Source organism: Leptosomus discolor, chromosome 1 (assembly GCF_034619465.1).
Source record: "Leptosomus discolor isolate bLepDis1 chromosome 1, bLepDis1.hap2, whole genome shotgun sequence".
Taxonomy (NCBI): domain Eukaryota; kingdom Metazoa; phylum Chordata; class Aves; order Leptosomiformes; family Leptosomidae; genus Leptosomus; species Leptosomus discolor.
Window position 1 is genome coordinate 140961927 of NC_141391.1, and position 120560 is coordinate 141082486.

The 120560-nt window shown below is 40.3% G+C and overlaps 1 protein-coding gene across 1 annotated transcript; it reads right to left on the minus strand.

The window, feature by feature from the left end:
- Window positions 1-6718: 6718 nt before the first annotated feature.
- Window positions 6719-63988, minus strand: ARHGAP8 (Rho GTPase activating protein 8). Its single transcript, XM_009949983.2, has 12 exons — window positions 63952-63988; window positions 60560-60697; window positions 50363-50450; window positions 47485-47616; window positions 44432-44518; window positions 40525-40623; window positions 39303-39413; window positions 29131-29204; window positions 17159-17236; window positions 16370-16498; window positions 13700-13803; window positions 6719-6916 (listed from the first exon to the last, which is right to left on the minus strand). The coding sequence occupies exons 1-12, from the start codon at window positions 63986-63988 to the stop codon at window positions 6719-6721; spliced, it is 1275 nt and encodes a 424-aa protein (XP_009948285.2).
- Between the last annotated feature and the right edge of the window lie 56572 nt (window positions 63989-120560).

Here is a 120560-nt window from a genome sequence, read left to right on the forward strand (position 1 = left end):
TAGAATGTTGGGCTGCTAATCCTTCTGCAAAGGTGGAAGTGGTTTGTGCTAGTTTGACATCTTGCTTGTGCAGCTGTTTTGCACCAGCATGAAGTACTCCATGCAGATGGGACTAACATGAAAGCATTCGGGGGCTAGTGGCTGCTGCTGTTTGGTAGCCCGGTGAGCACGAGGGAGCTCCTGCACTGAGAGGGAACAGAAGGAGGGAAGTTAAGTCCTCTCTACAACCGCTAACATGGAACAAGGCAGACACCGACACCAGCCTGTGCCTTGCTCAGCTCTATGCATGTGTTCAGAGTGGAGAGCTATGCAGCCTGACGAGATGCTGTTTCTATTCTGGGCATGGTTATTAAATACAATATTAGTGTTACTGGACACTGTGGCTGCATTTCATGTATGCACCAGTACAGCAGGCTTTTCAAAAGACAGAGGCTGATGAGGAAGGCTGGGAGTGGTGGGAAATACGGAAAGGAAAAGATCTTCCTAACTTCTTTTCCCCTTCATCACAAGTGTTGGGTTATTAGATATATAAGCTCAATCTAGTTATCAAAACCATAACCATCTTTCTGCTTCAGAGATAGGGGAAACACAATTTGGACAATTTCACTCACTCAGACCCTGTAATCTGAAACTTCCCCGCACAACCAAACCTCTGGTGCTTTCAGTTCAGTTTATCCAGATGTAGAACGGCACAAGAACCTCGGACCATTCCTATCCCCACAAAAACGTAGTGGGGTGTGAGTGTTATGAGCGTGAACACCATCCCCCAAGTTACGCAAACTGCTGGCAGACTGCAGATCAGGAAGGATGTAAATGGCAATAGGCAGAGGATGCAGCTTTGAAGGAGGGGGAAATACATAGGGGGAAAAAAAAGACAACACAGGCAGGCGAAGCATGGCGGGGACATGTTTCTTTGGAAGCTTTTAAAATAGAAAAATTAAGTACCTTATTACAGCCCTTACTATTTTTACACCTTTGGGTCAAGAAATTCTTGGGTGAAGCATCAAAACTCTACCCATCCGAAGACTCTTCCATGAGTGCTGCAGAAATCCAGTTCAGACACTAAAGATGATGCAGTTTGGTGCGTTTTACAGTTGCTTTTTATTGTCCCATTAATTAAAGGAATAATTTTCATCGCAGAAGAGTAAGAGGCTGTAAACTGCTTTTGTGGGCAATTAAAGGTTAGAGTACAGAAATAATTTGAGAGTACAATTCAGTGCTGGGGAACACAATCCACGTAACAGAGAAAAAAAAAAAACAAATAGAAATCTTGATTTCATGTTAGGCTTGAGGAGGTTGGCATCAGTGTTCGGGCCAGCAGTAGCTTAAATGAGTCAGTTTTTGAGGATCGAAGCAAAACAAAATGAAGCGGGCTGTGTTTCAGAGCAGCGTGTTTCCATGTTGCAGCCTGCAGTTTTGCTCTCCAAGCATTTGGGTCAGGCACCAGATCGAGCTGTTCCCCACTACAGGCAGAAGCCCTAACCCTGTGAGTGACAAGCTGGTGCTCTGGGGACCACAGACACTGCCAGTCAGGAACGCAGTTTCTGCATGATGAATGCACCATGGAGAAATCAGGGCCGCAGAAAAAATGCTTTAATGATCAGTCAGCTATGTGTGTCATCTCCCCCGGCTCTAGCAGAATTCCCTCCTTACCTCTGGCAATAATTGCAACTCTGTGTGTGGAAAGGTGACGCCATCTCAAAAGAGACGATGAATGGGAAGCAGCGATGCTCATTCCCCTGCTCCAGAGCACCGCAGCAGCTGGCAGAGCCAGAGCCAGGCCACGGGCAAGGCAGGAGGTCCATCGCTTAGAAGCATGCAGGCAGCTTTCTAGAAGAATTTCAGGATTTCTGAAAGAACGGCACCAAACCCAAGCCTTTCAAGAAAACTTTTATTTTTTGTTGACTTGGCACGTTCCAGCAGAAATATTTTTACAATCAGTTAACTATTTTTAAGGCTGAACTTCTGCCAGCTATTCTAGAGAGGAATAGCCAAGATAGTAAGGCTACGGTCCTTCTGTGTACAATTACCATGGCTTTCCTAGCACTACAGGCAACAGACCCCAGTTAGGAGGAAACAGGAGAACTCGTCTACCATTGTGTGTTTGTGTATTTCCAGCTCAAAGAGGCAAACCAAGACTCCTTTCCCTCGGAGTGACAATTCTGGGTAACAGTTTTTAGCTGTTGATAAGCCCGCTGTGGAAAAGGGCTTTTTTCCTGGTCGTATTCAAAGGTTTCCTTCTTAGTCTCCAGGCCAGTTCACTGTCCAAATCACCAACATAACCCTCACCGGCTAAGACAGTCCTTTCTCAAGCTTTTCAGCTTGCAAGAAAGAAGAGAGCGTTGATAGCGCCCCACTGCAGTCCTCCACTGCTCTCAGATGATGCCAGAGGACACAAGAATCCTTTGCTACATTCATGCAATACACTGAAATGGCCTTCCAGGATGTACATGAATAAAGACGAAAACCAAACTCTTCAGATGGTGAAAATGAGTATTACTCCACCAGGAAAGGCAGAACACCTTTCACACACCAGCCGCTTGTATCATCTAACACACGGTTTACATACTTTCACAGTCATAGCTTTGGCTTCAATGGAGATGTGTCTACTTAAAGCAGAGCATGTTTGCTTCTGACTTCTCTTTGTAGGTAAAAACATGTTAGAAATGAACAGAGTATGAGCAGGAACGTGACTGGCCAGTAGAACTTCAACTGAACATGAGCTTTTCACTTCACAAATTACAGGTATAGCAATAACTCTCTCTGACTTTCTTCCCCCATGCTCCAACACTCCCGTGGCCACTTGAAAAGTGGCAGTGTTGGCAAACCTACATTTTCCAGGGTAGTAAAAACAGACTGTTCAGGAAATGAAGGGAGGGAGTGACTGTACTGTCAATCCCATTAAAAGTTCAACTTGCTACCTAAGTACACATTGAACATGTGAGTAAAATATCTGGGGCTTTTCTATTATTAGTCTTCTCACGAGTGGATGAATATATTAAAGTTTATAATGCTCTGAGAGATTCGTGATGGATGCTGCTTGAGGAGTGCAGCGCACACAGATCATCTGCACACATATAAGTGATATTCATTTATGGAAGTTTTCTGTAAGAACTGAAAAGACCTCCCTCAGTTAATGACATTGTTCAATCTTCTTACATTTCTTCATAGATTCAGGGTAGAAAAGTATTCCCTTCCCCCTTCGGTGCTTGTTGCTAGAGGCATCCTGATAATCAGACTAACCTTGGGACCAATTTTCAACTCCTAACAGCTCAGTAAACTAAAATGCTTAGGCAATTTATTCTCTGTATATTGTCAGCTAGGTAACACTTGATTTCTCATTCCATGACTGCATTTTATTGTTTTAAACTGAAATCCAGCATGTGTGTTTCCAACAGATTATCTCCATAATCACTTTCTTTTTGCTATGGAAATGATCTGAAAATTGTTCTTTGATACGAGAGAAGAGTTCACAAGGCCACACTGTACAAAAGCTCGAATCGTGCAATTATCATTTGTAAAGAGAAACTGTTATCAAAGTAACTGCAGGGGACACCTCCAGGACTCCTCTTAGAGTCAGGAAATTTGAAACATATATTTCTCTAACATGAATTTCACTCCAAACCCTTCTGAATAATTCATGAGAGCTGATTTAATGTGATAGTTAAGTCTGGCACTCAGGACAGAGATTGGGGGCTTCTGCTGCAGATGGAGGATTTTGCCAGTTCCTTTGGGGTAGGGGGGACAGAGCTGGGGTCTCATCACTAGGAGGGTTTTGCTACCCAAGTGCCTTTGATTTGGGAAAGTCCCTTCCCCATGACAGGCAGGCTTACAAGGAAAGGCTGGGGTGAAGACGGGTATCTTCCTTACTTCTGTCTCAGGCTGCCTGCTGGGGAGGCAGGAAAGTAAAGGGGAGCAGGACCCCCCCATTCCCCCACCTCACTCTTCCCCCACCAGCGCTAATGGCCATCAGAACCAGAGCCCCTATTTTTCTTAAGAAGCATCAGATTACCCGCACTGGCAGATAACAGATGTTATCTGCTCTTTAAAGGAAGAAGGCACCTTGAGATGAGGAAACGCCATTTTGTTCTTCATTCACTAAATGAGAGGAGCTATAAATTGCTGGAAAATGGTAGTTTACAAAGCACTAAAAGGAAGACCTACAGTTTGGCATGTGACCAATACTGGTTTTAACTATCATCTTGTGTGTCTACAGGCAGGCAAATTAGCTGAAGGCATGCACGTTCCTTGTAGTTTTTACTTGTAAAAGTAAAGGGTCAGAGGCAGCTGTGCCCTGAGGGCTCACTTCACCAGCATGACTGCTGCTGCCAAATTCCCACTCTCTCCCAACCTAGGATGAACTGGAGAACTAAATCTGTGAGGTACTGCCCTCCCCAGGCTCTTGGGACTTTTTGAGCAAAGCTGACTTCCATGAAAACTCAGGATTTCACCCTGCAGGGCTCTGGTGTGCTACTGTGCTAAAACTATCTGGGACTCAAATTCCCATTACACAGCGGAGCCTGAAGACTAAATGCCATTTGATGTTGCCAGACTTTTGGAAAAGACATGGGGAAATGGAAAACAAGCATTTTTTAGGACTCATCAGAATTTAATCCCAAAGTACTTTTCTGTTGCCAGGTGCTCCTTCTTTTTACAAAGAGCAAAACTAATACACATGTATTTTGACCAAGGCCAGACACTAGCAAAACACTCAGGATTTGTTAATTTCCAGAGGCCAAATTCCTGCCCTATAAGAACAGGGCGCTGATGCACAGAACCATGCTGCCAAATCGCTGAGCAGTGCTGCGTATAATTGTGTTTGTTCTCCATAATACGACAAGGCTGGGATGCTGTCACTGGTAACTCAGATGTAAAACTGATGAGTTGCAATACAGAACTACGACAGTTTTATCTTTGGCAATCTCATTTTGCTGAAATGCAACCATCATGAATACTTGTTAATTGTTCTCTTTGTATCATGCAAGATTTTATACTTAAATAGGAGTCACAGGTGGTTATTACTTACAGATACTCAAAAGCAAAAATGTTGTCTTTAAAACACTTGAGGAACTGGGGAAAACACACAACTGTGACGTGCGAAGTTGGTCCCAACACATCTTGTTCTAAAGCCTCTGTATTTTTAAAATTTTAATCATTGCCTAATGCTATAGATGACACCTACTGGGCAAATGAAGGCCTGGCACATCCAGCATTCCACAGTTACTACCTGAAACTGATGACAAGTACGAATCCTCTTTACCCTCTGCAATAAGATTTTGTTGCACCCTTTACATTTTGCCTTACTTAGGCAGGCAACCCGTAACCGCTAAGAGGAAGGCCAGCAGTACAAACCCTCAACTTGCTAGAACCTACAGGATAAAAAGTGGCTCTGTGTTTGCAGAGGAGGGGATGCCTAAATTGTCCTCCTGAGACTATTGCTTTTGCTCAAGGCTAAATAGTGCCTCTGCTTCGTTACCTTCATACAGAAGCAGGAAGACGACAGCATTAGGGAAAACACCACTTACCTTTTTTTACCACTGGTTAATTTTCTTTTGCTTTGCCTGCAACTGTAACGATAACTTTGTTACACCACCCCATTACCAATCAGTGTTAAACGATGAAATAGCAGTGTGGTAGAGTTCTTCAAATACAAGTGATATTAATGGCATAGTTAGAAAGAACACTTTCTAACTGAAATTCTCCCTTTATGTTGGCTAATTATTCACATTGGGACTAATAATAGAATTTTCAATGTATAAAAATTATATTAGGTTTATTATCCAAGCTGTTCTTCTTACTGCTTTCTAGAGAAACTGATTTGAAGAGTAAATTGCTAACAACTCAAACTGCAAAAGCAGTGCAGCTCAAACATTAGGGGTACTCTTCTCAAAGTTAGTCTATATTCTGTATTACGCACTCACTGATATAACTCCACTGATGAAAATTCCAAGTATTTAGAGAAAAAACTCATAAGATTATTGCTACCCATTTGAACTTATCATAAGGAAAAAACTTCCACACTTTGCATATGCAGCTACAGTGATTAAGTGCATATATTAGATATTTGCAAGCATAATTAGTTATGAGTCTGCACAACTCAAATTACCCAGAAAACACTTTATTCTCCATGCTAATTACAAACCTGATGTGGCACAACTGCCCACACCTTTTTGTGTAAAATAAGACACTTAAACGTATGAAAAAATAGTTTAGAAATCCTAGTATCTTAAAAATCGATTCCATTTTTATTAACTTAATAGGGAAATTTCTAACAAACTTGTATTCAAATAAAAAAAAAAATAAAATAAAGAAGAAAGCTGTACATTCAGGAGTGGTCCAGCACTTAGGTCTGCCCGTGCCGAAAATAATGCCACATATTAAGGTCTCCAGATCCCCCTAGAAATGAGAGACTGGCACGTAGTGTCATGATTTTTCTTTTTAACATACCAGTTTTTGTCAGCTGCTCAAGTTTAATAAGGGGATTCGCTTTGACCTACTGGTCTTTGAATGTTCATGTACATACACTTCCCCATGTGATAAGAATATACGGGGCAGTGTGCTTCTCCCAACACCTTTGGTATGTGGAAAGCTACAGAAACTTTACTCTGTATTGAAAGTTTTCTTCGCAGGAGAGCGCCCTGAATATAAAGCTCCCACCAGTTGAGGCACAGAAACCTTTCCCTCAGGCAGCCATACTCCATTTTCCTTTCTGGGAGCATTAAGGTAAGATCTCACCAGGCACTGTTCGGGAGTTGAATATATTCGTGTAGAAGTCTATCAGTAGTTCAGTGAAGAGATTCAGAGGTACCAGAGCACTCAGGGAGGCTGTTCCTTTCGACGGCCGGATCAAATTCAAACCAAAGACACATGCCAGGCTGGATGCTGTCATTCTGTTATAGATGCTTTCCTGTGAAACCTGGAAAAACATAAACATGAATAGGTACATGCAGACACGTGCCCCAGAGAGTGAGAGACAAGACACCATCCTGTATTGAGGACGCACCAATGACGGGAGTAGACTCTGGCCGCAGGTACATCACTGGCTTCTTAACAGCCTCGGGGCTGGCTGTGCAGCCTAGAGCTGTGGGGCCACTGAAGTCTGTGTCCCTCAAGTACAAGATAAGATGTCAGTAAGTCAAGCAAAAAGGCTGAATTGTTTCCTTATGCTAGCAAAATTAATTGCTTTCAATCCTTCTATATGGAATCTATTGTTATCTCCTGCGGGGGGGCAGGGAAGGCCAGCATAAACAAACAGCTATTCCCATCTGCTTCAGTACTAAGTCCTCTACAGAATAAACCTCGAGGACTTCTGGAGCTGTTTACAAGGGTTTAAAAGGATTTTTTTCTCCTCCCACTGACGCATGACTTCACTTCCAAGTACCGCCACATCCACCCAATTCCTCTGAAGCAATGGAGGTGAAAAAATGTAGGTAAAATACACAGCACTCAAATCTGTCCTGCACCTAGATGATGTGTCCTACTTCCGTCTGCGGATGTGAGCCCAGAACTGGGTAGCCAGAGTGGTTTTTTTCCTCCGTGAGAGCTTGGTGGGGAATTTGTGTGTGTTTTGCTCTCCTGCATTGCATGGCTGGTATCTAACGCCCAATATGGTCTGGGTGTCCTATCCGACAAGTTTCTCTGTTACTGTAAAGAGCCAGCAAGCTGAAGGTGCTCTTGATTCCTCCTGACCTAGGTAAACCAGCCAGATCTTCTCGGGCTGCTGGTTGCAGTTGTTGATCAGTTATCTGTTGTGGGAAGACCATGCATTCACAAACTGCAATGTACAGGTTACTCTGAAGCTGTCATCTCAGAACAGAACAAGGAATTATTGGGCAAAATCTCCCACATATTCTTCCTGATACTATTTCAGAGGAACAAGAAAGCAAAAATTCTGCTTCTCAGTGTCTCTCCATTTCTGCCTTGCTGTATAGCCTCTTGAAAAGGCAGCTCTGTAGTACTACGAAAAGCCTGAGGGCACTAGAGGAAAATCTAAGAAACGTTATGATCATGTGAGCACTTCTTAGCATACGCATAAACTCCAGTCGCCCCCTGCCTGGTAACACAGGTTTCATTCCCCTCTATCTCCTACAGCACAGACCTACCCTCCTCGATGTTTTACCTAGCAAGGAGCCTATTTGCTCAGCCATGAGGGAATATAATGCCCTTTAGACACGTGTGAAGGATGGAAGTTGCTTTTCACTTGGGGTACATGAAGAAGCACTTATGTGCCCAAAAGCATAAAATTTTCTTCCTAACCATATTAATTTTCCCAATAATAGGCATTATTTTTCCCTCCAATCTTTGCCTTACCCTTCTGGGACATCAGAGCTACCGTGATGCTACTTCTGCTACAAACATTAAAGGCTTCAATTGTTTTTAAAGCAGGACTGGATAAAGGAAGGCCATAACCACCTTTTCAAGGGACTGACTTCACAACTGGAGAATAAAAAGTCGTCAGAATAAATGGCAATGCCTGCTTCACGGCCTTATGCAAAACCCACATCATTCTCTTTAGAGCACGAACCACATATGACCTGCTGACCTTCACATACTGCTCTCAATGCACTATTTAACTATACAGAAAAATCAACAAGCCCATCTTGTTCATTTAATCTGGTTCAGACGAGATCAGCTCAAACAAGAGTTCATTATACTACAGCAATGTAGCAAAAGCTAAACTACTACCAAAACAACTGATGAGGGAAAACAATTAGGACAACAATGAGTACCCTGTTAACAAGGAGACATAGACCTAGGTATTACCCTGAAGGTAGCTGGACAGTGAAGCATTTGTATACTAATAAATATAACGAGCTTAGGGCCTGTGTTCTGGCCCTTGGGTCAAGTGGCTCATACTGGCTGCATCCACCCTGTGTCATGTTGTACATGTGAAGCCCCTGTGGATTAAGGACAAATTATTTTTTGATGTTTCTTTCAGTTGAAAGTCTCTCAAATAATAATGTGACAGCTACAGCCTGTCACACTGTTTTCTGTAGCACAAAACCAAAGGTGGTGCTGTATGTCCTAAGGCAGGTACCTTAAGTGTATACAGGGCAGGTAGCCTATGATGGCACAGAAGCGTGTGGTATGGTCCTGTACGACAGTGGAGGGTGAGAGGAGTCAAACCTGCTGCAGTTGTCTTCCCCTGTTTTTTGGGAGTGCTGCCTCACACGCTCCATCCCACAAGTCATGTACAGGTGCTGTCTTCAAGTGCTAGTGGAAACGCACCCAGCCTAACCCAGCCGCTGCCTTCAAAGGCCAATGTTTCAGCTCAAAGCAACACCACTGTGACTTGCTGGTAGAGCTAGATTTTTTTGCTCTCTTAGGCCAACTATTTCAAAGAACGTTTCTAACTTCAAGATGAAACCATTTCTTCCCACCCGCCACCACTCTGTGAACATTTCAAGGAGATGGTCAATGTTGAAATGATCAACAAAAATATCCATGACACAGCTTCTCCCCTGAGAGAGAAAATCCTTAAGATAAAATGAAACAGTGACTATATCATCTGAGGTAGAGCTACACTAAGCTGTATTTGTGAGCCATAAATGAGGCTGACACTTAGGAATTCAAGGGAGACACGGCACATTGCTTCACTCCAAAATGCACAGCAATCCCTTCTCAGCAGATGCAGAAAAGCGTGCAACTAACTCTCCACAATAATCTCTGCCGGCTCACCATAAGCTGCAAGCAAGGAAGCCGTGTCACACCAGGGGTAATCGCTTTATCTCTCCCCGAGGGGATCAGGCTTCACACTATCTCAACTCCCTCACTACTCCAGTGCCAGATTTCTTTCTCGAATGACACGAACACATATGCTTCATCTACAACACCATCGTGTGCAGCTGATGTTTTCTTCCAACGCTAGACCATGTAAGGGCAGCATGCAGTCAGCCAACTTCTTTATGGGCTACCCCTCTATATAACTGCACCCCAAAGCTACGTTCTACCCAAGAAATACAAATGACATCTTTAGCATTTGGAGTAACCCCCTTGACTCCTCCTTTGAGTCCCTCACAAAGTCAGTAACCGTCATCTCTGTTTCAAGTGAAACTACACTTGCTCTGTCAATTTGACAAGCTAATAAAAGACAATTCTCCAAGGACCTAAATTGTGTCTTTGAAGGAACCATCTGAACATCACAGAAAAGTATTACAAAGAACTACACAGCTCCAGTTTGTTTGGGTTTTTTTCCTCCCTTTCATTGGAACATGCATAGAAAAATCATTAAGTGATGACAGCCTATAGTGAAAGAAAGACCTCTAGAAAGATAAAACTTGTACATTGCAAAACTCATCATTGGGAATAAACACTGAAGATTAGTGCCACATCAACAAACGTAAAATATACACCTTCACTATCCCAGAATAAACGTACAGCTCTCCCCTGCAAATCCGTGACAACTTTTGGATTCCACACACTTGCATCCCGGCACCTTCATGGATACTGCAGGAGTGAAACCAGACAGCCACCACACTCCCTAATGAACTTAAACAATGAAATACAGAGGGCAGAATCAGCCAATTACCATCACATTTTAAAAATATAAGGACATCACCATCTCTTTGGTTTCACAGTCAAAATGCTGAAAGAAACTCCACAAAACACTTTCAGAAGAAAATTACTAGATATTAAAACGCCCCCACAAACTGACTGGAAATAGAAGTTTTTATCCCCCACTCTCAGCTACTTTGCAGACACGCCAACTGCTTGTATCTGCTCCATGAGGCTTAGTCATCTAATCCTTCCCAATGTGCCCAGTCGTCTCCCGCCACCCCCAAACTTTGCTGGTGCTAATTACACTTTTCAATTGGTCAAGCAATGAGACAAAACATTAATCCAGAGTGGGTTTTTTCCAGCTTGTACTTGGCTTTAACTTTGCTGCTTCAGCTACAGAACTGAAGCATAGCTCAAACCTTAAAACCTTATCCATTTTTTCTAGTTGGTCCAAGTTTGACATTTTGAATTTGGCAGATTTTTTGCAATGTTTTTTTCAGCCAAGTCAGCCACCCTTCCCCTGCATCAGGCGTGACGGCAGGGACAGAAACAAGCAGCAGAGAGGGAAAGTGTGTAAGCGTAGAGAGGGGGTTGTATCAGCTGGTATCAAAACCAAAGACATGGTTATAAAAACACAGTCTAGATGATATTATTGCCTCTACAAACTTTCCCCATTGTTGAGTCTCAGACTGTCATGGAAAACTACAATTATAGTTTTCTACTAAATGGTTTCTGGCTTCAGAACTGGGTAACTGTAGCCCTCAGCGTGCTTTGCCAAGTAATTTGCAAGAAGACTTCTTTGAGCCCTTTAAGTTTGCATGTGCATTCACAAAGCCACTTCACTGCAGGTGCAACACAGGGCTTGTGGAACACAAACACTTGTTTGTGCACACTCATCTCTTGTGAGATCAGCTGGGCAAGCATGGACATTTTTTTACAACATAATTCAGGGACTGACTTGTGAAAACCGATCTTTGTTTTCCCTCTTGCTGCTGGTTGCCCAATTCTGCTTAGGGACCTCAGTCTACTGCAACTCCAAGGCGATCCTGGCCAATCCCTCTCTGGCACTCAGATGCACTGCAAAGTGGAGATGGACAGCTCATACCTTTCCCAGCACAGTGGGCTCATTACTGGCAAAATCACTGCTAATCTAAGGTTAAAGAATTTGGACCTATTTTTGAAATTCAGGTCTTTTACTTCTGTAGGAGTTGCACTGTCTTGCTGTAGCACGTTTGGACTAGAAAGAGCCATATCATTAAGTAAGGGGGTTGAAACTGCAGAGAAAATAGGGATTATTTTTTTTTCCACTTCCACAAGCCTGTATCAAACCTGGAGTGTTCAAAACCTGTATCTAGTGATTACAATTCATCCCACTTCATGAATTACCACAAGTACCTCTTGGACTACTCAAGGCTGAGCTCATGGAAGAATTAAATTGCCTCTTACATGTAAGAAGGTTGACGCTTGTAGGTAAAAACTAGGATTATTGGTAGAGTGCTCTGTTAAAGTTTGAATTGTGGCAGCTTGTGTAGCACACCGGTCTGCAACGAATGGAAATCTCTAGCTCCTAGATTGTTTCACATTTCCTTGACCTTTCCAAATTCAAATATTCCCTGAGACATTAAGGATGAGAATCCATGGATCAGCAAAAATTGCAGATCTGAGCACTAGTATCAGCTTAATGCTGTGCTTTACATAACAAGGCACACTCAAAAATAATGCTGTGTTCTGCTGCCCAATTACAGAAAACACTATGTAGTACTTTTGCACACCTCATTAACACCTCAAGTGCCCAGCTCTTAAGAAGTGCGTTGAGATGGTGCATCTATTATTGGAACAAAGTCACTTACAAGATTCATAACACTGAGGAGAGGTATCAGTTGCTAAAATAATAGCAAATGACATAAGGATTTCCTTAATAGCATCAGAGTTCAGCTAAGCAACAGTAAACGAACACGTGGGTATTATAGGAACCTTGCAAGTCCTGTCTGAGTGAGGGTTGTATCAATGTGCTTCCTTTAATCTTGCTTTTCTCCAGTGTTTTGACAGAAAAAGGGATTAAATGTACTTGTTTCTGAAATACGCAACTAGCTAGAATATGGCAGACATGACTGTAGCTCAAGAACAGTTACTGAGGGCTAACTCCTCCATTGGTGAAAATCAGCATCATTTCACATATATGATTGCTTTGGTGGGCTCTTAGAACTTCTGACGGCTAGATCACTTTATTTAGGTGTCAGCTACACCATGATCCTCAGTTTTAGGCACCTGGGTTTGAAAAATGCCGTCTGGCAAAGGCAATGCATTGGATAAGGCAGCAGGAAGGGAAATTTACTCCTATTACTGCCTTTTCCTGCACATAAACTGGCACCTAAAGGATGTCACTAGCCTAACCGCACAACTATTTGTAATGGATGTTCCCCAAACACTCACATTAGTGGGGTTTCCAAAAATGGGTTAAAAAAAATAAATAAATCAGTAAATCAAAAAGTGGGACAAAAGACACATGATTTCATTTATCCTGAAGTATACCGAAAATACTTGCAAAATCGCACGTTTGAAGTTTTTCGTTTAACACTGTAGTAAATCACAGAATGAAAGGCTATTTTAAACAAGAAAATGTTATTGTTAAGATTTGATATAAAATACTTTGCTGATTGTTGTTCTAAAGCTCATTAATATTTCTATCATTTTCTAAAATGACACTAATGTATTCAGTGTTCTAGTTGCTCTGGATTTACACTCCGGAGAAAAAAGGTGATTTCACCTAGCTTTTCTCTGGCACCAGAAATTACACAACTGGTAATTTCAGGCTTTTTGTCACTCCAAAATAGAAAAAAAATCAGCAACTGAATCAATAAAAACGTACATTTGTGAATGTGGAGTAGAGGGGACAGGACTTTTTAAATATTCTAGTGCATGCATGGTTCCACATAAATTTACGCAGCAGTTTTCATTACATCTAAAGAATTCCATGGTGAAGGAAGGGATGGCCAGACCATTATTTTGCCCTGACTCTTATTACAACTGGAGGGTCCTGCATCCTGAGTTCACTCCATTGGCACGTACTGCACAACCACCTCACCATACTTTTTAAATTATTCAGTTTTATTTTTCTGTGGAGATGTTAAATGTTGAATTAACAAGAACAGATTTAGAAAGAAAAGACCAGCACTATTTTGGAAATTTTGCCCATACTCACCATATGGAGAAAGCATATCAGATATTTCAGAACAACGTAATTGTGTTCAGGAAGTCCTTGAATGATTTGTTTACATCTGGTGACTCGTAAACTGCTCTCCACACCTGCAATGTCAAAGTCAGTCTTAACTCCAAAACATCAAAATATTACCAAGAAATAATAACTTATTTATATCTGCTGGAGTTACTTTAGATATCCATCTGTAAAACTGACTGCAAAATTCAGGTCTACTAAGCTCCACAACCACAGTAAATTACAGTTATCCCTTTGAATGTCCCTATCGTATTTTGTATTATCACACATCTGGCTAAGACTAACTTCCAGAGTATTCTCCCAAGTCAGTGAAATAGCCCAAATAATTTCTTTGCTAGAGAGGACTTTCAAAGGTCTTGATTTGAATAGCATTATCTCTCCATACACTGAATCCAGACGTTTACTTTTTATGCTCTGATTTTATTCTTGCTGAGACATAGTCCTTCCCAAAACGCTCTTTTGGCACTCTGCTAACTTTAAAAACACCTCTGTGATTCTGCAAGAAACTCTTCTGTCTTGGCAAAAAGTTTGAGCTGGACACTTGGGTGGGTAAGAATTTTCTAGAGATGGTTAGTTAATGAACCTAAGCAGGTTCATTAACTCATTTCTACAGAATGGTAAAACCAGAACTAGATCCCAAACTCCTTACATCATCTAGACAGTCTAAGTGAGAATTACACTAACACTGAATTATATTTCAAATGCTGTACCAAGTGACTCTTTTTATTTTCTGGAATATTGTAATTATTTTAGTACTGGAAGTTTAACACTAGTTTGGAGAAAGGTCTGATGATTACAATCATGCCTGACCTAACCAGCCCATTTGTGCTGATGTTTTTTCTGCATTTGTTGCATTTCTCTCTCCCTCTTCCTGACGTAGCTAGAAGTGCACATAAGTATCCGTGCATGCACAAAATTCCACCGTGCTACATGTTCCCTTAAGCTCTGAATTAAATACATGAAGCTACAATGTGGTGAGCTGTGTTGATATTTTTCCTACTGACAAGCAACCAGTTCCCCTAAGACACAATAATCTGAGTCCTAGGAATTTTTTTGTCAGCCTTCTGCAGAGTAAGTAATGCAGGAAGTGTAGCAATGCTGGGTAAAGGAACTCTTATTAAGCAGTTTTCATGACCAAAGAAGTTCTTTGGCAACTATAAGCTTCAAGGCTTTATTAATTTTTTTAGTCAGTCACTCAGCTAACTCATTTCACAGCTCCATCAATAACTCTTTAAAAAAATGTTTCAGATAAGACACTAAGGAGAAAAGTTTCACTATCATTTGAAAGTACCGTAAAGCAGAGATACTGTGTTTCTGGGTTTGCAGGTTAAGAGATGTAATAGATACATCATACACTGCTCCGGTGTATTCCAGAAGACAGAATGAAAATTTTCAAATCATCCCAAGACAGCTGTCTGTGATCACACCTCTTCAAAACTCCCTTCTGCACTGTATTCACAGAGAATATGCCTTTGCTGCAGTCCAGAATGGCTCTCAAGCTTAAGATCTTTTAAAATCGGGCTATCACCACAGCATCGAGACAAGATAGTGGACAACATACTGCATAGCAAGAAAGCCCAAGGGGAAATTCTCTTAAACTCCATTTTTCAAGATACTTTTTCAACATCTAAAATGCCAGTAAATAAAAATAACATGGAATTAATGTTGCACAGGCATTTTGCCAAGCAAAACCTTCCACTGTTCCTAGGACAATGCATTGCTCTTTTCACTTTTTCACATTCTTCACTTAGCTTTAGCATGAAGTAACATCACGTCCACAAAGTCAGCACAAGATTAATTCAGTAAAAATTAGCATTTATATATGCTTTTTCCAAATTTCCCCTATTGCTCCCTCAGTTCTGAGTGACAATCCTTACTCACTTCATTTCTACAACCTCCCTGTGAATAGACCTGTTTTTCTCAATGCCCTGAGATATTTAGCATGTGGACAGATGAATCCTCGAATCCTTGATTTGAAAGGTAGTGATCTACAGACTTGCAAATAGAAAACCAGGACAGACCTTCAGAATATTATGAACATGACCTCATTAAGTTCTTAATGAAAATGCATAAATAAAGTTAATGATATGAAACAGTATGCGCAGAGGCTAGTGATGGGCACCGTATAAGAATTTTACCTAAAATACAGTATATCCAGGTACAGGTAACTTACTGTACTTCTACACGTTACAAACATGTAGCAGATGCAATTTATCCCCAGTCTGAATTGTTTAGTGACCTGCCTCAACAGCAACAGTCACCACAGTGATGATAACCTACACTACGCCACTAAAACTAAAGCTGCTTTGACATAACTTGTATTGCTGAGACTGACTCAGTGCTGTGCCGACATGAAAATGGAGCCCTGATGGTGAGAAGTCTGATCCAATTCTTAATAATACAGTACAATAATACAGATAAACCAGTAAACCTTGTAAAAAGCAGAGAGGGTCTTGGTAACCCTGACCACCTTGCTCTGGTACAGATTATGAGGTTGTCCATTTGTGGCTGCAGTGAAGCGCTGATAACGTTATATACCTGTAACTGTGTCATGGTTAGCAAGCAGCAGTGATTATGAATTAGGCAGGTCCAGTGCAACTTGCTGTATAGTCTTTTCTAACACTTATTTATACTCACTGGTGATTCCAAGGATATGATCATAACACTCAAACGTTAGTAATGGCTGAGGGAGTTCCCTAAGGAAAGTCTTTAGGATAACTGCAGGAATATGGATATCATGATAATCATCGAAATTCACCAACTTGCCTAAAAGGAGAAAAAGAAGAAAAAAGGTGTTCAATCACATGTTTTACCTCTTCCAACTACTGCTTAAAAACTGTTTTACACTACATTTTGAACAGAAAATCTCTCGGCTTTCTGCTGCTGGTAACTCCTGGCATTTTATTTTTGTATTTTTCATAGTGTTTTATTAATCTTGCTGTAAAAGATTCTCCCCATAAAGGTATTTCATAAAATGACTTCACAGAGAAGTCAGTGACTTTCAAAATTACTTCACTGCATTTTATAAATTATTAGGTAAAATCGTATTTCTTTGCCATAACCATGGAAAAACACCAGAGGCAAAACGACACAGAGACATGGTACTTTGTAACTACAGTAAAGCAATGGAGACAGCACAAATGTTTATGCAAAAATAGACCATTTTTTACTCCAACCTTATCATTCATTAGCTGCTACAGATTTTGTAAGCTCTTGTCTGACATCAGCTGACGGCTTGCTACTCAGTAAGCGCTAAGTGCCTGTTGCTATCTTTCAGGTTTCTGTACTAGTGCTCTTATTATGTTATAGTACAAATGGTTTTATGATTAACTAATTATAAGAAAGCTAGCATTTCTGCTTCACCAACAAAACCTAGATCAACAATGTCCTCACACTATTACTGGCAACGGTATGATGACAGCTTACCCTGATTGTAGAGTTTCTGAACATCTTTGATAATCTGGATGCTGGCAGACCTTCTGAAGAGGCCCTCTACTTGTAGTCCTGAAAAAACAATTAATGCAAGTCTCATCTGTAAAAGCTTTCACGCTCTTGTTTTCCTCTGCAGGTATAGCTGAAAACAGAATAGAGGCAGATGGTTTGGGAACAAACACTCTTGGTACACTCAATTTTTGTGGAAATAAAGCCCTTGAGAACAGAACATACAATCAAATAATATTCCAATGCTCACAGCACTTTCTTTAATATGTATCATAGAACTACGACCACCTTTCCTTAAGTGTTTTAGTGTGTCTTGCCAACTATAATTTTTGTTTCAATTTCAATTAGCTTTCAGTTGCACCTAATGACATAGAAGCAGGAGATTTAGATTCACCAGGGTGCTTATGTGCCCACTCTCACTGAGCATATCTGCAAACTGAGCCCCAAACCATGCCTGTAAATATGCTATTCTCCTTTTAAATACCTTAAACCTTTAATGAGCTAAAGAGGGTATTTGCAAAGATTCCCTAAGCTCCCTCTTCTGCCACTGGGGAATGTTTCATAGGATCTTTGGATGGGGGAGCCTCTTTCTTACCATTGGAGGGATACTGGCCTCCCCAGCTTAAAGGTAATTTAGAGGCAGACCATTGCTCCTTCCACCTCTCTCTGGAAGTCAGTGGGACTTAATACTCTGCGAGCCCATGGTACTTTGAAACACCTGATTATAGTCTTGAGGCACTTTTGAAATATTTATCATAAATCTCCTGAAGGGTATCTGTCTAATTTGCTTTTCTGTTGTGGACTAACTGAAATCTGACTTCAGCTACAGAGGAAAAAAGTCAATAAAATGCATCCAACCAAGGATCTAATTTGGACCACAGCTTTCAAGGTAAGTTATTTCTCTGAATTATTATGCAAAACAGGATGGGGACAAGAAACATTACTTTTCTTAAGACTTGTGGTACTTCTTGCTTTTGAGTTTGGTAAAATCTTCATTTCCCTCTCTCCTTCCTTCTCTCCAGTTTGTGCTGTTCCTTCCACCCAGCAGCTAATGCAATTTGGCCCGCACATAGTCTGAATCGGAGATCCCTACTGGAAGCAGAGTGGTCTAAAATATTAGCCTATGCTGGTCTGACAAAACATAAGATTGCTGATGTTTTGAGAAAGGTGGCAGACCACCCACTGACTTAGACTGCTGCTGTATGTTTATTTATGTGAGTGTAGAAGATCAGATTGACTTTAATTTTTCATTCTTATCTTTCAGCAGGTAAGTAGCCAGACTGAAACCTATGTTTGTATATGTCAACTAAAGCATACATGCACCTATTTGCATGATCAAGAATATTTATGGTGTTCTAAAAAAAAAATTTGAGTCATACACTGACGAATGATACTCAGTCATTCTTGTAAATTCATCCAGGTGAATGTGTATTTCATACATGAAAAATAAGTAAATTAATAAAAAATTCCTTAATGAACCCATTCCTTACAGGATAACATTTAGTATTGTTCATATGAATTTAGATTAGTATAACAAAAGAATTGATAACGTACTATTGAAGTAAATTTTCATAGACATGCTTCAGAGACTTTTGCAAAGAGCCCCAAGTTCTACTTGAAAGTGCTCCACTGACTAGATTTAGAGGCTTAGCTGGAGTTTAGCTGAATACAGCTCCTAGTTACTTTCTAAGCATTTATGCCCTTGCTTGCTAAATTCCAGGTTGAATATTAAAACTTTAGCCCATGCACTCAGTACCAGAAGGAATATGATACCCTAAACTACAATATATAAGAAAGACATGTGTGTTTACTAAAGGAACCAAATGGACAATAATTATGATCTATTTGACCGCTTGCTTTATTCTTGACCAGGTCATGTTTCAGTTGAATAAAGTTGTGGCAAATTACATCACTGTAGTAAAACTGTTCCATTAGATTTATAGTGCAACCTGTCTAAAGACATGGTTTTGGAAGTGGCAGCTGTGAACAGCTAGCTCGTCAAGGCATTGCCCTCAGCAAACAAGAAACGCAATAATTTCCTGAGAATTTGTAGAATTTTATGCTGGCTGTCAGCGGACTAAAGGTTTTCTGTAGAAACAAGTCTTTCAGAAAATGGGCATCATAAATGCTTGCAATTCAGTTTGCAGGAACTGGCTTAATAGTTAATGCTTTAGTCTGATGTGAATCTTACTGCATAAACTACAATGTAATAAATATCAATTTTTAACATGTTTATGCCTTTATTGGCTAACCTTTCAAGAGTCTAATTAAAGACATCAATCTGTAGCATAGACAGCAGCTGTACTTGTCTGGCCCTGCATCCCATCAATGTTACTGTAATGGCCCATAACACTAAACTCTTGTTGGATATGTTTTTTGGAGGGGGAAAAGTAACTTTTATCCTCATCTGCAGAAATCTGGGATATGGGCAATATTCGTGCTTCTTCCGGGATTCATTTATCAGTCAGCTGAAACTGAATCAATATACAGCAATTTGTTTGATCACAAGCAGCAACAAGCCAACTACCAAAGCAGGTATCTCTAATCCTGCTCATATTTGTAGGCAACCTATCCAAATGAGATGACACTAATTAAATGTAAGTTAGTACAATTCTTAGGAAAAAAGGAAAAAGCTATATTCTCCTTCTAAAGGAAAAGATCTGCAACAACAAAATAGCCACATATTTTCTACATAAAAGATGCTCAGACCAGAAAATAACATATTATAGTGATTTTTAAATAAAGCATGGGTTATAACTTCAGCCTAGTGGTAAACAGAAATATGAGTTGACAGCAGTTATGTTACTGAAGGGGAAACACAATGAGCCTGGGTACAGAGACAGCCCTTTTGCAATATATTTTTTCTGACATCCGCGATGCATAGGCACTGAGAAAGATACTTCTTTTAAAAGTTTGTAAATCTATTAATTGCACTCAGTGCTTTCTGTATTTAAGCAGGGCAGGGGAAAGCTACCTGAAAACATGAGTTGAATGACAGTGTTTCCCACGTCACATAACTTGAACGGCATTAGCATATGCCCCTAACTCGGGTCTCATAAGGGATGAGAAGGAGGAAAGGGACCTGAAGCCTCTCACTGGTTATTTCACTGTGATGGAAAAATACGCAGCCTTACACATGTCAGGAAGTGCTTTCTCCAAACCTGTCTCTTCCTTTTCAGACAATAGGGGAAAACCTCCCATTTCTGGAACTACCATAATTAAACTAACACAAGGTATCCACACTAAAATACGATTAATCACTTTGTCTTCTGTTTGCAGACAAAATACATGCCAGAGCCACAAGAGCTACAGGATGAGGAAATAAAATTGTCTGAAGACAATCCTGATCATTGCAGCTCAAAGTATTCGTTTTTGTCCTTTTTAAAAAAATAATTTTGAAGTAGCCTATTTAATTTCTGTTAGTAGTATTCCTCAATCAAATCCTGTTTACAGCATGACTCACGTCAGCTGTCTCTTTAAAAAGAAATATTTTTGTTTTAGTGTACGAGTTGAACTATTTTGCCATAAATAGCATGGGTATCACAGTCCATAGAGAATACCAACCCTGGAGTACCCAGTTTGATAAACGCACAGCTGCGTGTCACTCATATTCTATCAACACTGCAGAGCCTCTTTTGAGATAACTCAGCACAAACTTCTCCCCGCCCCTCACCAAAAAAATGCAGATAGATACATGTAGACATCAGTGGACTTTTGCTACCCTGTGCTAAACTCTCCAGGCCAAAAAAAAAGTTAAATTTTATTTTAAATATTAAATGTTATACAGAAAAACCGTAGTGAAGTGACTAATGAAGGAGCTACGTGTACTCAAGGAAAAGTGATTCTGTGATTGAGAACATAACTGAGTAATTATTTAAATGTCAGTAATCATAAATGAAAACAGGCAGGCACTTCATTCCACACTGAAATAAGATGGCTTTACCACAGCAGACAAAATTTCGCAGTGCAATGACACAACTGTGTCACACTCCGAATTAATAAACTGTTGCTAAAAATACTTAACCCCCTTCTGCCCCCCCAATCAGTTGTCCCACAGGAAAGACACAGAAAATCAAAACTGATAAAGATAAATTAAAGCAACACATGCTGTCACATTGCTGCAAACGTGTCAAAGAAAGAGAGATGAGAAAATTACATTCTTTTTCTTTCAATCATCCTTGATTTGAGGGTTGCTGGCATCCAAAACCTTTGTTAATTTGTCTGCTTTCAGAAAAGAAATAGCAAAGAGTAAGCATCTGAATTCCTTCTGTCCCAAACTGAGTTTGGAACTGTCTCTTTTGACTGGGGTCCTGCCAAGTCTCAGGAAGTGTCCATCCTGATTTGGAAGCGGTTTTCATTCTCATTAATACAACTGATTCAGTCATCTCACAGATAATGTAATTCTAGTAAGATTCTCTCTTAAAAAATAGAATTAATTTATTCCTAATACGAGGACTGATGAGTTTATAGCACATTTTAAGTCTTCATCTTCAATGTAACATTGTAAATGCCCAAAGTGGTGACAACTGTGAATTTTTATGATTAAGACAAATTTGAGATTATTTTTTTAAAAGCTAGAATACAGTACAAATTTGAGGAGGAGATTGCCCAGCCTTCCCTTCCCTTGTACTCTGCGCAATGAATACAGAACAAGTGAGTGCTATGTCTGCAGTTTCTAAAGATGATTTGCACTGCAAGAAGATACACAGTAGAGCAAGGGCAAAGGGGAAGTGAAGGAACAGTTCCAGCCCTACTGAAAAGCCGACCAGCAGCAGCAAGGATGTAGAACTGTGCATCCTCCACAGAACCCAAAGTGGAATTGTGTCCTCGCAGTTTTGAACAGCATAGTCTCCAGCCTTTGGATTTATGAATGAATATTCTCACTTTATACTTGGCACTTCTGAACATAATTTATTTACAATGCCTGAGCACCAAAACCACAAAATGTGCTTATTACAATGTTCATTTTTATTTGTTGTCAAACAAACTAATCTTGGGATTTATCCCATCTCCATGAACCTAGGTAAAAACATTCACGTGAAAACAAAAGAGCCAAGAACTCCAAAGTGCTAATGTGGCCAATGTCAAGCTTTCCCAGTGTTGTATTTTCAAAACATATTTGGTTGATCACAAGAACTGGAGGCCAGGAGGCAAACTCACTAAGCTGCAGCAATTCAAACGTATTCAGAACGCGTAACCATCCATCTCTACCCATTCTGACTATCACCGCCAGGATGTATTCATTCACATTAAAAAATGGAACCAAAATTTCTCCATCAGCAAGATTTGTTGTGCTTCATAGAAGGGATGAGGAGGAAAGATTAATCACTGCTTACCACTGCTTCTGTTACTGAACAGATAAAGGACTGCTTCAGTTGTCACTATAATCATACCATAGGACATCTATTACTTTATCATTAAACTTCTATAGCATGGTTATTACCATTTCATTTAGAAGTCTTAGTCACTGCCCAGGACTCTCCTGTAGTACCATGAGACAACATTGAACAAAAACTTTTTGCGGCAAAGCACTTCCAGTCAACAAAAGAGGTGAGGTAAGAGAGAAAGACTGCGCAATGGGGACTACTGCGAGATAATATTCCTATAAGGGAGAGGGGTTTTTTTCTGCTTTATAATTCTGTAGTGCTATTCCTTCACTGTGAGTTTATTGTTCCATCACTTCTGAGCTGCTGCTGCTGCTCTCACATGGTCTTTTTAGTAACAGTTCTTTACACATTTTTTTTGCAGCTGTTTCCTTATTTGGCCATTCCTGAGAACGCAAACGTTATCAAGAGTTGGAAATTTTAGTAATAATACCAGCAGGTTAGCTTTGATTTTAGATTGTTTAAAACACGGACAAACACGTAGCTTTTACCTTTGAGGATACTCTCTAAAACATAAAATACATTAAAAATAACAATCCCACCTATGTATTTCAAATTGGTATTTTGCATAAGACTGGTACAAACGACAGTGTATTTGTATTTGAGATAGGCTGGTGGAACACTCCTGCCCTTTGTAACCTATCTGACATCTTCATGCAGGTCTGAATAGTGCAGTTTATACCCACCTTTAGAATGAATCAAATAAAAGTTCCCTTAAAAGCTGTCTTCAGATCTCCAGGTGCTGGGGGGTTTGCAAACAAAACATGGATTTTGCTATGCAGTTTTATGTTCAATGTGTATCAGTTAGTACACTCAAACTGCAGGTCAGAGTTAAAAAAATTAAGAGATCATGGTGAATGGTACTAATACTGACCTAAACAGACACCAAAACCATCAGCCACACAGCACCTAGCTTTTAGTTTATCTAAATACCTTATATCCAGTCTGTAACCTGCTTTTCTAGGAAAAAAAAAAAAAAAGACGTATCAGTAAAAGACATGAAAGGGAACTCCTGCTGTGACATCTTATTAGAGTTTAAAAACAGAAGTGCATTTCTGAATCCTAAAGCCTACGACAGATAAAATTGCCTTAGAGGCTGGGCAGCTCTGCAGCGAGCAGGCCCCTCCCTGCCCTACCAGGCTGGTGTGGGCAGCACCAGCAGCTTCAGCCTCTCGCACAACCCTGTCCCTGAGCATTATGGAAGCCATGCACACAACGATGCATCCTCCATAGCATGGCATTACTTACATCCCTGGTTACCAAAACAGCTGGTTAGAATTGACAGCCCCCATTTACAGTCTCACTTCAGCACAAAATAGGTTGCTGAGGACATGTGGGCACATATTAACCAGAGAAAGAAAATTACTACCCTGTGGCATAAGTTTGGCTTCTTGGAGGAAAGGGCCTATGAGCAAAGCACCAAGATCATTATTGCCAAATGAATGACACCAGGTTAGAAACACTTATGAATTGTTCTGATAAGAGACTAAACATTTAATTAAGCAAGGTAATTTCTCATGGCATAGTAGAGATAAGGTAGTACACAAATACACACAAAAAAATTTATTTAGTGCAAGTGCAACTAGGCAGATGAACAGGTAATGGTTTTGAGGCTGAGCATAGAAAAACAAGTCCTGTGGTTTGCTGGTTATTACGAAGATCTAATCACAAATGTGCTATGTTAAACCTGTCCTTCCTTTTTGGCCTGACTAAATCATCAGCTGGGTTTGAGATGATACCAACACCTTACTTCTGAAGGTAAGAGCTCTTCTCTGGTTTGGTCCAGAAGATGAACTCTGAGGCTTAGTCTTAATAAGCTGATTTTCTCAGATACTCAGAATTCGTTTTAGGAAACCAATTCTTCCCTGTGAAGGTTAGCAGGAATTGAAATTAAGCATTTTTAAAATTCAGTATTAAAAACTTCAAAATAATTTTTATTCTAAAGTGGAGCTAAAATGAAAGCGGTGAAATGGCTACTTTCCCCTCCTTTCTTGAAAAAATAACCTGAAAATCATTATAGAAATTAAGAAACTTACTTTATTGTGTCTATTGTAATAGTGTTTGAGGCATCAACCATAATAGGTCTCATTTGTATAATACAAACAGATGTAGAGGATCTCTGCTTACAGTAAATTCTTTAGTCTCTATTAAGGTACTGGATGACCTACTAACAGAATCCAGCAAGAGTCTCCTTGCTCAGAAATAGCTATCTAAATATGCAGTCAGATAAATACAAGGAAGAAACCCACATTGACTGTCATAACGTTAATTTGGCTGCTGGGGATGAGGACGTGCTTGCTGCTGTCAGAGCCCACTCAATAACTTGATACAAGAAGGGAAGTTCTGGCTCATTTGTACAGATGAGGATGCCTCCACACTGGGAAGAACACCTCTGCAAACAGTGCTGTCTGCAACTGAGACAGAAAATTTAAACATCAAGGAGGAAAAACGTGACATGAAGCAATCTGTCAAAGGGATCAGAGTCATTAAGATGAAAAAGGCTGAGTGAACTTTAGAGACTGAAAGCTTCCATAGCCTGGCAGCATACTATTGCAGGCTAGTACCTAGTTTGAATACCACCACGACTCCTGCATCAGATCTGTTCAAGAAGTAAGAGCCTGAGCAGTACAGAATGGACTTAAGGGATGTCCGAGAGTCTCTGATGTTTTAAGAAATCTTAACCTTGTTGATGAAGCATGATTTTGCAGAAGCTTTTGTGATCTAAGTCAGTTTCAGAAACTGATTTCTGGTACACAGATGTGAAAATGTAGCAATGGGAAGAAAGAGTAGAAATACTGCACCTAGGGTGAAAAGAAAACCCGCTCCCTGCTAATTCTGCGAGGCTGGAAACCATGCCAAAATCAAATGGAATAGGGTAATGACAGTGAATTTTTGTCACTTCCGGAAGATGAACTGAAGCTCTCACTGTGCTCATGGCCACGTCTGGAGTGCAAAGAACGCTGCCAGTCAGCCTCCTGGGGCTGTCAGCACGGGAACCGACACGCGCTGGAGCTGATGGCAGAATTGAGATATTCCAGACTTACGAGTTAAAATCATAGCAGACAGCAGGTACAACAGATACCTGCACACTTATAATCAAGTGCAAAAAAATGCACGTCTATCACCTACTCCTTAACAGCCTTGGCATGGCAGGTACTTGGCTTTCAATCATCAGCTGGCTGAAAATGTCACAAAACACTCTACCTGACAAGCCAAGTCTCCTTAGAAATCTGGTTTGTGGAGATCTCCTTATGATAGGGAATACGACAGCTCTGAGCAAACCTGGGCTTGGTTGGAAAGTATCAATGCTGACAGAGCCCATGCCCTTCCTTCCTCGGGGCACAGAAGGACAGAGAGCTGGGGAAAAAAATGAGATAGTCCGGCTAGGAAGTGCATAGGCTGGACTATGTACCGGTGGCCAGCACTACCATGCCACTGACTTGCACAGACGCACAAAGTAGAACAAGGGCTTTGTTCAGAAGTATCATCACATTTCCTCAGACACCATCCTTTACAAACTGTGCTGATACTGCACTGAACAGATGAATTTTTAGCCAAAAAAAAGACGAAGTTTGGAGAAAACCCAAGGATGATTACTGCTTTCAGAATAACAAAGGTTTCATCCAGGAGAAATTCTGCAATGACAAAATTGAGCCAACCCTTTCTTTTATCACAACCATGGGAGCTAAAACTTTTTTTTTTGCTTCTTTCCCTGTGCTATTTTTCCCCTGTACTGCGTAGTTGGTATTGCTGCTTCAGAAAACTGTGGGAGTCTGAGCTGAACTCTGTAATTGTTGAGAGGGAAGAGTTTGGGACTGGTGCAATAGTGATGAGACAAAACACCCAGAAAGAACAAAAACAAGATATAGAGGAGGTTTTGTGTCAGATCAGTGCAAGAATTACTAGTTAATGGTCACTAGCACAATATAATGATGGCCATAAACCTCCTATTTCTTTAAACAGATCTTTAAATCTAAATCTTTAAACAGATCCAAGGAAGTGCCAGATACACAAAGGCCTCCTCCCAAGCACATCCAAAAGTTTAAATCAATTAACATTCTAGTGACTAAATTTTCACTCAATTTCTAAATAATAACAGCTGTGAGAAGTAATGATGTTAGCGCACATTCATCCTCATTTTAGCTCTCTTGACTCCTAGGATTAGTGAGGAAGAGGTATTTGCCTTATAAGATAGGCTAAATATATGTAAGGATGATTGTTTCATAACAATTTAAAACATGAAAAAGTCTGGCTTTCATCTGCAGATGGGGCATGCACTGATACACTACAGAAGCTCTAATTATCCACTTACAATTATAATTACAGGGATTGTCTCAAGCTGCCAGTCACTTGCCTTCAACATTCTTAGTAGTGAACTATTTACATTCCCTGTCTCCAACCATAATATTTGATACAAGCTACACCTGCAAAGTTTTCATCATTAGCATCAGGCTGGAAACAGCATGTCCAAAGACCTTTATGGGCTTGAGTGGAAATCTTGAATTTGGACCAAGAGGCCTTCAATAAAGTCTGTTAGGAACTCTTCACCTACTGCAGATCAGTAGATACTTTTAATAGCAGAACTGGCCCCACTCCAGAACTTGGCCTTAGCTGCTGCAGGCACTTGGAAGATAAATCAGCAACTTCAAGAGGCGAGGAGCTAGCTGTTCTGTACACAAGCATCCCTACAGATGCTATGTTCTACTGCTTGCAAATTATAAGCAGCTATCCACTGCAGGGGCTATCTATCTCGTTCTCCCATGCATATCATCAATCAGCTTCACTCAAGCTATGAAACCCAAACAAAAATAAAATGGGTAGTTATTTAATGTTCTTATTTACCATGGGGTAAGCTAAAATACAAAGGAGCACAGCCTAGAAATGAGGGCAAGACACAAAGTGTCTAGTCTGTCCTCATTTATATCGGAATTATCCTGCACCGATTTAAATGAAGCCAGGACTTCTCTTGAGAATCAGCAATAAAGCCCAGAAGCAACGTTTTTTTTTGCCCACCCTCCTTTGTCTTCACAAATATGAAGCCTATTCAGTAAAAGTTTTTAAAAAGCTTGAAATTTCTCACTTTAGGGTTCAAATAAACTCAAACTCAGACCAAACTCTAGTAACAATAGTTAAAATGAACAGAGATTAATGATGCATACTATTTGAATTTTGAAAGCAAAATTTACCTTGTTCAGAATGACAGCTCAAGGATGCAAATTAAGAACTGGAAATCATGTGGGATATAGGCTTTAGGTGAGCCTCTCCACAGAAGACTATAATTTACTCAAAATTAATATTTTATACTATTTTTGTGCTCTTCATATAAATAGCTCTTTAAATGAGGAAAATATCAGATAAAACTCATTTAACAGCAATATAGAGATCTGAATCTGAATCTGATTTCTGTTTTGACAAAAATCATGCTGATACTCAAAATTTGTTCAGACATCAACCAAACTTAATGGCATATTAAACACCAGTGATGTTTCCTTTTACTTTTTTTTTTTTTTTTTTTAAAGTAACTGAACCAAACACAGTTTGATTTTCTTCACTTGACACACCTATTAAAAATTCACACCGTTCTTTCAGGGATCTTAGGAATCATTCTCACTTCTACCACTGTGTAATTTTGTGCCAGTCTCTTAACTGTGTTATGTTCTGTTTCCGTTCTGTCACTTGTAAGATAAATGTACCTATGCTACAGATTTGATACTGTAAGATTTAGTAAACATTTATGAAACTCTGAGGCCTTGGAGCATAAAGGGCTATGGAAACATTCCTCTGATTGTCTTAAAAATCAGGGATCAAAATGTAAAATCACATTACAGTGGGAAATGGAATTTCAAGACTGCAGCCTTACCTCTGCATGCACCTTTGTCCCTACTTAGGGAATACAGTGCATTTTCCCTACAGACAGGGCCTGATATTTGGTCCTTTATGTTAGTCAAGTATGCATTGGGGAGCTCAGTGGTATAGCCATCAGTTCAAAGTCTACCCTCTCTTTGCCCTGCGCATGAAGGCGACACAGGGAACTCAGATTTGGATGCTCCCTTTTTAAATATGGGTCTTTGCAATCTCTATCCGTATATAATGTGACAATAGACATGAACTGCAGTCAAAGGGTCTGTAAATGCCAGTAAAAGTATTTTGTGAAGGGAAGACTTCAGGCTCTCTCCTGCAAAATGTGTTTTTTCAACGAGTTTTTATGGCCACTAGTTCTATAAAAACAGAACTTCTCATTGATTTTTACTGGGAATTCTGTTTAAAATCAACAGTAATCATCAACGGGCTGATGATGTGTATTTCAAGACACTTTCCCTCATTTGCTATTCCCTAATCTAATCCTAAACGCAAAAAGTTCTTGAGTTTTTTTCATAGTGGGACAATAATCTGATAATAAGTATTCACTATCCATCAAAGCTCTCAAGGCAGCATCCAATTGCCACTCGCATTTTCAGGACTTAAAGACATCCTGGGTAGCTGTAAACTGCCGAATCTGGTACTGAGCGTTATATAGTTTCACACTAATGTCTTTGTTCTGAAAGACACATCTCCTTTGGACACAAAACTCACCTTTTCTTTTTAGGTAGGATACAGTTTCCTTCATTACTGGGGGGATTAGTTCACCTTTATTTTTGTCCTTGATGCTGTTAGGAAAAAAACAAAAAGAAAAAGCAACAGCCTTTAAATGGCATTTATAACAAAGAGTCAAAACTAAGATAGAAGAGCCTCAGCAAAAACCTGAGAGATATCTGAGAGCATAAGTTAAATTCCACAAATTAAGGAGCTTGCACCTTGATGCCTGCACCAAACACAAGAGTCATCCACAACTCTAACAGGTGCTGAATGAGCCACTGAAACAGGTGACTTGGACTTCTCTTCAAAGAGTCATTCCTATACGCTTTATTCTCGCTAGAAAAGCTGTGTACTGCAACAGCACCAAGTAATAAACAAGTGCTATTTACTGTACCGAAGGTGAGCTAAGGCCAGAGCAGCAGAATGGTGTTCCAGACTAACTTTGCTCCCACTTGAGATTGGTTTTGCTCCAGTTCTGTTCCCCTCACCTGGCACACCCCATGACGGTGGTGGTGGTGGCTTTCATCAGATTTGCTTGGATGCTGTTGGTGGAACGGGGTTTCAAGGCAGCTTAGAGGCAGGCAAGGAAGAAGTTTGCAGTGAATGCTTCAGAATAGGTCTTGATCAAGGGATGCTACAAGTTTAGGAGCCTTTTATCATGCAGATTTTTTTTTTTTGTCATTTGTCTCTTTTCAAGCCACAGTGTATGTATAATTAAAAGGATATTGTACTATTTATTTTGAAGGCAAAGTGATGCAGTGAGATTATTGCTGCTTTGAATGATTCCTACGAAATGAGATTTCTTTCTCTTTCATGAGTGAACAGTTGAGGCAAAAAATCGAACACGGCATTTTCTTGATCTAGGCAGCACCAAAAATTCCTCAATTATCTTCTTTATTTAAAAAAAAAGAAGTCTTTGGCAGTTTAAAAGTATAACAAAAGAGATGGTCAGTATCTGCTGCATATTCTCCTACATTTTTATAGTAATCAACAACAAAACAAAGGACCAATCTCAGATTTTAAAGTAGACTTAGTATATATTTCTGTGCACAATTTCCTATTTGATGTTTAAAAGGCGACCTGCTTTACTGACAAACTCTAAAGCACCAGCACAAAGATCTATGACTGTATCATGAGAGGCTGCAAATGCTGCAGGTCATCCACAGAAAATGCAAGATGTTTACATAACATGGCAACATAGCTTTAACCTAGTGCTACTAGCTGAGGTTGCACCCGTGTCGTGGTGTTGATCCCGGCTGGACACCAGGTGCCCACCAAAGCTGCTCCATCATTCCCCTCTTCAGTTGGGCAGGGGACAGAAAATATAACAAAAGGCTGGTGGGTTGAGATAAGGACAGGGAAAGACCACTCACCAGTTACCGTCATGGGCAAAACAGACTAGATTTGGGGAAAATTAATTTAATTTATTGCCAATCAAATCAGAGTAGGGTAATGAGAAAAACAAAAACAAACCTTTAAACACCTTTCCCCTACCCCCCCCGCCCTTCTTCCTGGGCTCAACTTTACTCCTGAATTCTCTGCCTCCTCCCCCTCAGTGGTACAGGGAGACAGGGAATAGGGGTTATGGTCAGTTCATCACATATTGTTTCTGCTGCTCCTTCCTCCGCAGTGGGAGGACTCCTCACACTCTCTCCCTGTTCCAGCATAGGGTCCCTCCCAAAAACTTCTCCAACATGAGTCTTTCCCACGGGCTACAGTTCTTCACAAACTGCTCCAGTGTGGGTCCCTTCCAAGGGGTGCAGTCCTTCAGGAACAGACTGCTCCAGCGAGGGTTCCCCACAGGTCCTGCCAGAAGCCTGCTCCAGTGCAGGCTTCCCATGGGGTCACAGCCTCCTTCAGGCATCTACCTATGCCGGCATGGGGTCCTCTACGGGACGTAGGCAGTCATCTGCTCCACCATTAACCTTCATGGGCTACAGGGGGACAGCCTGCCTCACCATGGTCTCCATCACACGCTGCAGGGGAATCACTGCTCCAGTGCCTGGAGCCCCTCCTCCCCGTTCTTCACCGACCTTGGTGTCTGCAAAGTTGTTTCTCTCTTATATTCTCACTCCTCTCTCTCGCTGCAATTGCTGCTGTGCAATAACTGGGTTTTGCCCTTTCTTAAACACGTTATCCCAGAAGCGCTACCACTGTCACTGATGGGCTCGGCCTTGGCCAGCAGTGGGTCCATCTTGGAGCCGGCTGGCATCAGCTGTATCAGATATAGGGGAAGCTTCTAGCAGCTTCTCACAGAAGCCACCTCTGTAACCCCCAGGCTACCAAAACCTTGCCATGCAAACCCATTACAACAACGCAACATGTTAAGTGATTGTAATAAAACTTGTTAATCCAGCTCCCAGAGCTCATTTTACTCTTTCAAATACCAAGACCAAGCTGCTGTTTGAAAGGAAATAAGTTGGGTTTTTTTCCTCAGCGGCAGAACTGATGAAGTTGATGTGCAACTGATTTGTATCCTATGTCCTACCTCTTTCCTCATCACAGTAATCCGAAATCATTTCCTTATGTCATCTATAACCTCACTTCCCTTACAGAGTATTTTCATTTCCTCCCCTCACCCCTATCTCATATTTCCTCATAAGGTAAGGAGTAGCTCATAATCACCTCCTAAACACTAACTGGTGCACCAGCAGACCAAACACAACAGAAAACTGAATTCCTGCTATAGTTTCTCTCCTTCCAGCCAATGATTTTTAAAAGCTTGTAGCATTTGTGAGAACCCCACTACTCTGTCTAGTTTGGTTGACAGAGTCCATAGCTCTCCTGCGAACCTGACTAAGAATCAATCCATTGAACAATTTTTTCCTGCTCTTTTTCCGCAAAGTATCCATACCGGAATCTAAAGTGTATAAAATTCATTACTGCTCTACATGTGGGTTAATACTACTTTGTGGATGCTGCTGTATTGACATCTAACAGGAAATGTTTAGAAAAGGGGAATTTTACTTGATGTAAACAGACATAGGAACTTTGATAAAAAATGTAGCCAAGTTTTACAAAACCATGTTCGTAACATGATAATTTCAGACATTTGACCAAATAAATTCTACAATGCATGCAATGCACTTGCAGGAAGAAAAAGACTAACAGCAAGGAATGACTTTAATCCAGATAATCCTAAAGTACGGTCTTTTATACGTTAGCAATTTTGATCATTTGCTGCTGATTGCAAGTATAATCTTTAGAGGAAATGATACAACTTCTTGTCCTTACACGCTGGCAAGGCACCACTAATTTCAATACAAAACTGTACTGGACTTGCTGGAGTAATCATTCCCTGCGGTACCATAACAACATGATAACGGCCAGAAGAAAGATTTATGACCTGACTTGTAAAACCAAGTCCAACCTCAGTCTTCCCCACTATCACGGACATCTTATGAGAGCCAAACCAGAGGCCATAAGTGCTTCACGAAAACCCCTCAGAAATTAGAGGAGGTCATGGCTTGAAACGCTACCAGGACCAAGTTTATGGCCTAGTCCTCAGAGCAGCGTCATCTTCTTACCCACAGTGACAATCAGGTATCTCCGTAAAGTATCTATCCTATCAGCAAAATCCTCTCAGACCCTTTCAGGGTATGTATCCTGTCACTCCTAGTCTCTCCTGCCCCTTCCAGCTTCAACAACCCTACAGCAGTTTCATGCATGCTGGTGACACTGCAGAGCGGAAGGTCAGGGTTAGTGTCACAAGCAAGCAGGAATTGTGCGGTGCTCTCAGACCAGCTCTGAGACCTGGCTTGTTCTGCCCTTCCCCCAGCCTTCCACCTAGACCCTGGAGAGGAAAAATTAACAACTTTGCTGCAGTATCACAAGCTCTCATACCAGGCCCTGCAAAAGCTGGCCACAGCACAGGGAGCAGAGTCAGGCAAACACAGAACACATGAACCCCCTGAAAGGCAGCTTCCGTATGCGAATTATTTTCTCTTGCAGCAGATCAGTGTCGTACCACAACCCCACTCCAACAACGACGAACAAAACAGGCAGTGACTGTGCAGCCCCATTAATAAATTAGCCTTGCAAATAAACGACACGAGGAAGAAAGTTCTAGGGGTTCTTTGCACAGCACGCAAAGTTGAAATCCCCAGAGAAATTATATCCCCTGGTAAGGGACTAAACAAGAAAAGGGGCTGGGAGATGAGGTCAGTACCAAGGTCAGTGTTCAGGATACCAGCAAGGAAAAGCCTGCAGCAAATCAAGGCAAAGGGAAAGAAAACCCCCACATTTATTTTAGCCTTTCTAATAGGGGAGTTACAACACGCTCCTTGTGTGTCAAACAATTTTGTTTCGTGTATTCAGATCAGTACCCTAAACATTCAGGGCAACTTTTATTAAAATTAGTGGAAAGCCTAATTCACTTAAATGGGAACATCATCAAGACTTTAATTTGCTTGGAAGCTGTTACATCTTTATTATTGACAATTTAAGCTCATGGAGCCCATTCTCAGTCTCTCTGAAGTTGCACTGATTGTTTTTGCTTTCTTACAGCTGCTCACTCCAGAGGCACCAAATAGCAACCCAGCAGCTTTTTATAAATGTTTTCTAATTATTATTGTTACCCATAAATGTGTTTCCCATTTCAGTGTATAAATAGCAAACTGATTATTTACAGCACTTGCTCCTGCTGAGCACTAGTTTATCTGTCAGAGAGGTGAGACAAATAACTGGGCTATAATTTGTAATAATAAAACCTACACATCATTTTTCTTTTTCTAGGAAAAAAAGATTCAGTTTCTGCACTTGTACTATATTCTACAGGATTCCTGTTTCCCTTGAAGGAAAGGTTCCATTTCCAGTACAATGAAAGGGGTCTTCAAAACCAATGGTATTTTAAAATAGAGTAGGATATTCACGGAAAGTCACATGCAAAGGATTGTTCTGTTTTTGTAACACTGGAGAAAGCTAGGATGATATTTTCACAGCATTTCACAATGTGGGACACAGCATTCAGTTCACTGGACCTAAGGTGACAGAAAATAATAGGGACATTACTTCGGCTAATGTAAATCAGACCAGCTTAGAGGTCAATGAAATTACACCTCTATTCTCTCTTTGTGGATCCTGTCAGACAATCTGCATTTTGCCCTGTTCAGGGTGGTGCGATGAGCAGCTCTGCTTTACGATGAACAATGCAAACTGACATTGGAGATCGGGCACTACTACGGGCAATTTGAAATGAGAGATCTCTTACTCTTTCTGCTTAAGAGATGAGCATAACAGCATTTCAGTGCACAGTATAGTTCGCTGTAACTGATTCACAGATCTGAATTGTATTGCAGCAACGTATCAGATTCAAGAGGGATCTATTCTGGTAAACACAGTAGCCAGAGAGAATAAGTACTCCTCACTACAGGATATATGATTAGTTACTGCAACACGTTATATATCCAGTGACTCATTTCTAGACAGTGGACAGTTATCATGAAAGGCATTTACACATTGTTCTGAAATGTCATTAAGTATTCCTGGCTGATAATCTTTCTCTCTTTGCTTTTCCTCTCCTTTTCATTTTTTCCCTGCTGAGACATGCTGAGATTTGGTTTAGAATGCATTCTTCCTCCCTGGTCACGCATGCACAGCATGCACAAGTGGAAAGATTATGACCAAAAGGAAAGCGCCCTGAAATGTTTATGATAACAATTCAACAAGCAAAAGCTGTACAGTTGTGGCAATTTTGTGCATTTTCTCTGCCCCCTCTCCCCATCCATGGCAACAGATAGAAAAACAAAACATTTCCTGCCTTCACACACAAGATATTTAATTTTAGGTTTTAAAACCAATCGGAGAAAATGGAACAATGTCAATAGCTAGTCAAGGTCAACTCCGTGCTCCGTGCTGGAGCTCAGCTGTAGCCTCCTTGATTACAGAGGTGTAATCGGGTGCAGCAACAGGGGTTTATAGGAGCTTGCTGAACATACAGCAGAAGACAATGATGCTGCTTGGCCCATATAGTCAATTATTAATTCCTTTAGTGTTGCAAATTTAGAAAGCTTCATTTGTGCATTTTAAGTGTATTTATCTGATCAACACAAACAGAGGGTCTCTCAAATTTTTCCTTGCCCTTTTAAATATAAAATCTCTACTAATGGCTTTCAGAACAAAAATCCTATTTTTTCACCCTGACATGCAGTGCAAACTAGCAAGGATATATTCTGAATAGCTAATTCCTGCTGCTCTACATTTTGTTCATGAAGGTAGCATTGCTGAAAGAACAGAAAAATAGTCTTGCTATATCAACGCAATACACAAACATTCTTTGAAGTGTCTGGATTTATGAAAGCGATAGCTACTGGCGAGTAACAAAGTCATTATCATAGTACTGTACCACTCTTCTCTGCAAGTACCTGATCACTACAAGCTCGGACGTTATACCTGAGGAAGTATCGTTGTGCGCTTGCCCTGTTCTAATGCTGCTCCCTGCTACCATCTGCTGTTACCCTCTATTGGAAACATGACGTGAGGCTTGATAAACCTTTCGCCTAGCTCATTACAATTGTTATTTTCCTCACTCTATCTGCACATAAGAAGCTTGAATTAGCAAGTTAGAGAAGGCCATAATAAACACTAAATGTGCAAACTATCCCACCCACTCTCTGCTACACATTCTTAAGTGCCTGTCAAATCTGACCATGGATTCTCATTACATTATAACTGAAAAATTAAGCATGGACAAAACCTCCTCAGAAGGACTGTTCTATCTGATATCCCCATGAAGGTGAACATTAGTTTCAGTTGTGTTATTCTATATTTTCAAGAAAATCACATATTTTTTAACATGAGTTCAAACCTTTAAAGGTTCAATTTGGCAAGCAGGCAATCCAGGCTGGGGATCAGAAATGCTACAGAAAGACCGTCATTCAGCAAACTAGGTAAGTCTGCTCTATACATGTAGGCATAAAGAATCAAATAGGGAGACAGCCAATCGTTTTTGGTCCTCCACACTTTAATCTAAAGACATTCTACAGGCCAGCTTTGAACGATTTACCTGTCTTTACTAAGCTCATTTACTACTGTTTGAATTAGTGTAGTTTCAGTGGAAACTTCAGGACAGTTTTGCAGCTAGAACTTTAACCTCGTATCAAGACCAAATTATTGAGCCCTTACAGGAGCTCATAATGAAGAAAGTTTTCCACTGCACATCTGTGCCTCACATAAAGTACATGCTTAAATCCTGGACAAGTAAATGTAAATAAATCTGGATGGACATGTAAGATGAAATCACCTTGGTGTGTGTTTGCTTTTTCCTCCCCACAAGGAGCTTAGGGTGACACTGAGGGGTTAAAGAGATCAAACACAGCCATTTTAAATTTGGATTTTGGATCCTGAGTGAATGGGGGTAACATAAGAAAGGAAAGTTTTCAACTAACCTGATGATAAGCTCCTTAGCTAGCTCATAAATTAAATCCAATTCAGTACAGATTACGTTTCAAAGAATTATACTCCCAGCTCTCACAGACCTTCCATGATTTTTAAATGCCCAGTTGCCTTATGTCATTTTGAAAATCTGACTCTACAAGGTTAAAACTGTCTTAGTGAGTTAACAGATTCCTCCAAGACGAGGCACTGGTCCCAGACACTCGTTTATCAGTGTCTACATGGAAACTTCCTTCAGCTTCGTTTTGCTGTCCTAACAAAACAGGTTTTGTTCCCTCCTGCCTGTTGGACAAAAGCAAGATACTTTGAACCAACACTTACATTTTGCTCTTCTAGTTTTTAACTATATCTCTGGAAAGCAAATGTATTAAGCAATATAAACTGAGAAAAAATTTAATTGAGGAAGTGTTATCAGAGAGAGAGTTGCCTGCCACTTTCAGGGAGGCACATTCAAAAGGGTATGGCTTTACCACCTTCCACATCCAGAAGTCATTGGGATGCCATCATCAAACATCTTAGCAAAATTAAGCCACCTGTGAGGGCTCTGGATAAATCCCATTCACCAACCTTTTACTGACTGAATAAAAATCATTATCCTAGAACACTGAATCTGATGAAACCTCAGGCCTATGGGCCTTATAACTTCTTTTGTTAAACTAAAGAAAAAGGCTCCACAGAGGAACAGTCCTTTAACAGCAGTAGCTTTATCTCAACACCATCCACAGTAGAATTTTTACTAACTGTAATGAAATACGCAGCACACGTATTCCCATAAGCCTATACAAAACAAAATCAGAGCCTAACTGTAGCTCTCTTCAGAAAAAGGGAATAGCCTCACCCAGAAGATGTCTTCAAACCTGCCTCTATGCTAGACAGGTGGGAGGTCATTGCCATTTTGCCATTACAGTCTATAGGCATCATAAAAGGAGAGGGAATTAGCAAACGCAATTCATTCATCAAGATGAAAGTTGACACTTTTTTTTGGTTCAGATTTTAGAAACTCCCAACGCGTATTATTCCCTCTCCTCTGTTAACTCTACGTTTATTCACAAACACAGTCTAAATGAATTCCTTTATTTTTCATTTAGAAGTTAGAGAGTGACTTGTTTATGTGTAATTTTTAAGTGGTCATGGTGCACCGCCTCTTCTGCAAGAGGAAATTTGGACAAGGTTGAGCAAACAGAAGGAACGAATATCCCCATGTACATCCATTTTGGACACCCAAGTGCTGTGAACTGCACCCACACACAGAGGGCATCCGTCCATCAGCGCCTCCATCGGCAGCGCTGGAACTCTCTGGGTCAAAAATCATAGTAATGCCTTGCTCAGTGTTTCTCCACCCGCAGATCTTCCACAGAAAGGCTCTTTATGAAGTAGCCACCCTTTTCATACCTAGGGAAAGTTAAGGCATGCAGCAAGGACATGATTTGCTGACCATAATGCAGCTGGAAAGCTGCACAGCCAGGAAGGGTGGCCACCAGAAGCTCACCATGTGCAGCCCAATGAGAGACACTGTTTACCGTTCAGGCACAGTCAAAGAAATAAAATACAATTAGCAGATGGTAAGAGAGCCACACAACATGCCGTCTCATCACATAAGCTTATGAGAAGTTTGGTAGAGCTGCTTGAGCACCCAGGCTGGGCTAGAGGCAAGTGGCAGAGTGTGCCCTGAAGACCACAAACAGTCCTGGTTTTACTACTGCAGCGGTGGCATAAGATGTTGTCCTTCTTAATGACCCAGTGGAGCCCACCTTAAAGATATTCTCTGAATTAGGGAAGTGAGTTAGCCATGTTTCAAGTATTAGGTTGAACTCTAAAGAGGTATCATAAAAGTTAATGTCATAGTAGCTCTTACACAATAGATATTGATTGTACTAATTTCAGGCCTTCCAGAGAGGACTAACGCTTAACATTTAACCAGGGGAAAATTATATTTTATATCTCATTTACAGCTGAATCATTAGAACCAGAAAAGTAGACTGGGTGTGGGAGGAGATTCGACAAATGTCCATGTATCAAACAGCCTAAATTGCCTTTGCTGAATGTGAACAATATTCTTCAGCTGTTTTTGAGAAGGATGCCATAGAAAGATGACAGAAATGACTGTGGGTAGGAAGTTAAAAGGTTTTGTGGGGTTTTCTGTTGGTTTTTACCAAAATTGAATCTTGCAAGTACTATTGCCATCTCACTCCTTGTGTAATGTAAATCTCTTTATACCACATACAGTGCTGTAATCTACATAAACAGCTGTAAAAAGCTGTCAGGGCTTTTCTGGAAGAGAGTGATTTTATTCATTTCATAAAACCCTGATTAGAACAGTATGTAAGCAACAAAACAACAATATATAAAGGCTCAAGCATCCATTTTAGCTTTATGCAGCCATTTTACAAGCCTGAAGCTTTATTTTGGCTTTGCTATCCACCATCTAAATATCTCCAAAACACTTTCATACTGCCAGCATCCACCAGCAACAGATTAGCTCAGGGCTTTGTCATACATAGGCAAATTTCTGTCCACTGGGAGAAAAGTTGTGCAGCCATGCTAGCACTAACTACCACAAAGATATTGTAAACATGAAGGCCAGGCAGGTCACTGGGATTGTGAGAGCTGTCCTGAATTCATAAAACCTATTGTCTAGCCTCATAGTTTTGTGGCTTTCAAAGAGAATGAGAAACTAAACAAACAAAACATTTGCAGACATTCTGTCTGGTAAATCTGCACATTACAGAAGGCTGCAGGGTATAGAAATCTCATATTTTAGAAATCTCATGGCTTACTATTGCAGACTGACTCCAAACTGCTGGGTAGGTAGAGGTGGCCGTGGTGGAGGAACCTTAACCACAGGTGGCAATTTTCCCTTCTGTTTCCCCCGAAGATTTTCATCATGTCTGCAAAAATCAAGAAATCATTGATTTTCTGTGCACCACAGCTGATAAACTACATATATGAACAGCTACCAGTATTGCTCATGATGCTATCTCCTGACAATAGCGTATATGCTGCAGGTCTTACAGAACTTGCATTAAATTTAAGCATTAGGGACGTTTTAAAGTAGTATTTGTGGTAGAATACTTAAGCAAGACATAGACAAGCTCTTTTGCTTCAGCCAACGGAGCGTAGTAATAAATGTGTCCAAAAACCAGGAACACACTATAATTTAACAGCAAAATTCAAACCTATTTGCTACTCAAAATACAACTCCCCTTTCTTTGGCAACCATGCAATCCAATTTATAACCTTAGAGCTGTAAGGTATTTTCTGTTATTCCATATTTACACAAAAGGTGTGTAAAATCCCACCAGGCATCAATAACAGTCATAATCAAAGCTTCCAGTTACTTTCATTCAGTAGTGACATAAAATCACTTCCTGTCAGTACATCAAAGCATTTCCATGTAAAGCACTGTGTCGAAAAGACTGCTATTGATACTAATACTGGCACTTGACAATTCCAGCCTTATGCATTTCTTTTCCTTTTCCTCTCCCGCCCCCTCTCCAATACTCCTCCCCAACACACATACACGCACGACATAAAAGTAATGGATCCGCTAACAATAGATGCTGTCCATAAAGTTTAAAAATCAATCAACGCCTTGCTGACTGGGAATGCTCTTAGCAAAAGGAAGTAACTTAATCTGTTATGACATGCAAGCAAAGAGGTTTTTGCCCACGAACTTTACACGATACTCATAAGCAGTAATGACATATGGATTGGTTTTGCTAACACTCACACATAAGCTGCAATTATACTAAGAGAATGCTCCACAACTGAGACGGAGATGTTCCAAACCTGTAGAAAACTATATAGCGTTCTCTTCTCTAAACACCTGATCTTTGATGTCAATGCAGCTTTCAGAATTAAATCCAACCAAGCATAAACAGGTAAATTAGACTTTTAATCATTGAAGAAATAGGACTAGATTCTGCTTGGAATATAGTGAACAGGATGCAACTCTACCCAAGAAAAGGTGAGACAATGTATTTTAAACTTGCCACGTACCGGATGACTTCTTGAGGGATATTTAGCTGGTCATATTTGAGATGCTCTCTCAGGTCACTTAAATAGTTCAAGTACGTGATTTTTTTCCCAAACTTATGGCTAAAAAAAAAAAAAAATCACAAAGAAGTACAAAAATCAGCATGGGAGGAACATTTATGAAGGGTTTAGCTTCTATTACAAAAATGTAAGTGCTGATGCAACTCAAAATTAGACTGTAATTGAAGCAGCAGGAGACATAAGATGTATTTCATTTCACATGATCAAACATATACACTGCATGCCTGAGAGTCTGATTTGAATAAAAATAACTGACTTCCATCTGAATGTTTTGTGATTTGCATAGATATGAAAAACACTGCTTTAAAAGCCATTGAAAAAAACAGGTTTCATACAGCATTAGAAAGCTCACTAAAAACTGTTAACTTTGGAGAAAATGTTAAACAGCCAACAGAACAACATGTTTGTGTTATTTAGGTATTCCTCACTGCCAAAAGACAAAATAATGGGGCTGTAGAAACAAACTATAAAGTAGTAAGTGACAAGCAAGATTTTCAAAGCATGGATAGTGTATATCCTTGAAGTGTTTGGCCATCAGCTTTATCTATTTTGAAAAGGGCTGGATAGCTTCTACGAAACATCCTGAATAATAAGGTTTTTCTCTGAGTTGTATAAAATAGACTTCCAGATTCAAAGCACCAAGTATCACTAGCTAGGTCTCAAGTTTCAGCCAGAATACACTACTTTACAGGCAGGGGTGTTCAAACAAGGTTCAGCGACACATTTATACACACGATACGAAATAATTTCACATTTTTTCACAACTCAAAATATCTGTCCTGTATTGAAGTGTCAAGCAAAATAATAGCTGTTACTTTTGTTATAATAACTTTGCTGCAACTTACTGATAGTGAAATTGGAGAAAAATTCTCTCGCATTACTGAATTTATCCCTTGATTGTTGAATACACATACGCACACTCCCTCTAGTGGGAGATGGTGCAAATATAAGTCACTTCAGCACTTTAGAAGCTTTTAATTGAAACGAGCTAAATTTTGCTAACAGGCAAGCGATTCTGGGACATCGACAGATACCAGTCTGTGCGTGTACAACTTCAGAGCTCTTCAATGTGTCTTTTACCCAAAACAGCCTGCAACTTCAAGACCTTACCTAAGCCATGGGCTAGCACAGAAGTCTCTGTAACTGCTCACCTCTGATAATACAGGACATGTTAGAGAACACATAATTTGTAACTAAGTTGGGGGCAACTAGGAATTATTGCTGTTCCTTAAAAATGCCACATCATCACCACCACCACCTGAATGTATATTATTTTGATAACAGGTAGGTGGCTTCTGTCAGATCACACATGGAAATGTGAGGCTCTTAGAGGTTTTTTTGCTGTTTGGAGAGAATGAATTTGACTTAACGCATCACCTTCCTGATCATCTCTTTTGGGACTGGTAAGGAGATAAATCAACTTCTGGAGCTTGAAATATTTCAAGTATTTGTATTTTCTTAAATACTTTCAAATACATGTATGCTAAAATACTTAGGACTTATGTTCTTCACTCTAATAATTCCAGCATTTGTCCAGTTCTTAGCAAACACATTGTTCATGTAAAAGTAGTTAGGCCATGTACTAACAGGTACCAAATGTAGTAACAGACCTCTGAAAAATAAATACATGGTTTTTTGATATTAAAATTTATTTTATATCTTCTATTTTTATTGGAAAAACTATCTACAAATGAATCTGGGCTATAATTCAGTAAAGCTAGGAAACAAAGTCCAGAGAATTTTTCTCCCTTCTTTTTGTGAACTCTGGTTTAATACTGCTTAAATAATTTAAGAATGATCTGCTTAGGTAAAATTATTCTAAACTGGAAGGAAAAGGTACTGTGAATGAATTTTAAATTGTACTATTCTAGTAAATTAACAATGTTAATAAGTTTTATGTGAGAGTATAATTTAGGCAAATTGTATGTAGGCACTTAAATCACTTCCATTTTAAAATTAAAATTTTCCTTCACTTGACAAAACCAAACGTGAGTCAACCCAAAGCACAAATGCATGTAAGCATTTGGCAATTAAACCATTCTAAGGAGCAAAGAAGTTTTTTACCTAGCTTCAGCTAATTCCTGCCTTCTGGCTGATGGACCTTTTTAGAATTTACTCGTACTTTCAATTATTTTGTCAGTCCCAAAGTAAAAAGCTTTGTTTCTGCTGGTCACATTATTTTAACAACAGAGAGTAGAGCGTTACTAAATTAGACTCAAGAGAAGTATCCAGATACACAGTGGTAAAAGTCAAGTACAAACAGAAACAGTCAATCCTGATGAAAGCAGGGTGTTCAGAAGGTCAAGATGATAATGTGTCTAAGATGACAAGCCCTGGTTTGAATTTTCTATGCTAGATATGAATGCTTAAGCTTGTCAGCATCACCCATTTTCACATTCAAAGTAAACAAGAATTTAATTGCCAATGTATCATGCTGTTCCAAGGAAAAAAAGTATTCATGTTATTTACACAGACACAGTAAGATCCAGGGGAAATAAGGGTTTGGAACAGGTACCTGTAAACTTTTTTTTTTTTAATAAGAAGCAGCAGCCAATTATTACTCTAAGTCAAACAGCATGGCTCTTGTCCAGCTGTGGCGCAACTGAGTGCATTAACACGCACAGACTGAAAGCCATGGGTGTCCCCAAACTGCTTGCCTGGAGCTATTCCCAAGGAACTCTCAGCTGCCTCTGAGAAAGAAGTTGGTTTCACCTGAGTGTTGTAATGTCCAAGAGTTTTTCTGATTTTATTGGGGTTTTTTTCTAGCTCTCCATACCCTTCCTACAGAAAATCAGGAACAACAACAACAAAAAAATCCATCCCCATTCCTGAGGCTCTACCAGCTACTGCACATCCTGCTTCTGTCACCCTTTACTCACCAGTGTTCTATGTCCTGGATCTCTGGCATTTATTTTACTGCCAGTTAAAATGAAACAAGAAGACTAACTATAGATCTTTAAGAACAGCATATGCTGGAATGATTTTTAGCTGTAATTACTTTTTTGTTTTCACACGCTTCTTACATGCCTAGAAGTCAAATTTCCCTTTTCTAATTAATTAGCTTTCTACCAGTCAGAAACTGAATCTATTGCAAGTTACTGTAATGGACACTTTTGGTTGTTCTTTATGGCTTCTCAAGATAAGTTGTTTTCTTCCTCCAGTCCTGAGGACATTGCTAATATAACCTGCAAAATGTTAAGACTTTGGAAGTGACAGAAGTTCAGGAGCAGAAACTAAGAAAGCCCAACTATCCTAGTACTCAGCAATATCTGCCCACTGTTGCTGGCTCTTTGTAGATAGCATCAATTTTTACCATGTAAAAGAAAAGTAAAACCAGTAAAACACATCCACCTTCACCATTATACCCTCCATCTCAAATTCTTATGGGCACTTCAGGGCTTATCCATTAACTTTGAACACACAAGCAGTATCATTCCTATTCAACTCAGCACTTGAGATCAAACTGAAGGTTAACCATTCATTATCTGCTTTACCATACCACCTAGTAACTCCAGTCACGGACCCAGTTCGACTGTGCTAAGTGCTGTCAAATAGGACAAAAAAGTCATTCACGGTCCACAGAATAACTATGTTTTAAAGTGATATTTACTTTAACATACCAGTAAAACTACTATGAATTGAGACTGCCTTTTCTTAGAAAGAAAAGAACTCTACCCTATTATTCATATCCAAGCTTAATCTCACCTTACTTATTAGTTCAAGACAGTTTAAATGGGTATTGTGCTGTTACCTGACATATTTTATCTCAAGCCTTTTTAAAAGCAACTTATTAGAGAACAAACCATCCTTAACCTAAACAGGAAAATGTGTTGAATAAACTGCCAAGTACCTTATAAGAGGTTTAAAGATATTCCACAGAATTTTTATGAAGTTGGTTGGATGTACAACATAGAGTGCTTTAAGATTTTTCTTATACCTAGGAAAAGAAAATGAAATTGTTAGAAGACTGTTGAATATCACAGACAGTAGAATTGAATAGCTACAACTGAATGGGGGGTATTATTACAGGAACATTATACAGCATTCTTTTCAAATACATTAAAAAGACCTAATTCAGAAGAAACGAACTGTAAAATGAAAAAAACAACCCAATTTTAAAAAATGGTCAGTTTTGACGATACAATAGTAGGCCAAGATAACGCTATTACATTCCTAACCAATGTCTGCTGGCTCATAGATTTAATATCAGAGGGACAGAAGGGAAATCAGTCAACTTGAAAAAATTATTGAGAAGAGAATGAAGAGTCTATAAAAAAAAAACCCCACCTGTGATATAAAAAAATTACTTTCCTTCATCTCCCTTTATTTGCTGCTTACAGGATTTTCATGTTGGAGAAAATGTCTAAATTTTCAGATATAAATTTACACCTGATCTTTTATTTTTACCACCACTTTTGTCTTCTTTTGCTAGTAATTTCTAAAGGTGAAGCCAACTGCACACTGTTATATATTGGATGGTCCCCTTTGTATGAAACAAAAACCTTTCTCTATTATAGCTTTGCTTGATTCTACAGTGTCGTATCATGACACATAAACAATAGATTCTAGTGGGCTGAAACTGAAATGGAAACCAGGCTGCACAAAAAGACTCCACTCTTATTCAACGTTATTGCAAAATGAAATTGAGAAATGCATAATGAAATATCCTGCTTTTATATATAAATTGTTGCTTATTACTTCGCCAAGTTTGCTTCCCAGTAGGATGCGCCCCTCCCAAGTGTTCACCACTCATTGTTATAACACAGCATGGAAAGAAATGATCGCGAACTCCTAAGAAAAACCTCCTTGTAACAAGTTATGTAGTAAAAGGAGGAAAAGGGACCAACTCAGCAACTACAACAGTATTTCCTTTTGGGTTTTAATTGGGCCCATAATTCTTTGAAACAAAAAGGCATTGTTTTCACAACGCTGCTATCGTACACAAGCAAACAAGTGGCCATGTGCAATTGGCACCAATGCGGATAGGAACCCAAAATCAACAATAAAAACTAACAAGCAAAATACCTGAGTTGCTTTACTGAACTTTCCATTTTAAGTTTATTTTGTACCTTGAAGCAATGGGCATAAGCCATTGCTTCTTGGAAGTTTACATACTTCATAGTTTCCCACATTATAACTAAATGCCTAAAAGACTTTACTGCGTCTCCGCTGATAACCTTCAAAGCGAGATGTATTCTTTTGAAACTATTCCTGTTGAACATTTGCTTTCATGATGCTAGCTAATTACTACTGTCCTTTGTACTCTCCTCTGTCCTCCTTTTCCTTTGACCCCAAGGCACACACACAGAAGAAGCCTGAAAGGTGCTATTTTTGGTTTTCCTCTAGCTAGTACAGCTGAACATGCATGTTGGGCTGTGAATACTGCTTTGAGCTTCTTAATGACAGTATGCTAAGAAGTTCCAACTGTGAATAAAACGATGGGTGTACAGTTTTGCCCAGCTACCTGGGCTTCTCTATTCCTATTTGGTTCTCCTGCTTTCTGGGTCAGGATGGGGGAATGGAGAGAACAGATTTTTGGCATAAATGAAAGTCACATTGTGCACCCATAGGCACGGCAAAAGGCAACAAAGAAGATATGCCCTTGTACTGCCTCTCCCCATATAGCAGCTGTAAATTTGGCTTGGGATTCTCCCAGAAGGAAAATAATATGATGCTTTAACTTCAGGAATTGTCAACGCACAGCAAAAACCAGTATGGTAGTCCAAATCTCTGACCAAAGACAAAATGTAAGAGATCCTTTGACTTTCTTCTCCTTTACTCAGTCCCAGATAGAACAGATATAGTCTACTAACCATATTCAGAAACCTACTAGCAAAAATAAGCTGTTTTGGTCTGTTGTTGAGTGGAGAGCAGTATCTCACGAAAGCAGTTAGAGGCCTCAGATGACAGCTTTCCACTGCTGCTCCAACGGCTACTATGCACAAGCTCATCTTCTTGCTAAGTGGGTTTCAGAGTTTCAGGAGGTTATCAGGTGAGATTCAAAAGACTCTGAGCTCTGGCACTAGACAACAAAAAGGTGTTGTGAATATCTCAACTTCAATTTTCAAAGCAGGGTCAGGTATTTCACTGGGACTGCTCCCAGTCTAGCCTAGAAACACCCAATAATCTTTTTCACAGCATCTTTTAATTGGAAAAAGCAGACATGTATGATCCATCCCCCCCAACACACACACACACACGTTCTCAGGAGTAAGTTGTATTTTTGCTTTGAGTCATGTTGCCCTCTTGAGGCCAACTTACAGACAAGTAACTTGCAAACGAGTAAAAGACTAACTGATTTCAATAGGAACTTTTATCTTCATTGGTAAGTGTGCACTTTCAGAGAATAGAGAACTTTAGTTTCCACTTTTAAAATCCTATTTATCTAGGAGCTAAACATGAAGTCATGAGCCATAGCCATTGTTACTCCAAAGGTCAGGCACATAGGAGCACAGTGGTCCCTCCGGGGCTTTACACATAACAATCAACAAATGCTGCAAGGCCTGTAAGATACAGACTGTTAAAAACTACTGTTTCCTTTTTTGTATACTACGTAGCCTGGGAATGATCAAAGGTTCAAACACAAGTGTGAGAAAATTGAGAATTATGACCAATAAGGTGTCACAGGTATCTTGTTAAATAATGCACAGAAAAGGCAACTGCTCCTGGCTTTGTTCCCAAGGCTTTTTTATATCTTTGGATAACCTCTGCAGCACCCAGGCCATTCCTTATTGCTGCACAGAAGACATGTACAAGAGAACGAACAGCACCGATATCGTTATAAGAATCTGCAAAATGAGTTCAGTTAGCTGTGGGCGGATCGGGAAGATCCGCTTCCTTCACGGAAGTTAGTTCCAGACATTACAGAACCCAAAGAGTAAACCAAATAATTTGGAGACATACTTCCTGTCAAATTCTTTGTAGGCTGTTTGTAACCATTTCAGAGATGGTTTATTCAGACTCTTCAGGCCATAGTGAAAGTAGACAACCGTATAATCATTCTCTACATACTGGTCCAGAGTATACTTCAAGTACCTAAGAAGAAAGAAAACATTTCCGTTTTAAGACAGTTTACTGGATGAGATATCTAAAGCAGTAACCGAAAAAGAGAAAGTGCTATTTTTTTGCACAGAACGCTAGCGACTGCAAATTCACATTTGCTTCAATGTATTTATCTAACAAGTTTATCCTGCTCTAGTGGCAGTGTTGACAATAATTCCACATCAGCGTGGAGCTCGAAATTTGAAAGAATGTATCTAGTTACAAAAACTATGGTGTTCACGAATCACTAACAGATGAAGACAACATGGGACTGCGTTTTCCAAGAAATTTTTTTAAAAGATGCATTTTAACCAACAGTGACTTTTATTTTGCTTTCTTCTGGTCTTTGTAAACTCCTTCCTTTCAGTCAAGCAAACAATATAATTTTGACTTTTCAAAACAATAAAGAATAAATCTTGGGTTTTCCTCTCAATGTAAAACTTTTTAAATTCATGAAAAATCCATTAGCCCTAAGTACTGCAAATTACAACTTGTTACTGCAAACTGTTTTCTTGAATATATTTGCCTTTCCCTTGTTTGTATTGTGGTGACTGCGTTCATAGATCATTTCCTTTAAAACCAATTTAAAGAACTCCACTACTTATCCCATCTTGAAATAATACTGCATGTTTTATAAGCAGATTTCTGTGCATTCATTCTTTTATGGTACAGCCTAAGATGTTTTTCTCTTGTCTTTCTCCTACAATTAAAAGAGCACTGTATGTCCTATTACACAGCTCAATGATTCAAAAAAAGCAATGATGGAGGAGTACAATCTGGCCTCATGTCTTGCTGTATCAGATTTCAACTTTCTCATGCCATTCTCAATGCTATCTTACTATTCTGCGACACAGCCCCAGCTAGTGCTCTTAATTGTATGCAAGTGATTTTCATTCAATAAAACAGATAGTTCCATGTGCCATTTATTAGGCTGTGGCTATTTGCAAGTATCGAGGCCACTATGATTAACCACCTTTGCATGGAAAAGCCCATATCTTCACCCTTACACTGTACTCCCACAGTCTAATTTATCTGCTTACTCCCTTAGCATACTGTAAATCTTACACTGTGAACAGCCTGGGACAAAGACTGCCACTTCAATTAATACAACGCTGCTTTGATCCTTGACTTAAGTATTAAAGGTATTTTGACGGAAGAAGTAGTAGTAACAGTCATTCAAGACTTTTTTAAAGAGAGTTTGAAATTAAAACATATCTAAACAGATACTCTTAGATCCAGAGAGCCTCACGTTTTATTTTACAGTACGTAAATTCCTTGGCACATTGCATCCAGAAAGCCTGTACTTCTAAAAATAATTGAGAGTTTTGTGGGCATAAAATAACCAGTATTTTTGTCCAGTCAATTACCTGTTCCAAGGCTGTAACAGAATTGCAGGGACATTACAAAAGCTTTACCACATCAATTCTTTCAGTGATTTAATCACAAAATACCTACCAATCTGGGTCTACTCTGCAGCTTTTCCTCAGAATTCAACATCTGAGTCTAACTACTCAAAAGTAGATCACTTGATAGCTATATTGCTAGCTTCACATTCAGACACTGCCTCCAGTTCTCTCTTAGCACAGACTTTCCAAGTGATTTGATGTGGGCTCAGATACAGGAAAACATGTAAGTGTTCAAGTCCAAAAGAGACTAAAGCTGGAAACTCTAGTTTCATCAAGGCATCTCTTCACAGAACTGAGGAAGGGTTCTTAGATCTGGCAGCAACGTGGTTTGTCACACTCCTTTCTTTGGCATTTCCCATTAATCACTGCAGGTAGCTCCTCTAGGTGAGGAGCTGACTGCTGCGGCTCTTCCTCTTAGGTGTTAATGCTCCCCCTAGGCCACACAGGAAGGTTTGGCTTAAAGGCTGTGGAAATACCCTAGCTGTGAAGGGCATAAAAATGAAGCAACACAGTCTCAAACACATTTCTTAAGTAACCGGTATTTTAATCCCTCTCTCTTTCTGAAAAATCGAGATTACAGCACTTCTGTCCTTTCCAATGTGGTGGGTACTGACAGCTGAAAAGCACTCAAACATTTCAGCAATGGAGGCTGTACAAGAACAAAAATAGGTTTAAAATGTTTAATAAGGACAGAACTCTCATGGCAGAACGGATCTCCTTCAAGGCAGAAGCATGCCCTGGTGCCTTGCTGCAGCAAGTTTATAAGAATGTTGTGATTTTACATATTCACAACCTCTTTTAACACAAAAAACCAAACATACAAAGTGAGACACATATAAAAGTCTTAAGCATAATATACTGTATGTAATGCAGATCTTTTTATAAAAGAGGAAAACAACTAAGATGTAAATCACCAAACAATGCTCTTGCTGAGTGATTGAGGAGATAAAGCATAGCACATTGAGGCAAACACTGCTATTCATAAGAACACATGTATGGAGTACTAAAATACTAGAATTTCTCTTTAATTTGTCCTCATCATAAACTATATTTTTTTTAAATACGATCAGAATTCATTAATAAAATCAAGACAACAAGTTAATTTCAGTACACAGTGGGTTGCTTCTTCTAGTCAAGGTCCCACTTGAAGTAACTCTGGCAGTTTCATCCACATCTCACTCACTTAACACTAGTAGGCCTTACATCCTTTTTTTCATCTCACTCCTTGACTCCCACTTCTCCTCCCTGAAAGGTCATTCACCTGGAAACAAGCTAATAGAATTTCACCTATAAAAATGTAACGTAGTCCACGTAGGTGACTGAGAGAAACTTACTCCAGCAATCTGGTGTGATTGAGCTGATAGGAGGGAGGCATACGGCAACAGCTGAAGGTAATCACCTTTCTTCCAGAATTGTCATCACCTAGTGAACAAAACAGTTAGTAAAGACAATGCTCATTTACTTATGCAATGGGACCTCAGTGATCCAAAGTAATGGCTTATATCTTCTGATATTTGGGGCTACCTCTGTCTCCCATCATTATTCAAAACATACTGTGAAACTTCAGTGTGAAATCACATGTTGCCTACAGAAAGCAATTTGGCCACCACTGCACTGAAATGAAGCAGCTGCTGGGCAAATGATGAAGCTAAGCTGAGAAAGTCATATTCAAAGGTGGTTGGTGGTGCTCAGCTCCTGACAGGGAACACTTAAGTCCTCCTGCAGCACTCAGTCGTGGAAGACACCAGGCCTGCTTTCCCTAGTAGTCTTGGAAGTGACCTGTTTTCAAACTCTTTATGCTTTATTTCTAGAATTTATAAGAATACCACTCTACCTACAAGCACTTTGGGCATCTGCTTTGTCACATATCTAAGTCAGATTTTTTTAACCAACTTAAACTTTCTTAGATACTCTTTTCCAGAAGCACCACTACATTCAGATCACATATAGAACACAACAAGCAAGGCAGAAAAGTATGCTTTTCTTAACCTGAAGATCCTTAAGTCCCTCTGACAAAGCATACATTGCTGCACTCAAGTTCATTTACTCTTTGACTCGTGACAGCTTCACCCATGCTGTCTGTACAGACAAGGTTGGTGTTCATGCAATGCTCACCCCACACCCAAGTTCCACTATCTGGAAAGCCAGGCACAGAGGTTAAGTCACGCGCGTACCAAAGGTAACTTGGCACTGAAGGCTGAGAGGTGTTAAGATTTTAACATATATCTACATGAAAGATATCATTTGTTTTAAAGCAATACTGAAACATCCCAGAAAAATGTTTAGACTGAATTAATATTTGAGACATTCTTGGTCTAATTGCAATGTTCAAACTAAATTATATTTAATACTTGCTTCTATTGCCACTGAAACATCAAAGTTTGGCTTTGATATCAGTAGGAGTACAATAAAGTTAAGAATTGAGGGGTTTTTTAGCTATTCTTTATAATTCTGTTGTTCCACTTTTACCCTTAGTTAAGTAAGTAGCTGCAAAGAATAAACAAATTAAAAAAAAAAAAAAGTAAAATGGGGGAAGTTAAACCTGTGATGGAGTCACTTAATGAATAAATAAAATCATAGGAACATTTCTATGAAAACTGAGTAGAACTGCTTCAGACCCCTTCTTAAGCTGTGCTAATTTGTATTACTGATTTTGGTTCAAATTACTAGATATGAACAAACAGAAGACTTTCCAGCTTTGCAAACATACATTTTCCATGAAAACCCACCACTGACAGTAATATTCTTTCCTTCATTCAACTCAGGAAGAGACTGCTGTCCTCACCTGACAGATTCCACACTAAGAAAAATACCCCAGTATTTGCTTTGTCCACTTCCTGCCTGGTTGTGCTTAACAGTGCTTGCAGAGGTCATGATGGGACAGCATCTATTTAAACCCAGTCCATTTTAGGTCCGGGAGTGAAAAAGGGAGGCAAGAGGCAAGATTAACACTTAATGACTTTTCACATATGAACACGGACCGGGAGACATCTTCTGCATTATCAATTTGAAGCCTGTGTTATCACCAGGAGCCGTCCACATAATCCTTCCTTTAATTTGTTGAGCTCTATGTCAAAAATAATTTAGGTTTTTCTGTTCCTAGCTCCTCCTGCTCACTGCTTTGACAAATAGCAATCTGCTTTCTCAATTCCAGTCTAAAAGTCACAGGAAGTTTGTCCCAATCTGTTTGCATGACAATGACATCACTCAGCTGAAGGAGCGCTTCTCCTTCAGCACTATTTACCATCCCGAAGGACTCTCTAAACAATAATCATATGCCTTCCCAGCTTATATTTTACTGCTTGTAAACAAGTTAGATTATCTATCTTTTCCCCAACCTCACTGTCCTCTACCTTGCTCCAATCTGAGTGCGTCTTTCCTAAAAAAAGGGTGACAAGAGTTAGATAATAAATTGCAGATGAACATCACATACAGGACTTAAAAAGATTTCCTAATAATATCAACATCACCGTCTTTACTGAAAACCAAGATGAAGTATTACCTTCGTTTGACACCTATAGCTGGATTATCTCTGATGGCCACCCCACTCTATAATTTCACAGAAGACCATTTCTCTCTTTTTGTGTTTATAACACCAAAGAACCTTTCACTATTTGCTTTAACAACCTGTAAAGCTCTAACTCAGCTTGCCTTTTTGCAATTACCACTTTAGTCCTGCAGTTTTAACTTCTAAAACATAGCTTTCTCTGCTGGCTGGTTCTTCCTGTTCCTTTTTGGCTGACTGCTTATTTTTATTATATTTCTCAAAGGTGTTTTTTCATCCCACAAGGCCTGGTGTCTCTTTCCTTACTAAAAATAAATTCTAATCCCTGTGTCAAATAAGATACTTGGGCACCATTAAAGGAAGAATGTGCATAACACCACAATTGTACGTACTCGGGTATGTCTGTATATTGTTCTTTAACAGACCATAATTTTATTTCCTGAAGTTATTTTTAAGTGTTTTATTTGATATTCTCAGAGTACTTATAAAGGCATTATAATGTGACATGCATTAATATGAATGATGTACTAAAATTAAAAAATTAATAAAAGATTGCTCTCTAAATCATGACTTATTTGTGAAAAAATTGCTGTGTTACAATGCACTGTAGGATATTTTATTTGTTAGAGACATCAATTTTATGAGCAAAATAAATCTAAGAAATGTTTCCAGTTAAATTACTAAATGAGTCACTAATCGTTACTGTTGGTCACATTTGACTGCTTGAATTAAAAGGCAGAAAAAAAATAACCAGCTTTATGAAAGACTGCAGATACACTTAGAACGTAAACAAACATAATTGCCTGGTTTCGATAATGGGAAAACTGAGGCAGAGAAACCTTCTCAAAACTACCAGTAGAGCAGAGCACCTCATTCTCCCACCCCACAGTACCACACAGTTAACAGCAAACCAGAAGAGGTGACCAAGAACCTTGACTCCATTAAAAGCTAAATAAAGCTGTGCCAGCTTCCCATATTTTTATCTCACAAAATCCTGTATTTCCACACTACTTGGACTTAAGATAGAACTGAAATATGTCTCATTTTCTCCAGGGGACAATGCAAAAAAAAGTGCAATATCAGCTTTGCTCCTTCATGTTTCACTTTCAGGTCAAAAATGTAGTTTTGTAGTAACCTACCTTATTTCATAGGCTATTGTCACCAAACACTTTCACATGAAAGCTGATAACCTGTTCTACACTCCCAGGAAAATGTGCTCCTCCCCTTATCTTTCTGCACTGGTTTTGAGCTCCTGATATTTAGGAGGCGTTCCCAAAGACCGAGCGCCTTAACTATTCTCACACTCCTCTAGCCACCTACCTATGCCTTTTTAAAAGTCACTGGCTCAGATTCTGCCCTCATGCAGAGAAAAGGTCTGATAGACTTCTCTTGCCCATGGGTAGGAGGCTTCTGTCTTTGGATCGGGCACTTGCTATCGTGCAGACACATTCCCAGGCAGCCTCAGGATTATCAGCGGTGTTGGCTGCAGAGCCACTGCTGGGAGCACAGCACGGCAATGCCAGCCTCCTCCTCTGCGCTCACTGAGTAAAGAGGGGTGTGTAGAGCGTGCTGTCCAGAATGAGGTTTATGCACATTAAAATACAAGCTATCTGCTGGGGTTTTATTTGTCTGGATTTCACTGAAACAGACACGAATCATACATCACTTTTGATATCAAACTTTGCAGTAGAAAAAATAAAGTTACAGTAAGACACAGGGAAGGGTAAGTGGGAAAGGGGATTGTTCTACTTTTTAATTAAGAATTCAGAGGGCACAGCACTTCCTAAGTGCTTCTTGCAAATGAAAAGGTTTTTTCTGATACAGCTCACTCCAATTTGCATGAGATCTTTTTAATGCTGTAATTTTAGCATGACTTTTTAAGAGCTTTTGTTCTGATGATACTAAACATTACTATTTCATAAGTGAGAAGTGAAATATTTTACTTCACTAAAGCTTGTCATTATCACATTACAGCAACGCAAGATCCTCAAGTCAACGGAAGTTTTGCCATTGATTTCAATGAGAGTAGAAGCAGGGTCAAAATCCAGGGGACTGGTCACACCAGTGAATACACTTGCTCACGTATTTGTTCCTTTAATAGAATTTAAGTTAGAGAAAATGACCCAAAACCTCAATTATACTATGTTAAATGGTGAGACAAACTGTGCTTTCAAGCCTCCTTCTACTCTCTACAACTCAGGGAAATAAAGAATCACAAAAAAGCCATTACAAAACTTCTGTGTTTTGCCTAGACTGAGTAATGGACAGTAAATACACCCAAAGTAATCCACTACGCGTCTCTGCCCATCTATAATGGCAAATTCTTAGTCACTTAAGAAATATACAGCCAAGATAGCATAGCTGAGTCTCAACACTAGCAGAAGCAGCTTACACCTTTAGTTGTAGAGATTTGAGTCCTTTTTCTCCTGGCATTGATCGCTTTGGCTGATCACATGAAAATAAATTACAACAGATATTAGCCAGCTTATAGATGAAGTATTAAAATATCCATTGTAATGTTTATCCTTTGGGACAGAGGCCAGATCCACCAAGGAACTATGGAGAACACACCAACTCTAAATTCTAAGTCAACTGGTATTGATTTCACAAAGTTCCCTTTTTACATCCATTCCTCTGGATTCTACTCATATGCACTTGTTTATTTAGAAACCAACTTTCTGTGAGAGGATTGGACCTGTACTGCACCTGGCTCATTCTGGAAAGTGCTAAAATTGCAATTAAAATCAAGTACATACTCAGGTGTCTTTCTAAATTGGAATGAGTATAAGTGAATGTTCACGACATTTCCTACATCAGGAACCTTGTTCATTCCTCTCAGAAAGCAAAGCTTCCCCATCAAAGATTCCTCCATGAGCAATTCTCCTTTTAAATTTTGTTGAAGAAAAATACTTTGCCATAACACATTTTTTTCAGATCAGCTGAAGGCAAAAGGACAGCTTGCTTTTGATGTAATTAATTATTTACATTTTATCTGTGCTCCTCTTAAAGTATGCAAAATAAGTTGAAATAAGGGTGAGTTAAAGCCATTCCTGAAGCTAACCCGAAGCATTCCTGAAGCTCTAATGTCAGTATAGTTCCATCTGGCTCACTCTCTGTACTGGAACGATGCTCTAGTCTTAAAAGGGGCACTGAAAACCAAAACTGCGTTCAGTGATGCAAAACTAAGTATTTTGACAATTCACAGAAAGCACAAAAGAAAATTTAAGGAAAGCAAAGAAACAGCGCAATAGTCAAACGGAAAGGGAATATAATTTACATTTACTTGGTAATGGGGAAATAGTGCCAGGCTTTTCTTTTCAATAAGGTATATTTGGGTGGAGAACGACTTGTGGTATATTGTCAGGGCACTCAACCTAAAATTGAGTTCACATTCACATTTGAATTTGGCACTTTGAGCCATCATTTATTTTAGCAAGCCTGTTGCTCTACTAAATTATGTTTAAAGCGGACCTGTTATATTTTCTCAGATTCAACAAGAAAACATGTCTATATATTTTGATATAATTAACTCAAGTTTTGTCTTTAAAATGACACTATAACTTATAGTCTGATGTTCAAAGCGAGGAATGCAGTAAATAAGGATTTATTTCCTTTCATATTCTGAGAAGAAAATCGTTGGAGAAAGAAGCAAGAGGAAAACTGGTGCAGAATCTGGAAAATCCAAGTTCAATTCCTGCCTAAAGGATTTGAACCCATGTTTCTATCACTCAGGCAAGCTCCCTCTTCACTAGAGGAGAAAATACTTTTCATTGATATCAACCTTTATTTTGGAGCTCCTGTCATAGCAATTGAGAGAAAAACACAACAACCACCAAATGGTTAGGACATGCTTTGTAAAGTGCAAAGCCCACATTAAAATATACTCTTGTGCTGCAAAATAGGTTACAAACCAGAGCCCTCAGCTTCCTTCTTGAAAAGTGCCTGTCTTAGGTGTTTCCAGTCAATTATTTGTTTTCCCCAAAAGGGTACTCGTGAAATAATGTCAGACATACTGATTTCAGGAATACTCTTTGGAAATAAATAAAAAAATAAAATAAAATTAAAAAACCCAAACCAAACCAAACCAAAAAATCCAATGTAAATCTTTTAAGGAAAAAAAAAATAAATCTTTAAATCCAGTTCTTTCTCGTGGCTCCTCAATTTACAGACCACAGATCTGCTCCTGAAGGTATTGCAAGAAGCAGCAAAGCTGTCACTGAAATGGACTGAAAATTATTAGGACTTGTGTCTTAGGCTTATGAGGTAATTCACTACAGTTTCTCCTTAAACGTCCCAAAAACTAAATTACAGCTTTACCTTTCATAGTCTGACCTACATAATACTATTCTAATCAGTTTCTAATGCACTGGCTCAGTATCAGAAAGGGGCATGAAATCAACTGGATCTTGAAGAAAAATATAGACAGTGTCTACAAAGACTCAGGCTGGATATCTGAAATCTTTAAAAATAACTAGAAAAGCAACAAAAGGCTAAGAAGGGAAATACAGATTTAAAACAATGATGGACTTTGATTCCACTAAAAAGTTTTGTCTAACACATAAAAGGATGTCACTCGCAGTTAATGAAAACACAAGAGAGAGTCCTACTAAATAAGCACATACTCAAAAAAAGGTATCGCAAGAAGTTGTCAGCAATCATACTATAGAAACAAACTACAGAAAAATAGGGAGGCTTGATGCACCATATATGTTTATATGTCCCTTCTTTTTTATCACAAAGAAAAAACAACCTTGAGTTTCTTTTTAGGCAGCAGATTGAAATTTCTACTTCAAAACAAAAATAAAAAGAACCAGTACGGCAGCACTGTTCGATTTACATATGCTTTGAGTAGTCAGCTGCACATTGGTATTTGTGACACAAACGTCTGTAATTAATAAACTACTAAAGCTTATGATGTTTTAAAAGATGTCCTCGATTCTTTCTTAATTAATTGTATTTTCACACTATGTGACTACAACTCAAAAAGTCTCCTGCGCATACAGTCAAAGCTATTGTTATGGAAAGCAGGTATAAGTAATTTTAATTTGCGAGAAGCAAGAAGGAACTTTAGATGATTGGTTTTTTTTAAATTAGCTGTTGGAAACTATGTCACTGTAAAAGATGGATAAATTACTGCAAATATTTTCACCTAAATTCTTGCTTTTTCTTCAATTATTTCAAACAATGCATCTCATTGTTTTTCAATCACAGAATCAGAACTGAAGGAACAGCTTTCAGAATTGCTTTAAAACAGCCATTCCAAACACTGAAATTATACTTTGTCTTATTCAAAGAGATTAAAACCATCATAAACTAGGTACCAATCATGTAAAAATCATTTGTTTCGAAAGGAACTGGCCTCTTCCAAGATGGGAAGGAGATCTGAAGAGCTCCTCCTTTCCTCACTTTAATCCAAATCCAGAAAACATTCAAACCTGACTCCATGTCAGTTAACACTGGGAATAGGGAGGTCTCATTTTGTGGAGGTGAAGCATGGCTTTGGATCACGTTTTAGCTTCCCCATGTTCTGCAGTCATATGCACACCTCTGCGTTCTCCTCTTAGATCCCACCACGCTTTAGAGTGTGCAGACTGCCCTCTGAAGCACAGCTCCCGGCTTGTGCTTCACGCTCAAATTGTCCAGTAGACTTGCAAAACCCCATCATATATTTCTGACTGAAATGGCAGCTGAGGCCACTCTTTTCTGAGCTTAAACAATGGCTAGGGGACTTTTTTCCCTACAAAAGATTAGAGTATTAAGGACAAAACCATCAGAGATAATCCAACATTTCATCGAAGATTCATCTTGTGAATACCTCCATTTGCTCCAGTGGATTTAAACCAAGAGTACACCTAATGTTTGGACTTTATTCTGAGCAAACACTCATATGGAGCAAGTTCTGAGACGAAACTATGGAAGCTACAGGTAGGTCTCTTTAAAAAACACTGTGGCTTTCACTCCACTATACTGAAGCACGTTTCCTATTCTCTAACAGAGGAATAATGCATACACATATGACAAAGCCAGGCAGGACTACTCAGGAAGGGGCAGGCTGGTTATCATTCTGTCCCCACCACACGTTCTCTGTTCCACCAGCAGTAAAAGCATGAATTTTTAAAAGGAGCTGTTCCAGTATATTTCATATTCTCATTCCAAAATTTTCCCTTTTTTTGAGTTCACTCATCATTTTAACTCTCCCAAGTCAAATGACAGAGTCCTTCTGAGACTATGAAAGCTAAAGCTTTTGTTTGCCTTGGTAGCATGCAAACTTTTTTTTTTTTTTTTTTAATAAATTAGTAGGGAATATCTTATTATTCAGTCAAGGAGAACTTAACTAAGATTGCCACCTTGTCCCCTTTTCCTCCAGTCTGATGAGATGGCACAGACTCAGGGGTTTCAGCTCATCACCTGGCAGCTCTGCCCATAGCTTCAAAAATCACAACGGTTCCTCCAAGGAAAATAAACACAAAAGGACCATTTAGAATTAACACCAGCTAAATCAGACAAATACCAAGTTCTTACGACTTTCAGGGCGGCTTTGAGTGAATGAAGAACAACGAGCTACAACAAACATTTACTAAATAGTTGTTCGTGATTAAAGTTGAAGCAGTAAATACATGGCCCACTGCAATTTGATGTTGAATATACTAGGAGGAGAAAAAAAAAAGTCCTGAAGATCTCTTTTAAAGTGTTATCACGTAGCACTGCCTAATACAGCAGATGGAAGAGGTTCTTACGTGGACAGTTATAGTGAATCTGGGGTACTCAGTGTGTCTGTTAACACATCTATTTCACGCTTTGTCAGTTTGGTTTCAATGGTTTCATTAATAACTTTCATATCTCGCTATTTCCCCCATCCCAAAACTGTTCCTTGAGTGAGAAACATCCTAGTGGGTTAGCAGGTAGTAGCTTTTGAATTGCAAGAATGCGAATCTGCTTATGGATTTGAGTCTTATGCTGGGTGGTTAGTTTCGAAGAAGGTAAAAAGTAATTATTATCATGTGTATAACTGGCTTCAGGAAGAGAAGTTACTATGTGTAAAATTCTCCCCCCACTGTAAGTCAGAAGACAAATTACCACAGATTTTGCTGCCCTAACAAATCACACCGCACTAGAGGACTAGTTTTGCTAAAGTTGATATTCATCTGGATGACAGTCTGTTTATGGCTCAAATTCAGGTACATACCTATGTATAACCCAAGTCCATCATGTTCCTGAAAAATCATAATCTAGGCTCACTAAAGGATGAGGTACAAAAAGTGTGCACAGTGAAACACAATCTTAGACTTCATTAGGATGAGCAGTGTTAAATACTGCTATTTGTTTCTTACTGTATACATTTCTTTAGTTCAGGATTGTGATTACTAATGCTATTTTAACAAGCACACTGATGCCAAAAACAAGCCAAAAGGAAAGAAATATGCAATGTGTACTTTAAAGAGGTGCTTTTATAGCATATGACAGCATCTATTATATGTTGCCAGAATTTTTTAAAAATAAATAATTGTAAGCATTAAATGATCGAATAGTCAAATACGCTATGTACCCATAGCTTCTCTCCATGTCACAACAGAAAGTCAGATGATAAATGCAGTTAACATTTATGCCAACAATTTCCTTTCTGCCTTTTGTTAGTTTTTTTAAAGTAATCCGTATCCCTTCAGCTGCACAACCTTTCCAGGACAGACTAGAAAAATGATTACGTGTGGCTACACAGCACCTCAGGTTTTGTTTTCAGAAAACAAAAGCTTATCACAAATAAACTACAGATCTGTTACAGCCACAGTTAGGCCTTAGATTATAGTATATTGTTATTGTTATATTTTAAAACAAGATTAAGCTGAAATATTTGGCTCATAATTCATCTGTAGAAAAGCACTAAGTTTACATATTATATACTCAGCTGCTTTTAAGGATGAAGGCTGAAAGCATCAACATGATTCCTACTCATCACCTTGAGGAATACAGTATGAAAAATGTGGTAAGGGGTGTAGTAAGATAAAGCCATAGTATTTTCCAAACATACCTGCTAACTGGATGATGCCATGTCTCGCAACATCATAGTAGGGGTGATTGATATTTAGCTCGGGATCCTCAAGTGGTAGAGGCATAAATGTTTCTTCCTGTTCTGCCTGTGTATCTTCCTCTTCATCTTTCTGCAGTTCTAAAGAAGCAAGCAAGAATGCTTAAGAGCTAATGAACGGAGAAAAGCTTTTGCCTCCAACACATTATTGAAGGGTTGAATTTTAGCTCAGTTTGACAAAAAACACAGGCCTTTATCACTATTTGTTGCGGTTTCAAATCAGTTTCTTTTTCTTTAACCCTTCTCATGTGTGTGAAAAGCAACCGTTCAATACCTCAAAGCTACCTTTGCATCCTCCTTAAAATCAATATTTACTGTGATGCTCATGAAAATCTCAACAATGACTGGACAGTTGGCATGCTGTGACCTTGCTATTCACAACCGCTGGTGTTGTCTCATCATTTTCTACACTCCCGCAATCTGCTTGTTGTATCCATCTACAGCTACTTGCCTTTCATTTCAAGGTTGCCCAAATGGAGAAGTCAAAGTTTCAGTACACTAACATGTGCATTGACAGCTACTCCACATTAACACCCCATGTGAATGCCTTCTGAGAGCAGACTCATTACTTTGCATAAAGGCAGCAAACCGCAAATAAATCTCCATCTCACCTCCCCCAAAACCCACCATTTCCTTGAAATCCTTTAACCTTCTGAACTTGCAATAGGCAAGGCAGACAAATGTCCATCCAACATAGACTCCAGTTAGAGGCAAAGCAAAGGTGTAAGTCTGCTCAAAAGCCTAGTAAAATCAATGGGGACCCTTCCGCCAACTTCAGTAGATTCTGGACTAGATCCTAGAAGTACAATCTCCTCTGCACTGATACGAGCAACACAATGTCAGTTGATCTCGGTCCAGGGTTTTTTGGTTTCATTTTGGGTTTCCCCCCCCCCAGTTTTTTCCAAACTGTTTTAAGGCTCAAAAAGAGATGATTCTAAGTATGTATCCAAACGAACACAGACTCTGGGATTGTCACTAATGCTTCTACGCTATTCAAGTGAATGCTTCCTAGAAACTGACAGGAATAACATTAAATTCACACACTAAAACACAAGTGTCTTGGTGGCTTAAGAGAAGAAAAGCACACATACAGAGAAAAATTAACGTTCTGATAAGGTGCACCACCTCCTGTACATCATTCACCTCTTTTTACCATGCAAGGTTTAATAAGGTAGAATTAACAGTTTTATCTATAACTTTATTAGTGCCACTTTAAAAAGTACTTCAAGAACATTTTTCCCTTTCATCATCTGCATACTTCGTATGCCTTGACCACCACGCAAGACACACTAGGGCAGAGAAAATATATTAAGTATTGATTTCAGCCAGATTTATGTGCCAGTAGCTAATAAGCGTTAGAGAAAAACTCTTACTAAATATTTCGGAATGCTTTCCACTCACAGTGTCTCACTATCTTTCTATCCTATAAACAGTCACACGAAAGCTTTCTTGTCTCATTTTTATTTTTAATGTGATTTGTACCAAAAATGCATTTCACAAGGATGAAAAATGCCACTAGTGGTTGAGCTTCTCAAAGACAAAGAGGAGTCAGGAACATGTGTACTATTTTTACATTTCTTTATGTCTGAATTCACATTAAAGCCTTATCAGAAAATAAATCAGCAGTCCTATAAGTAAAAAAAAAAAAAAAAATCTGCCTTCAGAAATACACCGTTAGAATCCTTTTCAAACACACAAAAAAGTTTAAATTCTTATTATTATCTCCAAAATGTGTATTTTTCTACCCTTTAAAAGTGTACAATATATAAAAAGCTACACTAACTGCAAAAGTATTCTTTCACTTTAAAGAATGTTTCTGTCCCAAGAGCTGGGAATAATAATAGAAACATAATGCAGTATATGAATTTCACAATTTTTCCCTTTTTTAAATATTTAAGTCATATTAAAACTCAGAACAAAGAAAACACTATTTTGTTTATTGGTGGGTTTTTTCCCATGCCTGGGCACTGTAACCACCTAAAGTAACAAAAAGTTGTAAAGGGGTGAGAGAAGAAGATAGAAAATGCTACTCTGTGGGGATATGAAGCAGTGGCTGTGAATCATTTACCATAATCCACTGAAACTTAATGGGCTTTTATTAAAGTGAAATGTATATTTAAGTTAAACACAACAGAAACAACCAGTATGTTAACTACAGCCTTTGGTACAGAGAGGCAGAGGCTAACTCCTTCTGTAAAACATTATTTTGTACTGTGCATAAAGACAGACAGGTTTCCAAAGAGCAGGGGTAAGGATTTGTAACAAAGTACAGATATCAAGCTGCGGGCTTTGAGATGTGCCAAAGAACTAGAGATACACACGCCCATTTGTATTGCGCTTATTCACAGGGACTAAAGAAGTCCCAACAGTTACCACATCTACTGAAAAGCGAGTTAACCCTAACCTAGTAAGATACTACTTTGTATATTTTTTCTTTTCCTTTTTTTCATTTTTTAAATGTGTGAACAAGAGGAGTGGAGCTTAAGAGATGTTTTGTAATAAGCACAAATAAAGAAGAAGATACATTGCTCCAAACTGAGGGAGACCTCAGCTCCATTTTTCTCCTGCAAATGATTGAGTTTACTGAACTGCTCCATGAGCTATAGCAGAGGATCCTCTGTTACTACTGACACTGCTATTGCTGTTTAACCCAGGCTGGGAGACAACATGAGGGCCCTGATCCAGAGCTTGCCAACACTGCAGGGAAAATTGCTTTCAACTGATTTTGAATCAGGCCCTAGGAGTAAAAAGCCATCCAGCTGCTACTGAAAGGCATGATGTGGGGAAATCAGAACTAAGGTGAGGGACAGGGAAAGGGTGGCTGAGGTGGGGGAAAAAAAAAAAAAAAAAAATCTGGAAAACTCTTGCTTTGGGGTTCAGTCTGGCATCCTCAAAAACGCAAGGGAAAAAAAAAAAAGTAATGCTGATCTTTCAAAATGATGAGGCCCCTAATGCCATGGCCATATTGCTCAGCTCAACTAACATCTTTGGAGATAACATGCAATACAGTAATCTCTATGCTCATTCAATACTTGTCTGTTTGGAGTAATGACTCCCATTTGTGCCACAGTATGTGATGATGGTGATATTCCAATAGCCTAGAATTGCACTAGGAACATCTACCAATAATTCATAAAAGCTGCATGTATTAAACTAACCTTCAACCCTAATGGCTTTAATAGGGTACACATCAGTACAGTGGCTGTAACTCATATTGGATTGCTCCAAGAAGTATTAACAAAGTGTTGGTGAAGCCTCTCACTACTGAATATGCTCTGTTAAATCACCTGTAACTCTACACAGATGCCATTTGAAGTATAATAAAATATACTTACCTATTTCAGCTAACTTCTCATAGTCAATCTCAGACATGTCTCCCCTTAGGAACAAGTCTATGCAGATCTTGCTAAGTGATTCTTGCAGGATGAAATGGTCCTTGAGCCAACCCTATAAAAACAAACAAAAGTATCTGTCACCAGAATGTGGCACGTTTTACTCACTACACATATAAAAAGAAAAGAAAAAACCACCCCAGAAATCCTACTGCCCAATTATTGTCGAGGAACCAACTCACTGGAATTTGGCCACAATTTTCTTACAACATAGAGTATTATAAAAGTATTTTAAACCAAGAAAAGCTATGTATAGTAACAAGACTTTCAATAAATTGGCCTGGTTTTATTTCAGGGGGGTTGTTCTTCTAAATACTTACACATTACACATTTCTAACGATAAACATCAGAATTGCAGATTAAATCACTCCTGGAAACAACTTAAACCTTTATTTTTTCCTTAAATTTTATTTCTCTGATGAAGAAGATAGACATACTCCATCCCCTCACACCAAAGTCTATATTCTATAGTAATTCTAAGTTTTATTACAGGAAACATTCCATACCTCACATTTCACACGAAATAGCTTCATGAAAATTTCAAGTGAGCATTAACATAAAAAAACTGAAAAAACAGCAGTTCCTGGGCATAATCACTGCTTTTTGTCAAATGGTCTGTGGAGCGCTTTGTAAACAGAATACTAAGTAACACACCCAAAGTGAGCATCAGGAGCAAAGGATATGATTCCGAAGATCTGTTTCCCCAAGCAGCTGATCCAAAGAGCAGAATGAGTACTTCCCTTAAACTAAAAATCCAGACTCAGGTGTGGAGGTAAGAAAGAAATTGAGCTTTTATAACTCTCCTTTTAATTTAATTCAAACCCACTATTTTATACCAGTTTGGTTTCATCTAAACAGATTTAAAAAAAAAAAAAAAAAAAGAAAACAGGGAAATTCATAGCTTGGTTGCTGAAAAAAGGCATACACAAGCATGTTCTCCTCTGTCAAGAAGTTAAATTTGGTATTGCTCCTTCTATTCACTGAAACTGGGAAATTATTTTGGACCAAAAAAGGAGCAGACAGTTTGCCTGCTTGCTGCTGTCCACCCTGCACATCCCAAACCTTAAGCAGGTCCATTCCAGACCCACATGTCTGAAAGCTAGATACCATCCTGGTTTTTTAACCAGAGAAGGGACACATAAGTAGTTTTCTAGAAATGAAATGCACATCAAAAAAGCAAGTAAACGTCTGTTTTCCAATTTTCCTGAGGAGGGATTAGTAATTAGAGCAACACAGGTACCACATGTGTGAAGTAGAGCTGGGCTCTATCCGGCTACACAAAGTCTATCCTTTGGGTTTTGCTTTATGCAGGCAAAACAAATTTGCATCCTAGTACATGACTACAACTCCCAAGCACTACAGTAAAACAAGTACCTGCTAACCATCGTTAGATTTAAAAGAGCTTCTGATGGCTAATGAAGATTTTCCATAATTTTTCAAAACATTTCACAGATCTGATACTAATGTAATATAATTATTACCAAAGGCACCCATGCATTTCCACAACTTGCTGTACTGCAGATAAAATATGAACATGGTTCTACCACTTTGAAGACTTTCAAACACTTACCAACTATTTTGTAACAATCTTACTAGTTTCATGTTGAAAATAATTATCTCCATTTACAGGAAACACTCAATTTAAAAGCGCATACACGGGGAAAAGTCCCATTAAGTCCAAAACAGAAAATTATGCAGTTTCTCATTGAGCAACATTTTTTTTTAAGAAATGAAAGCAATTCTGGGCCAGCTATATTTCAGTTCATGTTAATTTTATCACATGGTATTCAAAATGGTAGTTTTGAATGTTTTTTTAAAATTATGATGCAAAAAAAACCCCAAACTTAGTTATTGATATTCCAAGCAGTAATTAATTTATTATTATTATTATTGTGAGCAGTAGACACTTCTAAAATTAACAATTAGCAACTAGTATGATGCATGGGTTTTTTAGCAACTATCTTGTGGCAGGTATTGTAGGTGATTTAGTAATTTATGTAGTTTCCTCATTAGTACTTGGTATATTATCTCATCACGTGTACCTGTGATGGTAAGGAATAAATGGTACATAAGTATCTACTTCGACTAAACAAAATTTAAAAATGGTTTTGAAGCAAAGTGTAGTCGCAAAAAAAGGAAAGTTGACTTTTTCTATCTTATCTGAACAATTTCCTCCCAACTTTTTTTCCTAAAGAAAACGTTTACATGTAGGAATGTAATGATACTGAGAAGTTTTCAAGGGGCTCCAAATACAACCTACAGCTCACAACTATATTCACACTTCTTAGCCTACAACTCCAGTATTCCAAGCAGACCTTTCTGCTCTTTGCTGAAGCTGGAACTTTACCACAATAAGCTCTTTGTGACTTATTTTTCTGTTACATTTTTCAATTCAGTTTTCATAGACCTGCATTCAGCCCAACTTTGAGAACAAAGAAAGCCAATGTTCAATATATCTGATCTTCAGAGACTTCATCCCAACCAAGTATTTCCCAAAGCTCTTATAAGGAAATGAGGCTCACCTTCGTTCTAAACTACCTATTTATACCAGGCCTTTCTATCCTATTGAATTTAACCATAAATCATAAATAAAATCATAAGTCATAAAAACTAGGCTATATCTTCGACACTAGAATGCTTTTCAGATGACATGAGTAATGAAAGTCTCAATGAATTGAAGGAACAGGGAAAAAAAGCCATCTCGAGCCCCAGCTTGAAGGGGAAAAAAGAAAAAAAAAAGATACAATCCTTCTGCTGCATAGCATGAAACAAAAAACAATTTCGCCTTCATACTAATTGCTGTCACTATAGTTAGAAGTAGTGGCTCAATTTGAAGAGGACAGATTTAAATCTCTCCCAAAACCTGCTGAAAAACATCTGGCTTTTGAACAGCAAAGTTACTGCACAAGTGAGAACAACTACGATAGCGTTAAAACATTTGTAAATGTTTAACACACAAAGTTACCAGGAAGCTAGAAATAATTTAAATGGAATCAAAGAATAAGGGAAACGGGGAAGAAACCATCTGCCTGGTTTTCAGCTTACTGTTCCCTTGGGGCAGCAATTAGAAAGTTTCCAGCTACAAGACAAATTTACTGTAGCACCCTCGGAAATTGATTTCCCGTTGACCGCAGCATTCTCTGTTCCTAGGAGATAACATAATCTCCTTAATAGCGTTCCATGCCACGTATCACTGTTTCTAGTAAACTGTCAGATTTAGTGCCTTCCCTCACCTCACCCCACCAAAAAGGCAGTAAAAAAAGCCCTGAAAATTCAGAGCCAAACTACAAGCCTTCTATTAATAAAAGAAATTTTGAAGTATTTTACAAAATACCACATCCTATATCCCTCCACAGGAAAGCTTATTACTTACTGACATCCCTAAAAGAGCATTACTTTAACAAAAATGAAGGCAGTCACACATGCAAAACCACTTGATAATGAACTCGCATCTATGGGTAGTCCAAACAAAGGCGAGGGATTCCTCCCAACATTTGTCAAGACGCAGACGTCTTTGATTCCTATTCTTTTTGTTCACTCAGCTGTCAGATATGTTCTTCTTCAAATTTAAATAGTGTGGTTTCTCTTCATTTTTTTTTTCCTGATGTTCTCGCCTTCCACTGGTATTCTTTGTTACTTTTAAAAGGTGCGACACAGCTCACCGTGTAACATCAGCCCGCAATTTACATTTTGATAGGATGAGAATTCTGCGTAAACCCAGTATTTGCTAAGGCATCTACAAAACTAGGTAAAGTGGTTTCAGAAGATTATTTTATTATTTACAATATTGCAGGAACTCTGCTATGGAATTTATAAACACAGCAACACATGATCTGAGTGCATAACGTACTCGTGAAAAGTGTATTCAAAACATCCTCCTTTTCTTCCCATAGGTTGTCTGCACTAAATAGTATTTTTTCCTCAGTGTATTTCCCATACAAAACCAAAGTCCACATTCATCACTAGCAGTTGGTTTCAGGTATTTGACATAATTTATTTTCATATTCTTTATTGGCCTACCATTCTTTGGCAATACGTGGGTGAAAATCAGCTAGACCACGCATAGCAAGTAGACACCAAGACTGCCAGGGAGTGCACACAGGGCTGTAGTTCTGCGGGCCTCTTATTTTAAGGACAGATTTGGGGCTAGTTCAGCTAATGTCAAAAGCCTATCTTGTTACTCAGAGGGTCTGTCACAACCTAGAACCATTTTCGTGACAGAATAAATAAAATCAAGAGGATTACTGTACTTCTACACATACCACGCACAGATTAGCTTTTTAAAAGGAAACTGGTTCAAGAGCAGAGCAGCTGAACACTCATCTGAGTCATATAAGAGCAACACAGCTGATGGCAGATTTCCTTCAGTGCTCACCATCTCTTCACAGCCTTTTCCTCCAACAAGCTCCCTGTCCCAGATCCCAGATCTCTGCTGCAGCAGCACTAACGCCCAGCCAACTACTCTTGTTCTTCCAGCTTCTGCTTCCTACTTTGTGTAAAATGCTGTGAGGGTGGGCTACCTAAGGGTGTGGAACACACACTCACTCATTTCAAAATACCAGTGTTTTTAAATGTTGCCATTGAGATCTGCATCCCAGGTGAAAATACAGAAAACCCTTTCTTCTTTGCAGTTTCTACGAATTATCACACCATAGAAACTCCTAAGTTTCACTTGGCAGCACAAAGGGGGTTTGTTTTATTTTAAAAGAACTCCAAAAACCAAAAAAACACAGTACAGGGGCCATGCTAACACTTCCCAGCTATCCTCTTTCCTCTCTTTCCCTCTATTCTCCCTTGCCCTCTATTTTCTCTTGGTTCCCTCTCTGTCAGGCCACTGTTTATACTGTATGAGTAAGCCAACTGAGAGCAGAGATTTACACACGGGACCCAAACTCCCCTAAACTGCCGTATGCACTTGGTCTTGTATTTCCCCTAGACAAAAAACCCCCATCGCTTTACCCGCGAGAGCTGGTGCCTCTTCTGCCTTCTCAGCATCACAACAGTGGGCAGCGCAGTGCTACCACTGCACACGGAGAGGCTGCAGGTAGGCAGGAGATATGGTACAGCCCTGCTCACTGCTGTACCTTCCACCAGCACCAAGGGGTGAAGGAAGAGGGAGCCTGTAACGCACAGCCACTCTCCATTCTATCTGACAGCTGTTTGCATCTTTTGAAGAATACATAGGGTGCTAAAGTCAGGCCTACACTCTGTGATAGAGATGTGCAGATGTGTGATGTAAACACCCAACTGTACCTACCATGCTGACCAGATCAGAAATGCGAAGTATGTAAGCAAAAAAGCTGCATGGCTGCATCTCCGGTTTTGCACAGGACTGAGATACCCTTTTCAAAACGGAAATACTACGAAGCCTGAAAAAGTAAATATTCTAGTGTTACTTCCACACGTCAATATTGATGAGAAGTGCTACTGAACCCTGAAATTCTGGAAAATTTATAACAGCTTTAACTTTATTAAAATTTTCCATTTGGGCTCTAATCCCAAATTAATTTTAATAGTGTAGTAAGTTCCATTGATTTTGGTGCAGTAAAGACAAATATACACAAATTCCTAGAACTAGCCACATTTCTCTGCAGTGTCAAAATATTTTTAACCAAACTTTCCACCAAAAATTTATTTTCAAAGGAAAAAAATAATTCAGCAAATTGAAAAAAAAAAAAAATTTGAGGGATGATGATACACAGGTTGGTAAATTAACAAACACAATTAGAAAAATCATTATTTTGAAGAGTTCAATGCAAGTTTACAAAAGGCTATCCAACTACGTATACATATTTCAATCAAATTTAAAAGCATAATCTCTATTCTTAATTGCATCTATATAAATTTATTTCCATATCACTTAACACCCAAAAACGTCATGCTAAAATTTAAAGCGATATATCAGAAACATTTCTGCAACTGTTCAGAATTTACTTTGTGTATAAATTTTACACGGTTTGGGTTCTTACATGTTAAGCTGACACCTCTGTTCTTTCAGAATTAACAAAAACAGTGAAGAATTTGTAATGGTTAAAACTACTCATCTCCATACAAAATAACACTGCGCTGTAGCATCACTGTCCCAGAAATAATGTAAGACCTTACCTGGTTTTAAGGCTAAGCTGAAAAACATTACGTTAAAATGTAAGAGTAAAAATAAAAATTAAATGCATATGGCCTTAAAAAGAATCCAAAGAAAGACTTTATCCTTCTATATCACATTACTTTTGGGAGATTTTAAGCTTCTTTTCGTATAATGAGCAGAGAAGAAGCACGCACAAAGGTTAATTCCTGTGATGGATTGAGACACAGCCTTAAAAATCAGAAAGGAAGACAATCTCCCTGTCACGAGTATGCTCTATCGTACCAAGTTACACACTGATCAAACAGCACTGATTTCTCTGAAAGCAATTTTCTACTAAGCTCATCCATTCAGAGCTTGGAAAATAGGAGAACAGCATTTGCTTGGTGATGGTATATATTGTCCTAAACTTGGAAAGAAGCCCAAGTTCATGCAGCTGGGGTTTTTTCCAGTATTTACTCTTAGATAAGTACTAAACCATTATTCTTTAATTACCCACCCCCCACCTCCAACACCTGAATTGCTTTGTTTCTTTGAAATGTTGAAGCTACACAGGAATGTGGCTTGCTCCTCCAATGCCAGGGCCACTCAGGGCACATCTGCCTTGTAAATCTGAGCCACGAAAAAATGACTCTCCATGGCAGAGCCACGCAGCATAGCTCTCAACCTGGCAATAACTGTGGACACTGTGCTACGGGTATTTGGCACTTCTGTGGTCCTCACCCCCACACTTCTCTACAGAGCCTGCGCCCCAAACCCTGTTTCCTTACTCCCAGGCATTCCTGCTCTTAGGTCTAGGGACTCTGGTTTTGATGCCAATTTTTGCTAGCAACTGGCCCCTGGCTCTTTGTGCTTACATTCTTCTAACACTCCCACCTCAAGATGGGATGGATAACCCTGTCTTCTGCTCAGCCAAATGCCAACTCTCTGGTAAACCTGACCCTCACTGGCAATGCGAAGAAGGAGGGGGAGTCAGTGACCTGCTACTTGCTGTTCCCTCCATGATCATATTTTTAGTCACGTATGTCTCTGTGCTCATTCAAGTGGCTCTTTATTCCTCCTTTGATTTAACTCCTCTCACTTTGTTTTCTTGTCTTCTCATCCACCAAGTTCTTCCTTTCTCCTTCTTTCTGTCTAGCCTTCCCCTTTGTTCATCTCTGTCTTCCCCTCCACCACGACTCTCTTGTTTTCCAACCTCTCCCTTGTTCCTTCACCTTGGCTTAGCTTCTCTGTGCATAAGTTTTCACCTGCAACCACCACAAAATCACCTGGTTAACACAATCCTCTGCTCTGCTCATGTCCAAGTTCTCCTGCCCGAAGCACTTGCTCTTCTCATTTCTCCCCCTCCCTGGCACAATCAGACTGTGAGCTCTCTGGCTGCACATGAATAAATGAACCTCCAAGGCTGCAGGCCCTCCAGGAACAATGGGAATGAAAAGTCCATAACTGCAGAAAAGGTGTTCCTTTAGACCACTACATTTCTTACTGCTACTCTGATACGTTTTAGAACAGAAAATGTCTGAAACTTGCAGGCAGATCTTTTATTTGTACAACTTCCTAAACTATTAAGGCTTAAGAATTCATCCCACTATACTTCTTCCACTTAAACTGTTAATGATGAAACCTGACTGGATGAGTAAATGTATTTGTTTGTATTCCCTTAGTACTTACAATTATACTGGTAACTAGAACTGTAATTTTCTAAGCAATAGTTTTCATTTGTGATAGTGTTTGGTGAAGCTTGATGGCTCAATAACCTGGTACACAAACAATTTTCATCACTGAGTTACTGTGTGAATGCAAACTCCAGGTTCATCACATGGATGTATAGCAGAAAAGATAGGAGAGACCAGTAACTTAACAAAAGAGTATACATTTCTATTAAAGATGATAAATTTAATTTTAAAGCATCCTCTTAACCCCCATTGGTTCGAACCTTGTTTAGAACAAAAGTGTAATAATGTTGAAGGGAGGGGAGGAGGTGCCTACATGCCATATTATACCTGTTCTGATGATAAATCAGACTTCAGTTTCTGATACCATCAACTAGGTAATTTTTAACTAGCACTGCATTCATTTAAAGCAAACATCCACTGTATATAAAATAGGTAAAGCAACATTTGCTACACTGTGCAAGAAAGTGAATTCTCAGCAGGGAGGATGGTAAACACTGTAGCACAATCCTGAAATGAGAAGTTTAGTTTTTGTTAGACAGATGTATTTTTCCTCTCAGAGAGAGCCCTGAGGGAGAACAACGTATTCATTAGGATTTTTTTATACATACACATTTGTATATAAGAAAATTTAGAACATAATCACCTGAAACAGTACAGATGCTGGAGTGGGAAAGAGATACAGAAGCACAGGGTTACTGCCTAGTGCAGCACAATCACACCCTTCCTGTGGCAGGGGCTGTGTTGCGGTTTGGGATGTCCTTTACAGGCTGTCCTGGGCCACGAACAACCCCCGTGGGATGCATGAACCCAACTCTGTCCACTCAGCTGACTCCAGACTGCAGGCTGCCATGCAGACTTCACTCACGTAATAAAACATTTTCCCACAGTTACATACTATGTCAAATCTCAAAGTATATTGCAGCTTGCCTGCCTCTAAAATGCTTGTGTTCACCTCTGTTGCAGGACTGGAGCAGGTAGGTAAACACAGCAGGTTATATTTTAAATCTACCAGTTCTACTAGACTGCCCATCACTAGTTTTCTTCCTCTACTGGGAAACCAGTGATGCATCGTCATTTCATTGACCATTAAATATGTAAGCACGGTCTCTTCCTCCCACCCTGCCATACCTTCTCTGCTGGAAGGAGTCAAAAATCTACTTATGGGAATAATTAAGCATGTCAGAGTGAAATAAAAATTGTTTCCCTACTGCATATGAATATCTGCATGTATCAGCCATTACCAGTTCTGAAAGCAATAAACTAAAAGGATTATTTCTACCCATTACTAGCAAAGAGGTTTTGGAAATACTCTTTTGTTTTCTGAAACAGTGTAGCTATTTTCTTATCACATCCACTCCTTCATCTGGCCCAGTGCAAGCACATGAAATAAAAAGTGCCTAATGTATAACCAATTAACAGAAAGCCATGTATGCTTGCTGTATCATTAGGACAAAATTATCTGAACATGGGTAAGTGGCTGCAATCTGACACACTACACCACCATTTTTTGATCCAGTGCAAATGTTTATTGACTAAACAAAGATTACTATAATGCAATCGTAATAAACATTAATGATCAATCATTTACGGAATTTTCTCTCTAAATTAATATACTGTAATACACACTAATGTGGCAGAATTATGTTGGGCTGAACTCATGTTTAACTAGCCCTTCCATCTCAAGGGATTACACACTTTCAATTGCAGACAAGTATACTTTTAAAACTGTGGGTTTTAATTAAATTAATCTGACAAGTTACTGGACAAAAGGTTGGTGTATTAAGATAAAAGGGGGGGGGTTAATTGCATAATTATTCACTGGGGATTCCTCTGGCTGGAATAAATTAGGGCTTTTAAAATAAATTAATATTCTTCTTATATTTATGCAACACAGGCCAATGTTTCCAGTTATTGTCAAGATGTAGCAATACTCAAGCTTACCATCACCCCCCTCACCTCTGAGCTGCATTGAAATTAAATAGTACTGTAAAGTACACGAGATGAGTTCCAAAATTCATTTTATATGGTGAACATATAGACCGTGTTTAGTTATAAATCTCAAATAAAAATCAAGCTAAATGACAGTAACAGCACCTATTGTTCCACTGTTTCTCCATTTGCACTGGATTGTTTCTTAATCAGTGCACTGAAGACCCAGTTAGTTGTTGGTTTGCCTGAAACAATTATTTCTCCATTAATTCACAAGTATTAAGTTTAAATGTCTTCCACCTGGCCAATTTGTAACTTACCATAACTTACTGTGCAGGGCAGGAAATTTAGTACTGTAAAGCCTGGTAGTGTTTTCCTACAAGAGTTCAGTGTCCAATGCCCACGAAGATGCCAAAGCAGTCTAGTAAGTATTTCAGATGAGAACCCACTGCTTGTGCCAAGGGGCTTAGGAGGGCCCAAACCAGTCCACATGTTCAATACCAGGAATATAATCAAGCAGCAACAACAGCCACTTCAAATCCAACCTTGAACCCAACTTCCTTTCATATTCAGTCCACCTCAAATTTCCCCTCTGTTCACATCAGCACACCCCATCCTTAGAACCTTAATTTTTAAAAAATCACATCCCACACTAGATTTCTACAGATGCTTTGGAATTACAAGTGAACAAAAACTGAAAAATAATTTTACATTTCAAGAGCTTCAACTGTGTTCTTGATGTTAGAATCATATGTTAAAATGTTTCTTGCTCATCTTTCCTCCAAAACTCACTAGCAGCTCATACAGACTTTATTTTGCTGGCTTTTGTGAGCAAAATTTTGTGACAGGTAATGTTTGTGGAAGAGCACAAAGAATTCTTGTACGTGCAAAAGTGCAGAATAAAATAATAAATTTTTCAGCCAAGGCTATGGAGTAATGGGAACTAGAGGAAGAAAAACAAACAAACAAACAAACAGAGGAAAAGGGAGGAAAAAGCAAATCTTTCCACACTAAATTGTAAAGGCTGGGAAAAAAAACCTGACCCAACCCTAAAGTTAGAAATAGAGTCTGAATCATGGCTAAAAGTCTTCCTGTCCCATGTTTGCTATGCCCATGTCTTTTAGAGGTGAATTCTCTTACCTGGTGCGGCATGCAGAAGACTAGCTCAAATCTGCATGAGAAGCATCTCATGTCATGATTCAATGATATATGAAGTGTGACTTTCAAGTTCTCTGTACTGGATCAGAAAAACCGAGGTCACTTGAAAGAAAGACATGACACAGCATAAACAAACTCTACAAATTCAAATCTGTTCAAACAATTTTGACAGGTTAACTTTTTATCAGAAAGATTTATGTGGCATCAAGTATCTCCTATCCTCCTGAAGCTGACATAAACAAGAATTTATGCTTCTTTGCTGCCTTTTAGTACTTTGACTAAATTGACAGAAATGGGATTGTGCACCGCTGCATGATCTGGATCAAATTTTTACAGCTGGCTGATCTGCTTGCATGTATATTTGGTAATAATGACTGTGGAATCATTGCCCCATTATAAAGGCTTCTACCTTTAAGGTGCAGGAGCAGGCTGTCCTCATGTGCCAAAAGTCAAGCTGGTGGGGAAGACCACAAGCCTGGCTGAACAGAGAGCTTTGGCTGGAACTCAGGGAAAAAAGAAGAATTTATGACCTTTGGAAGAAGGGGCAGGCCACTCCAGAGGACTACAAGGATGTCGTGAGGTTATGCAGGGAGAAAATTAGAAAGGCCAAAGCCCAACTAGAACTTAATCTGGCTACTGCCGTAAAAGACAATGAAAAATGTTTCTATAAATACATTAGCAACAAAAGGAGAAACTTTATTGGCTGGGGGATGAAACAGAGTGACAAAGGATGAGGAAAAGGCTGAGGTACTTAACACATTCGTTGCCGCAGTCTTTAATAGTAAGACCAGTTCTCCAGGTATCCAGCCCCCTAAACTGGAAGACAGGGACAGGGAGCAGAACAAAGCCCCCATAGTCCAAGGGGAGATCGTTAGTGACCTGCTACATCACTTAGAAATGCACAAGTCTATGGGGCCGGATGGGATCCACCCAAGGGTACTGAGGGAGCTGGTAGAAGTGCTCACCAAGCCACTTTCTGTCATTTATCAGCAGTCCTGCCTAACGGGGGAGGTCACAGCTGACCAGAGGTTAGCAAATGTGATGCTCATCTACAAAATGGCTGGAAGGAGGATCCAGGGAACTACAGGCCTGTCAGTCTCACCTGGGCGCCAGAGAAGGTTACGGAGCAGATCATCCTGAGCATCCTCACATGGCATGTACAGGACAACCAGGCCAAATCAGCATGGGTTTATGAAAGGCAAGTCCTGCTTGACTAACCTGATCTCGTTCTATGATAAGGTGACCCACCTAATCGATGAGGGAAAGGCTGTGGATGTTGTCTACCTACACTTTAGTAAAGGCTTTGACATCCTTTCCCACAGCATTCTCCTGGAGACACTGGCTGCTCATAGCTTCACTGGATTAAAAACTGGATGGACGGACAGGCCCAAAGCATTGGGGTGAACAGTTAAACACAGTTGGCAGCTGGTCACAAGCAGTGTTCCCCAGGGCTCAGTTTTGGGGCCAGTTCTGTTTAATACCTTTATCAATGACCTAGACAAGGGGATCGAGTGCACCCTCAGTAATTTTGCACATGACACCAAATTGGGCAGAAGTGTTGATCTGGTTGAGAATAGGAAGGCTGGAGGGATGTGGCCAGGCTGGATCAATAGGCTGAGGCCAATTGTATGAGGTTCATAAGGCCAGGTGCTGGGTCCTACACTTGGGTCACACCAACCCCATGCAGCACTACAGGCTTGGGGCAGTGTGGCTGGAAAGCCACCTGGCAGAAAAGGCCCTGGGGGTGCTGGTTGACAGCGGGCTGAACGTGAGCGGGCAGTGTGCCCAGGTGGCCAAGAAGGCCAAGAGCATCCTGGCGTGTATCAGAAATAGTGTGGCCAGCAGGACCAGGAAAGCTATTGTGCCTCTGTACTCGGCACTGGTGAGGCCGCACCTCCAATACTGTGTTCAGTTTTGGGCCCCTCACTACAGGAAAGACACTGAGGTGCTGGAGTGTGTCCAGAGAAGGGCAACGAAGCTGGTGAGGGGTCTGGAGCACAAGTCTTACGAGGAGCGGTTGAGGGAACTGGGGTTGTTTAGTCTGGAGAAGAGGAGGCTGAAGGGAGACCTTATCGCTCTCTACAACTACCTGAAAGGAGGTTGGTTGGTCTCTTCTCCCAAGTAACAAGTGGTAGGATAAGAGGAAATGGCCTCAAGTTGTGCCAGGGGAGGTTTAGGTTGGACATTAGGAAGGATTTCTTCACTGAAAGAGTTGTGAAGCATCCCAGGGAAGTGGGAAGAGGTTGAGTCATCATCCCTGAAGGCATTTAGAAGATGTGTAGACGTGGTGCTTAGGGACATGGTTTAGTGGTGGGCTTGGTAGTGCCAGGTTTACGGTTGGACTATATGATCTTAAAGGTCTTTCCAACCTAAACAATTCTACGATTCCACCCTGAAGACTTCATCACCTTATCCAGAGGTGTTTGCCAATATTCATGCATGTTACAGAGCAGTTCTCAGGTAAAAGATTGTAGAAAAAGAAATGAAGCGATAGCAGTAGCATGGTAGCTGAAATGATGACTTATCATTATTAACTGGATTCTGCTACCTTTTCCATACTTCAACAAAAGTCAACTTGAAAAGAAATCTTGCCAATTCCCTACTGTCATGTAAAACTACTTGCTGTCATTGCACCTGGTTTATTACTTTTCTCTCTTTAACCGCACCCCCAAACAGGCACAAATTATCATCTCAGGAAAGAATCAAAATTTCTAACATCTGGAAAATAATAAATCCTATTTACCTTATAAGAAATGTAACACTGGTAACATACTGCAGGAATGATGCGTATTAGCCCATTAATCTCCATGAAGCACATATAGAAGGCTCTTCAGAGTTACTTAACAACATTGGTATCCAGATCTTTTTGAACCTTCAAACATACATATGCTAATCACTACACAAATCTAAAGATACAAGTGCATCAGTTATATACACACTTACTTAAATCTATACTAACATCTAACAGGGCCACATTGTTTATTCATTATTCTTTGTCAGCACATCACTAAAACGGAAAATTTTATATTACTTACATGTTGAAGTAGTTTTTGGTGTTGCTACAGTCTATAGTATTGTTACAGGCTAAAGCACTACTACAACAGAAGTGACACGATGGTCTGAATTTAAGCAAAGGCACAGAGGGAAACATAATGTTTTTTATTAAACCAAAGAATGCAGCAGGGTTAAAAACAACTGGTAAGTTTTCAGGCACTTAAGCCCTTCAGGTGACCTGAAAAAGAAGCTTGTGCACCCAGCACCTTATAATACTATGCACCTGCCAACAATATTCCCTTTGATAGGTTTAATAAATATTTAACAAGCAGTATATAAACGTAAGAGTGCAGAGTTTGTGAAAAAAGCAAGGGGACAAGGATACCGTAAGTCAGCTGTGGCAAACAGCAAAGCCATATAGCAGAGGAGCAGAACATACAAATTACTTATTAAACAATGATCAGAAGTAATTAAGGTCGTCAGGTGAGGCTCTTCTCCTCTAACTGCCATAATTCAAAATTTAACCTTTTAAACAAATCCCTAGTTTTTCTCGAACATTTAGACCCTTCCCAAGGATGCAGACTCACACCTTACCTCATCAGAAATGCTATGTAAGACACTTGTTTTACCAATGTGGTTGCCAAGAAAAACATTATTTCTTTAGACTGATTAATATATGTGCTGTGTTTGTCTTAGCTGTTGGCCATAATCAATAAATGCCACATGAAACAGCTGGAATGAGTATAACTAAGCCAGCTTTATTTTTATTTTTTAGAAGCAGCTTAGATGCTAAATCCTGGAAAGAATTCAGGGTCAGGACAAAGAAGGCTTCCGTTCTTTCAGAGGGTCAATTAAAATTATACAGCACCCACACACACAAAAAAAACAAACAACAAAAAACAAACCAAAACAAAAAAACTTCCTTGCATGCTGATTACCAGATCAGTTTTCAGGAACAGTGACAATTTAAGCTTTGAGAATCCCATCAATGCAACAAAGCACTTGACAGCATATTCTGCCTCCTTCCAAACATGGATCTTTATCCTTTTGTTCACTTTTATTTATGCATTAAGAACACACACCTGTAAGTCACTTACCATGCCTCAGTGTAAAATGAATATACAGCCCTATTAGGCCCAGACTGAGGAAAGCATTTGGGACAGCCATAAAGCACCAGCTCACATATACGCTCAACAGAGGCCCAGCTAAAATGAATTATGTGTTCAAGGTTTTCATGAATCAATGCCTTGAAGAAGCATTAGCTGCTTGATTAATCACGAAGCAGTTCTGCCACCCTTCACCTACTCAGATCTTGCCACTATTAGGTCATGTTGAAATACGTTTTGCTTCGAAGTACTTTCACAGGTACCAGGGTTACAATGAAATTTGGTTCCACTCCTCAACTACAGGTGCTAGAACCAAACCCTTCAACTTGTACCCCATCCTGCTCCCATCTGGTAGATACTTAGGGAAAATAAATGGGACTCCTCGAGGGGAAGCATACTATTCAGTGTCAGTAACTGTATCGTAGCAGAGCTCTTTAGGAGCTTCAGTTGAAGAGCGTCATTCAGGAATAAAGTACTATTGCTTTTTCATCCATTCTTTGGTATATGACTTTTAATGATTGCCCTTTTTCTTTTTTTTTTCCATAGATTTAGCCAGGCTTCTGTAGGCTTTCTTGAGGCTTCTTAAACATTAGTGTAAATTTTTCTCACCACCTGACTTCAAAACCCTCAGTAAGTTACTGCCAGGGCAGATAAGGATCATTTGGCTCTAGAGCAAATTCATTCACACTTTCTGTCTGCTGGGAAAGAAAGAAGAGAGAGGAAATAAAAAAGAAACTGAAAGTTGAATTTATTAGAATCCCATTTGTAACAATTGGGCCCTACTAGGTTTATGGCTGGAGCAAGAAGCTATTTTAACCATACAAAGGCATCTTATAATTAAAATGACATTTCTAGCAAAAAACTTTTACCTACTGTTGGTACCATTAAGAGCAAGGTTAACTACAAGAAATTAAGGGTAAGAGTTTTCCCCAGTTTAAAATTTCTTTCTTTCAGTTAGTAGTTTTACTGGTTCCTAGTTGGTACTGTTCTACACTTGGATATCTTCATGGGCTTTTCAGTAAACAACTAGCTGCTTTGCATGGGTGTTTTGCAGAAGGGAGAGAAGCCCTTTTTAAGAGACATAAAATAAGGCATGAGAAAAGTTACCAGGTTGTCAGAGGAAATAAGAAATGCAGTATGTGAACCTAATTACAATTAATTACTTAAAAATTAGTAGCTTTCAGGTTACTATCAGTGTCATTATTCTTTTTATTTTAACTGCAGCAAATCATTATATATTTATTCATGGGATGTCACCAGGTTACAGTAAACGATCAACAAGGCCACCGCACCCAGACCTAAACTCAAGACTCATAGAGACCTATAGTATCACTTGGATTTGTATAACACCAATATGCAGTACTACAAGCTCCACTTGCAAAGACAGATATCGAATCAAGCACAAAAATTTATTTTTTTTCTTTTCATTTTTCCTGCAGTATTTTCCTTTGCAAGTCTTAATAACATATCTTTCATCCTGACTTGTAGGCTTCTGACTGCAAAGATAACGTTACAACTGTGAATTTCTCAAGTCTGCTTAATCTTTCTGTCAAGCAAAACAGTGTGTATAATAAGTCCAGGTGCAGAGACAAAGCTGAAAAAATAACCACAACTTACTTTGCTACCTGAACACTGTCACAAAAGAATTTTCCTACCATTAGGCAAGATCAAAAAAACATTGACAAATAAACTCAGAGGACACACTGAAGCAGGGAAGATGATACTAAGCCTTCAGGCACTAGTTATTTCTGGCTTCAGAGTTTAACATGAGAACTCGCCTACAGGTTTAATGGCATTCATGCATACCCGGAGTGAGATTCTGCGTCCAAGGAAATCAGCACTGTAACTCACACTGACCTCGATTGATTTGGGACAGGATCTCACTTTGTGTTGTCAGGTATTTGCCTCCCAAGCATAGGATCATTTCTTATACTAAAAACTCTCTTCTGAGGAATTCAAGAATTATCCACCTTCTGTGGCAAGTCACCCCACAGCACCCAGCTTCAGCAGGGGACTCCCCAGAATCTCACCGCGAACATAACCTCAGCTAACATTCAACAGGTAGGTTGAAGCTGCCAGTTCTAAAACACAGGGCGCAAACCCCATGAACCTAAACCAATAGAGTATTTTTCAGAAAAGTGACGTTTTCATTCCTATTTTATCCAGTAGGTGACAATAAGGACAATAAGGACTATAACCACGCAAAAGAGCACAGCTATATCAAACTGAGATTTAAAGCTAAAGCTACCACGGTTTCCATGCTACCACATAATGAAGATCAGATATAAATGAGCTGCTAGGAGCATCAGTATTCTCTGAAGCTACAGAGATCAGCCCGTAGTGCAAATGCTTTGTTCAAAGCCAGCTTTGTAGAGAACATGCCAAACTATGCATTCCAGTCTCAAATTCAAGCTTCAAGCAAGTGGTTTCTCAAGCTTGGGACAGCTTCCAAAAGTGGAAGTACCCATGACACTACAGACTTCCAGTAATAATATCTACCAGAAAAGAAGGAACAGTGGGACTTAGAGGGGAAAAAAGCCCATAGAAGTCTTGACTTTTTTTCATTTTTTCAATTCTTTTACATATCTAGTATGTGTAAACAGGTGAAAGATTATGTATATAGCAAATAAAATATTTTTTGTGCTTTTTTCTGCCTCAGATGGTAGGTTAAAATACTGAATGATAATAGTAAAGATGGATGTGGGAAGTCCGTGAACAGAAACACTGTAGCCTTTCCCATTTCTTGTATGGCAAGTTACACATTCTTCCATAATAACTCAAAGCCTTCTTAAAAATAAAAATGGACTCACTAGCTTTATGGTCTGAATCTTCTCTAGTTCTTCTTAGTTAAGTGATAAAAGATACCATGAAGTATTTCATGATATAACATCCAATACACTGGTTTCCGTGTGCACGTTATCATGCATTTATAGACCTTATATTCAGCAGTCTAACAAATGACATGGAATAGATTTTCTTGAATGTTCACACAGAGGTGGTTCTACAGCTTTTTAGCTGTCAGGCATCTCAGTGGAAAATTTTTAGTAGACATGCACGTGTGCGTGCATAAAGCAATAGAGGTTTAAGAATAACACCAGACAAAGCAGGAATAGTGCAGGTTATATGATACCAGGAGAATATTAAGAAGATGTGGATATTTACAGAGATGCTTCATTGCGGACTGGGGCCAGGGGTGGGATGACCTATTTCCTTGTAAACAACCTTGTAACTTTTTCCTGTGCACCCCTTTTTGCACGTAGCCTAGGTTCCCCATGCTCATCAGTGCGAGCCTGGGATAGTCAGCAAAATCCCCACTGGGGGCTGCTGTAAGGACATGCAAATGCTCAATAACTCTGTAAGGAGTTTAAGATTTAGTTTAAACTGTTTCAGTTCATTTTAAAACGTCTATCTGCAGAAACTTCATGTATGTTGTAACTTGTAACATGTTATCTTCATTGCATTATGCTTCACCGTGACTAAGTCAGAGAACGTCACTATATGTCACAAAACAACTAATTCCTGGTGAATGTTCTTCTTGAAGCTCTGATGTTCACCTTTATCACCATGATCCTGCTGCATCATGCCAAAGGCAAGTGTATCCCCTGATGGTTGTGCGAACCATACAGAAGAGGAAGCCCAAAGTCCTCAGCAAGCTTAATTTCAAAGTCAGAAAAACCTAATGAAATACAAGCACTGCACAGCACACAATGTCAGACACAGTCTTTGCTAAGAATTTATAGTTAAAAGAAATACTCCCAGAATATATTAATGTAAAAAAGTATAAAAGACACCTTCAGAATGAACAAATCAAAGATATAGCCCTTAAGGCAGACATTGCTGAAAGGCAATGGAGTTACACTGCTGGGGATTTTCCTTACTATGGACAGGACTGGTATCATAGCCTAGTTGGTATCACCTGCAACTTCCAAGTCTGAGATCCTATTTTCAGTTCTTCACAACTCTATTTGTGGGCTGAAATTTTCCAGCCTCCAAAGAAGCATGTAAGATACGAGTTCAGGAAGGGTTACTGAGAAGGCTAAGTGAAAGAAATGGGTTTTGAATGAGATAAGAGAAAAGAGATGAGATAAGAGAGAAGTTGAATGAGTCCCAACTGGATATAATAAGCAGAAAATCTCCGTGCACTAATGTAGGTTGAAATGAAACCCAAGATTGTTCTGTCTCACCATCATTTTTTTTCCTATCAGCACATCAGGTGTTACATCCTCTCACATTGCCTGGCCTCAGACAGAGCAACCTACAATTGCTATCAGTTACTCCACCGCATCAAGACTCAGAAGTCCATATAGCTAATATTCAGATTCAGCTTTGATCATGACCTACACTGGTGTCAATATGATCCTACAATAGAATTACCATGGGTTTTAAAATTAAAAGTTTATATATGGATACAAAGACACAGAGTTTGTTACAAGAATGTCAGTGCACTTCCTAAGTGTCCTGGTTTGGGCTAAACCAGAACTAATTCTGTTTTAGTGCTTTAACTTTTCAGTTAAGTCTCTTTTAACTAACTGCACTTTCTGAAACACAGCATGTTTTTCCAGACAGTGACTGCTTCTAGCAGTGACAAGGCCTGATGTTTATAGTTCATACTGAGGAATGGGATGCAGAGAGGCCCTTGCTTATACTTGTTCTTGTAGCGACCAAGGTCACTGCTAGATCTTGTACTCCATGTTGGGGTGCTGTAAGTGAAAAGGGTTGCAAGCACGAAAAAGGTCACACCTGCAGGGAGGAGCGAACCGGACAGATGACCCAAACCTGACCAACAGAGTGTTCCATCCCCTATATGTCACATTCGGTATAAAGCTGAGAGATTGCGAGGGTCAATCTCTCTTCTTTGATGGCCGACATCTGAGGAGGACTCTGTCTGTTCTTCTGTCGTTGATCCCGATCTGTGCATCCCTGAACCCAGTGCCTGAGTCCAGCTCCTGCATCCCGCCACTGTCTGCTGCTGAGTCCAGCCTGGGACTGCCCCAGTGCCAGTCCTGCAGTGTCAGTGGTGATGGATCGTCATCAGGGTGGGGGGAGTTGGGTTCAGTACTGGTTTTGTATCTATTTATATATATTGTATATATTTCATTATTTCCTTATTCTTACATTTTCTTTTATTGTTATTGTTTCAGTAAAGCTGTTTTAGTTTTCGTTTCCAAACCGTAAAGTCTCTCTCCCTTGTTCTCTCTCCTTTTCCCTTTTGGGAGGGGAGAGGGGTTAATAGAGAGCGTCTGTCATTCGTTAGTGACCGGCCCAGCCTCAAACTGTGACACTAAGCCTCGCGCGCAAACCTTGAAGAATGCTAGAGATGAGTTTGCCTTAACAATGTGATTTTTAGGTCCCTAAGCATATGTGCAAAGACTTATTTTTAATTACAGGCTCAGAACAGTATTTTTTCTTTCCAGGCATTTCTTTCTTCAGCTTATGCACAGGAGAATGTGATCTGAAGAACCACTGCTCATTTCTACTGAAAAGATGATTGTCTTCGCCTCTTGTTGAGTAATGTATCGGAACTAGTCATAGAGGCAAGGCTTGCACAAAGGGAAGAGGAGAAGGGATGGTCTCAGAGGTAATATGGATGGTCTGGAATCCATTTTTGCCTCTGCCAATGATTTCCAACGAGACACTTTCCAAATCATTAAAAAAAAAAACCAACCAAACCAAACTTGTCTCTCAGATGATTTGAAGACTACCTGTGTGTTTGCCAAGAGACAACATGTAAGTAATATGAACAGAGCAGATCCCTCAGGAGAGCTGATCCTAGCTTGCTCCCCTTGAGTGACAGATCTGCCATGTTCCCTGAACAGTGAAAACAGAAATATAATCCTTACTTTTGGAACAGTTTAAAATAGCTTAAAAGAATACCTATACATATTTGTTTTTTCCCCAAAACCATTGAAAGAGATGCTTTGCTCTTCAAGAATATGGAGACTAGCCTGCCATAAAGAATTGGCTTGAGAATAAAAGAAAAGTGAGTATAGACACCAGTCTACAGAAAACCCCAAATAACAGCTGGAATTAAATGCTGAGTGCCTGGCATTGGACACACAGTCCTTGATTCTCAGAGGCACCTGCAGCCCCAGGTACAGTAAATGGCAGCACTCACAGGATTCAAAATTTCTTAAAAATGCATGGTTTGACCCACCCCATCCCATCTACGCATGACCAGAGGACTGTTACTGCTTACGTGTTCATCAGCTCATGCTACTTATTCCCCAACTGCAGTCACCCTTTGCATATGCCGTGAAAATTATTGTCAACACACATCAAAGATTACGCCTCCAAAAGCAGAGTGAGCAGGAGGAGGAGAAAAACTCTCAAAGAATATAGATTACATCAATAAAGTGAATTCAGTAATAAAGAATGAAAGATTCGTAAGTATGAACAAAGTAAGACTTCCAGTAGAAGCAGAGAAGAAATAATCATTTCTTCTTTATTTTTTCTTCCCTCAAATGCTCTTGTTTCTTAAACCAGGTATTATAAGTCAATTATTATATTTAGTTCTCTTTTTAAAAAGCCTTATAGTTTATAATGAAAGAGCTTATTTTAGTTAGGGTCAGGGAAAATTTGATGGTTCAACTAAACCACTCTTTAGTACACTGATAATACTAACTGCCAGTCTCTCATTTGATGCAAAGAAAGCTTTTTCGATAATTGTCTCCTTGAAAAGGCACCAAGTTGTCAGTTTTTAAGCTGTCAAGCTTGAACAGTGTATACATACAACAGAATTTGTGCCTTACTGTAGTAATATCCAGCCGTGTTGCTAAAATGAAGGTCTTTTGGCAATACTTTCACAATTACTCTGCATTTTCATTCCTTTTCAGTCTTAGACATTGCAGATTCAAACTTTCCCATCATCACTGCTCTTACTCACATATTCTAAAGGTTTGTTGTTGGGGTTTTTTTCGGGGGGTGGGGGGGGGTGGGAGGGTGTCAATTAAAACCAGTAAGATTTTTTCAAATTTACACTTTTTTTTTCTGTATTTATTTTGTTATTAAAATTTTGATACCTAGCCTGTTTCTTCATGAAAAAATATGGGTGCGGCATTTTTTGTTTGGTTGGTTTTTTTTTTAATAATATAAATCCTAACCAGATCTCTCTGTTTCCGGATATGAAATAGCTGATTCTTTTCTGCAGCTCAGCTGACCCAATGAAGTGGGGGATGCACAGGACAGCTGCCAAGATACAAATGTCATTTCCTTTTTCTTCAAAAGCAAAAGGCATCAACCTGTGTGATGCCAGCCTCGCATACCTCACAAGTAGGTTGTAGGTGGTTCCCACAGTCAGTCTGTATCAGTTGCCTGGCAGTGGATTATGCTGGTGTGGAGGCTGGTGAGAAACCTAAAACCACAGCTATGGACATGGTGAGCAGCAAGAGCTACTCAAAACAATGTTGGGGAGTCAGCCCCAGGTGGTCTTGGCTGCTTGACCCATTCCTGAGCAGCAGCCTGCCTCCATTCCTTCATTTCCACCTCTCACAGCTGCATCCTACATCCCTAGCTACAGCGAGATCCTGGCCTGTTTTATATCACCGGCAGGGTGACAATCCCTACCCTAGTTATAATGTTAAGTCTCATTAAAAAAAACCCAACAAACAACCAACACACAACAAACATTTGTAATTTTAATTAAAAAAATCCATTTTAAATAAAATGGGAGTAATAGTTCCAATAACACAATGCCTATTAAACAACGACTGTTCCGTTCTATCCAAATTTCAAAATTAAACCAATCCAGTCAGTACAGCACGAACACAGCCACACTACGCACAAACTCTTTACACCAAGGTCTGTTTTGACTCTGAACAAGCTATCTGAAAAAACAACATCAAAAAACCTGTTAAATTTAAAACTGATAAAAACCTATACCCATGTAAATATTGACTCGGCACAGTCACACAATGACTTCATGGCTCTATCCATATCCTTAAAAAAAAGCTTGAGTTCATAGGGGAGTACAAAAAATACTGTTTACGCATTTCCCCAGTGGTACTACTATTAAACATTTATTCAATCCAGAAGAACTTTAAAAAGACAGTTTACCTCTGCCCATGTTTATTTGCTTTTTGATTTCCTGCTCTAACAATGACGAAAACTGCACAGGGAACTCAGTTTCATCTCACTTAGTTACACCTAGCATTACTGCATATTTTTGTCTGAAGACACTGGAATAAGCGACTTGGGTAAAAGCAACTTTAAAAAAATCATTTATTTGGTTACAGAAACATCACTGCCTGCCTAAGAGCTATTCAGAGACCTCTCAGCAAACTGCTAGATTTGAGGCTAAAATGGCATGTCCTTTTAGGCAGCATACCAAAGGCCTATAACACATCGGTGGCAAAAATCACATTTAGATACCAAAACACATCCCAAAAGCAGGGGTCACTCCTCCTTGGAAGAGGCTTTGGTGTAGGAAGCAAGGGTCCTGCCGTCAATGGCCCTGACTACTGCTCCATAAGGAGCTTTACTCCTGCGTCCAGCTACCTAGCTTGGATTTGCAGAAGTAAAAGACCAGATGAAAAGCAGCTGAGCAATCACTCAGCTCAGAGACTGAGTAACAGCCCAACAGCTCATCTGTATTAAAAAGGAGAAAAAAAAAGCCAAAACCCCAGCAAGGTCATCGATACAACATACGGCATCAAGGACAGGAAACTCCTGGCTGGGCATTCAGTTACCCTTCTGGGAAGGGGAAAGACATCTAACCAGGAATTTCCTTTGAGACTTCTGCTTACCTGCTGTGCAAGCCTGGGACGACAGGCTTAGCCTCTTTTGTCAGCCCTAAACGGTTTCAACCTTTTGGTGGCTTGGAAGGGGAGGCTGGATGGGAGGAATTGCAGGAATGCTAATGGCAGAGAATGAGAGGAACCGGTTCCAGACGGGACTCCCAGCCTGCCACAGCACCCCCAGGAGTTAGAGCAGCCTTAACTAAACCTCTTGCCACCTTCTGCCCAGAAAACATACTACGAAAGGTCAGCACACAGACACCTGGAAAGGCCAGAACTACATGTCAAAAACATGCTGCAACACACACAGAAAGAGTGTTGAAAAGTGAACAAATACTATATATCTATCTATTATAATGGGGTGATGAGGAATTAATTTTGAAAGGACCAGTAACAAAGAGGATGGAAGAATACCCTAAAAGCACAACATATCAATATACAGCTAGAGGTGTTCTTTAAGAGATATTTTATGGCTTACGGTTACAGCGTTAAACCTCAATCATATAATGCTTGCTGTAATCTTTACTCCATTTTCTGCATTTCTTGTGAGGTTTTATATTGATGTGAGCTCCAATTCTGCAACAGGACTCACATACAGGAAGGTTTTGTCCTATGAGGCTCTCCCATGAAGTCAGAGGGAATAGCCACAAAAGCGCAAATTCACCTACCTGCCATCAAACCCTGCAAACTATTTTGCATTCTTAATGTATAGAATCCTATTTAGTTCAGTCATATCCTTGTGCAAATAACTCAGTTCTCAGACTAAGGTGTAAGCAGTGGTATAAAGTAACAACCTCATGTCATACCTATTACAGTATAAACCTGTCTCTTGTTACGACCTTTGAATCCCACTATTGTGGGAAATGGCAAAAAATGAAAGCATCCTGCAGAAAGGGCACACCAAAAGCCTGCCTGACCCTGGCCTGCCCAGGCACCCTCCGTGGGGTGAGCTCAGTACAGTTGCTACCCAATGGAGCAAAACAGGGGGAAAAAACAAAAGTCCCAGATCACCCAACTGGTTGCTTCACCTTTCGACAGGGCACCTTTCACCCAAAGGGCTGCATAACAGGTTGTTATAACGAGAAGCGTGAAGGGCGCTAGGCTTGACACACACCTATACAGAGCCATACACATCTCCGAAGGGCTCTCTGGAAGGGCCCCCGGGGGTCCCGCCTGGCACCCCGCAAGCGGCCCCGGGCCGCGCTGCCCCGCCGCCCCCGAAACCCCTCCCAGCAGCGAGTTTCTCACCCACTTCTCCCCCCGGGAAGCCCCAGCCGCTTTTTACCTTCCCTCACCGGTAGGACACCGCTGCCGCCCCGGGGGAAACCGCCGCGGGCCCCGAGGATAAAGAGCCGGGGCTGAGGGGGCTCCCAGGGGACAGGAGACCTTGGGCTCTCTCGCACTCTCCGGGCGGGCTGTCGGGCCGGGCCGGGCCGGCCTCACGTACCTGGCGGCGGCGAGGGCCCGCAGGCACCACAGGTGCTACTCCCGGCCGAGACGAGGCGGTCAGGCCGTGACAGCACCGCCCCGGGGCCGGCCTTACCGGCGGACGGCTGGAGGAGGGGCGAGGCCGCGGGCCGGGGCGCCCCCGGCTCCCGGGAGGCAGCGAAGCGCGGGGGGCGGCTGTTGGGCCGCGCTGTGGCCGCCTCTCGCCTCAGGCCCGGGGCGGGCCGGTACCGCGCCCCCCCCCCCCCCCCCCCCCCCCCCCGACCGAAACGGAGGGACCGAGGGGAGGAAGGGGCCGCAGGAGAGACGAAGCGGGGGTCTCGTCGTCAGCCCCGGGCTGGCGGTGCGGGGCGATGCGCTGGGGGGCTCAGGCCGCCCCGCCGCCCTCCTCTCACACAGGTGCCGGGGCGCAGCTTTTAGAGCAAATGCCGCCGGGTGTCGGACACGGAGCACGGCTCCGCGCCGGCCCCGGCCTTTCGGTTTCGTTTCCCGCGGGTGGTTTGCGGCAGGAGGCGGCGAGAACCGGCCGGGGATGCGGGGCTGGGTGGGCGCTGCCCGGGCCCAGGGCCCCGCGCCCACCCCGCGGGCCTGCTGGGTGACTACGGTGGGGAAACGAAACCAGATGCAAAAGCAAGGCGTGGGAATTAATCTCTTTTTACTGCCTCTTTATTGTTTAGGGGAAAAGAATAAATTAGTTATCAAGTTTTCGAGCACCACCATCTGACTACAGCGGGGAGGAATGAACATATTGACATAGAGCTCCGGGGGTGACCCACCCTTTGTAACTCATTCAAGTGATGCTCTAAGGCACACAGGTGCTGGTGGGCTCTATGCTGCAACAAATGTCTGGTGACATTGCTCTGTCTGCCCGGCGAGGGAACAGGCAACGTCTGCCCAGTGTAATTTTCCAGTCTGTGTAAAAAAAAAAACAAAACAAAAAAACCAAAAAACCGCTGACATTTATCCTTTTCATATACCCTTTTTACAAGCGTGTGACACCCGTAGCACCTCTAAGTGTACCCAAGTGTCCCCATGCAGTTAGGAGAGGTCCAAAGTACCATCAGCATTCTGACAAAAGGCTCCAGGTTGATCTTTTGTCCCACAGTTTCCCTGGGTTGGTGCCATTTTCTTTATACTCCCTCAAACTCACGCTAGGAAATTGTCATTGCCAGTAGAAGAGTGGGAAGTAAGCTGAGATGAATCAGTGTAAGTGAAAAGAAAAAAAAGGGGGCAAAAACACAATTAGAGGCACAAGGACACCACCTCACTGAGTCACAAATTACCGGATGCTTCTACTGCTCTGAGAAAATCCTGCCAGACACCTTTCCCAGCTTCTGCTGGTGGCTACTGTCAGAAAGGGGGGCTATGGGATGTGGGGTCTGACCCAGTACAACTGCCCTTACGGCTCTGGCTGAATGGTACAGCTCTCATGATGCGTCTTCCACACAGAAATTGTCTCACTGTGAACTCACTCCTGCTTCTGAGTGATTAATTAATGCAGTATCTTTTCTTCTGTCCATCTGCAGAAGCCTCCTCTTCACCCCACTTTACTAGAATTAATAGGAATTTCTACTAAGTGCACAACTTTGTATTCCTACTATTAAATTGCATGTCATTTCTCTTTCTCCTGTCCGCAGACTCATCCAATTCTTTCCATAGGGTATTCCAATCCTTTTCTGTTGTAACAGCAGGTCTTGGGTTTATGTCGTCAGCAAATTTCATTAGCACATTCATGTTTTTTGTGCCAAGGTCACTAATAAAATTTTAACTAAGATTAGTTCTGAGATCAGTCCCTATGGAGCTGCATTAGTAACCTCCTTCCATCTAGAGTTTCCCTTTCAGCACATGCTATTGTCCTTACTTTTCATTTCTTACATTCATCCACATCTCTCCATCTTAATTAATGTTTCCTCGCATGGCATCCTCTCAAATGTTTTATTGAAGTCCAGATTTGATCTACCGTATTTTCATTGTTTGAGAAAATGATTTATCAGACAAAGATACTGGCTTAGTCTGGTATGTTCTATCTTTGGTAAAGTCCTGCTGCATTTTAACTAGTTTTTCATATACCTTCACATCTTTAATTAGTTTTTCCTTCAGCATTTGTTCTAAAGCTTTGTGTACTAATGAGGTCAGATAAAAGAGCCTGTAGCTGCTTGGATCAGTCTGTTTTCTCACCAAGTACAAGTCCCACACAAGAGTCTCTAGACTTTCCTGTGTCTTTTCCTGGGCTGCTGTGGCCACTAGGTCTGACCTGAAATTAAGGCACAGCATACCCGTGATTGATTTTAGACTAACCCCTGAGGCCGAAAAAGCCACATGTTACATCTTTTTATTTCAAAGCCTGCCTCACAGGCTTCTTTTTCAAAACCATCCTATCACATTGCCTAGTTCCCAGATTTACTTACAGTCTTTGAGATTTTATGTACACAACCTGAATGCTCTGGCATTGCTCTGCATGTACCTCTTTTCCATTTCAAACACATTTGTTTATGTTTGTATTTTTCTTGTATTAAGTTTTTGTCTGCAACCCAAGAAAAACAGTTGAAGGACACTGCTTCTACTTTCCTCTTTATGAACATGTCCAGTCAGTGCATTTAGAATACATCTTGTTATTGTAAAACAAAATTATTTTGCTCGTCTCCCAATTGCAGCCAGCTGCCACCTCAAAATGAGGTGTAGAAGTGAAGCTCGTGAGTGAGGAGAGAGTTCAGTTTGTCCTACAGAACCCAGAGAGAGCTTTTTCTCTAGCATTAGGTTTGTCTTAAAAGAGGTCTCTTTCCATGGACTTTGCCACTTTCTTAATTAGCTCCCAATTGATAGGAGACCCCAGGCTGCTTTCTTCCAGGTGAGGTCCTTGCTGAGAGTGACATTTAATTTCTCAGCGCAGTAACACAAATGGGAGCGGAGGAAGGAAAGTCCAGATTTTTGGCTGGACCACCATATTTCCATATACTTAGTCCAGCGTGACACTCCCCAGTATTGTACCTCAGCCCCTCTGCATCCTTTTGCGTGTCTGAATAAACAAGTTGTTTAGAGATGGCTGTACATGGACCCCATCCTGTGGCACTGAGCTCAGTTTGTAAAAGGAGATTATCTAGAGATTTGGAAGGGGGGAGCTTCCAGTCACTGCGGTCTTCTGAGCAGCAAAATTTCAATCAGAGCAGCAATGACTGTAAGAACTGTGGGATGGTCACTGGAAGACTTTGGTGCTAACTCAGCTGTTCATCATCTCCTGTTGGCAGACGCCCGTGCAAGGTGTATACCGGTTGCGTTATTTTAACTGCACTGGTAGATGATCACTATTCTGTAGGATGGTGATTCTGTAGAATCTAGAGCTAAGTATAGACTGGACTTTGGTCACAGAAAGCAAGTTTGACTGATAAAATAGTGGAATAACCTCAGGCTGCAGATTTTTACTTGGCAACAGATCACCTCTGTTTTCTCTCAAGGTGCAGTAGGTTTGCGTTGTGGATCTCCAAGATAAGACTCAACACTGAGGCCAGCTGACCTTATACAAACTGGAAGAAAGATCAACAGAAACAGCAAGGTTACATTTTCGAGTAAGGCTGTGACATCTCACCAGGCTAAGCTTAATGAGTCACGCAACCTATTTTTGTTCAAAATAAGAGAGTGCTATACAGGAGAGTGCACCCAGTTTGACTCTACCGTGTGTATATATTCTAGCCTTTCATTTCATATGAACCAGAAGCAAATGTATGCCTTTTGTCATCTCTAAATCTGTAATTTATATACAGGTTCACTTAAGGAACATAATTCACTATTGTTAAAATTTGCTTTAGAGAAAGTTGCAAATGAGAGCCCGCTAACGCAAAATGACTTAATATGGGGCACTGTGACTTTTTATTTATGATGTATAATGTGTCAGTTACTGCGATGAATGCAACATAAATACATAGATTCAGTGGAACCTCCAGTACTCTTTCAATGCATCTCTAATTTCTAAAATGGCAGCGCAGTACTCCTGTATGGATAATGAAGCAAAAACATTAATTTAAAAGGCGAGGAGAAATTCCTGTTACACCACTTAAGAGTAAAAAATAATATACATCAATAAAAGAATTGCTTGGTTTGTGGTCTTGTTTCTATAATACTTCCCTCATTCAGGCAACTTGTCAGAGCCTTTCATTGCTGCAAAGTAGAATTGAATGCTGAAGGAAAGCCGCAAATTGAAAGCAAGATTTAAGGGACTGAAGAGTTGTTTGAATTTTGTTTTTCCTCTCCATTGGTTTCACACATGTTTATGAACTCACAGTTGGATTTCCTCAAACAGGAAATTCCACAGTAATTATCATTAGTGAGCTATGGTAATAGCAGTCCCGCGAATCCACAGGCTCTTTTCAAAGTCATTCCCTTTTAAAGGAAATAAATGCTAACATGGGCCAAATCCTCATTTGCCGGGTTAGCGTCACTGAATTTAGCAGCAAAACAATTTACTCTGGCAAATCATCCATACTCTCATTTCAAACAAGCTTATTATGAGGCACAGAATGACTGCAAGAGTAGTGTGGTGTGACCTGCAAGTACTACTGAAGCACTGCTGTACAAATACATTTGTTGCTTTAGTAGATAATGTAAACAAAGAGCAAAGAGAGCCTGGCTGGTAATTCCTGGAGGGCAGAGATAAGTGAGGATCAATGGAGAAAGATTACAGATATGGATTTTTCTGAGAAATATCTTCCGCAACCACAGGCTTCAGAAAGCAGCACATTGGCCCCAAGCAGTGGTCAACCCAGCTGAGGCCATGCCACTCAATGCGTACCAAATGTGTCAAAAAAGTCACACGCTTTCTAGAAGGAAAACATTACAAAACCCTCATGAAGATTTTAATGGAATCCATAAAAGATCTGGTCTTCAACCAAAGTGTGAAATTTAAATTCCTTTCTAATTTTTTTAACAACTGATGAACAATCTCAAAATCAAATTCTTTTCATCATTGTCATCAGCCCTTGTCCAGAAGCTCATGAGTTTCTTTCTACCTTGTCTTTAGCAGCTACCTGAATTACACGTAAGGTGATGACTTAAACTTTGCTTTCTGACATGAGTTCATTAATCAGAATTTGTTCCCAAGTTATGGACCAAGAAGAACTACCTTGTTTCAGGTCATGAACTGCTTCAATCTGAATTCCTACCAAGCTTTGCATCGGTTCACATCAAGAGCTCCCTCTCAATAAGCACAACTTAGAACTGTGACTGTGAGTGCAGTTTCTGTATAAAAGGACATTATTATCATCAGAATAGAATCAAGAACAGAGTTCTTCCCAAATCAGTTTCCAATGCAAATAAAACAGCAAACTGTAGAATCAGCACATATGGCAGTAGATTTTTTATTAATTGGTTAACAGCTCCAATAACATAGATGCCTACACATCAAAGTCATGTAAACAGAGCTCAGTCACCATATGGAACTAGACCAAGACGATAATGGGCAACAAAGCAAGACAATCCTATTCATCTTCCATATGGCTTCCGTTGACTTCTGTCTATTATGCTGAAACTTCTCTGTGTGCTATTATGGAGTATTGTGTTTTGCTTTTCAGAATGGATGTACGAAATTAGGAATCCAAGTGTACTATCAGCAGCCCCAAAACACAGAAGGTATGTAAAGAGAACTTAAACTGGATCTTTTTAATATGATTTTTTTTTCTGTATCTGTGTCATGCTTGCTTGAACCCTGCTTATTTTTTTCTATTTGAGGAAGATGGTTAAGCTAAACCTTACTGCGCTGCCAGGAGAGCCCCTTCTACAGTAATGAAACAGGTCCTTTTGTTACAGCACAACTACTGCAATATTGAACCTTAGGAGAGAAACACAAAGGCTGCTGGCAGCAAATACAAGCAAAGGTATCTATTTACACATTCCTTTATCTGTACCATTCCAAGTGTATAGGACATTGTAGATTTTATTCCTCTCTAGCAAGACAAATGGACAGATTCTTATTCCACAGTGAAAGGGATAGAAAGACATAGATACTTTGAGAAATTCACTTGCAAGAAACAAACCACTATTGTGAAAAGCCTGATGCTTTTCCTGCTTTCAGCTTGAACATACGTATCATTTGGAGCTAATAATTAACAGTTTGGATTTTTTCACACAGTTGTGCTAAGTACACCTTTTGAAAATCAGACATAGAAGATGGTCCTTGCAGAGTGAATTGCCAATGCAATGTAAGCGCTTTTCCAAGTGACATGGGGGTACAATGAAAGCACAGTGGCTTTCAGGTCCAAGACTCAGTGAGTGGAGGGCAGAGATGAGGAGAAAGCAGAAAGAGGAGCCTTTCATCTAGTGGAAGCTTTTTTTTAACAGCTGATTCAGAACTGTCTGCAATTTTAACAGTGAGTCCAGTCTAGTAATCACCACTCGCAGAGCCCTGCGCTTCTGCATATCACAGCATATAACTGCAGATGGGATTGCTCCACTGATACACAGCCCAGCCTCAAACCACTTTCTCACCTTCCCTGGTGTGCTCAAAACTCCTATTAAGCCGTCAGTGTTCAAGCCTAAATTATTTCAGAAATGAGGTGTGGGGAGGATGGCACTGCCTTTATTTTTCTTCCTAAAATAGGAAAGTGATTTGAACTGCATTACCTGTTTGAACTTGGAGCTTTCCTTCAGAAATTGAGAAGGGCCTAGAGGCTGGCTCTTGAACCACATCTTTATACACTACTGGAGACGTCTCGCGGTTGGTTTAAGTGCTACTGCCCACCCTTTCTGTTGTTTTGACAGGAGAGTTACTGATTTTTTAGCTGGATCAAAGCCAGTTTGACATCTGGTACCCAAAGTATGGGAATGAGGAAGTAAAAATGGGGGAGCTGCTGTTTGGGAATCCACTATCAAGCAAATGGGTGTTCCATCCTCCTATCACCAAAAAATGAAGTAGAACAACAAAACCGGCAGCAGGAATGGTCTGCAGCACAGAGCGAAGGCGGCATTGCATGCAACTACCACAGCTAGTACTGTTTCCCTGTAAATAATTACCTGCTTGAACAGTTAACCTTAGCGCTCCCCACGTTAATTCATTTTGACTCAGATCTGGTGCCTTTCCTATGGTCAAGCTGGAAGAAGGTAGTGCTGCTTCTTTGCTCAGTGATCTTGTGAATCTGAAGTGTGTGCCTGCAAAGGATCACCTCCACCCGGCGAGGCACAAAAAAGAAACCTGGTCTACACCATAAAACACAAACTACTGGACTTTTTCCTCTCTCCCATCAATGATAGCCTTCTGAACAAAAGCCAGCAGAGGACTTGCATGCTTCATTTCCCTAAGCAGAGTTATAAACCGCAGCAGCGTCCTAGCAGGTGCTGAGGTTTGAAGTCTCCCACTTGCCTTTTTTTTTTTTTTTCCTTGAGCAAAGGCAGCTGGTGAGCTATAAGGAAATTGCAAAGTTTTAAAGAAAGGGCTTCATCCACCATCTGAAATTCACAGAAGCATTAAGTCATTATTCAAATGAAAAGCTGCTTTTAGCCATTAACATATTTTTGTCAACAAAAAAAAAAAGCAAGATGCTGATATGAGGGGAGATATGCACATTCTTATTTATATGGTAATTGAATGGTCAGGGAGTTTGCCTGTTATTTTCCTAAAACATGGTATGCGTCAATTAAAACTATGTTGCTCTACTCTTCTAATGGAACCTGGCACCATTAAGAAACCTTTTCTTCTTCCTAAGATGTGATGGGGAAAGAGGCATTGAAAGTCAACCAATTTATGCAGCCTACTTTGTAACATGATTGCTGGCTTTTGCCTTTCTACAGACAAAGCAAAATTAATAATTCTTCTCTGTAACAAGTGACAAGAGAATTATTTCTGTCTATCAAACCCATCCTAAATAGGAGCAAGAATATTGCTTCCCCTCCCATAAATTTGCATATTTAGAGTGTTCTTAGTAAAATCTGGCGCGTTATAATTCAATGGCTCATATTCTTTGTCAATCAGGCTTCTTTCAAGAGTGAAAATATTTTTAGAAGCCAGTGTACAACTGCAATTCTCTTTCTTCCAAGCAGCACATGTTGTAAATCACGATGCAAAAAACTCCAGCTTCATTTAGATGGGCAGAGTTCCACTGACACTGGAGGTGCTGTGGTTGGGCTGAGATGGGCCCATGAAGTTCAGCAAGCTCCTCTGCCAATGCATCATTAACAGATAATTGTCAGTGCTGAAGAAGCACCCTGAGAAGATATCTCTTACTGTTGTTTAAGTATTGTTTTAATGCACCGGGTTCATTATTCAAGCTGGAGCTGCTGCTTAGCATTCAAGCCAAGGGAGCCATTTGTCACCATTTTATGGCTACCTGTCTCTCGATTTATGCAAATTCCCCAGGTCCTCACCAAAAAGAAACCAAAAAGACAAATCACTATTGAGTGGCGTGGGATTATTAGCATTTTATGCTGAACATGCTTACACATATGGCACCTAGTTTTCCTACCTCTGCAGCCTCAGCCGGCAAAAGGGCAAGCTGAGGTGCAGAAAGGTAAATATCTAAGTGCTATCAGGAATTACAGAGGTCAAAACCATCATTTAGAAAGGGGTTTGAATGGGTTGTTGTAGAGAAAATGTGTACCACTGGTCAGAAGTTTTTAAAAGGTGAATTGCCTAAATCTCAAAGTAGCATGTCTAAATAACAAAGATGTAACAAAAGGACAAAGCTCAGAGTCGCAGGCCAACACCCCTCTGCTCTGGATAAGTTTCCAGCATCCTATGAAGAGGACATGTCAGAGCACGAGTGTGGAAGATGAATTGCATAAGCACTTGCCATGCTAAGCACAAGATCAGTCCCTGAACACAGACTCTGTAATCCTGAAGAGAAAAAGTAAATAAAATAACTTCCCAAATAAATTTGTGCTAAATCTATATGATGTCTTTATCCTATCCCACATTTTGGCCATGGAACGTCTTTCTGCGAATGTAATCTGGAGAAGCTTTTAGATTTGGGAATGGCTGGGGTATTTTGGCAGTTCTGCTTTTCTGGTATGCATGAAAAATAATGCACGATTTACAAAATCCAGTGATGCTGTCATACAAGTTCTCAAATTTGTATCCCACCTGCAGTGCCCTAAAATATAAAATTATTTTATTAAAAAAAATAGTTAAGGGATTCCGAAGACAAGAAGCATCCATAAGCCAATGGAATAGATCCACTTAAAGCTTAATAACATGAGCTGGCCAAAGCAATGCTAGACAGTCTAATGATCTTGTAACTGTGCAACTGAGATAATGGGGAACTTGCGAGTGTGACTGATAAGCAGCTAGACTAACATGGGTGATACATATAATCCATCAGTGACCTAATAAAGGACCAAGAAAAAGCTGTGCTGGGCACTGTGGTTTTGTAGGATGAAGAGGTGCAGCGGAGGAAGTCTCCCAGTATATTTGCAGGTTGATTTAAAGTGGCCGGAGTGGTTAGAGAGCTCTGGTCTTAGCTGAACACATGATGAATGGAGTTAGGACTTCACATATGGATGAGGTAAGCAGCCAGTTAACAAGCGCATATAGAAGATAGTGATACAACTGCTACTACTGGTGCTATTTATATTAACAATAGCAAGTACACGTCCCACCTAAGTTCAAACGCTTATGGTGTTTGACAATTTTTTATATGCCTGACTGGCAAAACCATGTCTCAGGAAAATGACATGGTGACATGTTGCCAACTTTGAAAAATTGTATTGCTGTAGCTGTATTGATGTACTTATTGCTGGACAACTGCCTATAGAAATGAATGCTGATACAAATAGGAGTGAGGTGTTCTGCCCATGCTCTGCCATTTTCATCAAAGATCAAGATGTCCACAAAAGTATTTAGGGTTACTAAAAGAAAAAAAAAAAAAAAAAAAAAACAACAAAAAAATGAAACAAAAGGTTAGACCAGACTCTTGTATTGTCTTTTCACGTATTCAAGATCCCTACTGGTAGTCGTGTACCAAAAAGAGAAAGTGCAGATTTAAGCTAGGCAAGTTAGAAAAAGAAAAAAAAGAAAAAAAAATTACATAGATTTGCACTGGGATTGGAATTCTCCCAAGTCACAGGACTGTGAAAATTTATAACATTTACATTTTAAAAATCATAATTAATTGAAAAGCAAATGAGCATTGTGCATTATTCTTTAAAACATTAATTCTGAGTTGCACACTATTACAGAAATATCCCACTTTCCAGAGGTTTTAATAAAAAAATTAATTTGAAAAGCATTTAATTTCATCCATGTAATCATGATCTGAAGATGCCACTCTGGGGAAAAAAAAAAAAAAGGAAAATCCAAGTGCAAGAGAAAAAAAATATGAGTACATTTTTCCTACTGAAATAGTAATATTTTTGATCAGGAAAACCAGGAATTGCTAGCTGAGGGGACGCAATTCTGCTTCCCCTTCAGTTGCTGAGGGAAACACGTTTGTTATATACCTCCTCAAACAGGCAGAGGCCATATGCCAAGACAACGTTGGGGCTCAGAGCAGAGCTGGATGTTAGAGCCGATGTACCGGACATAGGCTTGCTGATGGCTAATGCGCACCAGTGTCTGCCAGTGGGATGAGGCGGCGGCAGGAATACAGCGGTAGCGACTGCCGGCACTGCTGAAGTTTTCTATGGCTGAAAATAATTTTCTATAACCAATGAGCTCACGGGGAGGAAGGGGCTTCTGGGCCAGAAAAATGATTGCAGCTACAAAGCCTGGCAGAGCAGTGTGGGGGTTACACTTTATTCATGGAAAGGTTTAAAAAAATCAGTGGAAAATGACAGGGAGTCAGAGAAGACAAAATGATGCCATAAAAGAACTGAACATTGGAAACAAGGAGTTTATGTTTTTTCATGGTCTTTTGCATTTTTCATACATATTTTCACTCTAAGTCCTTATACACACTCCCAGAAATCTGCCAAGACAGAGGAAAATGAAACCAACCCCATTTTCCCACCTCACCCCCATGAGAGATATTTTTTTTGTCCCTTCTGTTTTTATCCCAGTCTTTCCTAATGACTTATTTTTCTCATTCATCATGTATGCCGTTCTGCCTGCCTCTTGTTCATTTATATGTCTCATTGCGCTGCACACCTTCCAGGATACAGAGGTTGCCAGAGTGACGATGCATATTTCAAGGGTGACAAAAGAAGTCATTCATTTAAATAACACACCAAAACTTGTGCTGAATATTCCCAAACACATCAGTACTTGGCAGATAATCATTCTCCTTGACAGTCTCTTCGTAAGGATGTGCCAAGTGAAGATTATTCAGAACAGGCTGTAAATGCAAACTGAGTTGTATCTGAAAACCAGCAAAGTTGATGCAGGTTGATAATGTGTAGTTTGGAGCTCCTATAGTTATAAGACCCCGTGGATCAATTTTTGGAATCCCTAGTCCCATTATAAATTCCACAAACAGTACTCTGCTCCTGGATGTTAACATGCTGAGTGTAGCAAGGAATCAGTGTACAGAATTCCCTGTAGAGAGGGCAATGATATTACAAGCATCTGTTGTATTTTCAGAAGCATTACGCTGACTTTTCTCTTAGGGGTTATTACTATGAACAACCACTGCACATGAAAAAGCCAAAAGCCATTAGAAATAAAGCAGGAAAAATTAAAAGGAAGGTGTTATAGTGCTTAGAAATTCTTTGCAAATCTCTGCAGTTACGCATAAACTTTTTTCAGCAAGTCCCAAAACTACATGGGAAATTCTACATATTCTACAGATTATACTACTCAACCTCTGGGCTATAGCCTTTTATTTCTTTGTATTCATCAGAGGAGCTCAAGCCTTGGGCTTCACTGTGCTAGTATCTTCACAAATCCAGAACAGAAGGGAACCAGGCACAAAAGAACTTACAATCTAAGAAACACGCAAAAATCAAGCAGAAAAGCGGGGGCAGCAATGAATTAGGCTATCTTACTAGAAGGTCTTCCAAACAGTGCAGGCCAAGTACTATCTTCTAGTTCATCCTACCAAAAATCTCCAATCCAATACAATTATGATCAAGTAACTTAAAAATACCTTTTGGCCTAAAGGAAGGCTCATCTGTGTGTCATACTAATATTCCTTATCCTGTACGTGTGCCTGCATTTTAGCGTATGATAGCAGTTTATTATTTTTGTAAGGTTGATTCTAGCAAGAAAGATAGCTGGAGTTTCCAGTGATAGCAGATAACAACAAATAGCCTTCCCAGTAGTTGAATAGCACATCTGATGACTATCTTTGCACGGAAGAGAAAGGATTTTGCAAATCTGCTTACTGCAATTAGAGGTAGTTTTGGAACGCCTTTTACAGTGTCTTTAGAAGCTGTAAGCTAGATAAATTCCTCAGTACCCATGAAAAAAAGGCCAAAACAAAAAGCAAGACTCCCAACTTGTGCAAACGAACCTTTCACTTTGCACTAAAATCTCTAAACATACGCAGATATTCAAGCATTGTATGGTGAAATTCAATTATATTTTCATCAAGATTTGCGTAGTAGGCTTTGATACTTTTCCTTGTGTTACTTTACATTTGATCCATCCTTGGCAAAAAGACAGGGGAACTTTTGGGCACAGTGTATACTTTGTACATTTCTCTGTAAGCCCATCAATCAGTATCCATTGTGTCTATTGCCAATTGGGTATTACTGCTAAATAATGTATGCACACTAAGTCCTCTGCTTGGGAAAGTCATTAAATCTGAGATGATCAAAAATCTCCAGATCTAGAAGTAGCACTACAGCAGCTACAGCCCAGGAGCTTTATCAATAGAAGAGAATTGATACATTGGCTATCTTGCCATTTCAAATTGCCAAAGAGCCAGCGCAGTGCATGCTTCACACAGAGCAGCTGAAACCTTTATAGAAGTAATTGGTAGCTCGCCAGTTGAAAGCTTAGGTCAAAATCAATGGCGCTGCCGGCTTTCTAGGAATTACTGCTATCCATTGCTGTAAATTATGATCGGTCACCTTGAGAAAAGCACTGAAAGTTGAAGAACAGACCAAAAGCCTATTTAAGTAGCTCATCATCAATTACATTTAGACAAAACCTTTACTGAGTTCGCTTATCTTTCAAGTAATTTAAGTAACTATGAACAGAAAGGGGTCTATAATTATTTAAAGCTGAAGTGCATCCATCCTTCATATGTTACATAGATTCTAGTGAAATATTGGGTTTGTCCCATTCCTTTATGTTAACGCTTTCTCTCATTAATGCCTTAAAAGGACAAAACTCCACGTCTCTGAATCTCTTTTTCCCTGTTTAAGATGAAATGTGATTTGCTGAGGATTCTGTAGCTTGTGGGAGAGTGCACACAGGGCTAGAAATGAGCATTTGGCAAGAGAAGAGAGTGCTATCATTTCCATACTATCAATTTCATTTAGCTTCGTTATTTTTTGGCAAGACACAGGCATACTTGAAAGGACTTGTCCCATTATGTAAAAAATTAATCTCTGTTCACATATTGCTGTTCTACTGATATTTGTTTTACAAAGTAATCTTTAAAAATAGTAAAGCGAGTACCATGAAAGGCAGAATTATTCTGAAACCCGTATGAGAAAAGCAAATTTCTTTGCTGGAACTCATAGTGCATCATTACTGTGATCAAAAGTTAGAGGAGGCTTTTTGATGACATTGCAAACGCCTCTGGCAGATGTGAGAGGTTGTACAAAGATGTTGCATGAAGTATTGTTACAAATAGTGTGATTTTTAAACATTGGAGACTGTCAATTGCCCTCATGCCAAGTGAAGTAAGCTGAGTTACACCAATTAGTGCTAATAATAATAGCCTCAGCTGGCATAAAGTTTTTAATGAATGTTAGGATAGCAGTGCCTAACAAGCACTCAGGGACAGATCCTTGCCTTGCAAAGTACTCGGCAGAACACATTTGTAAACCAGTGAGCTAAACACACAAGATGATGGCAAGTGTCAGCTCTACGATTATTACTTTTTCCTCTCATGGCTTTTCTCTGGAAGTGAAGTGGTATATGGAAATCAAAGCAAAAAAAGAAAGGGAACTCTGGAGAAATAAGTATGAAGAGAACAGGAGATAGGGTTTGAGTAACAGCCAGGTAGCACAAAAGGAGAGAAAACCAAGCGAGACTTGTTAGTTGTTTGAGGGCTCCTGCTTTCCCTGTTTCTGCTGACTGCTGGCGCTGGCTGGCTCTTCCCTCCAGTGTTGCACCACCACAACATGGTTGAAGGAGACAGTATTGGATCCAAATTGCTGGCGAGTGCTGCAAGGGAACCCCCTTTCTCCATTGCTGGGCGGAGAGAGGTGGCACCCCTCGTGCCATGCTTACCCCGCTTCTTTTAGAGTGGCTGCAGAAGACAGCAATAGAGGGACTGCTGTAATGCTGCTGAAGTCTCGCCCTAACATTGGAATAACAACCTCTGAAAACGAGTACCCTCATATCATCCAGACCATGTTTCATCTTAACACCTGGCAGGTGGCCTCAGTATTGCAAGGTAGAAAGCATCGCTCAAAACTAAATAGCCTTCACTGGTGGTGGATGGCTCAGCATCTCACTGGAATAAGCTCAATTTTGCTTTATACCAAACAAAGTCAGATGAAAGTAGGAGTCAAGCAGATCTTGGCCTCCGTGGTAATCAAATAAAATAGACTACACATGGCTCATGCTACAATAGGCCAGTAAAAAAAAAAGCGTCAATCAGCTGTTAAGGTAATACATGAAGAAGCAATCTCCAAAACTCAATTAGGAACCTAATGCATGCATTTCCAGGAACGGGGATAAAGAGTTTTACTGAGTAGTCCTGAACTTCCAGCTAAGCCCTGGAAATCCACCAGATCTCAATTTTCTAACTACATTCCCCATGAAACCATATAGCATTAATAAAAAATAAAGTAGTACTGCACCTTACATCTCAAGATCTAAAACTCCCCATCTAGAATTCTAAAATTCTAATAGTTGTTTTATGCCTCAAAAAATCAGCTTGCTTCATGTCATTATTATCTGTTTCAGAATCAAAAGTTGTACATTAATTGAATATTCTGTCAATTCGTATAACATTATCCAATTACGTCTGGTCTGAGATTATTTTAATACACAAAATTTTGCTTTAGCATTTTGAGATAGATTTTTTTCTTTAGTAAATCTGCCTCTGATTGTGCAAGATCCACTAGGTGAATGTAAAGTTATTATACTGAGCTGCCAATGACCAACAGCATGCAGAGAGCATCACTGTGGTCATGGATGTTGCTCAAAGTCCAACATACAAATTTAAAAATACCACACAGTTCTGTCCATGTCAGGTGTCAAAGCAACAAACTGGAAATCCAGAGGCTGACATCCATTAAGAGCCTGTACTTTTTTTTTTTTTTTTTTTTTTTTTTGGGGGGGGGGGTGTGTATGAACTGTAATCACAGCTATTTGCTTTGAGAAGAGCAAAAAATAATCTGCTGCTCTCAGCACTGCAGCTCATTGAATTTCCTCTCACGCACATGCATTCACATACCCCAACCTGACAAAGCAGAGTTAACACTGTGTATTTATTAAACAAAAAGATAAGGACAATTGAACTGATCTCGGTGTTTAAATACGCCACAATGTTTCAATGTCTATAAATCTTGTAAAACAAAGCTGAAAAAATTTAGGAGCACTGAATGCAGCTATTTACACTACAGCTAAAAAATGCTCAGCTGATATTTCCTGAATGCAAGGTCACAGGCACTGTGGCTTTGGAGGAGAAAAAAAAACTTATGGGAGTGGGAAGGAAGCATCGTTTAGTTGCAAGACAAGAATATATAGAAAACACTCTCTAGTAGGAAAAAAAGTCATTTAAATTAAACTATTAATAAATACCTAGTTTATAAATATGTAACCTTCTGTCTTAATTTTCTTCCCATTTTTTCCTGTTTCATTTTTAGCTTTCCTGTCTGTAGTCAGGCGACAATACTGCAATGAAATCCAGAGCCCACCTTAGGCTCAGGCCTTTTGCTCTTAAGTATCTCATTTGAACAAGGTCTACCAAGATGTATGATTTTACACAGATTCAGTCAAACCTGTGCAAAAGGCTGCTTGACTGCTTATTTTGATTGAAACCAAGTTTATTTTGGTTCAGCTGATATGAGTTAGCAACAGTTTTGCACAGTTTGTCCTGGTCTGGCATAAACTAAAATAATGAAGTACAGCCAAAATCAGAATTTTAAGTGTCAGAAAAAAAGCGTGTGCTTCGAACCAGCAAAATTTTTCTTCTGGTCTGCAAGAGTTTGATTAAAAGATACTAAGAACAGAATTGGGTCTGTGTTATTTGTATAACCAACCCTTATGTACGGGATACAGGACAAAAAGCAGCAAACAGAAAAAAACCCCAAAACAGCCTATAGAAAAGCTGTTTAAGAGGTGAACAGTCACAAATATGGTGTCTCTTGAAGGTAAAGAAAACTGCATGACTGACAACAATAGGCTATTCCTTTCGCTATTCTTTTCAGTGCTGTAGCATCTTTGAGATGCCCTTAGTGCTTCATAGCGATTAGGGAAATGTTCACTTTTTCCACTTGCCGCCGGACATGTGTTACACACCCCAGAGGAGAAGCTCCATGGTAAAGCAAATACAGAAGAAAAGCATTTCTGATCATTTAGGCCAAAGAAGTTGAACATCTGCACATGCCATGATATCTTTTAAATTGTTCTTTCAATGTGGAAAAACGAAGTCGGGAACATCCCCTTTGTTACAACACAAACTAGTGTGGCTGCCCTCAGCGCTGTGAGGGAGCATTCAGATTCCCAGCAATTTGGTGTAGTTTGTTTGCTTCTTTCTTTCTCAGGGGTAAAACAAAATAATTATCGAAGTTGTTAAGAGAATCTTTGCTACTTTCCTATCATGAGAGATTCCCTGCTTTGTGGTTTACATCCTCTGTTCTGCAGCTGGTAGGTAGTGTAGGCCAATATTGCAGAGTACGTATTTATCTTTGTGCTTCCCACAAGCAGAGCACAGATATTTTATCACATCCATTTCAAATTAGAGGGTTTACCCATTTCCTTTCAGGAGACAGAGATTACCAAGGGCAAAGAATTGCCCAACAAAGTTCTGAGCAGCGCTACTACTAAAAGGGGATTTTATTTTTTTCTTTTTTAAAGATGAAGTGAGAGAAGTATAACTAGAGATGGAAGATGAAAGCATCTTTCCTGCTTTGGTGATGAAAGGGAGATACAGCCTAAGAAGTTTTCTGGAGAGGAAGAAGCATATTAGAAGAGATAAATATTTCTTTACAAAAAACCCACAACCCAAAAACATAGCTGTGCTTCGATGCAGAGATCAAAACCAGGCCTGCCATTTAGAAAATAACAGGAACGGGTCCATGCAGGCAGGGAGCACTGAAGCCTCCTCCTTTGAGCATATTCTTTTATGCTCACGTTAGTCCTGGAGTGTTATTAGTGTTACTTAGGTGGAATTACTTAATGGAGTAAGGGATAGAGTTTTCTAGATTTCATTCCTGGCCCAGGCTTCCTGCATACTTCTTTGCACAAACATCAAAGAATTGCATTTTCTTCCTCTGCATAGTGGCCATTTAAGTCTTGCTGGTTTCAAGAAAATCAGCACAGGATGAAGACCAAATTTTTTTGAAACTTCCATCATTACATGCCCTGGTTCGTGATTGAGGAAATGCATAAAATATTCTTTTTTCTCACAGATAATGTCATGGCCATTTAAAGTCAGGGCAGGGGCTTCATTCCATAGTTTGCCAGAAAATTTTGTGAAAATTCTTCTCAGTTTAACACACCAATTTTCTTTTTATTCTTAATAGAGCAACATAGCGCAATACTAGTGAAAATTATTGTTTGACCCCATTTTTGTTTCTGCTCATGCTTTATCAAAGGGTAACCTTAGCCTATGAATGCCACATTTTCTGTATAGCTAATGATTCATCTGACCATCTGGAGGAGCCTAGCAGCTCTGGATAGGAAAGTTCTATTGGGTCATAAATCAATTTATTGTTTCCATGCAAAATAGTCACTTGCCTCACCTCCAAAAGCCAAGTCATCTTTAGCATCTGAGAGCTTTGGCTCAGGGACTATGTAAAGAATCAGTACCATGATATCAAGTGGATAATTAAAACAGGTTTAATATGATCTGTTTTGGTATCAATCCAGTTCTAGAAGGCTGTAATCTATATCAAGAAAACCACAACCACCAGCTACTGCAACCATCTCATCAGGGAGCCCAAAGAAAAAACAGGCTTCTTGCTCCATGTTAGGCTGGTACAGTTGGGGCAACAGAAATGAGATTGCCACTCTGCTCCTCGTCTCTGTACAGAAATTTTAGTTCACTTCTTCCCCCCCCAAAAGAACAGACTTCACACTGAGGAAAAAAAAATAAAAACCAAATCCTCCAAGTGATGAATTGTTAGCAAGTTCTTTGTGATTGTTACTTGGCATATAATGTAATACTGACAGAAAATAATTCCCCCTTCCTAGCCATTGTCAAAAGTCACTAAGTCATTTTTATGGTGTCTTCTATTGATTCAAAAAAGTCTGTACTCAAGAGATGGCCTTACAGCAGGATAATCCCAACGCACGGTACTTGGCTGCCAAATATTTAAAGGGCAGGAGGAAGGGCTATGTGCCACATAACAGGAGAGAATCCAAAAGGGAATCAAGCCTTGATAATATCTCCCCCTTGCTGCAGTCTGTCTCCAACGCTGTCCCTTGTTGACAGTGTTGTTTTATCTTTATAGAGTGCTTTTTGTTTTGTGGAGATCACAGAACGGTTTGGGTTGGAAGGGACCTTAAAGATCACCTAGTTCCAACCCCCCTGCCATGGGCAGGGACACCTTCCACTAGATCAGGTTGCTCAAAGCCTCATCCAACCTGGCCAGAGATGAATGCCCAGAGACAAGCACCAGTGAGTTCAGGGCACAAGGCACCAGGCATCATCATTTAACAGTTAGAAATACCATGGCATTGCTCTGTAGCTGGAAGTCAATGTGTTAGCACAGAGCCATGCGGCAGCATGCAGCTCAAGGCTGCATCTGTGTAGCTAGAGCCCGAGAACAACGGGGAAGCTCTCCAGAGAGCGTGGTACGCTTGGACGCTTGATATTATTTGGCCAAGTATAGTATGAGGCATAACACTCAAGTGGGTAACACTTCTTTGCTTCACATGGTAGCTACTGAATGCCATATCCTCTCCATTCTGAAGCATCAGGTGATGCTTCTAGCACCTAGGCTTCTGGTGAAACCCTAGTTATTTTAGTACTGAGGGGGGTTGGGGGTGGGGGGAAGAACAAACCCCAAAAAGTTAAAAAGGCAGTGAAAGCAATTGCAATTCATTAGAAAGCTTGGAAGAGGGAAAACCAGTCTTTGCAAGAGGAGGGAAGAAGACAATGGTATGGGAGAGGCTCCGAGCAGAAATATTCTACGTGCAGTAGCCCTCTTACACAGGCATACTCTGCCCTAAAACATCTCAAATTAGATTGTGAACAAGAGACTGAAAGGATGAAATGACAAAAAGAACAACCACGGGAGGAAATAAAATCAAATGGTCTTGGAGGTTAGCTGTTGTGTAACTCTCGTCCCAAAGGTGATTTCAGTTTTGGTCTTCACGTGGCTCTTTAGGAAACATCTGCTCTCAGCAATTATGGCTCATTTTGGCTTGCTGATTTCTTACTGATATTTTTGCCATAAAGTGGGTCATATTGAAAGATTTGGAGAAGAGATATGTGGCTTTATGGAGGTGTGCCAAGAAGAAATCATGGTTCTCAAGGATGTCCTGCTATTGCTCAAGGACACCATGGACAGATGACTGCAAAGCGTCTCAAAGTGGAAGCAGCATTTGGGAAAAGGCTGTGGCATTTACAGCTCTGTATCAACCACTTGAAGCAGAGGGCAGTATTTTGACACCATGGTAATACTTGCCTCAGTTGTCCCTAAACTTCTTAAGCTGCCAAATCACTTCGAGCATAGTGATCTCAAGGGCTGAGAAGCTAAAATAAAACATAACTCTATCTTGTTGCCAGCAAGCCAATGCTCCCTTGTCCATGCTAGCAGATGACACCGATGCCTAGAAGGTGTATGGACCAGGGCAGATGAGTACACACAGGTAGACTGTACTTCTGACTGTTCTTTTTTACATGGAGCATAGGAGATAGTACAAGTTGGTGAGCAAAAAAAAACAACCTGAGGGGAGAGTAAATGGAATTAGTTCCTTCCAGCTGTCCCCTGCCCTAGTCAATCTATGCCTAGGTATAAAAATCTGCTGACAATGTAATCTGTTAGCTTTGGTAAAAAACACTAGCAACAACCCTTTCTCCCACTTCTCAACAGGCACTAGCATTAAACAAATTGCTAGATGGATTGTGCTTCATGTTGAAGAAGGGAACAACCTAAAGGACTGCATAGCTTAGCTCCCTTTCTTTTCAGCACTGTCTCTACTTTGGCACTGGTATAACCTGACATGATTATAATTTGAGGATGCTAAACATGGAATACTGGCTGATTCATCTACGAGGGCACACAGAAAGCAGTTTGAAGCCTTCATGTCTTCCATCCTTCAGATATGAAGGGCTGCATTCAAATTACTGAAGACACCCCATTCACTTCATAAGGAACTCACTACATCAGGCCTTTGTGGACAGCTAGTCAGAAAATAGCCCTGAATTTGCCCCTCTCTTTCCAATTAAATTATTTTGCTTCCTTTACTTTATTTCCCCTATACAGCAAAAATGAGACTCTGAACAACTCTTTTGGGGTTTTTTAGGTCTCACCTGGCTTCCTTCACATTTTTTTAGCAGTTTTACTTTTTATGCCATGTAAGAAGGACTTAATGCGAAATTTCCAGCTAAGGGTGGATTAACTCTAGACAGCAGAATCAGTGCTAAGATAGAGCAGACAGCTTGACCAATTAACTTAAAAAGCAAGTGATCAGAGCAGGATAGCTTTGTGAAAGAAAGCATGCATACAGCAGGGGTGAGAAATAGCTTGTAGACTTGAGGGCAATCCTACTAGACAAATGGATCAGTAGATTCTCATTTTCAGCTGAGGCACAATCAGTTGCCTTACCTGAGTTGTTGGTGTGGAACCGCTGGGAAAGTCTCAGGCTGGGTCTTATACTTTAAGGGACATAGCTTCTTATTTCTATTCAAGACAGTTTTAAAGCACTGTCTGTAACTTTCAGGGAAGTAGGTTAAACAGTACTAGGATCCATGAATCAAGCTGGGTTTCCTTTTCATAGTTGTTACTGATGAGGAAGAACATGCAGGTAATGTGATCGCGGGATTCAGTCAGTTCATCCCTTGTCTATGCCCATCAGCACTGTTGCTTGTTTTCAACAAGGGCCTACACAAGATATGATTTAGGCACCAAGTGTAGGGTATTGGCATTCTTCTCCCCTTCCTCTCAGTCAGCATCCTACTCTGTTAGTTGCTGCACTTTCACAAGACAGAAATGTCACCAGAAACAGTCTAAGGTCCTTCAAGGTCATTCCTGAAGGATGAGCTTTCAGTGGTGAAGCAACAAGTGGAAGGAGGGCAATAGGCACCCCACGAGATTGTGGTGGGCTCTGTGGGTTCCCTGTGCAGTTAGAAATGAGATGCAGGATCCACCACCTAAACTAGGCTGTGGCTCCAAATGGCTGCTTCTTTTCCACTGAGCATCCAAATCATCCGTGGAGAATAAGCTTGAGATACTGTATGAGCTCCTGAATGACCACGGGTTTGCTTTTTTAAAAAAAAAACCCAAACCACACAAAACAAACAGACCAAAAAACTAAAGGGGCTTTAGTGTAAGTAGGGTGTAACCAATACGAGTAGGAGACTAGATTCATACCTCAAGTAAGTAGTTCCTCAGTACCATGGTCTCTCTCTATGGCCTTGATCTTAATTTATTAACCACTAGATGTTTCTGGCAGCTAGTCCCAGTGAGAGGGTGGAGAACTCCATGATTTGCTCTGTTACTTCACTATCTCTAGATCCCTTTGCACATTCCCACACCTCAGTGTCACTTAGCAAGTATTAGAAGTGCCTTTTAGTGAAAGGCTTTCCTATATTGAATCCAACAGACCCCCGGCATCTGGGGAAAGAAAAGCAGAAAGGTTCTCTGCAGAAAAACCTGGGTCACACTTTTGGCAGTAGCTTTATAGGGGTCCATGCTCCACCTATAAAATAGTAAGCTGGATGCTATTGAAGAACACTTTCTAGTCTGGAGGAAGCTTTTCCTCAGAGGGTGTTCCTAGGCAGGTGAGAGGAGGATGCTTTGGGGAAATGTGGTTGGATAAACTCTTCCTAGAATCCACATCTGTCTGCAGCTGGTGTTCCTGCCTTGAACAAAATGCAGACAGACGTGCATGCTTCTCCTAATTAATAGCCAGTTTCATTTTTACAAAGCTTTTCATGGTACTACCCAGCCCCTGCCAGATATGACACACACAGAGACTACAATAAAACAAGTGTTTCCTTCTCTGACTTAAGAACGAGATAATGAGTTTGAAGAGCTTTGGCCCAGTACTGCTGAGAACCAGAATGGTTTTTAATCAGATTCCTAGAGGGAAACAGAGCCAAGCCCTTCTTTAGAGCACACGATATTTCAGAAGGCTCTGAAGACAAAAGAAATGAGAAATCAAGATTCACATCTTGTTCCTCCCCCATATTCAACCATCAGACACAGACCAGTTCCTGCCTCAACACGGTCTTCACATTTGTAAAGAGAAAATAAAACATTCTGCTGGCTATACCCACACATCTCTCCTCTCTATTAATGCTCAATAGAAGCAGAGAGATGAGACCAAACCCCTGTGGATTGGAAACCTTAGAAAAATCCCAACTGAGAGTTACTTCCTCTGCTCCAGATGAAAAACAAGCAATACTGCCACTCTGCTCTTTTTCAGTCTCTTTGAAAATCTCAACTTAAAGTCTGATCTTATGTGCACAGCTTTGAATTCACAGCTTGCTCCTACTCCAAGGCTTTTGGGGTTCCTTACTTCCACTTGATATTCTGTCCCTTTTTGCATTTCTGATGTCTGGCTGCACAAAGTCTATCAAAGGCAGTGCAATTTGATGCTTCTGCTATGCTTTCCTTGTAGGGTCATGGATTAAACACCACTGGCCTTGTTTGTTGCAAGCCCTTTTCTCTAGTTCACAAGGTTAAAGAAATTCCATCACATCACTCACACTGTTAATTAGGCTGGCACACAGCAAGCGCTTGTAATTAGAAGTATTTTTCTGAGTGCTTTCTAGAAAAACCCTGTTGCAAATTCCCTTGGAAGTACAAAGCAAAGTGGCTTTTGTGGGACTGCACGATTCCTCACAGCGTGATGCCAGACCATCATATGACCAGATCACTTAACCACAAAAATACGGTCTGTGTCAAGCATTGATCACTTTTCTATCAAGTTTAGCAGCACACATGACACAGAGCTTACGCTAGGTGTAAAAGGACCAACAACCCCTGCTCCACCTTGCTATTGTCCAGTTGGTTTATAATTGCTTTTGAAACAAATGTGACCAGAAGAGCGTGTTTATGGTAGTTCAGCACTTTGCATCCGGTGGCTGTGGCACTTTTCGTCTGGCCCTACAAGCCTCACAGCTGGATATGCTGCACTGTTGAACGACAGAGGGCTGAAAACTGATAAAGCAAGCCTGATAAATCCTGCTATGATTATTTTAGGAAGTTTTTAGAACAGCCATCTGTTTTTTCCCCCTTCCACCTCATTCTCCTCATGCCTGTGTTCTTTTAGCAGGGAATATATTCACATCTCAGTTGCTTGAGCCTATTTAATTTAAAACAACAAGCTCTGAACTGACTACAGCAAAAGCATATGTTCCTTTATGCTGTTGACTACAGCCCCAAAAAGGAGACACCAATATTGCCTTTGTTGAATACCTTGGAGGGTTCTGAGATCAGCAGAGAGATAAGGAGAGCAGGATGTGGCAATGCCTTAAACTGCAGTACAGTGGCAACTCTAAAGGGTGGGGATCCCAACAGAAAATTTTCTAGTATATGTGTGTGTGCAAACGTGGGAAAAATGCAACAAAAATTTAAAGAACAAATTCATACAAAACAAGAAGAGTATAAGTTATTGAGCAACAAGAAATGCCCGTTAGCTTGGAAAGGACCTTAATCTTCTCATATACAATTATTTTTGCTCACATGGGAGGCTGTCCCATGCCTGTATCTACGACTTCGTTAGTAACTGAGAAAATTCGGACTCAGTGCGACTGCGCAGGCACAGTGAACTTCCTCTTTTGGTGGATTCCTCCTGGCCAACTTGGTTGCAGTGCTGGGCTTGTGGCAAAACAGATCCAAGAATGAGAAAACTGTGGAGGGCTATGACGTTTTCATGGGGAGGGACCAAACTACGCCCAAGATAAAAGCCAGCCTTGTTCCATTAACCTGGTCTTCATAGCACCTCTACAAAAGAACTGGGTGCATTTCCCAGATCGCAGTCTGAGGGCACACAAAACAAACCAGCAATTTGTTTCTCGGGAAGAAAGAAACAGAAATTCAATGAAAACAAACCCATCTCTTTTGGAAGTGCATAAGTTCCACCATTGTTTCACTTCATTTTTAAATGTATGTGGTGGGAAATCCCAGCCAAACGGACTGTCCACCAGCCTCTTTGGCAATCCTTATTCTAGGGATGGTCCTCCTCACGGGCTTATCAGTAACAGAGGGTAGGCATATTGTCAGAGAGCTGAAGAACCTGCTTCTGAGAGCAGCCTTTGAGGAATGTTTCCCAGAGAGAAATGCATTGACCAAAGGCTCCCATTTATGCCTAAGAAGAACTGCTCAAGAGCTCTTTCCTACAACCACAAGCTGCAAACCGATGACGTGCTGGAGAACCAGTCAGGTTTTACGTCCTGGCTTGTTCCTGCACCCATGCAGGAACCCCCTGCTACTTTTTTCTCTTGGCGTATGCACAGAACAGAAAAGAGCTTGAAGAGGCTGTCTGCAAACTGAATGTGCCACTTCAGGTTTGGACCACTTTGCTTGGCACTGAGAGCAGAAACTCTGCAAGCAGTGCTTAACACAGGCTCTGTCAGCCAAGGTGCCCAGAAGCATCTTCTGTCACTTTCTGATGCAGCTGCCTTGTGCTACCAGCACAGCTAGAAAAAAAAGAAGGACTTCTGAAAGGGTAAAGGATCAGGATCTAGTTTTCTAGGAATTAGGCTCTCTCCACTGATGGGAGCTCCTCGCAATTCTGTTACAAGTGTGCTCAAGTCAAACTTTTCAGTTCCCAGGGTCTCATTTGTGTCTCCCTGCTCTCTGCTTCATGCCTGAGCCTGGAGGACTGTGCTCACTGGACCATGTAACAATCTGTTCAATCATGAACTTAGATAGGTTCTTTTTATAGCTTTGGACAAGCCCTTGAACTTCTGGATCGCTTTTGCTGGTTACTTAAGAGAAACTCCCAAAGGACATGATTAATATTATAGTGTGCCTAGGCTGCAAGAATGCTGTCCTAGGTTACCGCTAGATACTGTAAAATGGCAGCAGAGATCTATACCTGCCCTTGCCTTTACCTGTACCTTCCTTTCCCTCATGGCTAAAGATTTAAAAAACTGAGCAGAATATTCACATTCCTGTATATAAAATATGTTGGTCCAACAACATCAGCAAGTTAATTGTAGTTTTGCTTTTTAAGCTAGGTGTGCAAAACAAAACAGCTACTATGCACTTTAGTATATTACCACACTAATGGCACATAAATAAAAGCACAAAACCTATTATCTTATGCTCTAAGATATATATTAAACTCAGTCATTCATTAGACAAATATTGTAGACCTTTCTTTGTATCATAGCCAGGAATAGCAGCACAGAGCATTTATCAACAACAAACTATTAAACTTTCTTACAAGCCTAACTGAATCATCCAAAGCACCCCTGAAAATGAGTGAACAGTTATATTAAATATAAAATAATAATAAATTAAATAAATCAAATGATCACAGACATCTGGTAACTTGTAAAGTGAGGTTACTTCTGACCAACGTTGAGGATGTATTTTTAAGATACAGGTTCTTTTTGAATTCAGCATTTCCTAAGGACATCTTAAATTACAACTCAACAATGACTGCAAAGCTTAACTTTCATGTTTGCACAATATATCTGGTTTTCAGTGAAATAAATACAAATTTTACCCTTATTTCTTAAAATAACAGTGCTGAAGTATATTGTACATTCTTGGATTCTCTGTACATACAATTATCCCACTGACTTTCATTGGAGTGCTTTTTTTTAATATAGTCAAGGTCTTGGGCCACAGTGGTAAAGCAATGAATATGTCTTGCTAGACATGAGTTAAGTGCCTCAGTCTGAATGTGATTTGAAGTCTGCCTTGCCTTAAGGCCAGCTATACATGAGCTAAACAACCAGATGCAACGACAATCACTCCCTTTCTTGCATGTTCTGGGAATGAGTGTCTCTTAGTTGTGCTGGCCCATTGCACCTCCTGAAGCAGAGCAAAGCTCTCCTCTTGTTTTCAGTGCCATCTCTTCTCCCTCTCACACAGCTGAACTGATTCTGCGTAGGCAGCCTTATATCCTCCCCATCTCTCAGAAAAGCCACCAAGGTGGCTCATCAATGCTAAAGTTTTCTTCATTAAGATTTTGCTCAGCATAACAGAGTCTTTGATGGTGATCTCATCGTCAAAAAAGTCTCACGGATTTAATATCACAGATTTCAGGCACAAGCAATCAAGTTAGCAACTAACAAGAAAAGCAGTGTCATCAGAGGAAAACAGGTACTATTCTGTGCTGAGCTGTGGGGTATAAGCAGGGCACAGATAAGATGGGAAGATACAAAAAGCCCAGCCTAGTCATCCAGCAGCACAGAGGACACAGCTGTGGCACACACACAGAGAAAGAGTACTAGGCACTTGGCTGAAATGCTGTGCTGGGCAGAAAGGACAATAAAGACTACTGGTCACATACATAATTAGCAGATAAAGAACTACGTGTTTCAAGTAAAGAGGCTGTGAAATGGAAAAGTCAACCACCTCCTGCCTGACCAACCTAGTGGCCTTCTATGATGGACTACATCAGTGGACAAGGGAAGAGCTATGGGTATTATCTATCTAGACTTCTGCAAGGCCTTTGACATGGTCCCCCCCAACATCCTTCTCTAAGTTGGAGAGATACGGGTTCGATGGATGGACTGTTCGTTGGATAAGGAATTGGTCGCATCCAGACGGTAGTGGTCAATGGCTGGATGTCCAGACGGAGACAAGTGATGAATGGTGTCCCTCAGGGGTCTGTGCTGGGACCAGAGCTGTTTAATATCTTCATCAACAATAGAGACAGGATCGAGTGCAGCCTCAGCAAGTTTGCGGTCATCAAGCTGAGTGGTGCAGTTGACATGCCTGGGGGACAGGATGCCATCCAAAAGGACCTGGACAAGCTGGAGAGGTGAGCCCATGTGAATCTCATGAGAATCAACAAGGCCAAGTACAAGGTCCTGCACCTGGGCTGTGGCAATCCTCATAATCAATACAAGTTGGGGGATGATGAGATAGAGAGCAGCCTTGCCAAGGAGGACTTGGGGGTACTGGTGGATGAAAAGCTGGATATGAGGCAGAAATGCACACTTGCAGCCCAGAAGGCCAATCGCATCCTGGGCTGCATCAAAAGAAGCGTGGCCAGAAAATCAAGAGAGGTGATTCTCCCCATCTACTCTGCTTTGGTGACACCCCACCTGCAGTCCAGCTCTGGAGCCCTTAACACAAGAAGGACATGGACCTGTTGGAGCATGTCTAGAGGAAGGCCACGAAAATGATCAGGGGGCTGGAGCACCTCCCCTGTGAGGACAGACTGAGACAGTTGGGGTTGTTCAGCCTGAAGAAGAGAAGGCGCTGGGGGGGACCTTATGGAGACCTTCCAATACCTGAGGGGGGCCTACAGGAAAGCTGGGGAGGGACTGTTTACGAGGGCACGTAGCGATAGGATGAGGGGCAATGGTTTTAAACTAGAAACGGGTAGATTTAGATTGGATATTAGGAAGAAGTTCTTTACCATAAGGGTGGTAAAGCACTGGAACAGGTTGCCCAGAGAGGTGGTGGAGGCCCCATCCCTGGCGACATTCAAGATCAGGCTTGATGGGGCTCTGGGCAACCTGACCTAGCTAAAGATGTCCCTGATCACTGCAGGGGGGCTGGACTAGATGACCTTTGGGGGTCCCTTCCAGCCCAATGCATTCTATGATTCTATGATTCATGGCTGGAAGCCAAACCTACCTTTTTTCTTCACCACTTAGAGGAAAAGTGTGCCATTTGAACCCAGGGAGTTCAGGGGAGGCCGCCTCTCAGAGGCAAGATGCCTGTGAGCTTATTAACAGTATTTTGCATTCTGAAAACCTCATGCATGGGAAGGAACGAAAGACTGCCTTGGTGGCTTTAAGGTGATGGGCAGGATATGAAACGAGCTATAGCTGCACAGCAGCTGATCGAAAGTCACAACAGAGTCTTGGTCCGCTGGAGGCTTACGACAAGCAAATAGCACCAAGGAAAGACAAAGAAGGATCTAACTGACTGGATGACCAGAGACCTCCAATATAAGCACAAGCTGTGGCAGGTCAGCTTTGAGAAGCTTTGGAGAAGCCCCCCAAAGACTCCAGAGGAGACCCATGGGACCTGAACACTGATGGTAGAGGTCCCTGACTTCCAGAGCGCCCCAGCCAAAGGGGCTACATGTGGTCCAAATCTGTAGGACGGTCATCTGATCTCTGTGTAGAAAAGGATCTTTTAGTTATCGAGCTTCAGCAGCCCTGTGGCAGTGCCCGTGTCTCAGGCTGCTGGCTCCTGGGATGGGATATAGGGAAGACATCAGCAACTCCAGGCATGCCCGGGATGAGAGAGGTGACATGCGGGGTGGAAGCAAGACAGCTATTTGCTCATTTGTTAAAAGAGCTTTCCACACCCCAGCTCTCCATGTCTCAGGAGATGGCCCTGCTGTGATGGCTGTGCTGGGCAGCCTGGACTGTGCCTTTCTGTGCTGCTCCTCTGCTGACCCTTCCTCTCACCAGGGTCTTTCAAAAGAGCAATTAGTTCTTCAAGTTGCTCAGTCTTCTCACTTTCACCATGAGACGAGAGATGATGGAAGGGGTGTTCTTCTGAATTACCACACAGCAGCTCTCGCCCAGCTCATCGCCAGACTGTGCACAGCTGAGTATGCTGCAGGAACCAGGGCCTGAGGAAATCAAAGGATGCTAAGGTTGTTGTGTTTCTCAGTCTCCATCAGCCCACAAATGAAGACACAAGTTTGATCAGAGACTGATTTTCTTGTAGCAAGCTCAGCATGTTGCTGCTGTTCTCTCAGAGGGACTTTGCAAAGCAAGAACATAAAAGGCCTTTTATATAAAGAGCTGGCTCCTCCGCTCCGAGATGCTGTATTACTTTCAGTTGCATTTATTTGGAGCAATGGTGCAATCCAGTGGCCAGTCTGGATAGTAACACAGTAATACTGTACAAGCTCTAATCCACTGCAAAACTGGGAAGCATCTAAAGGGACCTGCGATACCACTGAGCTTGCAGAGAAGCAGTGATGTCTATTGATGAGTGAACTTAAGATATGCACAGAAGATCCACATTTCTTCATAACAGAGGCTCAGGACTGAGCTGTTGGAATCAATAAATGGGGCAGTAGGGCCCAGCCACACAAAACTGTCCAACCCTCAGTAACATTTTTTCTCAGTATTATTTCCCTGTGGTGCTAAGTGCAGGTGCACCAAGCCCAGCATCCCACTGCTCTGGAGTGGAAATGCTCTGGAGTGGAAAGCATGTCCCCAAAGGGAACCTGCACCCCAGACCAGGGAGCTCACTACACAACAGCCCTCCAGCAAGGAAGGGGCCCCACCATCTAGAAGGCATTAGCACTGCCAATGTCAATAATAAATAAACATTTTAAATACGTGGATTTTCTGAGGGCCAGCAGGAATGTGAATTTATTTGACCTGTTGCTACAGAGTAGGCATTTTGGCCTGGACAGCACATGGAGAGGGGCAAAGAAGTGGACCTGCAGAATCCTTTCATCCCAGTATGAAGTGGTGTAGGCTTGATATCACTGCTTACACAAGGAATCACAGAGGCGAGGCCATAGAAATCCCACAGAAATAGACTGTAGAAAAGTTATGAGGAAGGATCTTCCCTCCGAGTATTGCCTTTGGACACCTGCACTGGGAAAATGTCAGCTTGTGGCAGTGACTTGAGCAACCCTTGCACTGCGTAGCCCTTCTGAAAAGCCTCTGCCAGAAGGGGAAGCATTTATGCTAAGTAGACTCCTTACTCTGTGTAGTTTTTATATACGCTTTAATCTGGAGAATAGAGAGGAGGAGGTGTTGCTGAAGGAAGCTGTTCACCGCTTTTGACCATATGAGATGAGAAATTGTCTTCTGCAAGCCAAGCTTCTGCAAACAGGAGTACCTCCAAGGAGACACTCAGCTCTGGGTGCGTCTCCTTGCCATCTTCACCTCCCTCATCAACAAACTTCTTGACCGTGCAAAAAGGAGCCCAAGAAGCAGACCCTGAACCCAAACAAGGTTATTGTGGTGTCTTTCTTTGCAGCTTGTAGAGTCACGAAGATTCATGAGAAAGGTAACAGCAGCTCGACTAATGGTGAAAAAGAGAAATTTCAGTGGAAAGAGCAAACAGCATAGCTGTTTCGAGTCAGTCCTGTTTACAGTTATGTCTCCCTCCTTAAACATGCAGCCTGGCCACTGGCATACTGCTGAGGGAGCATCTCCTTACATGAAGCCAGTGGTCAGCATTTGTCAGTGTCCCAGTGAGCTAGCTGTCAGGGTTACTGTACAAAGGAAGAAATAAGAACAGTGTAGTTAGCTGTATTAGAAAAAAGACGCAGAAATGATCCCAGCATGTGCCAAGAGCAGAAAAGCAGGACTTCAGGTTTGATTCAAAGCATCCTCTGGGAATAAACAAAGTAAAGAACACCCACCCACCACACACATAAATCCCTGAACCCTTCTTAACTAGTAAGAGGAAAACATATGACATTTGTAAGGATAAGGGGGGAAAAACATAATATCTTTGTAGGTATGAGACTGTTCACAGTGAATTGGTGCTATATTTGAATACTCCTACAACCTGAACCAAGACCGATACATCCGCTGTAAGCACTTAAAATGAAGCATTTGAACTGCTGCATTACCAGCCAAGAACCCCTGCCCACACACAACATTTAAGAAACAACTTTTGGAAGATGCAAAAGGTAGAATATCAGATTCGTTCTTCAGCGTAAGCAAATCATAAAGTGATTCTTGCTGACAGAAAGTTGGATTCACTTGAATCTGTACAGTAACTATGTGCATGGTCCTTCCAGACTGCCCATGCAAACAGGAGGCATCAATGTGCAGTTTCTTTCCCTACGTGTGGCATCAGTTTTACTCTGTTTCTTCATCATTTACTAATTCCAGACGGACAGGGCCAGATCCTGAGCTGTGCTGGATGCTTGCAGTCTCCGATTGTGGAAGGCTCCCTGATGCTCCACGGACAAGCTTAGTGGAAG

Bases quoted from the DNA above. Each gene is read 5' to 3' on its own strand.
- ARHGAP8 (XM_009949983.2), bottom strand. From the start codon at position 63,988: ATGTCTGAGATTGACTATGAGAAGTTAGCTGAAATAG. The intron at 40,624-44,431 runs GTACTTGGCAGT...TTTTTTTTTTAG, and splicing joins ATCTTTAAACCTCTTATAAG to CCATAAGTTTGGGAAAAAAA. The intron at 16,499-17,158 runs GTAAGCTGTCAT...TTCTCCTTTTAG, and splicing joins TCAGAAACTCTACAATCAGG to GCAAGTTGGTGAATTTCGAT.